Below are 138,899 nucleotides of genomic sequence, written 5' to 3' on the forward strand. Positions count from 1 at the left end.
GCTTACCTCTTAGTGAAACGTGTCTTGAAGCAGGTTGGGTGCGGAGTCTTAGGAAGACACCGAACGTCACTTTTTATACTGTCTCACAACAAAAGCGCTGGAAAGAATGTGGAAAACAAGATATCAGCTTGCAACTTGTTTTCGACCATTCTTGTACGCGATTGGTTAAAAGATATGAGCTATCATGTTTTTTTCGCCGAATTTCCTCGTCCTCTGTGCAAACCAAATCTTCTAAAGACACTCCTGTGAAAAGGCTGTTGTTATATATCATTCAAGCATGGCAACCTTAGCAACGCCAGGAGATTCTTATCTACCCGTGATGAGCTGATTTTGGCACAAGTCCATTTCCTTATGTAAGACATTAGGACGTTATCTGGGCTGGATTACTTTTTTTATCTGAAGCGGCGAGCGCAACTACTAGTATCCTGAATCAGTCTGTAATTTTTCCATAACCTTAACCATCTTCATTTTCGGTGTTTATTCATTATCTCAGTATTCAGTCATATTTTAGTTAATCTGTAAGGGCAGCGCGACGTCTCACTCAGACTCCTTTGTTAAGCAGGTGTGTTCTTCACGGGCGGTCTAAACATGTGAAACTGAGAACTTTGAGGAAGTAACGCTCTGACGGAGATGTTGTCAACAAGTGCGTAAGGCTTGTGGCATTAAGATGACAAGAAGATTAACTAGTTGTGTACTTGGCAATGAGGATGCCTTTGGAGTACAGTCATGCCATGAAAAGGACGATGGACAAACTGCATTGGCACGCACGCAACGTATCTTGTTCAACGAAATATTTCATATCTTAGGCAGCTGCGTACACGTGTTTAAATTACCAAAAAAAAACACTTGATTAACAAAATGTTTCAACGTAATTAATGCTAAACGATTGCCTGTGCATTTGTATTTGTGCACAAAGTCTAGAACGACGTGGTCTGCCTTTCTATTAGAACTTTCCTTAGGCTAGCTATAGCCTTTGTTAGTGTATAAGTGGGTACGCTGTACTTATAATGAAAAGCCTTGTTTGATCATCGATTGCTTGTTGCTTTTAAACAAAGAAGGTGACCCTCGACCGGTCCTTTAGCGCGTGTGTTGTTGTAACGCTTCTCGTGGAAATTGGATATCTTTCAGGAAGTGACAACTTGTAGTAAACGCTCCCTCCAAAATGCACTAGTTTTGAACCGTCATAACCACTAATCACACTGTTCGAGAACGTATATGAAAAAGTTCTTTGTCGTAAATTTACGATGATAGTTACTTGATGTCTAGCTCTTTTTACTGGAGTCTTCTCATTAATACAGGGATATAAGGCCCCATAAGGTAAATCCATACAGGCGGCGCTACATGTATTTGTAACTCTGTGGAGGGAAGACAATACAGTTTTTATGAACTTTTCCATGTCCCAGTTTATTCACACCAGACCTGCTTATAAACCACAGTCACTTGGCATTGATAGCTAAAATCTTCTCACAAAAAGTATTTTAAAGAAGTGGTTATTAGCGACGGACACTTCACATAAATCCCAAGGATCTACCGTTAGAAATATCGCACACAACGGCTTCAATTACTGTAGCAAGCGCACAACGACAGATAACGTTAAATATTCCTTTGTAGATGCTATACAAAGCTGATCCGGTTGATGGTATAGAACTGAAATTACGTATACGTCTTCAAATTGACGCTAAGCTTTCTACTTTGTATATGGAATGGTTAGCTTAATGGCAAAATTGTCAAAATTCTAATTCTTGATATAGAGAAACAAGTTCATTTTTCTAGTAAAATTCAGTACCCATTACTTCAGTACACACTAGATATTCTGACTATTATACTATATTGCCGTGTATTTAGCTGAAGAGTCTTTCTTGCATCTATGGATAGCATTAACAAAAGGCAAACAGGCTAGGGCATGATATACCTCAATATTATATTGGCGTACCAAAACGTACTATTACAGCTCTACAGTCTCGCTGACTTCACTTTACTAAAAGCAAATTGTAATGGTGATTCTGATGCGGATGCGGATGAACCAACCACGCTTGACGCGGTCACCAACTGAGAATCGAAAAGGAAAATATCAGTAAAAATGACAAGCTGAAAGAGCCAGATAATCCATAATTGAGTATTCTCATTGCAGGATGAAATAGGTAACAGTCAATGTAAATGTTTTCTTGTCTTACCGGCTGGGACAATCATCTCCACGCCAGTAGTCTCATCTTGTTTGTCCGGCGTGGCCTGGGTGAGCTTGGCCCAGCGCGGCTCCAGGTCTCCACAGAAATCATCCAGCTTCTCACTCAGCACAGGCAGGCCAGTTCGCTCCGTATCCAGTGACATCATCCTTTTTCCGCCACTGTTGGCATGCTGCAGCGATCCCTCCTGTTCCAGGAATTAACACGTCCAAGAATTATTAGTACGTTATTTATCAAGTCGCATTCTCGACAATGAACTGCAAAAACCATCACATATACAGAATTTCATGCTATAGATAAATTTAAGTTCATCCTAGAAGGCAATAACCCTTACTGTGTACAAGTAGGTAAATGTATCAAAGAATGTTTAAACCTTAGAGCAAGTAGTATTAGTTGACCCACCTATTGTTCTGTACGTAGCATGTTTTCGTTGTACCCATGTATATTTGTCTGTATATCTACATGTCTTAGACCTTACGAAAGTCGCTGTACTTTTTGTTGTGTCAATAAAGTTCTATGTAATAGACGGACTAGATGCTACACATTGGCGACTTTTAATGGAAATGATTTACCTCTTCTTCCTCTAGTTGCTTTGCCATTTTTGTCGCCTGTCTGGCTTCCCTCTCTGCCTCCTCCATGATGTAGCAGATTTCTCGGCCGGTGAACTTGAACGCCTTCAAGCCCTACGTACACAGAGACGGTAAGACTATCATATACTACTAACCGGGCGTATGAATGCATACTTTTATGTATTACTAAAGGCAACAAAAGTGGGAAATGGACAACACAAAAGCTGTTGAATGACTCGCTCTTACCGCTTGGTGGTCATACATGACACAGCCCGCCGCTTTGGCACTCTCGGTGCAGAAGGAGTCGGTTTTGGCCTCCTTGTCAGTCTCCACAGTCTCGCGCAACTCCCGGCCGTCCACACGGAAGTCCAAGGAGCGCTGTGGGGGAGAAAACGTGAGAAATATGACTTCCCTTAAACGTTCGGTTTCAAGAGAAAATGCGTTCTCGTTAGCTACTGGTGTATTTCATTCTGTAGACACCCATTTTGGCGCCGTACTGGCCGTATTAGTGTAGGATTCTTAAACACATATGGCATGGCGAGAAATATGGCGAAAAGTGCTAACAGCAAGAGTATATAGTAATGGATCATATCAAACTCAATTTCTAGAGGGTGTGTGCCCAAGTCTAGAACAATGATGTCCAAAAAAGGACAGAAATTGAAGTGTAAGTGGACACGATTATGTAGAATATCTTTTTATCAAATAGGACAAAGGATATTTATTACATGCGCCCTACCCTGACAACCGAGTCCGGGCGGGTGAGGTACAGGCCCAGAAGGGTGCCGCCCACCGCCAGTAGAATCACAATCACGCCGGCGACTGCAAGCGGAACTTTCAGGCGATGCAGCCTACTCGCCTGCGCCTCTCTCTGAAAGAAGGACGTCCGTCAGTAAAATAGAAGATCACTGTGTGACCAAGAGTTCTTGCAATAGAGGATAAAGCCAACTTGTAGACGGTAGAAACCAGCAAGCGTTGCAGCTGAGCTGTACAGGCTAAGCTATCCAGTGAAACAATACTCGGCATTTGCAGAATGATGAATCATTTTCCTTATTCTTACCCCAAGGCACCTTAAAATATTGTATCAGCTTTTTGTATCACTGCAGATTCTTTAACCTAGGAATGTGGGCATTTTGCAACAAACCTTGATCATTGCAATCTCATCCTGGGAGACTCCGCCCATTTCGAAGGATGGCAGTACTTTCTTCTCGTCCATGGAAGTCATCTTGCGTGGGCCTCTACAGCGTTGAGGAGAATTGTGTTGCAAACTGGTCGGCAGAAAAGTCTTCTGTAAATCCTGGGCGTTTGTGAAAGTATTTATACTGTCCGAACACAAAGAAACATTGGAAAATGTGGCAAACAAGTTATCAGGTTACATGCATATGTTTTGATCAAGTGCAGGTGGAGGAAGCAAAACAGAAGAAAAACAAAGCAACAAATCACAACAACAGTGACACGACCGCGAGTAGCCCCGTCAGTTTCAAGCCTCTATGTACTAGTAAACGTGATCTGCATTCATCATCATATTATTATAAACGTTTACCAAGGACTCACAAAAAACAACATTTCCCTGTATCAGCTAATATCGTTATCACTCATAACATTTCCAAATCAAATATAGAATCGTGGTGCAAATTTTTCAGGCCGAAAGAAGGGTGAAACAGGGAGTAACGGCGGCTTTACAGGGTACATTTCATGCACTTTGCCATACGACACACGGCTACGCGGTGACATCTATTGACTTTTTAAAAATGTCTGGTGAAGAAGATGTCTAGCCTCGATAGACTTGCATAAGTCCCAAAGAGGACCTATATAGCGTGGGTGACTTCTTAGTCGGTTTTCCGCAGCTCAAATACGAAATATTTCGTAGGAAGAGCCCGTATATGTTTTGGTTCTTTGGTCCTTTACTTACCCGTATGACAGAGCAACTTTTCTTCTTGTGCGTTACTAAAAGACCAATCAATGTGATATGCAAGTGGCAGTTCAAGAGAGATTGAAGATGTCTTGAGTCAACAAAACCGAGCCCACCGGTTACCTGCGGACAGGTGGTTATTTTTCTCGTCGTTTCTTCCTCGTGCGACATCGCTCAGGTAGGAGGTCTGTTGTTATTGCACAACAAACTTTCGCCAAAACAAGATTAAAAAGCTTTTCCGCGAAAACTGCACGTACGCTGGTACAAGTAGTCTGCATCTACGGTTAATCTTGTTTTAAAGTAAATGTCACAAGTCTTACACAGCTGTTGACAACTTCTCCATCAGAGCGTTACTTCCTCAAAGTTCTCAGTTTCACATGTTTACACCGCCCGTGAAGAACACACCTGCTTAACAAAGTAATCTAGGGTGAGACAGAAGTGAGGCTTTGTTGAGCCCTTGTGTTCAGGGTTACTCGCGTTCATTATATACACCTGTACTGTACGGACTCACAAGAAAGATGCTAACAATATTGTTATGCATCTTGCTGATCTTGCATCGTTAGCACTCACATGAAGTTCATAACATTTGACAATCATCTTTTAAGATAGAATCATGGTAAGCATTCTGATAGCGAAAAGTAAGGTGAAATACAATGTAGTTACATAGATATGATATCTAACAGACATTGCTGGCAAACTAGGCATATTTGCGAAAACATGAACCGTCTCCGACAAGCAGATTACGTAAGGCGTTCTCACTGTCCGTGTGTGCTTTGGCAGAAGACTTTATTTCACACTAGCCATATCGTGTACAACTAGCAATGCAAGTAAGATTAAATGTGTCTTTCCCTGTGTCCTTTTTCACCAAAATCGTCAAATTCGGATGATCCTGTTGTTACAGTTGATTAAACCCATCGGTTACCTGCGGACAGGTAGGTGTTTTTTCCTTGTGCGTCATTTCTCAGGTAGGAGGTCTGTTGTTATTGCACAACAACATTTCGCCAAAAACAAGATTAAGAAGCTTTTCCTCGAAAAGTGTGCGTTGGCCCAAGTTCAACATTCTGCACCTGCGCACTGAGATACAAACAAAGAACACAGAGGTTATCAACACTGCGGGTCGATACGAATACTAATGAAATATGTGTACTAATCTATACTTTTCACATTTCACCGCTTTGTATACGTAGGGGAAGAAAAAGCAGATTTCGGGGCGGTGAGGGGAATTCAACCGGTCAGGCTATATTTCTACGGTGGCCAACTGGACACGGTCTGGCCGATTTGAACCCCCCAGAGATCTGCTTGGAGATGTCTTTTAAAAGGTCTTTTACGTATATTCTTTTGTTTGAAATGTGGATCTGGACTAGGAGACTCCCCTTATAAAACTTTGAATTTCGTTCAGTTCATTTTAACCCCTTTCGTATTAGGAAATTATCTTGGGAAATGTTGGGAAATTGTTGAGAAACAGATGCGCAGCGCCCATCTTCTTTGTCAATGCGCATGCATGGTGATCTGCTAAATCCTTCTGCATTTTTTGACGTCTACAGTTAATCTTGTTTTCAACTAAATGTCACAAGTCTTAGGCAGCTGTTGACACATTCTCCATCAGAGCGTTACTTCCTCAAAGTTCTCAGTTTCACATGTTTACACCGGCCGTGAAGAACACACCTGCTTAACAAAGGAGTCTGGGTCAGACGTCGCACTGGGGTCACGGAGTTGAAGCTTTTGTGTTCAGGGTTTACCCGCGTTCGTTATAGACACCTGTACTACGGATTCACAAGAAAGATGCTAACAATATTTCCACGCATAAAGCTGATATCGTTAGCACTGGGATGAAGTTTATAATATACATCAGTAAAGACGGTTTCATGTTTTAAATTCTGAAAGCGCGAAAAGTATGGTGAAATATGAGATATAGCCAAGCAGACAAGGCATGTGTACATGTCATGCACTTCCATGTAAGTTAATATACGTCGACAGAGACGGTAGCATAAAATGTATATGGGGAAGATGACTAGCCAGCCTCGAAGAACTTACACACGCCTCAGAGAGGACTTGAATACTTGTATATAAACTGGATAATGTCTACCACACAGTGCCGGCCTACTGCCAGTACTGGGTCTACTTGACGCAAGTGGCAGTGGAAACATGAACTGTTTTTGTCAAGCAGGTCACGTAACTGTTTTCTTTGTGCCTTACAGATGTATAAACTCGCATTTGTGCCAACTCCCGTGTACATACAGGGGATAGCTCATTGAAAGTGGTCAACATGCACTCAAGATTCACATTTCAAACAACAGGTAGAATAGTTTCAAACAACCAGAAGAATAGTTTCAAACGTTAGTAAATGTGGTGCGAAATTTATCAAACTGACAAAAAAAGTGTTGAGGCATCATAGTTGTCAACTCTGGAGTGGGCAACAGCAGTGTCGGCTTTCTTTGCCTGTGGATTAGTGCTCAGGCGCAGCAAATTGAACGCGTGCCAATAGAAAGTCCTTTTTCTAGGAAAAGATGTTTGATGTTTATCAGATGTACGAACTTATTGAATAACGTTAATTGCCAGTTGTGTAGTACATATATTTGTTTGAAAACAGATAATGAATATAAAAACAAATGAAAGATAAGAAATGGGAAAGAAATTTGATTAGGGATACTAGTAGTTACACTGGCCGCTGTAGATAGTTCTAGTGCCTTTGTAATACATAAGGAAATGGACTTGGGCCAAAATCAGCTCTTCTAGGAAAGCCCAGAACCTCCTCGCTTTTTAAAGGCTGTGCCTTTTTCACAGAAGTGTTTTCGAAAGAGTTGTTTTGTACAGAGGAGGAGGAAATTCGGCGAAAAAAATATTAGCTCATATTTTTCAACCAATCGCGTACCGCAAAACGTCGAAAACAAGTTGCAAGTTGATATCTTGTTTTCCACATTCTTTCCAGCGTTTTTGTTGTGAGACAGTATAAAAAGCGACCTAAAGTGTTTTCCTATTAGACTCCGCACACAACCTGCTTCAAGACACGTTTCAAGAGGTAAGCTGCATCTATGTATGTAGAGAGGGTATAGAAGTTTCTGCGAGGGCATCTGAGCCTTTTTTTAAAGTTTGAGTTTGACGAAAAATATTATTGGGCACGCTTTGGCTTCTGCATAGAGCTAATTTGTTGGCCATCTGCAAAATGGTGTTGTTTTCTGCTAGAAGTGTGCAGTTTGAAGGTCTAGAATTTTTCTGGGATAGTCGAGGTAAACTTTTGCGTAGCGCCTATACTGTCTCAATTGTTGTTGTGTGTGTGTCCCACCGTTTCCTTTCACTCTCTCCATGCCAGTATACAACAATGGTCTTTTCTTTAAAACTACGCTCTTTTGAAGGGAGATGTTATATGTGATTTTGTGTAGGGGGTCCGCGTGAAATGGACTAGCGCTTCAAAGTGCTGTTTATTCCCACTAGTTCCCTAGGCTTGAAGGCACGGTGTCAGCCGCTTAAATCCCAGCGATTGTATGTTGTATCTCGATAGGACGTGTGCGCTGTGCTGAACAATTTCTTTACTCCCATCCACAATTTTTGTTTCCTGCCAAAGGCCGTCTACAATTTTTCACGACCTGCTTCATACAATGGCAAACGCTTGGTTAAAAAACTGACACTTTTTTTCTGTTAGGGCTGCCTTCTCGTGTATCCTTTGTACCTTGGCAGTGATCCTAGAAAGGTGATACCTCTGTGTTTTGACGCGCGATCCCCAGAGCAGAACGCTGGTCTGGCTATTTGCTTTTATGCTTCAGAAAGCGCTATATTTTTTTTAAGATTTTTTTTTTTAAGATTTTACCCGTGAATGAAGGAAGTACAATGTCGTGTCTAGCCCAGTTAAGCAGGCCTTTAACATCTTATTTTTGCCGTCCACCAGGGTCGTCATTGAAGCGTATTTTCTTATGACTAACCCCCGTCCAAAAATAACAAAGACTTCACTTACTCAAAACAAAACGCAAACTTTTTGTGACTTTTTACAGTTTTCAGAACCAATCCAAGATGACTTCTTACGAGGAGAAGAAAGCCCTGCCCCCAGCCGAGGTGCTGCCGGGAGGAGTCTTTCCTGATGACATCGCCGTCATCAAGGTATCTTAAAGTTTGGGCAATTTACTCACTTGTATGTTTAAAAGTGTCTAACATTGGATCACAACTGATAGATCAGAAAAAAAAAGAATTGATATCTTAAGTGCAGGAATAAACACTTTTGTCCCCATTGTTTTGTCCTGCTGATACTTCAATTCTGTTTATGTTTTTAAGCACAGTGCACGCCAGAAAGCGGTGTTGTAAACACTGATCGAGCCTACCCTGAAAAAAGGAAACAAAAACAGATAAATAAATCTTGACATTCTTCTGCAGAAAAGGGCCCGTGGAGAAAACGCGAGTCGTCTGAAGATCGCCATTGCCGCAGGCAGCGTGATTCTGGTGATATTTGCAGTGGTGGGAGGGACCTTCCTGGGGCTCCACCTCAACCGCAAACCCGATGTACTGACGGTAAGACCATGTTTTTCTACTTTTTATGTGTCCAAGTTCTCCGATACTCGTAACACTGAAATTCGATGATATTGAGGTTATGTCTGGTCCGCATGCTCACCCTGCACACCCATAACTACAGCGCTCGGTGAAACTGGCGATAGAGGATGAGATCGTGCAAGAGACAGTGGAAGTGGACAAGGAGAGAGACACCGAGATTTTCCGCACGGTCAGCTCTACCGGGACATCCTTCGTCATCAGAGACATGAAGACGGTTAGTTTATGTGCTAAAAATTGTATTGCATCTACTTTGTCAGTCATTTAGATGATGTATGCCTTGCTCTATTGGTTGTTTATCTAACTTGTATCTTTGCGTCTCCATCCAGAGCCTCTCAGCCTACAGGTTTGATGGGGATCAGAAGTGCTACATCCTCTATGAAAGTCTGGAGGAGGCAGAGGACACTGCGGAGCTGTTGGAGGACCTGGAACAGATGGAAGTAAGTTCTTGACTTTAAAGATCTGCTGTTGTATATCTGATATCATTCCATTTTACAGATTGCTTGCCTCACATGTATATCTATGATAATATCTGTGTCCACGGCTTGTTTCTACCTTAAACAATGGATTGTTTCCTGCTTCTTTTAACCAGGAGGGCGAAATTGACGCCGCCGAGCGCCGAGCAGAGACGTTCCTGACTGTGGACGAGGCCCGTGGGCAGGTGGACCGGGCGGTGCTGAGTGAGAGCATGGCGGAGTTCTGTGAGGGTCTGCACGCCCACTGGGCCGTCAAGTCTGCCACCGAGCCCACTCCTACTCCAGAGGCCACTACTGAGGAGGAGGAAGATGACTCAGAGATGGAGGTGGAGGTTCTCCCTGGAACCAACGGTAAGTTTAAAGACTATGCAGTGCAGGATATAACCTGTGATTTAACAGACACTTGCTTTCTCCATGCACCTTAGAAACCCTTTAAGCTGACAGTGTAGTTAACAGTGTATATGAAATATCAACGTGTCAATATTTGAGTGACTGGCTGCTACTAAGACAAATTGAATGTTTCCTCTTCTTCCAGGGACAAGTGCCGTGCAGCATCGTGAGAAACGCTGGCCTAGGTACGTCTGTTACTGGACGACCAGAAACGTCTGCTCCCGTACCTGCAGCAGGGTGTGCGGGAAGCGCCGCCGCAGGGGCCTGGTGGACGACGCGCCGGAACAGGAGGTGAAGACGCGCGCCAAGCGTGGGTGGTTCCGCCGTGCGGTGAGGAGGGTGGTGTCCGCGATCTGCAGGAATGTCTGCAGTTGGGGGTGCCGTGTTGTCCGCCACAGGGTTTGCCGCTATGTCGGCTAGGGTGACCAGGCATTGCCAACTAATACACTGGCAACAAACAGGAAAACGTAGTTTTTTCCTGCAGTTTTTTTCCCTAGAATTTTGGTATATATAAACAGCAATTGCTTTAGTCCTGCATTCAGATGTTATCTTAGTTTACTAAACGTTACCCACAAGAATATGAAGTTCACGAAGAAGCGAGGTGAAGCTTAGATTCAGTGTAACAATTAATGTTGTGTAACAAGCTTTATGAGATAAGATTTCTTATATTGCAATAATTTCATTTTGTAGCAGTTACTACACGGAGCCTGCATTCTTGTAGTCTAGACTGTGTTCATTATATTAGATATCTCATAGCCATTTTGAGCTTGCAATTGCTATATATGGTACAGGAGACACGGCTGAGAAAACATTAACTCTTCAAATTGTAAGGCTGTGCATTTTGACAGAGATTGACAGGCATTAGCAATTGTAACGGTCTAACCGAGTAGTTGGCAATTTTGTGTGTTCTTTTGTTGTTGCTAATAAAATGGTAGAAGGCAAACTTTTTGCTTGAGGCGTCAAGCGTTGATGTGTTGTAAGTTGCAGCTTACCTCAAGACAGTTCACGGAATGAGATTCAAAGTCTCCCTCATTCCAGCTCTTATTATTTATGTCATACATACAGTATACTAGTATCCAGATTAGGTTACATGTAGATGTAGTTGTTAAAGGTAATATCATGGCACTTGTGCAGAGATTTGAGCCTTGATTTTCTTCCTCGTGGTCTCACAGTAAATATATATGGTTTTAAGTTTCCCGAACAGAAGCAGATGTACAAACATGTTTGTCAATGAGTTCCGATCCCATTAGCACATGCCCCACCTTGTTTAGCTCATCGTCACACGTATGCCTTAGTGGTCATTAGCATGTTAATTGAAGCATATCATTTCCTCAAAGTTCTCAGTTCCCCTTGAATGGCACTTAACAGACATGTGGAAGAACTCAGACTCTTTATTTGGAAAGTACAAACTGTGCATCGGGATAGGGGATGCATGGCAACGCTGCATTCTGTATTTTGGAAATACATTATACAGAACAAACAAACAAACACACACACAAACAAACAATCAAACAGACAGAGAGAGGGGGGAGATAGATAGAGAGAGAGAGAGAGAGAGAATAACAATAAAAGCTTCCTGAAGTATTAGCTGAACTACCTGCCATTAATTAAGCCGAGCATTTATTAAGGTGTTAGTGTAACATGAAGAAATGTAGTCTGCATAACGCAAACCAATTCGTATTCGGATCAATACCTTTGTTTAAAGGCCACAAAGTTCAAGCATTAAGGCTACTTAGAACACAACGCACGGACAATGAACGGTTCTGACAGGAAGATAGAGTTACATGTATGTTGTATAGGAGTACGACATACCTCAATTCACTGGCAGGTTACCCTTATATAGGATCTGAATACTATTAGGTACTAGGTAAAGGTACTGGGTAATGGCCCTATTTTTAAGCCAAAGAGCCTGGAAAGGGCAGGTGTTATCAAGTATGTCCAGGGCATGGTATTGGATTAGGCAGAGCCAACCCTCGAATCCACTGCCTTTTGCCTCCCCAACCGGTCAGGTACCCATTTTACACCTGGGTGGAGCGAATAAGTAGCGCAAAGAGCCTGTCCCAAGGTCGAACCGAGGACTTCTAGAGTATGAGCCAAACACTCTGCCGTTAAGCCACACACCCCCACTCAGAAATAGGTTCTAAGCTTTCCTGACCTCGCTTTGCCGAATGATCACAAGCTGCTAGATGGCATGCGTGATGTTAATTGTTTGGACAGTTCCCCTATTGCACTTGAATGGTCAACGAAGTAATTAGGCTAAGGCTTATAACAGAACTTTTGTGTCAGCTCGATCTTGTTGAAAAGATCTCGCAGCAACCACGTAAAATGAGAACTTTGAGGAAGTAAAAGTCCATGGTTAAAAGCCAGTCGCGGCTCCCGCACACCACCAAACAAGTCCAGATTGTGTCTGTGTGTGTTACAATCCTGCTCTGTTTCGCGAGGTAAGTAACGTTACGTCCTGAATGTTTTCGTATTTCGTCTCGTTGTTTGCTGAAAATCTGAATAAGTGATACATACATACCCCTAAGACAGCCTTTGCCGTGGCAAAACAGCTGTAAGACAAATGTACGACTATCCTTTAGAATACAATTTTCGATCGTGTTGCGATGGATCATATGACGACTGTTACCTGTCCTGCACATGCCTCAAAGCAATACGTCTTATTTCCAGAACCAGCGAAAGATGACGTCCACGGATGAAAAGAAAGCCCCGTCCTCAGCTGAGGCGGCGCTCGGTGGAGTCTTTCCGGACGAGATCGCTGCTATCAAGGTAAGTTTATTAAGAAGAATTCTCTTTTTTGTTTCAAAAACTGTCTTCCTAGTACGGATAATCAAATATAACATCTAGCCTATAATCGCTAGATGTTCGAAGCAGCTGAAAAAACACTTTGATTGAATGAAAGATTCTCCTTAAATTGGAGATTTCAGCTAATCTATTTGTTTCTGTTTTCAGGAGGAGGCCAAAACCGGCAAACGGCGGCGGCTGAAAATCATGATCATTGCGGCCGTTATTGTGATGGCCGCTCTGGCAGGGGGTGCCATCTTCTTGGGCATTCACCTCACTGCTAAGTCTGTTGTGACGGTACGTAATTTTTTGGACCACTGTATTGACCTTTGTTAGTCAATACAGTGTAACTGTCTTGCAAAAATGTTTTTTTTTAATGTCAAAACGTGCACTTCTCCTTACAAGTAAAATGAGAACATATTTGAAGTGAAAGTGATCTCGAACCAGTTTAGCTCATTGAAGAGCTAATCTTCCACTGGTCGTGACAGAGAAGACAGACGCTATGTACAGTATTTACAGGTTCTTTTTACCGGAGAAATCCCCCTTGCTCTTTTCGACAAGCACAATGAACAGTGGACCACTGCTTAACGTCCCGTCCTAAGGACTGCGACCCTAAACAGTAGCGTGCATGTCGGGTGAGCGACAACAGCCGGGATTCGAACACCCAACCTCTTAGTCCAGAGGCAGGGTCGCTAACAACTGGAGTACGCACGCTACTACAGTGTTACTCAGATACCACGCTGTAAAACTATAACTTCTGGGTCTTTTCTTTTACAGCGCTCACTGAACTTCTGGGATGGAAAGCAGCTCTTGCACGAGACCGTTGAGACCGACAACTCTGCGGGGACAGACGCCTTCTACACCGAGGGTTCCAGGGGAGAGGCTGCGGTTATGTACGATCATCACAAGGTAGGTACAACTCTCATGTGAAGGTATCAAGATGTTGTTGGAAAAAAAGTACATGTACTAAGTATACATGCTTTCATTTGTTTTACTTGTTTCATTTCAAAATTCATACTTTTGTTGTTTTTGTGTGCAGCTGATGAAAGCATTCAAGTTCTCCCGAAGTGGAACCTGCTTCATCATCGAAGAGACAGGGAATGAGAAGGAAGGAGTGAGGGGGGTAGCAGAGGAACTGGAGGCAAAACAGGTGCTTACTAACATTCATTATGGACGACTTGGGCTGAAAGTGAATAACGTTTTTGTGAATAACGCTTTCCAGCGTTCTTACAAGACGTTACATCCCTGTTTCACTTTTCTATAGGACGGTTCAGTGCAGTTTGTTCAGAACGGAGGCGCCATGCTGATGACCGTGGATACAGAGCGGCCAGCCCGCCCGGTCTTGAGTCAGAAACTGCAGGACTTCTGCGGACAGCTCGAGCCGCGCTGGGCCAAACTCACCCCGGCTACTGAGGAGGAACAGCAGGGAGACAGGGTGGAGATCATCATGCCTGCCGGTAAGAGAAACTTAAAAAAGCTTATTGTGTTATACAGAAATATGAACAAATGTGTGGAAATAGTCATTGAGGCCCTTGGTTTATTCCGTAAAATATACCATCTAATAATTGAACCACTTGGAGATTTACTTTCTGTTTCCACCACCGTCTGCTTTGAGTAAGAGTACAGTAATCGCACTACTATCTACTAGTAGTAGTAATTCAGTCGTTAAAAGGGTACTCTACTTGTATCTTTGGTTTATTACATTACGTAACAACTGTATTTTTACGAGCTACGCTTTCTTTTAAACTAGAATCTGCTGCTGATGAAACAGCTCAGGCGGACGATCTGAGTGATCATCGAGTCAAACGGAAAATCAAATTCTGGATCCGTAGAGGTTGGTTCGGGAGATTGTTCGTTCGATATGTTATCTGCAGCATGGCTCCGCCGTCAAGGCCACACTGGGCCCCCAGTTACAAATACCTGACATAAGCCGTGGTAGAAGTGCGCATGCTTTTAAATAGTCAGGAAAATGATTCATTTTACATTATAAATGAATGATACTTTTAAAATATTTGTAAGGACCCTGCAATTCAGCCAATAGGCTGTGAGAAAGCTTCTCATTCTGAATAAACCATTCATTCATTCCTTGCTTTCATATATCAAGTTCTAGTACATTGTTGTGAAACATATACTCGTATCAAGACACCGAAATAGTGCATGCTTGTATTTCGGTAAAGCATCTTGGCCTGGTGAATTGGTTTTAAGGTCAAGGTTGTTTGTGATTGTGATTTGTTAAAAAAATAATAAATGAATGTCTAAACTATTCATAAACTAGTATAGCTGGATATTTTGTGATGTTCTGGAGTGAATAAACCTATATGAGTGAAGTTTTCTGTTTGTGAACTTTCTTAATGAGACTCCAAATCATTCCATGCAGTATGTATTACTACAGTGAATAACAGAGAACAATAACACGAGTGCTGACAGATCATCCTCGGGTCAGTACCTTTGTTTTAGGCTGCAAAGTTCAAGCATCAAGGCTACTTAGCACACAAACGCATGGACAATGAACAGTATGGTACAGAAATAAAAGTACATCGTCTATCTCTAATTGGTACTTCATCTGTAGAGAGTAAAACAAAAATAAATATCCACACCGTAATTAGAATGTTATCAGCCCATATGCACTAACCTTTCCTAAGTTCGCTACATGCAGAATAAACACAGGCTCAACACAAACTGTTACATGCTCAGACTAGTTTAAAAATTGTAGGGCCAGTAGGACTTCCCTGATGTGTTGTGAATGGGCCCGGGTGCTCGAAGGAAGTAGGGCAGAATTATGTTACATCAGGGGGGTAGAGGGGATTGCAGCTGACATGCTTTTTGTAGCTGAAAACGCATAGTCAATCTATCAAAAATCTTGGTGGCCATCAAAAGTGGCTAGGCTATGGACATCTCTCTCTATATGGTTGTTTGGTGGAGGCAAGGAGCCAATATATGGCACTTCCTGAAAGATATCAGATTTCCCAAGAGCCGTTGACAATACGAATGCCGAGAGGCCAGCCTCGGAACATAGAGTGGATTTCACACCTCAATTCATATTTCATCGTGATACAGGCTCTAAAAGGTAAAGGTAGTCCCTTAGCATTTTGAGGTCGTAGGCAGTGGATCCCCCGTGTCTAGAGCAAGGTGTTAGAAGGCGGAGCCCATCCCTTTCCTTCCACCGCCTTTTACCTCCCAATACATGGTTAGAATATGTTCCTAAGCATGTATCTCTAAAGTGTAATTACAAAAGACTTATTTTTCACACTTGTGTAAAGACTACCTACCCATATATCCTATGAACTTCAAAGCCATGAATCCTCTATCTCATACTCGCATTAAAGAATGTCTGCATGTTCGCTACGAGACTCGAGAATACCGTACTAGTACCACACGGGCTCTTCAGTCACGTATATTGTCATGGGTTGTTTGGGGGCTTTCCATACAACAGATCTCAGGATTGTCTACTTTGTAGCCCGAGGCTTAGGCAACAAAGTAGGTTACACATTTTGAGGCAGGTGATCAAACCGAGAACTGGGCGGTTACAGCGCTGGTACAGGAACACTGTGCGTCACGCTGTCTTGTTCTGGTGGATAAAGTAAGTTAAATAAGCTTTCGTGTTCACTACACGGTATGTGTTGCTGATGTACTAACTCTTAATGTTCCTTTTGAGCCTGTGTAAAATACTTACTTCTTGTCATACACTACCCCCGTAAGCATGACCTACTTTCTGTTTCTATTTTTTCCAGGATAACACTTGCATAAAAGATAGTATTATAGACGGTTTACCGAAACAAAGTGCGTTGAAAGACTTCGTGACGTTGCGTTATACAGTATTGCGATAGATCAGCAAAGACCCCGGACCGTAGCGTTCTTTCAAAAATGATTTAGTATTTCTATTTTTAGCTGTAGAAAGGTCATATGACTGTTGTTATGCAAGTTGTTGACAGCAAACAAATTTCAAACTGACCATCTGATTATGTATCTTTACACAGGCACCGTTTCTACCTGACATAGCATCAGCCAGTATATAGCTATTAAGCCTGTTGGTTGTAAGTTAGAAAAGCGTTGAATATTATCACTTAAACTTGAAAAACCTAGGGAAGTAGGAAAATCCACCTATTCAAAGCAGGATGGCTGACCGGTAGAAAGACGTTACGTTACGGGTCCGGGGTCTTTGCTGATCTTACCGAAATACTGTATAACGTGACATGATGAAGTCATTCAACACACTTTTTTTTCGGTAAAACGTCTAATGCTCTCTCTTATGCGTTGTCCTGGAAAATTAAGTATTATCCTGTAGAAAAGAAAAACTTAAAGTAGGTCACCCATGCAAGGAGCTCCTAATGCTCAGTGACCTGTGATGTCCTTTGCCCTTAATATTACATGGTTTGGCCGAGGTAACCATAGAGAAGGATGTACTCGTAAATTAAGACCTGTATCTGTGTCAATGTTTGCAGGTGACACTTTCATGGAGTAAAAAAATCACTTTAGATAGTTGAAAGAGGAGGGAGAGAGGCTACCAAATTCGAACCACGATAGAATCGTGTTAATCATACAACGTTAGAATCGCCGAGATCCGCAGAACTGGTGACACCCGTACAAGATGACGCCCTGCGACGGTGAAAAGAAACCCCCGCCGTCAGGTGAGGCCACAGTCGGTGGGATCTTTCCGGACGAGATTGCTGTTATCAAGGTGAGAAAGGGCCTTCCTAGATACCTACATGTAACATCTAGATATCTAATTTCAAAACTTTCAATTGCGAGCAGAGTAATGAACTCTCAGAGTAATATTTTAGACATCTTCAATGACTGATACATGATAAAACGTTTACAGAGTATTTTGTCCTTTAGAGTTTTTTTTGTCAGTCAAAACGTTCTCTGTATTCTTGCACACCTCTGTCTTGTTGTTGTTGCTACTATCTTCTTCTCCATCATGTGGAACTGTGTATTGTGCAATATGAACAATTGGAATATTAATGACAAGCCGATAAGCTTTCATCGTTTTCCACTGTCGGATGAGAAGCGCCGAGAATGGACTGTCGAACGTTGGACTGTCGGACGTTGACCTGGTTCTTCAGGACATTATGTCATTGCGAAGGCATGGCAGCGGCCAATTTGTGAACGCTAGATAGGCGCTACCCGCAAAAAAAAAAAAACGCCGGCAGCGCTCTAAACGTAGATGGACTAACGGACTAAGTGAAGAAATCACTTTTCAGACATACCATTCATCACATAATGACAGATCTTATCGAACCTCTTGTGTCTCTTTAGTTTTTTCAGTTTACATTTTCCTTTCCTTTGCCACAGAAACAAGCCCGACATGACAGCCGTCCGCTGAAGATTGTGCTGATCGCGGGAGTTGCCGTGATGGCTGTTCTGGCGATGGGCGTCCTCTTGTTCATCACTCGCCCCTCGCCATACGGAGTAGTCACGGTAACTTTAACCGACATTTTTATCTTGTTTCGGAACCTGCTTTCGTTGTCGACGCATTTCGCAAGATCAAGTATACTGTTTGAAGCCCGATTTTTTTAAAGGACACAGAATAATTAGTATCGTTGTCATCAATGCCGTAATTTGCCGTACACGTTACGGTAAGAACGGAATCATCTTATGTCCTTGTCTTAACGAAACCAACTTTTAAAATGCGTAAAGGGGCGTGGCAATAACTTGTAAGAACGTGCAACCAGTGTGAGGATTAGTACCAGAGTTTTTGCATGTAATTAAAAGTCACTTTTCTCTATAGTGCTCGTTGAACTTCTGGACCGGAAAGCAGCTCTTGCACGAGACCGTAGAGACCGACATCGCCGCGGAGACAGACACCTTCTACACTGAGGGGTCCAGGGGAGAGGCTGCGGTCATGTATGATCATTACAGCGTAAGTGTGTGCTGCCTGTAAAGATTTCAAGAATCTAAAAAAAAGCCCGTATCCTAGCTACTTTATTTTAACAACTACGTGTACTCACTCGTTTATTAACAGATGATGAAAGCATTCAAGCTGTCGCGAAGTAAGATCTGCTTCATCTTCGAAGAGACACGAGGAGAGAAAGATGCCGTGAAGAAGACGGCAGAAGAACTGGAAGAAAAACAGGTATTACCAGCAAAGCATCTTGTGTCAACAATATTTGTATGTGTGTCAGTGTCTAATGTCTCATACAGTACCAGACCTATTGCCCTTCGTTCACAGAAGTCCATACCGGTAACGCATGCACAAATGTTAAATATTTATACATGTATATAGTACAAAATAACAACTAGAAAGGTAACAGTTGCAAAGAAGATGCATAATGTTTACTTTCACAAACTATCGCTCCTTACCCTCCACAGTCTTGTGCTAGTATATGACAACTATTCTTCTGTGAAAGTAGAAATAATCACTACGGTATCTGGATAAATTCTCTGACATTTCAGACGTTTTAGATAGATAGAGGATACCATCTAACACACCTGACTCTTGTTCTACCAGTATGACTAACGTTCATTGACGCTATGATGCTTTACGTCGCATGTAGGACGGTTCCATGCAGTTTGTTCAGGGCGGAGGCGCCATGCTGATGTCCGTGGATACAGAGCGGCCAGCCCGCCCGGTCCTGAGTCAGACACTGCAGACCTTCTGCGGACAGCTCGAGCCGCGCTGGGCCAAACTCACCCCGGCTACTGAGGAGGAACAGCAGGGAGATAGGGTGGAGATCATCATGCCTGCCGGTGAGAGAAACTTTTCAAGAAAGCTATAAGCTAGTTTCATTTAGTTTGCAGCTGAAGCATTCTGCCGAACTGCCATGAAATGACTGCACAGTAGTAGATATCTAGAGCCTTTGATCTACACAAGAAATTACCCGAATTTTATACTGTACAACTCCAGTCTTTGTCAAGGAATGAGCAATCCACCGCTTTCGTAACGTCACCTAGATAATACGCGTGACTCCGTGAGCAGTGGATCATAGGTTGCAGAAAGTCTGTGGCGTCCCCCATCTCTGTTGAGGGATGGTTGCAATGCCCTCTTTGACCCCTCGTGCAAAATAGTCCAGTATCTGAGTATGTTATTTGACAGGGTCGGGACTCTGTAATACGTACGGATTACTCTACATAAGTATGTATAAAGTACTCTGAATAAGGATGGATACAAGCCTAGATCAGGAAAAGCAACATATTGAAAAATCAAATCAAATTAAGTTAAGGATTTCACAAGTGACCCTCTCTTTTTAGATCCTGGTACGGATGAAACTGCGCCTGGAGTGCATCGTGACAAGCGGGGCATCATCATCAGCATCGTCAAGTGTGGTGAAAACACGTACTGTGTCGTCGTCTTCATCTATCGCACTGAAGAAGAAAATTTGCCAACAACAGTTGGAAAAGCATTGCGTTAGGTTTATATGCTACTAGAAGGATTCATTCCCATCCTTTATTTCTACATTTCCTTCGTCAACCTTCGAAATTCTTTCACTGAACTTTGTTTTGAACACATAATCTGTGAACAAAGTAATTGATAACACCGCTGTATTCAATTTGTACCGCATTACACTCTTACTAATAAAAAAAAGTAGGCATCGTGTTGAGCATGTGTGTTTTATGATCTTCCACTGTGGATTATGTACATATACTGCTAGTTCCTACCCTGGAATCCAGAACTCGTTTTCCGGGCCGCAAGAGCCCTTCGCCCGCTGGTGTAAATTACCGCTACGGGGGAGTCTAGCCCGGGGGGAGTTTGGCTGGCCCTACATGAAGAGTAAACTACAAACTTTCACGGACTTTCTTTTTATACACTCTTTTTATGCACTCGGACATGCAGTCAGAGCTAAAAATCACATTCAGAATGGAGTTGAAGTTTTGTAGGCTGAAAAAATCAGGATCGGTTTTATGAATTACTTTATTATGCTAGATAAATAGCAGTGTACAAAAGACATTTTGATCCCTAATAGCAGGTTAGACTGTATCACAGACAACTCATTATGTTCGCATGGCTAGCACATCTAACTACCACAGGTATCACCTGTGGGCATATATGACACAATAGGCACTGCGTCTGCCAAGCTCAACGTTCTTAATTCAACTCACGTAGTCCAACCACCTCAGCGCTGAGTTGAAGAACACACTGAAAGACAGACGTCGAGACTTTAAAAAGTTCGTCGACTTGAGACAACTTCCTTCCATTCTGAGGTGAGTCAATCAAGTTCTTACCCGTGCCCCTACTTGATCAGGCTGCATTTTTGACCCTTAATAAGTAAAATCGTTTGAAATATCGTTGGATCAAATATGTTTAGTTCGTGCGTCATAACAAAATGGCGTTGAGGAAATGTCAAGCAGGAAAAATGTCAAAAGACACTGGGTTGGCGCACAGTCAGTCAACTGCTGAACATTTCTAATAAGTTAAGAATTTAAGTAACATTCTAGAATTTCCACTTCGTTTTAAGATACAAGCATAATAGAAGCATAATAGAAAGAATATTTAATGGATTTAAATATACTTTTGACAACATGACAAGGAGAAAAAATTATCAGACATTATACAGACATAACTATCAGCTACAGGAGAGTGAGATACTGAAATCCTACGGAAAATTTTCCCCAAACGTTTGCAACCTGCTTACTAAGGTGTTTTCAGGTATCTTATGTAAACCACCAATGGTGCACTTTATGATTCTGTGAACTACTGGCAGCCTTACACACGTATGCTTTATTTTGGGCCACTGAAAAATCTGGGGGGAATTGCAGTTGTACCTTCAATCATTATTAGGGATCCCTGTGAAGGTTAGTTTTAATCCCACTTCATGACCATATTAGGTCTCACCTTTATTTCTTGTTTGTAGGACATTTTAAGCAAGAACATTATGTAAGTATTATCCTGGAAAAAGAGGAACTCAAAGTAGGCAAGGAGCCCTCAAAGCTCAGTGACCTGTGATGTCGTTTACGGTCACATTTCCAAGCCGAGACCCGGCCGATCGCGAGTTGTTTGCGGGAACGAAAAAAGAAACAATTTGTATGACGAGTATACACAAATAGCGCTCATGGTTAATTTTCTAAATTTTTTTTTGTTTTTTGTTTTCTGTCTTATATCATAATTTTCGTTCCAAATGACTGCCCAATCGGACCCCGGGTTGGGAATGTGACCGCGCCTTTAATTACAATGGTTTGGCCGATGTAACAATAGAGAAGGACGTAAACTGAGACCTGTATCTGTGTCGATGTTTACAGGTAACACTTTCAGTTTCAGGTAAAAAAGTCACTTTAGTAAAAAAATCACTTTAGGGAGTTGTAAAAAGAGGAAGAGAGAGATTACCAAATTCGAACTACAATCGCTTTCTCTCATATCACGTTAGAATCCGCAGAACTGGTGACACCCGTACAAGATGACGCCCTGCGACGGTGAAAAGAAACCCCCGCCATCAGGTGAGGCCACAGTCGGTGGGATCTTTCCGGATGAGATTGCTGTTATCAAGGTGAGAAAAGGCCTTCCTAGATACCTACATGTAAATTTAAAAATCCAGATATCTAATTCCAGGACTTTCAATTGCGAACAGAGCAATGAACTCTCAGAGTAATTGTCAGATATTTTAGACATCTTCAACGACTGATACACGATAAAAAGTTCACAGAGTATTTTGTCCTTAAGAGCTTTTTTAAGTCTACATTTTCCTTCCCTTTGCCACAGAAACAAGCCCAAAATGACAAGCGCCGTCCACTGAAGATTGTGATCATCGCGGGAGTTGCCGTGATGGCTGTTCTGGCCATAGGCGTTCTCTTGTTGATCACTCGCCCCTCGCGACATGGAGTAGTCACGGTAACTTGCACGATCTTTGACCACCATTTTTATCTTTTTTTTCGAAATCTGCAATCAGGGCGAGGGTTCTTCTTAATTACTAAAGTAATTTCCTCTACAGTGCTCACTGAACTTCTGGACCGGAAAGCAGCTCTTGCACGAGACCGTAGAGACCGACAAAGACGCGGAGACAGACGCGTTTTACACCGAGGGGTCCAGGGGAGAGGCTGCGGTCATGTATGACCACTCCAGTGTAAGTGTGTGCTGTCTGTAAAAATTTCAAGAATCTACAAGCTCGTATCCTACCTACTTTATATTAACAGCTACGTGTACTCACTCGTTCATTAACAGATGATGAAAGCATTCAAGCTGTCGCGAAGTAATAAGACCTGCTTCATCTTCGAAGAGACACAAGGAGAGAAAAATGCCGTGAAGAAGACAGCAGAAGAACTTGAAGAAAAACAGGTATCAGCAAAACAGCTTGTGTCAACTATATATGTATGGGAACTATATGTGTCAGTGCTTGAATGTCTCACGCAGTACTCGTACCAGACCTATTGCCTTTCGTTCACAGAAGTCCATACAGGTAAAGCATGCAAATGTTGAATGTTTTATATACATAGTACAAAGTAATTGTTCTATCAGTATGTCTAAAGTTCATTGACCCTGAAATGGTTTACATCGCATGAATCGTAGGACGGCTCCTTGCAGTTTGCTGAGTACGGAGGCGCCATGCTGATGACCGTGGATACAGAGCGACCAGCCCGCCCGGTCCTGAGTCAGAAACTGCAGAACTTCTGCGGACAGCTCGAGCCGCGCTGGGCCAAACTCACCCCGGCTACTGAGGAGGAACAGCAGGGAGACAGGGTGGAGATCATCATGCCTGCCGGTGAGAAAAACTAAAAAAAAAAAAAACTTCTTGTATTATACAGAAATATGAACAAATGTGGAAATAAATCATATTGCATTGCGGCCCTTAGTTGTTTCTGTAAAATATGACATCTCATATATAACTGAACCATTTACTTTCTGTTTCCGCCACTCTGCTTTGAGTATGAGTATAGTGAGTAATAGCACTCACATTCCTATGTATTTAGTCGTTAAAATGGTACTCTACTCGTATCCTTGGTTTATTGGTTTATCTGGCAACAACTGTTTTGTTTACTGTCTACGCTTTGTTTTCAACTAGAATCTGCTGATGACGAGACAGCTGACGATCAGGGTGACCATCGACTCAAACGGGCAATCAGATTCTGGTTCGGTAGAGGTTGGTACGGGGGCTGGTTCGTTCGATTTGTTATCTTGGGGGGTCCGCGGCCGCCAGGGGTGCTGAGGCCCAACTTGGGTTAATATGCCAAGTATATTATTGTGAACGATGCATCGGAGGTAAAAAAAAATTATGCAGTGCTTGTATTTCTGTAAAACGGCTTTGACTGGCGAATTGCTTTTAAGGTCTAGGTTCTTTATATGATTGTGATTTGTTAGAAATAGCAGGGAAATTAGGAATAAGGCAGCAGTAAAATCGTTTCACTGTTGAGGCATTCCCCCTAACAGTTGCCGTTAAATACAAAATACTCCAGTTCGATTACTAGTACTATAAACAAGCCTGACAGGCTTTTTTAGCTGAAAGTGAAAGCACATATTCATTATATAAGTCTTCCATTGGGCATTCTTTATTTTTCATTCCCTTGGTGTACTATTTTCGAGGCATAATCTGTGAACAAAGTAACACAATAATTGTATTATGTGTACCGCATTGCACTTTTACCAATAAAAAAAGTGGATATTAAACTTACGTTGAGCGTGTATGTGTCTCTTCTATTGTGGTTTATGTAACGTTATGTATACTGAAGAGTCGCCTATTCCATCGTGTTTTGATGATCACTTGCCTCAGGGAAAACTTGCTCTTCACAAAGTCGCTAGATGTCGCTGTAACGCATACGCACATGTACGGGACGAAACCACAAGAAGTCCAAAGGATGGGAAAAGACTGTACAGGTGTATGTTACATTGAGCGTTACATCGATATATCGGCTACAGAATTACATTGTCTTTTGTCATTATTCACTTCTTGGGCCAACATCCTTCTGGCTTTTTTCCAATGATTATCTTTTCTATTTTCATATGTTCCCTATTGACCATCAATGTATCGTCCCTAAGGAGATAAAGGCGCCATAGTAGCATGCCTTCAGGTTATAGATAGAACAGGTTATCAGCTGTGGTTACACTTCCGGGTCTTACAAGCCCACGCCTCCTTCTGTCACACTCTCAGCTGTACGGACTGGCAACGAGACCAGAGTCGTAACACTCACGATCACGAGAGCAACCGAAACTTTTCGCCCTGTGGAGTCGTTTCATGTTCGGGACTATACACTGACGCACTCACGCCTGGCCATCCAGCAAATGCATGTGGGGATCACCAAAACATTCACGGAAAGGTATCTATACTTTAGCACCTTCTATGTGTCTTCTATACGTTTGTGTAAAGATGTACTACTATTTTGCTTGGGGGTGCTTTGCGTGTTTTATGTAGTCTCTGAACACGTATCACTATTTGACGTGAGAGCGGACAGAAAGCAGACAACTTTTCATGCACGTCACACTCACCCCTACATGGCCGCGGGTTCGTCTTGTCTGGCAGGTTATGCTGGACTATTCCATTGGGATACCGGGGGTAGTACGTCTTCTAAGACTTTCTTATTATTCTAAATTTTGTCTAAGTCAATTGCAGTCTTTTTTCTTCACTAATCTTCGCTCAGTAATATTTTAGTGACGTACAATCCGAAAAGGATGTGTTAAACTCTAGTAAAAAAACGCGCCAGGGTTTGCTATTTGCACTGGTTCAATGAAATTACAAGTTTTGTGGGAACTTCACCGACGTGTTGTGAGAACAAAATTAGAACTCTTTTTTTGTAGGTAATCGCTAACAGTAAACATGGTGACAAAAAGAACTTGTTGAAATCCCATTCTCTTTAAAATGCCCTGTATTTAAGAAATATGCTGGTGATCGCCAGACAGACAGACAGACACTGTGGCTTAAGGGCCCTTAAGTTATGGGACTGATGATGGTGACGATTTGAGAAATTGAATGATTTAAAGCTCAGGAAAGGTATCGGTAAAGACTTAACTAAACACTGTTGTGTTTGCTCAGAAGGCCCTGGGTTTGCGGTATGCCATGCAACATTACACTTTTGTACGGCAAAGCTAACAAAGAGTTCAGCCATACATTACACATACATCACCTGGGGGGCTATTCGGGCATGCTGACCTCTCAACCCCTGAAAACTTACCCACAGTGCGAGTACATGTTGACAAAACACCCACGGCACAGACTTCTTCGAAGTTCTGCGGTAGGCATTAAATCTTCTACCATAGACTTGTGATGAGTGCATTGTAGTGATGCATGTGACCGGCGCCTCAGCCTTGTATACGCGGCATACCAGGGCAAACAAAATTTGCTGAACCCGGTCTAGATCTTTGTTGCAAAGGCACCTTTTCATTCGGACTCTGATTACATTAGTACATAAGCTTTAGGATTTGCGTCATTGGTGCCAGAGCTTTGTTATTGCGACAATTACTTAAAAACAACTTTATAATGACATTTGCTGTGGTGTAAGTGGTATAGCGGAGTTTTACGTGCCTAAGCAACTTGAGAACAAGTCAAAGTCACTCAAGCATGATAATCTGCGGAAGGCAAGACGGCTGAGTACTTCTGAATCAATCAGTACAAGTGTCAACGACGTCCGGCTGGCGTGAGTTCTAAACATGTCCCACTTCAGTCATCCAAACTTTCAAATAGAACACTTGCCTTACTTACTCAAAAGCTACGCAAGTTAGTGAAACAAGCACCAGTAAGACAACAAAATACTTCTTTGATACTGTTTGGTGAAACTCTGACTCAGTGTTTCTAATTCAAGTTGAACGGCATGCGCACAGTTCAACCTACCAACACTCAAGTCACGCCGTGACAAACTGACAATGAACTTCGCTAGATCACTTGAACGATCTAAGCTGCATAGACACTTATTGCCACCTCCAAGAGTTGAAATCAGTGGTAGGACGACCCGCTCATCCCTTAAACTGGACACTGTCTTCTGTAGAACTGAAAGATACCGAACAAGTGCAATCCCTTACATGATACGGATGCTGAATTTGTAGCTGCTCTTTACTTCGTTGCCCTACTTTTAACTTAATGCTGCCATCTATTTGTATGTACGTGTACTCAAATGTTATTTAATATTCCCAGAAATTTTATTCAAATGTACATACTAGAATCTACTCGTTGCGCCACACCTAATCATTTTATCCCGATATGCTTTTAACTTAAATGTTTAATGTTTTAACCAATCATTTGTTATCAATTGTTTTTATTCAATGCGCTACCTACATACCTCGATTTTAAATATTATACGTTAGACTGTTTATTTGCGTAAATCTATTAATCAATTGTAAATGTATCACATAATTCAGCCATTGGCTGCGAGGTGTTACTTGAATTTGAAATAAACCATTATATAACGTTGTTTGAGGAAATAGAAAGCGGAAGGAAGCACAGTTGTACAAGTGAGGTCAACACCAGACCTTCCCCGGTCCGTGCCCCTGAACTGTCCTTATCTTGTGTGAGGAATGTTTCTTATCGTGTCCGGCCGTATGGTTATTATGGCTCTCCAGAAATAGAACCTGGAAGTGTATGTACCTATAACTGTGCCAGATTAGCGAATTTTGCACTGCCACTATCGCTGTTGTTTTCCGCTTTCGGTCCATTATGTCCCAGTTTGGAAAGTCAGCGATCAAGACTCCAGGCATCTGTATTTATATCAATAAGCCGAACCAGCTAATATTGCTGCCCTTCGGCATAAAGGTTAACATACTGGCTTCTTGGCCATACATCTGACTATGGACGAGATAGATCATTGCCTAAACAATAGATTAAGACAAGGTTGCACGCCATGTAAAATGAGGCCTGGCAGGCTGTGTATGCTATATTCATGAAAGAGACAAGATATTTCAGACCTTCAACATCGCTATCGATTTAACAACGTTATAATAAACTGGCGGAAAAGTCTAGTAGGTCATCCTTGGGGGGAGGGGGTATGGGTATTACTAAACTGGGGGATACATATATAGTGCTTTCTCTGCTTAGCGCTCAGGTCTTTACATAATTGTGAGAAAGAGTACGCATGTGAAAGTTGAACACACACCGCTACCAGTGGACTAGCACCCCGCTGTACTGCCTCTTGTGTGACCCAAGGGCTATGAAATCAGAGATGGGCACAGCCCTATACACCGGAAGGTTGGGGAAGGAATTTAATTTCTAACTTAGCATTACAATAAGCGTCGTTTCCAGACTTTTGTAGAGAAGACACGAATTAATGACGTATATTTATGTAACTTTCCCAGAAGCCAGAGACATGGGGGAGCTTGCAGAGATGCCTGTCGGCCCTGGGAACGAGAAGGAGACACCACCCACACCATCGTCCACCCATCCTCTCACAGGTACGGCTCTGGGTTCACGTGGGCCGTCAATCTACAAGCAGATGTATGATTATCTCTTCATGATTCTTTGCATATGTTCTGTTGTCTCAGCATTCCAAACATGGTGATGATTACTTTCTTCCCTATGTCACCTTTTTCTCAGAATCACGTGATCATCACCATGACAACCAGGATTGCAGACACAAGTTGAAGCACATGCTGGAGCGGCAGGTGAGTTAATGATTATAGCTAAAATTTCAATTATAGGTAATATTTCCATTTACGTATCTATGATTGCAACAATGATTATATGTAACATCCAATTGTGACGCAGGCTAAGTGCCGCTCTAAAGATAAGGAAAGAGAGACAGAGTACTAGTGGGGGTGGGGGGAGGAGCTTTAAAGCTTTAATTTGACAGGAGAGCATGGAGTGAAACGAAAGGGGTTCAAAAGCTGACCAGAAAGGAATTAAAAGGTCCAAAGAGGCAAAGACAAAATTCATAGGAGTCACCCAGCATCCACTGGGTGGCCATACAAAAGACCTTCAGAAATTATTCGTAGAAAGTTGATTTTCAAGGTCATGGTATAATTTGTAGATGTTATAAAAAGGAGCTAAGTCCAGTGCTTCGTTGTTCCTCCAGTCTGTTCACATCGCCATTGTTGTGCTGATCGTGCTGGACACGCTTATCGTCATCATGGAGCTGCTGATCGACGTGCGCGTCATCAAGCTGTGTCCGGACCCGCCTGACGTCTGCGTACCCAAGGCAGGGCACAACGGGACGGGACATCTCAGCCACACGTACTCGCCCACTCACGCACCGGGGCACGCTGGAGGACTGCTGAATGTTACTCAGTCTCTTTATACGGGTAAGAAAAAGGTTATATCAAAGCAGTGGTTGGGGCTTTATACAATGCATATGGTGCACGTACGCCTTCTTGTGGTTCACCTCTTGCTGCCAACAGACTATACGGTTGATCTGGCTGTCATCTCATTTGTATACTGAGGTTCCAACATTATAGTTTCTTATATAGAAAGCTAGCATGGGGGCCCCGGTATAGGATGGCGCCCAGGCTTCCGAGATGAAATTTGATGCGCGACAAAATTTCATCAAATGCTGGAACCTATGTGCTTTTTTTCAAGTCCGTAAAATCGTATGAGAATTTCATTTGCTATATTAAAAGTGAAAGTTTGTAACGGGCTGTTTTACAGGGCTGGTGACGACAGGTGCGCCTGGCCATCACGTGATCGATGCGGGGGATCATGGGACAGGTGGACACGAGGAATGCCACCATGTCTTGATAGAAGTTCTTCATGTCGTCAGTATCCTCATCTTGTGTACGTGGCCAGTTTCTTGATTTTTTGTCCCTTTATCACCCACTTTGTCACAATTGTAGGCTACTGGTTTATACCTAGTAAGTAGTAGTAACTTAAACTAGTAACTATTGGTACTAAATGTTTTCCTTGAGTTGTAAATGGCCTGTAGAACAAATACATGTATTTGTATTCACTGTGGTTAAAATTGCACACACACCCCATCCTTTGCTAGACACGCCTAGCAACGGAGAAGAATGTCCTAGCAACCAACCGCCCTGAATCTCATCGGTTGCATAAATGATCATGAACAAACATTAAATGCTCGACAGTTCTCGTACATGGTACAATGTATGGCAACACTATGATAACGACAATGTGATCAATGACAATACAGTAATTCTAAAAAATTCTATTCTAAAAAAAAACTATCACTACGGGAATAAGAACGATGAAGATACGCTTTGTCTGATTTCCAGGCATCTTCGTGGTTGAGATCGCGCTGAAGATCTACGTGGACCGTCTGGAGTTCTTCAAGAACGGTTTCCACGTGCTGGACGCCGTGGTGGTGCTGGTGTCTCTGGGGCTGGACATCGCCTCGCTGGTCCGCCCCTCCGCCTTCACGGACGCCGGCGGGCTGCTCATCCTGCTCAGGCTCTGGAGGATCACCAGGATCGTCAACGGTGAGTAGAACATCGGCGGGGTTTTAATTTATGAGATACTTTGAACGGTTGAATTGTGAAAGACCAGATCCGCGGATGAATGGATGAATACATGATGAAGGTTAGACGGCATTGAATTCATGAGTAAGCGAGTAAGTAAATGAGTGAGTGAGTGAGTGAGTGAGTGAGTGAGTGAGTGAGTGAGTGAGTGAGTGAGTGAGTGAGTGAGTGAGTGAGTGAGTGAGTGAGTGAGTGAGTGAGAGAGTGATGTTAGTGAGTAAGCAAATGACAATTAAATGAGTGGTTGAGTGGCCATGATACTATACAACGAATAAATCTTGTGAATTTTACCCCCCTCCCCCTCCTAGGTATCATCATATCAGTGGAAGAAGAGTGGGAACACAAAGTGAACCATCTCAAACACGAGCACCAGCTGGTGGAGAGGGAACGAGATCGCCTCCTGAAGGAAAACGCGCTCCTGCAAAAGACGCTGACCAATCACGGCATCGACATACCAAAGTTACCACCCGACTCTGGGGACGAGAGCACATGCGAATTCGAGTTTGAGTAGTTATAAGCATAGGGCAGCAAGCATAGTCATTCTAAGAATTATTCAACACAATACTGTAACACTGAAAGTAAAATACTGTGCATATTTTCTTGTCGTGCGGTTTCTTAAAGCAAGATTACAACACTGTACTCGTGCGCCATCTAGCGGAAATGACGCAAAGTGTGCTGTCAAGATGGCCGCCAAATGTTCCTACATGTACGTGCGGATCACCTACAACTATAGCGTAGTTTCTGCCCTCGTATAGCATGCAGTGCAGTTTTAAAACGTTCAGGTTTGAAGGAAAGGATGATGGAGAACCCGTGGAAGTAAAAACGCCAGAGGTACATCCCTTTATTGTGCTCATATCAGTCAGTATGCGCTGGTGAATTATGTGTGAGTGGGGGAGGGTGGCGCTCCAGAATTTACAAGTCAAGTCAAGTCAAGGTTTATTGCACAACGATTGTCACGGGTACAATGTATGGCAAATAATAAGATTACTAGTTGGTATATGTCTAACATAATGCTATGTATATGGTCAACGGACATTGTATCTGACAGAGTATTATAAATAGCTACTGGCTAGAGAATATTTCGACTCTACATGTACATTCTACATTACGCTAGACTATACACATGAAGGGTACAGTGAGCAGTTGTACCTAATTATACTAAACATGTTTACATCATGTAAGTAATTGTAACGTTTATCTCTTGTACCAAGTTGTACAAATTAACAAGTTATATGTACTATTGTTGAGCAATAAAGTTCATTATATTTCCACATACCCGTTGCTTTTCTGTGTATGGTTGTCACTTTTACGTTATAACATTGACGTTGCAGGAAAATACAAATCTTTACAAGGCTAGTTTCGAGCACGTGTGTGAATGGAATTGTTGTACTGCAGTGCTGTACTTCGTTGCTAGGTGCGTTGTGACGCCGCCAGAAACCTGAAGCATCTTTAGTACCAACTTCCATCACAATATACGAAAATACATTTGACTGTCATGGGGCTGATATGGGGGATACTATTGAAACTACATGTACTTAGTCTGCAAACATTTGGATTTGTATCCCGGAGTTTATTAGAACTAGTTGAGGGCCTGCAAGCCCTTTTTCGTAAGGCGTAATCAGGCCGTTTTAGACTTCGTAATTCGTAGGCAGCCTCCGCAAAAATCAACGTAATTCGTAATTGGACATTAGTCGCAAATCGTAAAGTCGTAATCAGCTCTGAGACTTTAATGTAATTCGTAATAGGCGGCGAAAATTTTGCGTAATTCGTAATCACTACCCCCCTTGCAGGCCCTCCTAGTTTTAAGCAACAAGTATGAATTTAATCCTTCATAGCAAGGAGGTTGTATGTAGAAAGGAGATTAAAGAAACCACCTTATTTATAGCCAAAGAAAGCATGCAAGGAAACAGCCTATTCTGAAAACCTGGATTTTAACTTTTAACATTCCAGGTGCTAGACCCCAGCTATGGTATGTACACCTGGCCCTGTGCTGCCGTGCTGGCACAGTTCGTCTGGCACAACCGTTCACAGGTGGCGGGCAAACATGTTCTGGAGGTGAGAACAAACTTCTTTCACTTTGTTTTCATTTCCTTTGGCTTACAAGCATCACGGAATGCTGCCCTACAAGTCTCTAGCCATCATGCAACAGATTGTGCCCCTCTGTCTTCCAAAAGTCAAATCTTTTGTCACCCTTTAATAATGGATGTGAAGCAACTGTGCATTGCCAAATTCAGAGGTTTTTTTTCTTTTGTTGTGTTTTAAAAGCTTGGTGCTGGCACCAGCCTTCCCGGAATCCTAGCGGCCAAATGTGGGGCTACTGTTACCCTGACGGACAGCTGCCACCTGCCTCGCTGCCTAGAAAACTGCAGAAGGAGCTGTGAGGTCAACAACATGTCAGAGGTCAAGGTGCTTGGTGTGACCTGGGGTCAAGTGTCACCAGCTATGTTGACCCTGCCACCTGTGGATGTGATCCTGGGGTCTGACTGTTTCTATGATCCAAAAGGTAATGTTCATAATTAGAGTTAGTCAATAAGCTACCTGTCATAAGTTGACATGATACTAGTCAACTGTAACTGATCACTGTAACTGAACCTGTATCTTGTTGCATTTTGTCTGATCCTGACTTCTTCCCTCGTGATTGATCTGAATGAAAAGTGGATTTGAGTATTTCATGAATAAGCAAAGGCTCAAACAAAACAAATATTGAAGTGTCATTAGATTATAATTAGAAAGTCAGATTTTTCTTTATTCTTTGCTGCAGATTTTGAGGATGTGCTGGCCACAGTGTACTACTTCCTACAGAAGAACCCACAAGCCAAGTTCTGGACAACTTACCAGGAAAGAAGGTGAATGAACTGTTACATTCTCTAAAGTCTAAGGCTGGTTATACTGAATATATCTATTGACAAGCCTTAAAAATCATTAGTCAGATACCTCAATAAGGTACATAGGAACAGCAAGTACATGTAGACATGTACTGTCTTACATTCTATGTGTTACCTTGCATTTGGGCATAACTTATTTTGTTTTATTTCCCCAGCTCTGATTGGTCGATTGAGGCCCTCCTGAAGAGGTGGAAACTGACATGTGTGCACTTCCCACTTGCCTTATTTGGAGCCGACAGCCCGTCGCTAGGCGGGTCAGATCTGCCCAGCAACCACTCCATACAGATGCTACAGATTACAGCCAGATGACAGAAGACACTTTCAAGACGACTGATTAAACGTTATTATAAATCTATTAAGAAAACTTTATCATTTACATCAGCAATAAACACAGTGATCATTGCAATAAATGTTGTATACTGAGATACATTGACAATTGCAGTTGTTTAACTCACTGTCATGCCCAGAAGGTAAAATCTGCTAACCAAAGAGTCATGAAAAACTCGGCTTAAGCGTAGGACAGGTGTGCAAACAAACATACTAGGCCCAACTGTCAATCGCAAAGCCCCTTAAGATACCATCCAAACAAATACGTATTGCCATATAGTGTAGTTCTTAGAGAACATAATGAGAGAAGCCTTAGCACCAAAAGTAGCACCCATCAAACTGGCAGGACGCACCATAACCCACCTCCAGTTTGCGGATGATGTGGATTTGCTGGATGGGTCAAGAGTGGATCAGCAATCCCAGATCAACAGCTTGGACTCCACAAGCAGGAGGTACGGTATGGAGATTAGTCTGGAGAAAACCAACTGCCTTGTATCCGGTCCGTCTGATACAAATGGCCAAGTCATAGTCAGAGGCACAGAACTGGAGCAGGTCAGTGAGTTTACATACCTCGGCTCTGTCCAGACAGAAGACTGCAGCTCAGACAAAGAGGTGAAAGTCAGGATTGCCAAGTCAACCCAGGCACTGTCGAAACTAAAACACATCTGGTGCAGTCATAGCATCTCCATGCCAACAAAGATACGACTACTACGTTGTCTTGTGCTATCTATTTTCTTGTATGGTGCGGAGACATGGACTCTAAATGCAGCTATAGTGAAGAGAATCAATGCGTTTGAGATGAACTGTTATCGCAGACTGCTACGGGTTCACTGGACATCACACACTACAAACAAAGAGGTCATGGAACGCATCCACACCTTGCAAGGCCCACTCGACAGCTTCCTGACCACAGTTAAGAAGAAAAAGTTACAGTGGTTCGGACATGTGTCTAGGGCCAAAGGCACACTGTCACATACAGTACTCCAGGGTAAGGTGGAAGGCGCACGGCCGCGGGGACGTCCCCGTCGGTCATGGATTACAGACTTAAAAGAGTGGACTGGTCTAACAGCCAACCAGATGGCCAGACTGGCGGAGGACCGCCAGCAGTGGAAGAACTTGGCCAAACATCATGCTGCCCCGACGGCTGACTAAGCTATGGGAGAGAGAGAGAGAGAGTAGTGCTGAAAAGGAAAGTAAAGCAATAAAACCATTATACAATCGTAGAATACGACGTACAATTGTGTTTTAAATAACAATTATTTTATGTAACTGTTTGTGCTCTTGATCTTGCAAAACTTTAGTATGAAAACAAGGGAAAGTGGAAAATGTTGCTCCAAGTCTTGGTTGCGCTTTGATGCGGTGTCTCACCTGCCGACGGCCCGCGCGATGCATGTCGGGTAGTACACTGGGTTCTGGACAGAGACATGACATCTGGGCGAAATCAACAACTTTGGCACCGTTTTACTCGCCCTTTTCATCGTTTTCCAAGTATGCGGACGACTCGATTGTGTCCATAATATTGTTCTGAACCAAGAAGCGGCCGAATTCACGCACCGGAGGCGATGACACTGAAGAAGAAAGGTAAGAAACGCGGGTGATTCGCGAGGCCCGCCATGTTTTGGTGGGGGCGCGTCCTGCGTAACGGTGTTGACGGAAATAAACTACCATCTCACTGGCATCTGTCACGACTGTTTACATCGCTTAAAAACGTGATCGGTAAGGTTTAAAACTGATTGTAAGATTCTGAACACAGATATCAGTGTGACACTCTTCTGTCTCATGAATAAGGACGTGCAGTAGGGACATGTCAAGCCTCAAGCAAGGCAATTGAGATAATAAAATGGTTCCCGGAAGAAGTCTTAAAATTTCCGAGCCCTTAAATATTCGACAGAAAGGTGTTAAGACAATAAGGAAGGTTCGTCTTGTTGTGGACTGACCGATGGAGCATTTCTGGGATCAAAAGTTTTAGTCTATAAAATTTAGCAGAAAACTCGCCAAACCAGAAGTGCAGAACCCCCATGATCTCGAGGGACTATAACTAACATAATTTTCATCTTTTGTCGTCTTCATATTTATTTAGGTCAGCACTTGTTTTTCTAAGCATAGCCGTCTGCTGTTGTCCATTATGCAAGACAATGGCGTGTCAAAATAAAGAAAATATTGCTACACCAAATAGTGCTTGTTTGTATCGGCTTTAATTACTAGTACCTTGCTAGTACTAGTTCTTGATCTGAGAAGTTAATGACTTGTAGTTGTAGGCAAAATCTTTACTTAATTTATTAGGTGTGACAAGTGTGAATTATTCATTGCTTTAACAAACCTCTGTTTACTCAAATTGTTTTATGGGTTGGCAAATTAGTTCAGGGGTAATTAGTAAAGATCACCACTGTTTGTTGTGTGCAGGATCAATAATTGCATCAATGTGATTTGCGTTTCATTTTAGCGTGGGGACACTTGAGTGTACATGTAAGAGGGCTTCATTTGTTCTCAATACAAAGAAGTAGATGTTGTGTTTTTCTCTGTAAAACTGTATCTTAAAGACTCTCTGTACCTACTTAGAACAAGATTCATTGAGTGATTAACCAAGAATTTGAAGCACAATAGCCTGTAGATGTAGCAAAGGAGGGGTGAAAAAGGTCTCGAAGCTGAGAATGTTGAAGGGCCAGGTGTGTTTTAAGGGTCTTCACACTCTTCGGCCTTGCAAGAGAGACTGTCACAGAAGGAACTCAAAATTTCGCTCAAACTTGAGTCAATGGAACTTAAAAATACACTTTTTATTCCATAGGCATGCAACAGACTGAACATGCACAAAATAAAGGATAATATATTTTTTAACATTTACAAACAGCAAAGGTTTCAAAAGATGAAAAATGAGAAGAAAAAAAACGAAATTGAAAGTAGAATAGAAGCTCTTTTAAGTGAAATAGATGATAATTTCTACAGTGGCCAAATCATTGGAATATTGTCACAAATTTAGGTCATACTTGCATCTTGTAGGCTTGTCACCTTAATCAACAATAAAGAAAATGATGATACTACTGAGATTATAATTTTCTGTTCTTCAGATTTTCAGAAGGCAGTGTCCTTCATACAAGAGCTGCTCCTGAAGATCAGTGAGGACCCTGAATGTGCAGAGGTGCGGGACAGCCTGAACCTGGTTCTGGTGCACATGCAGCGTTACTACCGCCTGCTGAGGCTCCGCAGGAAAGATGGCGGACAGGTCAACCTCGCCGCGTCCATGCCCCACGGAGGCATCAGTCCCGCCGCCCCCGCTCACGACTTTCTGGACCATTTCAGCTGGAGGTGGCAGAATATAGAACACAGCGTGCCTCTGAACGGGAGCCTTCCAATTGACGGGAGGAAAGACTCCGGGATTCCGCTGGTTCTTCAGGCAGTGAAGGAAGGGGACAAGGAGCTTGTTGCACAGCTCATAGAGAAAGGTAAGATATGTATAGGAGATTAGTACAACCAGTATTTACTAAATGTGATTCAACAAGAGATCTAGTCAGTACAGTTTAGAAGTCAGGGCTTGGATTCCTTAATTCAATTTATTAAAAAGACAGCTACACAAATCCAGTTCTACTCAAGACCTGCATGTGGTTGCAAGTGGTATTTTGAGTCCTGTTAATCAAGACAGTCAGACACAATTACATTGTCTCATTGAGATCTATGTTGGTACTAGTATCAGTCTTTGTTAGCTGAAATGAATCTTGTCTTAACCTTTAAGACTAGTGATTTCACAGTAGGAGTAGTTGGAGCCCTTCTGAAGTGAAATGCAACATACAGTACTATTATGTTACAATGTACATGATGTAGTGATAAATGTCCAAGCATTATATAGTTATGACTCTAATTTGAACTTAATGGTCAACAAATGTCATACTAGGCATAAGTCAATGTTTTGTCCTGCACTTGACACATAGGTTCCCATATTACACCCACAAGCCATAGAAAGCAAACAATCATGTTTGATCTCCACTTCAAAGTACTAAAAAATCATGCACCAGGCAGGGCACTTCATGGTAACCCAACAATGTAGTACGTTGAGTTAGTGTTTTCAGCACATTGTAGGGTTGCCAACTTGTCAGAAAGTACACGATGTAGTCACTACATGCAATGTGAGAAATAATTTCAACTCAGATGAAGACTTAACAGTCCAAAATTTTTATGGCAGAAGTTTCTTACTTTAAGCTCCACAAGTTCTACTAATACTAGTACTGTGCGTCAAACAACATCACAGAGCTCAGAGCTCCTTTGAAGGTTTCTCAACGGTTCATTGGGCCCTAACCAAATGCCGTTGTTAGACCAAACAGTCCTTTTGTGTGAGTGGCGGCGACTTCTGTAGGCAGCAGGGCGTGGGCTAATAACACACACATCCAAACATGCTCTGTGCCAACACACCCACCAGAGACATAAACAGTCAGGGTTGCTAGGCTACAGGGTCAAAGTCTTGCCCTTGGTTTTGTTGTTTCTTAGCTGTTTTTATCATCAATCTTGTCTAATGGGTTGGAAAGTTGGTCTTAATACCAAAGGTTAATGCAGCTCAAGATTATTACCGAGTTTCTCAAAGGAAATTTAAGATAAGAGTTTCAGTAGACTGAATATGTCTAGATATGAGGAGATAATTTGATATAATATGCTGTAATTTTCTCATTTTTAAGTTAAACATAGTTATTTGCAGAATTGAAGATGCACACTAAGCTATTAGTAACTTCTAGATACCATACATTGTTGTGAACTATTATGGTTTGAACTTTAAAGAGTTAAGTAATGAACTTTATGACAAAAGCAAAAAATACATTTCTTGTATATATAGTAATCAGAAATAGTCCAGGGTGAAATTCAAAGTTCTAAGATGAAAAATATTTCTTTTCATGAAAGTTAGACACACTGCACTCATAAACTTATACACAGTACACAGACATGGATATATTTTATAGTTATAATATGGAGAAAATGTTTGTCACTTCCTTTCAAGCAACCTGTCCAGCATATTTTTACTAAAAACACATTTTAGACATAAAGACAGATTTTTAAGTGAATTTAAGATGCTGACATAAGCAGATCTATGAAAGGCTTTTGTAGATCTTGGTGTGATCTATGAAAGCCTGGGTTGTTTGGACAGGTTTATGTGAGGGATTACTGTTGCCAGGTATGTGTGAGGAGAAATAGCACATCTATTATTTAACATGCTGTCTTCATGCTTTAGCTGCTTGGCACGCATCCTGTATTAGAGCAACAACCTTAGGCCAGTTCTTGGAAGGGTCCATTAATGGAAAATTGGGATACCTGATAAGCTAAATGCACATTATCTGACGTGCTGCTTTTTTGTATGTTACCTGACAAAAAAAAAAGCCTTTAATGCCCTCAATACATATGGTTGTTTGCTTTTATATAGTTTTAATAAACTGGTCACTTTGACATTTCACTCGCCTAGCTCTAGTGGAAAAGTTATACTGGATATTACAAGTGCAAAGAATTTTTCTGTTTTCAGGTGTCAGATGCACATGCATATGTAGTATAGTATGTTAAGGTTGTAAATTATAGCGCAAACATTATAAGTTATACATAGAATGACTATAGAATGACTATAGTAATAATATTATGTTTACTGTTATGATTCCTTTGTCAATATGTTTTATATCTCTCCTAAATTCTGACAGTGTCTGATTATGGATTATTAGTAAATGGTTATTAAAATTGCCAACTGTAGGCTTAATACAAGTATTTCTTCCATCCCTCCTGATGAACTGTGTGCTTATTTTTCCACAGATAAGAAGTGCCTGCGTCAGACAGACAGCCTGGGCAGGACCCCCCTGATGTACGCCGTGTGTCATAACCAGCCAGACTGTCTCAGCCTGCTGCTGGAGAATAAAGCAGACCTGGATGTACAGGCACATGGTAATGGCAACTGTACAATCATTAGTAACTACTGAGTAAACAGGCAATCTTGTACAGTAACTATAAAATCACCATACAACTTGAGATAACATAAACTATCAGACTTCAGTCTAGAATCTGCCACCGACAGATCACATCGGTAGAGGCCTGGCTAAAAAATATTATACCAAGTACATTGTACATGAACATAAAGTTACTCTTTAAGTTTAACATACTTTTGAAATGTCCAGACAACACATTAACAATTGAAATATACCGTTGCACATAAAGAAATTGGTCAATGATAAAGAATAATAAAGAATTCCACATAAAGAAATTGGTCACCTGATCAAGAATATAGGTGCACCATGCTACTGTATGTTGTGTCTTGCAACGATGACTTAAATAAATATTTGTTGATTTGTACTCCCAGATGGTATGACAGCAGTTGCCATGGCAGCAAACCTGGGCCACGCCCCTGCGGTGGAGCAGCTGGTGCAGCAGGGAGCCAACTGTGACCTGCAGGACATCCAGGGCCGTGCTGCAGTTCACTGGGCAGCTGCTGGGGGGAGCAACGGGTGTCTGCAGGTAAGTCATGATGATACACAGCATTCAGCACATTTGTTCTGAAAAGCGTGAGCAAACAGTCAAGAATAGTAAAGCAAGGAGTGGCATGTTTAAACTTAGTACAGTTACAACATCAGAACTTCAAATAGTGCACATGATGCATTCAGGCTTAAAAATCATTTTCTTTATCTCCAATTGTCATAGCTGGTGATTGAAGGGAAGCTAACCCCGTCCTTTGTGAAATACTAAAGTTTTTTTGGCACCAGTTATTTCTGTGTCTCTGACTTCTGCTCAGAATGCATTGTACATTTGTGTAAATGTATCTACTGTCAACGCGAGGAACTAAAACATCCTTTCCTTCATCTCCCTGTCCTACAGTTACTGATAGAAGGGAAAGCGAACCCCACGCTGCGTGACCGTGACGGCATGAGCCCCTGCATGTGGGCGTGTCGGGCAGACATGATCCACCACCTGGACATGATCCAGTCTGCCCCGACCTTTGACACAGAGGAGGATGATGGGATAGAGCGGGACATGGCGGGGAGGACGTGGACCCACTGGGCAGTCAGGAAGACAGAACCACTGCAAGTTCTACATGTAAGAACCCAGTTGTAAAACTCTGTGGTCTCAGGTACTTTTTCTCTGCATGCCTTCACTGGTGCCGGTAACATTAACTGCATTAGACAAGTTTTACCAGCACTACTTAGAATTGAGGAAGTACATGTATGGACAATACATCATTAACCAGTAACCATTTTTCTACATTATGAACTGTCTCCGCAGACCTTACTGAAGAACCACAACATGGCAGCTATAGTCGACAACGAGGGCAAATCAGCCTTCCTCGTGGCAGCTGAACAGGGTAAGTAACTGTCAAGGAGTTAGGGCACATTTCTTTAATCTTATGGATTTCCTCACCTCACCTCACCGGTCCCATAGCAGTCTGTCCTGCCGTCGGGGCTTGGATTTGCTTGGAGTATAACTCCTTGAGGACAAGCTTGTGAGTTTGGAGCTTATTTTTCTAATGTAAGTTGTGTGTTAGCCAATTTACATATGGCTCTAGCTAAAATTAGGATGAAATGTTCCTTATCCCTTGACCCTGACCTCTCCCCTGTGCAGGTGCCATGCCAGCCTGTAAGTTGATGCTGTCTGAGTTGGGACAGGACTGTCTGGATGACAGAGATGATGAGAAGAGGACGTGTTTACATCTCGCCACCATCTGTGGCCATGGAGAGGTCGTCAACTTCTTCCTGGAGAACGGAGGTGTGGATTTTTGCCTTTTCATGTCATGATTTCCTGGAATTAAAAACAAAAAAAAAATTATACTGCTTCATCCGTGCAATTATATTGGTTCATCGGGAAATAAAATTCAAAATCAAATATAATGAGCATGTTTGATACAGAACTCTAATACATGTAAGTGGAACTGCTGGTTTCAGGTTGTGTCTTACAATTGCTGGTGTATTGAACTCATTGCATTCAATAGCTCTGTTACTGGACGTAGTATGATACACATATGTTGGCATGTAGGTCATTATGTCCTGTAAGAAAGCTCCTGTCACAGCAGCAGTATTTAGCAAATGTTGCTTAAGAAAAGCATTTCAACCCTGTTTTCCAGCCAACCTCCAGGCGACAGACTGTCACGGCGCCACAGCGTGGGATTACGCGGAGAACCGACAGCTGCACTACTGCATGCTGGTCCTGGAGGCGCACCAGAGACAGCAGCTGCAGGAGTCCGGACACCTCCCCCCCTCCCATCACAGCAGGAACACCCCCCAGGGTCAGACACACCCACCGCACCCCCCTCCAACACCCCCCAGCAGGGCGTCCAAGAGACAGAAGAACGAACCTCACAAACAGCAAAACCACAGTGCAATAGGTAGGATGGACACTGAGCATGACTATATCATGGCCTTCTACTGGTTAGGCGCCTAGAAGCTTGATGTCCCACATCTCTAAGTCAGGAGAATTGGGAACATAGTAATGGACGTAATTTTGGAAGGGATAATACTCCATAGAGGAGTGGCTAATATTAACTTATATATCAAATTCACATAATATGCAAGTAGAAACCCTAATTATAATGACTAAAGAATTACGTCTAACTTGGACACATAAAAAGTGTTCTGCAAATCTCTTGAATGGTTGTTACAGCAATCCCCAATGTTTTTGTATGTTTGTTTGTTTGGTTGGTTGGTTGGTTGGTTGGTTGTTTGTATTGATGGTTTTGTAAAACCTTGTGAAATGAAATTGATGACTATTTTTTTCAGAACCAATGGAAGAGGATGATCAGGAGAGCAGGCAGGGAGAACAGCTGCAGTCCCAGCTGAGTGGACAGGGGGAGCTGGTGCAATCTATGGACAGAATGGATGTCGGTCAAAACAACAAAGGTACAAAATGTACAAGTCTGCTTGGAATTCTTGTCCAAATCTGTACTGAATGTACAAGAGAAAATCTTGTTTTCATATTAAGTAACAGGATATGCTTTCTCATATGTCTTATCTTAAGTATCCATGTAATATTAAAAAGTATCTATATTGCATAAGTCTTATTACAGATCCTAAATTTCTGATGCCTTTCACAAAATGCACCCAGCGTTCTAACATAAATCAAGTTAAAAGGAACAGTTTTAAGACTTCCAGTCACAAAAAAGCAGCCAAGCCACTACTGTTAAGAGATTTCTTCTTTACCTTTTACTTACCATATTGTTTGATTTGCTTTTCAGTTGCTGATCGGTCCAGGAGTAACAGTGACGTGAACAGTGACCAGAGTCTGAGTGTGGGGATGAGCGTGTCAGACATCGATGGGGAGGGGCCAGATACGGAGGAAGGGCAGGGCAGGCCTGTGCAAGTAAGAACCTGATGTGTTGGTTCTCAAGTTTGTAGGAAATCAGAAAACAACATACCAGGCATCCTGTGATAGTATAAATGCTACCATAGGAGCCACAATGTCAACATAGTAGGGTTAGTTTATCATTCAAGTAATTTTAAACTTTGAACTCTGTAAAACTGTAACAGCTAGGAAGGCAATGGCTTTCTTCAACTGTTAGTGCCAAAATATGGACATTTCGGGGTTTTTAAATTTAAAATTGAGTCATATCTTGACTGGTACATGTACCGTTCATTTCTTTAGAATCCGTGCTATAATAATAAGGATGTTACTTATTTTTTCAGTCTCCCCGAGGACCAGGTATTCAGCAGCAACAACATGTGAACCACGTACCTCATCCCCCAGCGCGGGGCCAGGCACCCCCACCTAACAATCAACAGGTGGGACCAGCTCAGTACTTCTGGGTATAGGAGTATTGCTTTGGATGGCTTGCATAGACCATCCCGTCAATAGAATGTACTGCGCCTGCACGAAACCTGTAATGTAAAAAATACTTTGACAGAACGTCTCCTTTGAGGTTGTATTTGCATATTTAAGAATCTATAGTTTTCAAGGGTTGTATCAAACCAAACACCAAACTAAGCCACACATGCCGACATGGTGCATAGACCACAGAATTTATCAGTATGGGTTATCTTCTTAGGCATTTTTCACCATAACAAATTACATGCGATACCAGTAGATCTTGAATTTGTTTGATTATTCTTTTCCAGATGATGCAATACTATGACAGCTACCCACCTCAGGAGATGTACCCACAGGAGTACCCCCCTCTCCAGGTCCCCACCGGCCCCCTGCCTGTCCCCCACCCCCTCCAACCTCCCCAGCCCACCACCTCCAACCCCCCGAACCCCAGCAGAGACGAAATCCCCCTCCCGCCCAGCTGGCCCCCCTGGGACCACTCCAGCCGGTGGAGAAACAGAAGAAGAAGAAGAAGAAAGGCAGCAAGGCTGAGAAGGAGTCTGTCCCCGCACCTCTCAGGCCTAACAGACCAGCCAGTCACACCATAGGGGAAGGTGGGCACATCTTTTACCCTCTCCCTACTTCAGTGTGATTAAGAGAGATGGAAATGTACAGCTTGATTTAGTCTCATATTACTGAAAAACTATAGTTTTGATTCAGTCTGAACAGTTCAGCAAAGTAAGGACTAATGTAGAAAGTCACAGGATGGGAGGTTAAGAGAAATGGAAATAACTTTTTATCTAGTATCACTGGCAGTACAGAGATCAACAAAGACTACAGTAGACATTATGATTATAACAAAACCATACCAATCACATGACAATGTACATATCTATATATAATGATGTTTTTCACAGGAAGAGGACCAGAAGACCATGGCCATGAGATGCCAGCCTGGGAGATCGAGCGGCCCAGTGCCCCTGTTCCTCCCCCCTCCCCCCGGGCAGCGTTCGGTAGCAGCCCTCCCCCACCTAAACACAGCAAAGGTACATGGCACACACCAGTCATGTTATAACTCTGTGAGCATGAATGTGTGTGGGGATGTTGTTCATTTGATGTTCATTTGATGTTCGTTAGCTTCATATGCTATCTGAAAGGTCTGATCTGGCCTTTTATTTCATAGGACGTGAAAAACGAGCAAACCAGAATTTCAACCCTCAACCTTCTTCTGAAGTAACAGTGCTGCTTGCCTCTGGATTATGCTTTCAGTATACCATATATGCATAGATCTACATTAAATCTCATAGCTTATAAACTTTTATCCCCTAGTTATGCAAAAGTTTTCTTTTGTATGTATCAGGAATGTATGGAGAACAGCTGCACAGGGACGACCACCATTCTCACAGAGACGGTCCTCAGGAGGAGGACAATGAGGACAACGGTCACCTGGGCGTGCCCCAGCCAGGTTACCATGGTAACAGGCATGGGCCTGTCAGCAGGAAGCAAGCATCAATTCTACCTCCGGTAGGTTAACTCAAAGTGGCAGGAGAGCTCAATTGGTAAACTATGTGATTAAACGTTCAATTCCAAGATCAATCTCACAAAAATGTTGAAGCAAGCAGCAATTCTACCTCCGGTATATAGGCTCACCTAAAGGGTCAGGAGAGATCAGTTGGTAAACAATGTGATGAGACTATAATGTTTAATTCTAAAGCTAACCTTGCAATAATTTTCAGCCACAAGCAGAAATTACAGAAAAGTGATTTCAGACCCCCTTATACATGTTATGTTGTTAGTACACCGTGGTGCTGGCTTCTATGTTCTAGATGTCACAGGAAAGTGATTTACCTTTATCTCGAAAAAGAGAAAAAATAGCTTAGATTCCTTAAATTCCAGTGTCAGAGTTACACTTTTGGGATGAAAAGTTTGGATTTACATCACACCACACTAAACCTGTCTCTTTCTCTTCTATTTTCTACTGCATGACATCCAGCACGAGGGGAAGACTGGGATCCCCTCCCTGCAGAGACCAAAGACCCCCCTGCGTAAGGGCCTGGCCTCCCCTCCCTCTGCACCCCCCAGGCTGGGAGGCAGGCTCAACAGACCTGTGGCTTACTGAAGAGGGGAAACATCATACCAACCTGTGGAATTTGTACCCAGATTTCAGACAGATTAAGACTAAGTGTTGAAATACATGTAGCTATTTGGCTATCTTGGTATTGTGGGAATGATTATGATTGTAGAGATGGAAGTCATGTAAAACTCCTCACTCAAGTGCCCTGTCTGTCTATGTAGAACTTACCAGTATATACTTGAAGCTGCAGTGCAGCCTGTATACCCTAGCCTTTTCTGACTTCCTGTAGGATAGTCTCTCAAAATTCCTCTCTACATGCTACACTGTAAACTGCCCCAAATCAGCAAATTTGATCCATAGAGTGGTCAGGCTATAGTCATTCAACCATCAGAATTGTACTTATATTATATCAAATTCACCATGTACATGTAGTTCTAACTTTGTATGGATACATGTACTAGATAAATGGTGATTGTTAAGATTATAGAATTACATTCCAATAGCACTGAATAGATACAGGGACCACCTTTAAAAAAGTCAGTGTGGAAAGCTTCTTGGCAATACATGTATTTATGACACTGCGAATGTTTTTTTATAAGAACTGTGGTACATATTATTGATATTTGAAGGCAATGTTCAAATTTAAACCTTCAGTTACTGTAATGTACTAAAATGTTCTAGCTGCCTCAGTACTAAAAAATGTACACATGGACTATGTACAATTGTATTCATCAGGCATTGACTATGCATGCGTCAGGCCCTGGCTATGCATACCATAGGCTATGCAGACACTGCGACTCTGCATGTGACTCTTCACTCACTATGCATTATGTGCAACTAGTATGTGTTTCTTAGGGAGTAGCCACTAATGTATGGCTGGTACTGTAGCACTGATTAAATGCATAGTGAATGAACTTGTCATGTTGCTTTATGTAAGTACAAATAATTGTGGACAGTACAATATGTATCTGTATCTCATGTGCCCATACATGGATACATTGACCAGAAAAAATTGCTGAAAGACAATGATGCACTGTGTGAGTATAGTGTAACAAAGATGGAAAGGAGAGCCAACCTTTGGATAAGATAGGCTCCACATTTTTCCCACTGACTTCTGCTGCAATTACTGCTACATCTACATGTATACATCTATGTGTAAAATTATATGACAATGACAATGATCTTTATTGCATGTTCTTGCCCATAGGGCTAAATGCATTACAAAGATATATGTATATATGTATCTGTATCTAATAGGTACTACAAATGTACATTCTACAACAATACTATCAAGACTGTTATCTAATACCTATTATTCTATCTATCCTACCCAGTCCGCAGAGATTCTTCTCGCTTTTTGAAACATGTGTATTTGAAGTGGCAGAGTTCTTCTATAATGAGTTGATAGTTACATGACATTAAGTAGTTAAATATGGCATCTATCGCTTTATAAGATAATCTGAGTCTGAACCAAACTGTCAGCCTACACAGTTGTAGATAGGATGGTTTTAAAAAGGTAGTTAGCTTTACATGTTGTTTTCTCTTTTTATTTGTCTATACTGTACATGGTGTACATAACATCACATTGTAGTTTCTTACAAATCCTATGGGCACAAATTTAAAAGCATTTGTTATATGCAAGTCCAGTTAAATGGACTGAGTTGAATAGGTAGACTATGTTTTGTAAAGAAATGAAGAGTATAGAGTATATTGTTGCGGTAGGAAAGGTATGTGTCTATTAGAATTGTTAGATAGTGTCTTAATATGTAGAGTTGTACATAAAAGCTAGATGGATACAAATGCTTTAATTAGTGTAAAGTTTTTAACGTTAAGAACTTCCTGTCATCTACAGAAAACACAGGTAGACCAGACTCTTAACTAGATGAGGTGGATGTAAACAACAGGAAAGTATCATGAAGACTGATACTGTACAGTTTTGATAGGAACTTAAATGCAGCCCACACCTGACACTAACTATCCAAACTGCCTCCTAATTGAAAGCCACACTTCGTTGAAAATGGCCCACCCTTTTCAGAACTATGTACAATACTCACACATATCCACATACCTCTCAATAATATGGAAACATAGCATAGTCCTGTATATCCATGTCTGTCACAGTAGAATAATATGTAACTGGTGTATTTCTGTGTTTCAAACTTGTACAGACTCTATTGAGAACTGCCATATGTGCAGTTACAATGTAAAGGTAACTGAGGCCTGTACTGTCATTTTGTATAAAGAAGTCCTTAGAAGTCTTTTTCTTCCATGATTCAGGTGACTGCGAGTAGTGGAAAGCTATAGTTCTTCATTGAAAACGGAAATTACAGATAATGTGTGTTGACTAAACCTCATATATCTACCAGGTGACATATGTCCACTTTGAAATATTATTGCAGCTGATATTTAGATATGCAGGAGTGCATTACACTGGGGGTGTCGCATTGAAGATCTCTTTAGATGCTATTTTTCAATGTGGTGGATATAACTATTATAAATGACCTGGCAGAATTATGTTATTAGATGTTACAACCCTTTCAAGTAGTTCTGGTCGCAGCTGTGCAATCCACCACCTCAGTACTGCTTCTATAGAAAGTCTCTAATGTTGTGACACAAATTGAGTGCCTTCAACAATTCTTTGATACTGCCAAGCAGGAACAACGCATGTGCTAGACTCTCTCTGACTTTGCGACAGAACTGTATGTGGAATATTTCTATCTCTTTGACTATGTGCATAGTTGCATGTACTTTTATTGAGTTGTCTGAAATCAGTTCTCTACCTTTGCAATCAACTGTCCTTGATCCAAGTTAGTTATTTATGTCTATAATAGAATGCTTATGTATTTGTCCAGAGTAAAACATGTGGCTTCTCTAGAAAATGTTTGCTATTGTTATCTATTACAAGAATTATGAATACATGATTAAAAAAAACAACTTTATTGACAGTGTCATAAATGACTTGTCAGTACAAAAATTGCATCTGCTACAATGAGTTACCCAGCAGTAACCCTTAATGCACAATGATCATACCATATCATCCTATCCCTTTCGTAAATACATTGTACATATTGCATGCACTAACAAGTTTATGAAATCAAAGCTTCAAGAACTTGCATACCAAAGGCATTTGCCATAATTGTTTTATAAAATTTTGTTTTTATACTTTGCTACATTTATGTAAGAAACGTTTTTCACTTCTTACTCTATTAAGTACATACCTAAAAGTACTTTTTCTAAAAAAAAACCTTTGGTTTAATATTTGCTACTGAATGTCAAACATAGTCAAGACAGGCAATAAAAGTGCAGATAAGAACATTTGTCCTCCCGGTATCTACATGTGCCAGATATAATCTGCCTTTAGAATGTTTCAACAGCAGGGATTGGAGGAAGCCTTCTCTGGGTTGGTTTGGAGAATGGTCATGTTGCATTTCTCCTAAAAGCTGATGGAAAAACTTAAACCCTGTCCAACCAGGAACTGTTGATCCAGGACATGAGTTGCCTCCCTTACATTATTATCACCATCATGCTTCTTGTCTTTCCGTATTGTCAAAGACTGAATGAATAAAACCGACACGTAGGTTTAGTGCACAAATTCATCAAGGTGTTCTTCATCACTTGATCCTTACAGTTGTACAGTCATAACTTTTCCCCTCTCAACATTACAAGATGAGGAATATCTAACCAAATACAACCTAAAGTCAATCCTGGTGTCGCTGTAAACATTGTATTTTGTCCCTCAGCTATCTACATCTAAGTATAATCTTGTGTAGTTGAAAGTCTGAGGAAGGGTCCGTTGTTAGGATGCTCCAGATTTTGATGTGGACTCCTGACTGGATGGTTTTGCAGAAGGTGGTTTCTGTGGTTCACTGTTTGTACCCAGAATTGTTCTTTCCACATCCTCGATGTTTATTTCCTTTTCCTTCATTGCTTTCTGGTGAAGAGAAATGAACATGCAAATACTCTTTATTCATCATTTCATTTCATGTACATGTTTAATACTATAATAATATATCCAAGCAGATACTACGGTGGCAAAACTGTGTCCCTTGAACTGAGGAATGTCTACATCATATGGTTACAGGGTGGCCAGTGGTCATACCTCTGGCCAATGGATACTGTATTGCCACCATAGTATCTGCTTGGAGATTAACAAATAATACTGAAGACAGCGTCATTGCCATACAGTTACGTTGTAATCAGAGTTCCATGTAGCAAGTTACCTGATATATTTTGGTTCAAAAGTCACAGCCATGCCAGCGTGCATCTTTCATGGCGACCGTAAATCACCAAGTCATTACGGATCATTACGATATGGCCAAACATGGACATACAAAATGCACATAAAAAATGGGGGAGGGGAACATCATGTGTGTGCCGTTACATGATGATGTTTTCAGCAGAATGTCTGTCCCATGCGTTAGTGTGACACACGCTGGCAGGCCGGTACCTTTTCGCCGGGCCCCCGCGGACGGGAAGGCGGGGGAATCGGTCAGAGATACCTTCACACACGACTGGTACTTCTTGAAAAGCGGCGTGCACGCCTCGTCCGCTCGGTCGCCCTTCAAGAACTTTTCCGAGAACCATTTGTTGAAGCACTGGTCGTAATCCCTCTTCATGTCGTTACATTCGGATCCCACGCTGTTCATGGCGATTGTTTTGCGATACTGAAGACAGAAATGTCCAGGAATGCAGCGTCTTTCCTCGGGATGTTGTTTACTACGAGTCTTCCAGAGGTGAAGCCTTCTGACAGCTGTGTCGTACGCAGCAATAAGCAACATTCCACTACAACAAAGTAGTTCCACAATAACATATCCTTAAATTTCTGAGTTTTAGAAACTTCCCACCTCTTTTTTCGTCCAATACTCTAATATACTCTTTGGCATGTTTCACACTAAATCAAAGGTAGTCTTTGTGGTTTAATAACGTACAGTTTCATTTTAAATCCGCGGAAGAATACAAAGATGTGACCCAGTAGGACATTCTGACCTTTCAACTTTCAAGATGGCGGCCTGGAGCTGAAAAAAATCATCGTGTAAAAACATTTCCAATTTTCCAGTCCGTATTAGTTTATACAGGTGTGTGGGCAGCTATGAATCACTTACCACGGCTGTGCAGGGCGCCTCTTGTTGGCAGGCCTGTTTTACTTGCGATAACACGAAGGCTTTCGTCCAAGGTGAGCACTACTTCCACTATGCAGCTGCAGTAACGTTACTGGTAACTTGACTTCACTCTTGGCATGATTTAGAACTATATTAAATCGGTGTATTGTAAAAGTCATCTTATGTATAGCGGAGGAATGCTAAAATAATACATTGCCTTTTTGACAGGTGCCCCCGGAGCCTACATGGGAGGAGGTTGACGAGACTAAACTACCAAAGGTTAGTTGACAACCGACCTTAAATTTGCTGTTGCTACTTTTGCTTTGTAACGTTGCCCCTCTCTTGTACATGTCGTGTCTTTCCGATAGCTGTAGCTCACTAGTCATGCTCTTCATGTGTATGTCTATACAGTTGTTAGTATAATGAAAACACACTGTGTAACTTCATAGCCTACGAAGATCGACAAGGACACCATTGACCATTTGGAGAGACTAGCCCTGGTGGACTTTGCCAACAAGGAAGGCATTAGCAGGCTGGAGGCAGCAATACGCTTCGCAGACCAGATGTTCTTGGTGGACACTACTGGCGTGGAACCTATGGATTCAGTTCTAGAGGACAGGTATGATGTGTGTAGTACAACTGTAGACTGACCTACCAACAGGAACGTTCTTCACCCATTCCAGAAAGATCAAGAAACAAGTACTTAATAGACTTAACTGTCCGTTGTAGTTTCTGGTTTATCAATAAAGATGTCCGGTGGCATCGCTAAACATGTATACCTTTCCTCAGATGATATGATGCCCTTTCCTCTCCAGAGAGCTGTACTTGCGAGCTGATACAGTCACAGAGGGAAACTGCAAGGATGAAATACTAAGGAATGCTGGGAAGGTGGTGGAAGACTACTTTGTGGCACCACCAGGTCAGTACTGACTGGAAACTGTGTGTACTCAAGGCTTGTAAAGGGCATGTACTACCCCCAGTATCAATCCTATGATTTAAGTACTCTGTCATTACTTCGCTCAAACAGTAACACTATTCCTTTTGCTTTACAGGGAACATTCCTCTACCAAAGAAAGAAGAATATGACAGATGACCAACCTTGTACAGCTTTCACTCTAGACAGTATTGACACTATTTTAGATTGATAGCCTGTATTGTATAGTTTGTATGACTATCAGTTACTTGTATTAGCATTTAGCTGTCTATTCAATGCTCTTTATGTCTCATTATTTCCTAAAGCTCTCATGCCATGGTAGATTACAAGTGTAAGTCAGAGCAAGACATACTATTTGGATTAAACAATCATTATGTTACATTCTGAGAACTTGTGTAAGAATCTGAGGTAAACTAAGTTTTAAAGGAAAGATGATAACACAAACGTTCTGGTATAAGATGAATTTTATTGAAGCATTAAAATATTGGTGACTCCTGAAAACGTTACTTTGGTCACATCCTTGAAGTTGAAGCTGATACTGTAACCTGAAATGAAAACGCCCATACCCAAAACAACCATTCACCAAAAATACTGAACTGTGTTGGATACTGTTAATAAACATGTCTTCTATTCACCCCTGGCTATTTACATGCATTTAGTAATGGCAAACATCAGAAACCAAAAGGGTTACAGAGATGAAATGGAAGATCCCCAACCGCTGTATCATCTTACTGTTGATTGACAAATGATTGATGTGACAAATGATTAGTAACAATTTATCAAACATAAAATAGATATAGAAATCCATAGGATTCATTAGTCACTGTGTAGATGCAAAGTAAAAACTGGCCCTTATCCCAAATCAATCAGAAGTTAGCATATTTGTAGACTAGAAAAGTTATTTTAGATTAGATACTACCTTGGTAAAATTACTGGTATTTTTGTTTTACACTACAGACTAGTGAAAAATGAGGCTTGTATAAAATATAGATGTTGGTCAATAGATGCAGATGTTACAACTGGAAATGATAAACAAGTGAATGATCAGAACAGCTCCCCCACCCTGAGTGTAGAAAGTGATCAGCATCTCTAGCCCCTTAGTTCTATTCACTCAGGTTTATGTACATATATGTGTGACCCCCACCCTCATTTGTGTAACACAACATGTTATAAGGCTCATACACACACACATTATACTTTCAACACCTATGGCAACATCTCCTGCCCTATCAAACTTAGCTACTCCTAACCACACCGTATAAAAAAGACAGAAACAGCAGTACAGTAGTACAAAAAGTTCCTACAAATATCCAAGATATCAAGGACTATACATTTTCCAACTATGTTTGTGATCACATCGGATATTGTTGTACCACAACTATCCTAACATTTACAATGTTGCACCCAGGGATTTTCTACCTCTTGCTTAAGACTGTGGAATGGTGCTGTCTCTAGTACTACCCTGGGTCCCCTGTGATTATGATGCCCAGTCCCATTTATCAGCTCTAAAATACTACGACCGCTGCCAGAGGCATACTCCCTTCATGCATTACTTGTGACGATTCCTCGGAATGTGCTCTGCCCCGACGCTTACGAGCGGGAACGAGAGCGCGAGCGGCGGACTGGGGAGTATCGCGGGGAGGATCGTGAGCGACGTCGCCTGTTGTCCCTGTTGTAGGGCGAGCGGCTCCTGCTTCTGGACCTGTTGCGCGGGCTGCAGCTACCGCCGCCACCGCCGCTTCCACCACCACCACTCGGAGAGTCTTCCTTCACACGAATGTAGGTTACCTCCCCCTAAAGTTTGTGGAATCAAGACATTAGAAGGCACAGGAAAAAAACACAAAACTCGGCTAAAGGTGGGGGGAAAAGATTAGGTCTACCTTGCTTACACAATCTACAGTATCCATCCAACATCCACTCCTTACATTCTCAATGAAAACATGACATCACAGGTTCCAACTACAGCCAAAGAAAACAACAAAGCCACCTGATGGGGATGCCTGCTCTTACCTCCCTCCACGCTCCGCAAGGCTCCCAAAGTTCCTTACGTTTCCGATTCCTTATCCCTTTTCTTTTCCAAGATTTGTTTTGGGCCTTCCTTTCCCTAGTACCTTGTGTCCGGACTGCCAAGCCCCGCTCACTTGGGGTCCAGATTCCTCTTAGCTCCCTAGGAATCCTATCCGTTTGTTTGTTTGTTTCCCCGAGGTTCCTTTCCTATCCTCGTCGAATCCCTCCCGAAAGGTCCTGGCCCTGCAACTTTTTTTGGCCTTTTCCGTTCCGAATCCCCTCCCGTTCCTTTCTTCCATGCTCCAAGGTTTCCAACTTACCGACCTGCCCCCGTGGCCTCTTCAAATTTACAATGCCCGTCCAGCGTGAGAGCGAAATTTATCTAGGGAATCCTGATCGAGGAAAATTTGGCTGATCCTAGGCAAGGTAATTCTTCAGGACCGTCCAAATGTCTTCCCTACCTGTTTCCAACTCTAGTGTAGAAAGGCCTCCCTGTTGTTACCTTACATGTGGGTGACAATCGGAGTGTTTTCCAGTCTATTAGGAAATCGAGAGTGATCCTGTGCTTAGGAAATTTGGTGCTCCGAGCTGCAATGTATTTTTGGGTCATCCGCCTAGAGGCCACGTCACGTTGAGTCCAAGAGGGCGTTTTTAGAGAAGCACGGAAACATTTGGGAACGGGTGCTGAGTGGGATCCCCTACCATTCCTTTCTAACCAAAGAGATGGATTTGGAGCAGACTGGACAATTTCTGCCCACTCCAGTGAGAAAACCTTCATCAGTCAGTAGAACCTCTACGAAGTGGATGAATCCCCTAACCGTATATCTCTAGCCTACACACGACGTAACTACATGTACCTTAGGGCTATGTGAAGAGAATTTCACCGATCCAGGCCGAAGGACAATTTGTGCGAGTGTTCCAACGTAAGGCGAGTTTGGGCCGTTGTTTTTGGCTGAACCGAAGAGAATTTCACAGATCCTAGAAGGGAAATTTGAGCGGGTGGTCCTAGGCGAGGCGACTTCCTCCTGACTGGAGGCATCCACCTTCTAGCTGGGGGGCAGAAGCGGACTGTCTGTTACTTTCCAAACAACACTGTGTGTGAACGTTGAGAAATACCGCCTGCGCTTCAACTGGCCAAGGTACTTACTTCGTGGGACCTAAACTTTGAGTCATCCAGATGTTTGACGGCATACTTCATGTCCTCGTAACGCAAGAACTCCACGACTCCGGTGCCGTCCCGGAAGACGTCTGCGAAACAGACGTCCCCCGCCTCCCGCATGTGATCCTTCAGGTCCTGCCAGCTGCCCGTTGGAGGCAGACCTGGTTGAAAGAAAGAACAACCTTGAGGAACACTTCAAAGCCAGAATTCATGTTTCAGTGTCTTAACAGTTATCAACATCAAATACAAGCAGAGGAAGATGTAATTATCATGGATTCATAACCATGTTACAGTGCTGTAGGCAACACCGTTACTGAAAATGCTACAAGTGCACCACCGGTACATACAAGCACAGTAAGACGTAATATCATGCTGATTTGCTTAACTGGTAGCCCCCTTGCAAGCAACACCCTAACTGCAGCAAAATGAATATAACAACTAACACTACAAATTTCATTGGCAAGGTCAAGACAACTATACTTTTTTCAAGTAAGAAAAACAAGTCACCTGTAACCAAGACTCTGTACTCGGACCTCCGTGAGGGTGCACCACCCCGGCGGGCACCGCCGCCGCCACCACCACTCCGACCGAAGCCACCCCTCGCAGACCCCCTGGGGAACTCCACCCTCAGTCTGTACCCATCCAAGGTGTAGCCATCCCTCCCATACACAGCATCATCAGCATCCCTAAACAAACATGGGATAACAATCTTCATTAGTTCTTATCTGAGAGAAATCAGAGAGTAAGTATAAATATTTGTGCCATACGTTCCTCAGATGTTTACGCACACAGTGAGCAGTGTTGCTTGTTTTATCCCACAACAAAAATGTATCCTGTTTACAGTTTCTCTGCTCAGTATTTTACATAGTAGCTGATAAGTATCACCCTCAGCTTTTGCATTTGACAGAGTAACTGAAGTTCTTTTTTGCCCACATTCTTGCCTAGAATGGGCTGCTTGTACAGTTTCACCCTTTTCTTTTCCTACTTTGTCAATTTTAGCCTGTAAACAGACTACAGATTCCTAGTCTTCGATGCATCTTTCACCCACCTCTTGTCGTCAAACTCCACGAATGCGAACGGCGGGCCCCTGCCGATCTTGAGGTCCACATGGATGATCTTGCCATACTTCCAGAAGACGTCCTTGATGTCGTCTTCCCGCACCTCTGGGGGGAGGTTTCCCACGTAGATCCGGCAGTCGTTGTTCCCGTAGAAGGACATGTTGATTTCGTCTGCTTGGTTGGTGGTTTAAGTTGTCAGGGCTGTTTGGAAACAGGGAATGGGAATTATTATATGTGAGAGGCAAGGATAACGGCTTACTAGACTCTAGAGTCATGTGATGTGATGTTCATCCATTGTAGTCTTTTGTCATTAACTTACTTTAAGAAGAGGGCAAATAATAAAGAAGTTTGGTGTTTTCCTGCCACCAACAAAGTTCTGTCTACTCGAATCTTCAAACTTTCATCCAAATTATGTCCAGAAATTTGGCAAAAATGTCTACGATTTCACCTAATATCTAGGACAGGTTTTTTAGTACTTTTTACTCATATTTGTAGTCTGAAACTGTGCACTCACTGCTGCTATGCCACGTTGTTGTCTTCTAAGTTCTATTCATGTTCCTGTGTTGGGGATGTGGGTGGGGGGCTAAATTATAAATGGCTTGTTTTATCATGTAAAATATACAAGTAGCAAAGCCAATTATACTTGGCTGGCTGGCGTGCTTCTGAAAAGGGCTGGGAACGTGGCAAATTGCAGCTTGTATTGTCCTCTTCCTCCCACTAAAAATACTTCAGCTGCCCCTAGATCATAGGTCAAGGTTCCAGTCGCCCACGGCCTTGGTTAGGTCACAAACAACCCTAAATCTAAAAGTAAAACACTTGGGCAGCTTTGTTGAGCTTGAAAAGAGCAAATCGGTCGTTTAGACACTGTTTAGCCATCCAAACAAACTCAAGAGTATCAAACATAGTTGAAGAACATTTTTGTGGCTTACGTAAGCCTAGATAATTTAAAGAGTGATCTAAATATTTCGCGGAAAGTTTAGCTTGTTCGGCCCAACGCCCCACACACGGGGCGGGCGTAACGTACAAAGAACCCGCCGTCACAACAATAAATCTTCGACAAAACCGCTTCCCGTGGTCAAAAGTATCGATATAACTGAGTTCAACACAACCTACACCTCTTTATACACGTATCTGAACGTTTCACCATACCGTATTCGTCCCAATTACGGCAAAAAATAACGAAAGACTTCGATAACCTTACCTCAGAACTTCCTTCTCAAAATGGCGGGCCCTCGATGCACGCCGCTCATTAATTCTCGTGAATTCTCGCGAGACCCACCGACAATGGCCGATTCGTTACGAACATCTGTCCAACGCCTCGGCAACGATCGGCAAGGATCCGTCATATCTCCAAGCAGATCATACGGTGGCAAAACACAGTATTTCCATTGGCCAGGGGAGTGGATACTGGCTTGTCAGTTGTCACCGTATGATCTATTCGTGTGCCTGGTAGAGGCTATATTAGATGGTCCAGCTTCTCTGAATCAGAACCGGCATCTCAGGCCCTTTACAGCTTCTTCTATACTTCAATTCAAGGCCCTTTACTGCGTACAGCTTCTTCTTTATTTATTACTCTCTAGCCACCCCTGTGCGTGGTATTACTGACGGGGGACGTCTGATCACTTGTCTAGCATATATTGATGGAAACGCTAGTAATAAGTCCCATAAGCTTTTCATTTGAAAGTTAAAATTAAAGGCCCACAATTTTACCCGGGCCCCACCGGCTCCGTCGTGTTTCAAACATGCCCGGGAAAAATGCTTAATCTCACTATAATATTAAACGCACCGAAGTCGAATGTACAAGATTCAACAACAATACCAGACTGATAGTGGTGAATAAATCTCGGTTATTTATTTGAAAATGTCAGTTACAATATGAATGTTTACACCTCGAAAGGTTAGGCTACTGGCTCAAACACGGTCATACAACTTTTTTTAATGTCAGTAACAATGTACAAAAGTATGTTAGTTAATTAATTAATATACATGATTCCTTATTCTACTACATCCAATTACTCTTTCAAGAGCATAGCATAGGCCAATAAGTTAAATAGATCTAGAGTAATAAATAAATAGATGTATAAATAGATGTATCAATAAATAGACACCAGAGAAATACTGTACACACAAAACGCACGATGTGCTTCAAACTAACATTTGTCCACCCTACATTTCTCTGATAATAAATAGGTAATAAATAAATAAATAGAGCGATGTCTTCTTATACACAATGATAGGCAAAGAAGTCATGATATTTGCACTTTTGTCCCGACTTAGTCAATACCATAAAGTTACACAAAATAATACATTGTTCGTCACAACTAGTACTATTAACAGGTTCGATATGGCAATAAAGACGTGATGGCTAGTTTCGGTCTGGTTAATTAAGAACACTGACTAGTACTGTTTTCATTATGATATAGAACACCGTAGTCTTTTGCCGTCATATTGGTAATTTATGACCTCCTCCAACTGCATGGCTTATGTGTAAAACCCATAAAATGTGTCCTTGGCAGTATCGATGGCGTAGATATTACTTGGGATCCAAATAATCCTGCCAAGTCTTTGAAAAGTTTACTGCTGGATAGGTTACGTCATAGCGAGGTACAAGCGAACCGTAACACCCAGAGGGAATTAAGAAGGAGTTGTGATTATGTACATTCATGACGTCAAATCCTCATCGTTTTGACGTTTTTTAAAATTCCCTCTGGCGTTTCGGTTGCTTTATTTTTAGGACTATCCTGTAGCAACTGGCTTGAATCGAACATGCCATCTGCCTTCTATACACGTCAAATAATAAAGAGAAACAGTCACTAAATAGTCAATTCCTTGATCAAACGTATCACCGTGGTGACACGTTTTATGATGTTTACAAAGGCAAATGAACATGTATAGAAGACAGACAGCCGTTTTCTTGCCAGGCTACACAACACTTATGTCTATGGACCCATCACCACCGACACCAAAAACCACCACCGGTCATGCAACACCACAGGCGTTACCACCACCAATATGGCATCCGTTACAGCTGCAGCTAATGAACCTTACAGAGGGATTAACATGGGGACATCTCCCCTGTATGCTTCTCTTTCGCTTTTCTAAAGGTGTCAAGAAAAAAGACGAGCGAAAGAGAAAAGCCTGCAGGTGAGGGTGACATCCCTTTTCCTCTCTGGATCATTTGCTACAACTGTTTTTAGGAGCGTCCGATATAAAAACATTTGTCTAGAAAATGTACATCGTTTCCTTACACTTTTTTGTACGCCTTTGTGCCTTTTTTGAACTAGAAATTTTCTTAATTAAGAAGTCCCCAATCATTATTTTTTGGCTGGGAATAAATCAGTCATTTCTAATATTTAAAGAAATTTGGTTGATAATATCGGACGCTCCCTTCCAATGCAGTTAAGAAGTGTGAGGAGAGGACGAGCCTCGCATTGCCTCCCGGAGAAGGCAAGCGTGTGGCCCGCGTGCATTTTAGTGCTGGTTAATCAAAAGTTAATCACAGACGGTTCTAACTCTAACATTCCATGCATCATCATGCCATGCGATCGGTTAATTGTCATGCGAACAGTGCGGCACAGTCACGCCAGCAAGGTCACATGCAGGTTAACGGCGCCCAGCGCCCAATCAATAGGTTAATATCGTTAACTCAGTTAGTCAATAAGTTAGTATGTTATAGCGAGTCGCCGAATCGGCGCTCGTTCATAATTAGTAAAACACATTTCATCATTTGTTAAATTTTGGTGCCCAAATTTTGCCAACGCCCCAACTTACAATTTTCCTCTTATTCTGAGGCTGAATTCTGACAGCTTTTTTGGTCATGATAAAGTTATTCTTTATTAGTCTTTTATTTCCAATGTCCAAAACTTTCCACATGGTAGATATCGTTCCATGTGCACATTTTGCACAAGTTAGTAGAGTGTTAGTAAGCGTTAATACCAGCTGTTAGTAAAATTGACTTGTTATATCAAATTGGTAAATTTTTTCGCTCTTCGATAACCTACCCAGCAGTGTGTCTTCGAAAAAAAATCCCGATAGGGAAAATTAAGAGGAACAGCTTCAGCTACGGTGTCACAAATACATTGTACTGCACAAGACTATGTGTGCCCTGATGACGGTCTGTTGACTGCTGTCATAAAATAACTTTTTGATAAAATGAACATCATCCTTGTTCACCTTGTTCACAGCTAATACGAACCTGTTATGACAAAGCTGACTCTTCCTATCACTACACATCATAGAATCTCTTTTTCATGATCAACATTTCAAACTAGTACTATTTCTATAACCAACCTTGGTGGTCCTTTGTTGCCGTATCATTACGCCCATTCTACTAATGAAGCCTTTCTACGCACTTCGTGTCACCTCTCACTCAATTTGCACAATATAAGGAATGTATGAATCTCTTATACTCTTAAATGTGGCTTGTGAGTTTTCAGAATCCAAATATATAGCACCGAATTCCTTTGGTTACGACCTCTACGTTTCTTTAAGAAAATCAAGAGTACATGGCTTTACAGAAAAACGTGCGCAGGATATATACAGTGATGTACAATATCAGACATAAACAACTTTCATGGTGCTGAGTACAAATGTAAAGACATACAAATATCCACATGTTGTTGCAACAGTTCAATCAGTGGTAATATATGGATATATCTCAAGCTATTCCTACACTCTCTTTGCTTTCTAGCAATGATTCAAAACTACGAATCTATGAATATGTAAAAATCTTACGTTAGACGAGGACCCTATACTGTACACACTTTTGATTTAGTTGCAAGTACTCTATGTTAGTATGACTATGAGGAATATAATAAAAAAGGGGCTATCAGAACGGGGAATCTCCACCACAAAAGTACGAAACTGCCAAAACACCTCTGTGCAAACCACTACAGATTCTAGTACTTCTACATCTAAGACCTAGATTGCCATTGAATACTAGACTCTCACTATTGCAGATATACACAAGTATATCCTATCAAGTTCTGGACGGCTTTATACTGGGGCTTTTTAGCAAAAGTACGTTTTGCTGTAGTTGATCATCTATGGCTGGCAAGAATACAGCAAAGAACCAATATATTAACATCAAAGATTATGTACATCTTTCCAGCGTACGTTTTCGTTATACTGTTCCAAAAACGCGGCTGGTAAAACATGAACCCACCAGGGGTTCGTCGTCCCTACGTCATCGCTTACGTACGTACGTTGATTGTCACGTGAAAGCTTCTACCAAGGACATTACACCTCTGTTTAATGTCCTTGCTTCTACTCTCATTCCATGGAAACTACACCTTCTCTCTTGATTGATAACGCGGCGTCTAGTAGCCTTCTGGCTAGGGGATCAGTCCCCGGCTTATCTTCCCAAGCCAGCCGACCGAAAATAAAGCTCGTTTCGGTGAGCCTATATATATATATCAACGGGGATGAAACCACGTAGGTGTGCTTTTGATGGATAGCTTCTGTAGCCGGGATCGTGGGATTTAATTATATGTTCGTGAGTATATCAGAAGACTGTATCAAAGAATTAACGATCTCGGGGTGGAAAGAGCAAGGAAGATAGAGATACTAATTAATGATTTTGATGGGGTGCTCGTTCTCAGTGTTTGGGGTGCGCGACAAAATACGAGAAGATGTCGAATTACGATTCAGAGGTTGAGGAGAAAAGGGAGTACTAGTAACAGGAATACACTCCTTCTAACTTTTTGAATAGTTATGTCATCTTCCTGATCACTGGAAGTACAAAACCGGTACTGTCTCCATGGCTTGTAGTTTTTACCAAACACTTGACACACGAAGGTTGTCACTCGAGTATCATACTCCCGAAAAAAAGTATGAAGGGACGATAATAAGCTGGCCTGCATGGCTTGTAGTTATTGCCAAACATTTAACACAAGAAGGTGGTCAGTCTAGTATCATACTCCCGAAAGAGAGTATGACGGGACGATAATAAGCTAGCCGTGAGGATATAACCGAGGTGCCTCAAACCAAACCTAGGACCGGGAGCGGGATCTGGACCGCTGCGGACTGTAGCGTGGTGAGGATCGGGAGCGGCGGCGGCGGGAGAAGCTGGGAGACCGGCTGCGGCTGCGGCTGGCGCGGCGAGGGCTGCCTCCCGACGGGTGGTAGTCTTCCTTCACTCTGATGTACGACGTCTCTCCCTGCACGTGGGGTGAACAGTGGGGGAAATAACAGCAGTTCACTGGACTTAACGGTCTGCGCAGTGCTGTACTTATTCATGAAGCTTGATAGGCACTATCATGATATAAAAAGAAGATATAGAAAATACTAGAAGATACAGAATATACCAGACGATACAGGATTTAGAAGGAACAGCATTTAGAATTGAGAAGGAAAGAAATAGCCTGGCTATAGCTATATGCAAAAGCAGTAATTCTAATATTCCCATGCCAAGCACTCCTAGCTAGCTAGCGCTAAAGAATGATGCGCCAACAAAAGTTGGCTACTAGCTCCATAATTCAACACTTGTACTTTGACATTGTAAATGTGTGAAACTATTGGAAGCAGAAAAATAACAGAAATATATTTCAGGGAAAAATACTTTTGAGTCCTAGCTATCTTAGAGCTGTTACAAGAAAAAAAACTGAAAAGACATCACAATACATCCCACTCAGACAGTTCGCGGCCGTGCATGGACACACGTTACTTCACAGCATTCATACAGCAGGGGGTTAGCTGGAAAGTCAACATTTCATCATTAGAACATACGTGTGAAGTTAGATGGTGTGACATGTATTGATTGTATTAGTTCGTGATTGGTTTATTTAATTTGCAGAAACTTTCCGAGTGAAACGATGATCGACACGCCAGATTGCAGAATTAGCACCAAGGACAGGTTAAACACATGTGGACAAACTCTGTGGTTCACTTTACATGTACCTTTAGTCTGGGTTTTCCCGAAGTCTGCTCCTTGTCCTTTTTTCCAGGTTGCTGTAAGTATTGCCTAATCATTATGTATGTCCAGAAACACGGGAATATGGTTTTAAAAACAGTTTTGTATTGGTTCGCTTGGCCGCAAGGGTTTTAGTCGATTGCTTTTCTCTCTTTATTTCAAAAATGTTTGATTGTAAACCCAATATAAATCAGATACTCAAACAACTGACATTACATACATTTTACAGGAGATAATACGCAGCATAACTGACATCATTCTCAAGTGTGGTTTTCTGGCATCGGAGTTTCTCTTTTTATTTCAAAATTTTATTTCAGTTTCATATTTACAGGAGGCCCTAGTCACGTCTCAATTATGGGTGAAATAATCTAGAATGGAACATAATAAAACTTTTTAAACGGTGTCATTTTTATCTATATATATTACAGAGAAAAGCTGCCTACCTCGTGCGATCTGAACTTAGAATCGTCCAGCTGTTTGACGGCGTACTTCATGTCCTCGTAGTTGAGGAACTCCACGACTCCGGTGCCGTCTCTGAAGACGTCGGCGTAGCACACGTCCCCCGCCTCCCGCATGTGATCCTTCAGGTCCTGCCAGCTGCCCGTCGGAGGCAACCCTGGCGAGAGACGGAGAAACACAAACATCACTCGACATCTTAGAGAACGTGTCGTATCAGAGCCATAGAAAGATACATTGTGATGATGAACCTGTTCCCCTATCAGGCACCCATTTTCACTGAATGAAGCATGGTAGCAACTAAGGCAATAAAGGTCCACTTACAATGCTTACTTCATATCAATCAAAAAAACTAAACCTCACATGCATGACTTTTTTTCACACCCAATTCAATAAATAGATAAATACACAGTAACTTAAAACGCCTATCGTCGTGTGTATGTATCTGAAAAATGCCGCTGAAATCAAAGAAAAAGTCGTATCCCATAGATAGCTAAGCATAACCTTCCCTAATTGGTGAAAAATGCAAGCTGACAACCAAGACCCACACAACAAGCGCCTCGGACGTACTGAAACATCACATGGCCAACTGATAGACTAGTTACTCTATTCCCGGTCAGGTTCTTTAAGAAACACACTAAATCACGAGCCACGCGAAACCCCATGTGTGTGTTTCTAATGAGCCCCATGAGAAATTACGCCTGGTCGTATCGGTTATCAAACGTACTGTGTGAACAGCAAGGGGCACATTGTGCTGCTACTTGAATTCATCGTCGCTTTAGAGTATACAAGGATAAAGGTTCAAGGTCCATTCGTTGATATTTATGCATTGTCGTGGGGTATTTGTTGTACATTAAGAGACTATGAGATGGCTCTGTTGTGCTTTTAGCCCACGCATATTAGGTTGCAGTTGTGACCTTTTCAAGCTTAGGTCGACAACGTTGATCTCATGACATTTAGATCGATGTAAGATAAGACAGCTAACAGTAAAGGTTGACAGTTAGTTTCATCAAGCCCTGTCAGTTTTAGTATTATCCCTGTCAATCTTTACCTATAGCCTGCGACGTGTGGGAATATGTAGTTTGCTTTCGGCTTTAGATGTATAACACATTGCAAGGTTATGAAACAAGCTTATTTTCACATAGTAAATTTCTTTGCTTTAGGCTGAAGGCACTCGCGATCGCTGACTATGATACGCGTATGTAATATAAACAATTCCGATAGTCATGGCTATGTATTTCATTTCTAAAATATCCAGCCCGACAGCAGAGTTTTAAATGTCCTCTCTTTAAAGTAGAGTCTATGTCTGATTCGATTGTGAAATTGAGATCTACGGGAAAATGTCGAACACAGCGACGTTCCCGTCCATCAAGACAGCTTCTCTAAATACCCGCAGCCTCAGATGGGCAATTTTACCCTGTTACTGATGTTATCATCCTTCTGAAGTGCAATTTAAATCATCAGGGGAGTAAAACCTCGGAGTAATGTCTGTGTTTTTCCTGAAAGCGACTTAAACGCCTGAAGAACTAATGTGCACTTAGCCTCCGAGATAGCGTATTAAGCCCCGCTTTCTGGCCGAGTCGAGCTGAAATGTAGGCATGGGTTGATGTGTTCTGACGAAAGACACTGAAAAAACCAACCAAGGGATTCGACTGTAGTCAGACTACACATCAAACAATTGCGGTTGCCTTTACCTATTGGGGCATCCACAATGTGTGTCCACTAGTGTGAGATCCTAGCGACATCCTTATGTGAGAGATCCTTATGTCAGATCCTTATGTCAGATTCTTCCACCTTCCCCAAGATGCCAGGCTTTCAAGCAATCGGACAATCCTCGACCCTAACCTGATACCAGAACGCGATATTCGGAGCGCCGAGACGGCTGGCCGACGCGCCGCCCTCCCCGGTAGCCTCCCCGGCTGGTGCCGCGTGGAAACTCCACCCTCAGCCGGTACCCGTCGTAATTGTAGCCGTCCCTGCCGCGCACGGCGTCCTCGGCGTCCCTGCAAAACAGACAAACAACAAACAAGAACAGACGTTTCCCACTTTCATCATGCATGCATGCAGGTGGTAGTCGCAGTGCGCTGACGTTTCTTTCATCAGACTGACAGGAGACAGATAGACTCTCAGAGAGAGAGAGAGAGGGAGAGAGAGGGAGGGAGAGAGAGGGAGAGGGAGAGAGAGACGGACAGAAGGCGATCGAGAATCTGTTTACCGCAAAAGAATATTGAACAACAAACAAGAACAGACGATTCCACCTTCATCATGCATGCGAGATCATGCAGGCGGCAGCTACAGTGTGCTCCCATTTCTTTCAACAATTTCTGTCAGTGTCATCATCAGCTGCTGAGCATTGTCTGCATACGTCTTACGTCATTATGTAGAAGATAGTAGGAAATATATATATGTATATGCAGAGTGCTGAGAAACAGGAGACAGAGAAAGAGAGGTGGACAGAAGGAGGTTCGATCTGTTTACCGCAAATTAAAGAGTATTGAAATCGAAAAGTCATTGCCTTGTCAGCTACTCTAGATCTTGAACTCCTGAATATGCTCAATAGATCGTTAGGAGGCACAAAAACATGTCTGTATTAACTCAAGGGCATGTAATTTGCCGGATTGTCAGCTGCAGCCCGCTGTCCTATAATGGCCCTCAGCAGGCAGAAAGGTGCAGAAATTTCCCAGGCGTTTTGCCCTGATGAAAATTGCCGCCCCGGGAGCAGGCATTATCGGTTCGAAAGCTGCCGTCTGACAATTTGACTGAATTCCTGATGATGCAACTGTCCAGGCGACATCAATAATGCATGCAGCGAGTTTCGTGTTTCCCTCAGGAACGTAACACCTCAATCAACCGCATCTGACATCTGCTAGCTGCCTGCAAATGGATTTCTCACAACTACTCCATTCGAGGTCGAATGATCTTGATCTTCGGAACCTTGGCGTGAAATAAGTCATCAGCAACTTGTAAAGAATATTGGATTTCCCGTTAAAAGGGATTGACAGATCGAAGATCAGAGTTTAAAAAATGTCTAAGCCAAAAACAGGTATTTGTATAATTTGAATGATTTGAACACATTTTTTCAAGGATATTTCTCCGAAAGATGCATCGAGGATCAGTCTGTGCATATCGAGAAGCAAATTTTATTTGACGAACAAATTCTAAATGTCCTTGCTATCTGTATATTTAGTAGCCCCATTTGTGTACATTCTTGAAATAAATTGTTATTTTTCGTTCATACAAACTGCACGGTCTGGCTCAGGTTTGGAAAAGTGACATTAGCATAAAGGTTGGAGGTTTTATGTTCTGGTATCATATCCAGGACGGACTAGATGGATAGCTGCATAGATTGTTACCACTCCCCGTGGGCACAGGTGACCTCGCAATGACCTTGATCATAACGGCGCCTACATGTACATCTCACTGCTAGCCCCATTACACAGACTCTGTAAGATCGATATCGTTTAATTTTGTATTGATCAATGGCCAGAGAAAGAAAGCTTTTATGTGAAACTATTTATTCCATTCACGTATCGCGGTGTTGTCCATCGCCGGTGAATTACAGCAGCCGGAGAGGTCAACCTTCGGTGACCGATCGATTCCAATAATGATAGGGAATGACCTCATGGAAACATGTCAAAACAATACATGTGGTCACTACTCTTATTTTGAATTATGAATACCTGAACGAATAAGCACGATCATGGAAAGTTATGACTCGACGCAGAATCAACATCCTCGTCCTTGAAAAATGAATATTTATCAGATTTAGCCTGATATATAGGCTGACCTATGTCTTGCAATCGTGCCAATTTGTAATATATAATCTTTAGGCCTGGCATCAACTGTTATACTATTATACAGCATAGTTAAATGTATATTTCAGCAACACCGTACAATATACGGAGGGTATGACAGAATAATGATCGAGGACTGATGTCACAGTGTGTGTACAGCTGCTTCATCCCGATGTAATACCTACAGTCCACACTCAAATAAGATTTCCATCCTTTAATATCACGCTTGGGGGATTTCTCAGTCCAGACAATACCCGGCCCACAGCTTGCCAGGCACAGCCCCTGTTAGACAGTGACTTCATCATCTATTGATTTTTTCTGCGAGGGAAACTGGCAGCGCCATTTTGAAAGTACAGCCCCTTTCTCTAGCCTCTCTAACAGGTGTCCAGGGAGTTAAAAAAACATGTTTGTGGCGTAATCTTGACGAAATTGCAACTCTACGTTCGCAGATATTGGTTGATGTAAGATTAATTAATTTCACAGGCAACTTGTACATCTTAACGCGTGAAATGTTGTCAAATTATTAACATTACACTGAATTGAACCTGTTCAGTACTACCTAAGCGATGACAGCTTTTATCGTCAAGCATCAATTTTGCTCATTGATCAGGAGAGCAATTTGGTCTAACTGTCATTAAAGGCACGGTGTCCTTCCACTCCAAGGCCGTGTGCCGTATGGGTACTGTGTTTAGATGTCCCGTAAAAATCGACCTCCCGATAAAATGAACGGCTTTCCCGATACAAACCCTCGGACCAGTCCCTTGCCTACATGGTCATTGCCCGTGTTCTGGGGTCAACCGTCCTAGATCCTGGGACACCATCTTGGGAATTTTTCTTTTTGTTCTCTGTAGCGAATCAAGGACATTTGTGATGAAAGCTTCTTGAGCGAATATACTCCTATACGCGCACTTTATTTGATGAAACCGGTACATCTGTTGACGTAGGTAATTTGAAGGATGCCGGTCCGTTCAAACCCGAACAAAAACCTCAGATCCCACAGGCTGTCCTGAGAGACAGGTAGACAATGGGTACCGGAGATAACGGTTGCAGCGGCTGGTCCGGGCCGCCATTGTTATGCTGATGAAGCACCTGTCCATTCCCTATCCTATTGGGACGGCGCACAAGTGGATCCATCGTTTTGAATCTTGCGTGGAAACAATGGGGAACGGTTCGTCCGTTTGTCTCCAGACAAAGGGAGATATAGGGCCAAAATGTCACGGGGTGGATGTAAACACATTAGAAGGGCATTTCTTCCAATACGATTTGATGATATATATTTTTTTCGTGTGCCGTTGCCAAATGATGAATTCTAGGTATACGTAAGTGTCCTTAGCTCGGTTTTAACAGAAGGGCTTATCCCTTAAATAATTGATCATCACGAGGCTTTTGTGGCACAAAGAGCCCGACCCTAATTGGCGAAACTTTCGGGATTGCAATTTCAGCAATTACCCCAGCATTATTGATTACTTTTCCCCATCGTATCGAAAATGAAAATCGCTCTTTGTTACAACATCTGCTCCGCCTCTATTGAGAATGTACACAGAACGCATGTAAATTTTGTATTTAGCAGCATCTGTACTGCAGTACAAATAGATCGGGACGACACGGTATTGTTGTATCCTGTCGATCCATCTTGTAAATAGTATAATGTAGGTCCCAGGTCCACCTAATTTAAAAGTGTATGAAATTGTACAGGGAATAAAACCCGGCCCCGTATTGAGCTTCATCTCTACAGAATAGATGCTCGGCTATTGTTTGTCTTTAACTGCGCGGTTTTCTGAAATCAATATTGTTAGACCAGCTAAGGAGGCACACGACCGGCCCGGGACAGGATCCGGGGGGCCAGCTGGCACGTGAGGTGCACCTGAGCCGGCTGGATCTCCGGCAATCGCGTCAATGCCCCACTTGTACGCCGGTAATTCCCCCACAATCTGTCTCCATCTGCTGCGCAGTAATACGTTTTCTCTCGCCTTTGTTATCCACCGTTTCTGTCCCTCTTTTGTTGAACCGTTTATATTATATTATATGCGCCGCGGCTTCATTGCCGTAATAACGCTGAAAATTAGGCTGATGGAGATTATGATGATGCTTAGCAGCGAGAGGTTGTTGTTAGAAGAATGTGTTTATTATCAAGGTTTCAAGTGTCCGTTCATTCAGGCGAAATTATATGTAGCGTTGTTTTAACTGTACAATTTTATATTGAGGGAAAAATAATTTTGGGGTACAACCCGGACCTTAGTATCCGCATTCTGTCTTGTTTATCCAACAACGGGTGGGCTTTGAACAGTACATATGTTAAATCCCACACGAGACAATGAATGAGCGCAAATTCATCCTATTGTTGTTTCATCCTCCATTGGGAATGGCGTTTTAATTTTGAGCGCTGCACCTATATGCAATGCACTGGATTTACCATACTAGTTTACCATTGCACAATATATGGGTCCAATTTTTATGGTGATATTTGCTTTAAATGTACAACCTCTGGTTTTTTAGGCCCTGCTTCAAGCGATCATTTAGATGAAATCATATTTCTTGACGTTTTTACCGTAGCGTTATCGATCGAGTCATTGTCCGCTATTCTATGACACCCGGTAGCACCACAATTGACACGTATATTCAGCGAGCGCTATAGCAAATAAATACGGGATGACAAACGACGTCTGGCGGCCCTGTATTAAATTCCGCCCCCGTTTCGATATGATGATGAAAACACTAGAATGTAATTCCCCGTCTAGCGGGACCGACACGTACCTCTTGTCATCAAACTCGACGAAGGCGAAGGGCGGTCCTCTCTTGTTCTTCAGGTCGATGTGGCGGATGTTGCCGTACTTGTAGAAGATGTCCTCGATGTCCTTTACTCTGATGTCGGGCGGCAGGTTCCCCACGTAGATGCGACAGTCATTGTTGGCGAAGGACATCTTGGTACTGCCTACCGCGGTCGACGGTGCGATACGCTGCCCCTCCAGGATTCTTTGTTTAGCTACCGGCCGTGAAAAACAATATTACCTGTTCCGGGTTGAGTGCTCGCGATCACAATGGCTTATGAACGGACTGAATCCCTACATGTGAGGGATAATCGCCCCGAATGGACGGTCAAATATTTAGCGGAGGACGGGGACAAAGCCTGCTCTTGCCCGCTCTCCGAACATAATAATGGTTGAATGCATGGCGAACATATTATAAATGCAGGTTGCATCCGCGAAGGGGGTTCGGCCTTCGGGTGTTTACGGAAACTCCCGAGCGGCCGGACCCGAGTGCACACGAAGATGGCGCGTTGCATCATGGGTGATATAATGCTCTGGGACGCAGTGAGAAAATCGACCAATGACATGTTAGCTGATCCAAAAAAATTGACCAACCAAAAATGAGATGGGTCAGGTACCTTTGGACGAATACATTTTTCACAATTCTTAGTGGGTGACTTTTGATTTTTACGATAATTGTTGAACTCAGTAGACAAAATAAAAACAAAATTTACCAATAAACATAAAATATATTACTTTATAAGATGTTATCTAATAAAATACAGCACGTTTTATCTATTTTTGAACTTTTTTCAAAACTTTTATAACTTTGCAACCCCTACCAGCAAGATGCCGAACTCATGTCCCGCTTGAGTTCCCCAGACGGCGGCAAACTAAGCAGTCTGTTGCGGGGAAACAGTTGACACTCCCAACAAGTCACTCACAGAGACAACACGCACTTTTCTTCATCCCGGAGACTCATAGCAAAAAAGGTAAGTTCCCTCTGCTTTCTTGTGGAAAATTAAGGCGAGTCAGCTTGCAAATGGGTGCTGACAACCTCTCACGTGTGTTGGAAGGCCTTTGAATGATTTGGCTTGTGGTAACGTAGAAACAGCGTTGGGTTTTATTCTAAAACTAAAAGTCAAAGACAGTCACGTACGCACTCAGCCAAATACCAAAAATCATGTCTGTATTTCTTGCCGCCTGTCTCTTGATGCATGAAATGATACTGTTTGAACTGACAAGTCAGAGAAGTTTTTCAGAGACCGTTACTAGTGTTTTGTGCTTGTTGTCATGCTTGACTCGGCATGCGAAATGAGAAACTCAAATATTATTCATTCGTGGCGAGTTTAAAAATTAAAAGTCTAACGGACAAAAATTAGGTCCAACTTATATTTCGCCTTGACAAGAACACATTTTCAAACTAGTAGCAACTGTCATCTCACAAAAGGCCTTGGGGATGAAATTCTTATAATAAGAATTTTCACCTTTGCGTTTGTTTGTTTGATGATATTTACTATAGCAACCACTTGTACTTGTTTGATTACCTCATTTTATGGGGCCTTTGAAAGAAACTGAACGTAATACCAGAGTAGCTCATAAAATAGAGCCGTTAAATAATTGCTTCTGATCAGAATCTGCTACTAAGCCTCGGGGCAAACGTATCGCGTCACATGCTTTGCATAGACCAGTAGATGAAGTCTATGCCTTTAATCCCCTGGAGGCGTGGCCCGGACGACCAGTTTAACATACCCGGGATGCTCATCCCTACCAGATCTTTCCTTCCTACAAATTTGGGTCACATTCTGATGAATGATCACACAGCTGACACGTACTGTACGGCAGGGCTTCTGGTCTTCCAAATGATGAAGTGTGTGTGGCACTTGTCCCACTCAGTTCTAATGGACACTTCCATAACAGGTGCCAGGCAGGGGTAATATGAGCCATCTAGAACGGGACAACAGGTGCTTTTTCTCCGACCCTCTCAGGGTTTATGGAAAAACGTTCTTCAAAACACCAAACTAATCAGCTCACCAGACCAAATTTAGAGACCATCTGAGTGCTTTCTTTCTGTAAACTGCTGGTACTTGAGACTATTTTGCATTGTTCAGAAATATTACATCATAGCCACTCCAGATGAAGTCAAGAGTTGTGAAAGTCCTGTTGTTGAGGTCAGTCAATAATCCAGTGATTGTGTTTTCTGTGCAGGACCAAACATGTCTGACAGGAAGGCCGTGATCAAGAATGCGGACATGTCCGAGGAGATGCAGCAGGACGCGGTGGACTGTGCCACCCAGGCGCTGGAGAAGTACAACATCGAGAAGGACATCGCCGCCTTCATCAAGAAGGAGTTCGACAAGAAGTACAACCCCACCTGGCACTGCATCGTCGGGCGCAACTTCGGCAGCTACGTCACACACGAGACCAAGCACTTCATCTATTTCTACCTAGGCCAAGTGGCTGTCCTGCTCTTCAAGTCTGGATAGAGGGCTGCTGAGGCACCGCAGGGTGTGAGGGGTGGTGGCTCCACAACAGTGGAGAATCAAGAACTGTGGGCTGATCAGCTGTGCTGGCACTAGCTTAATCAATCAATACTGTAGCCAGAACTCTGCATGAAGGCCCCCTTACTAATCAGACTATCCTCAAATATAATTAGCCTTCTTTGAACAAATTACCTACCAGATCTTTCCAGCCACTCTCGACAGGATCACACTGAGAAGGGTCACATCTTGCGGAGAAGAAGCAAAGATATTTATTTTCTGTTCTTATTCTTGTATTTTCCACTAAAACTCGTTATATTCCTTGGCTATATGTATTGTTACAAGATGCGCTAGATTTGTCACTATGTAAACTTGAAAATACAAAATATATGTATATCAAGAAACAATCTGTTTTTGTCATCTCTCAGTAGTTTCAGTCAATACACTGCATGTACATCACAAACACATTTGTAGGCATCAAATAACAGCTGTTGCAATGACCTTACAGCAGTGACAGATTACTCTATTATGAATAGGAGATATTAGCCATTGATTCTGAAGGTTTCAGTAGATGAATACTCAGATCTTGAACCCACTGTGAATTGCAGCAACACCAGAGGTCAAATTATCATAGGTCACCATCCGAAAACCTGCCTCCCGAATCATCTCTGCAAAATCCTCCTGTAAAATAGAATACCAGGAATCAGCTAAATCTTATGACTGACATATAAACACACAACATCTACTCCCAGTAAATTTGTGGGACATATCACTCAAACAGGGTAAAAGTCGTGTATGTCACAGTGTTTAAGAAATTTGCATGCCTACAGGGATGATATTTCAATGGCTGATCATTTCTTGGAACTAGGCTGGCCATGTGCCAAACTTGCATCCATTTTTATGTTACCCTTGGTAGTGGCCTTGGGCGTACTAGTATTTCAGAACCAAATCATAATCTCCAAGCAGATTACATTTTCTATCTGCCAATCTCTAAAACTAGTACAAGATCTGACTTGGATTGCTTTCACACTAGTCTGACATTAAAATCTTCTACCCCAACATCTGCTTGGTCATATCACTATTAGGAGGTGACAACACCGCTAGTCTAACCTGGTTAGGGAACCTCCTGATGCTCTCCACGAGGTACTGATAGGACTTCCAGTCTGATGCTATCACCTCTCCCAGGACAGGGATCACTTGGAAGGAGTACAGGTCATACACACTGGGGGAACAACATTGATTTGCTGTCAGAGCTGGTAGAAGACTTCCTTTGAACACATTCTCCGCAATCAATTTCAATTTCTGCCAGCTACTGATATTGATATAGAACACATGCGGGACAAGTCAGCTTACATTTGAAAATATATTTTCCAATTGTCAAAGGCTAGCCTGTAAGAGCTAAAAGCTGGAATCTAGGTTAGCCAAGGGCACCATTTTAGAAGTTTCAACGTGATATTGGGTGATCATAAACCCAAAGAAGGTTTCTTAAATTAAACCTTAAGATTCACATACATGTATTGAAAAGAACACCCTTCCTAATTAGTGTAGCTACCCTTGCTAAGAATAAAAATAAAATCATTAAGGTTGATTGAAACCTGTATGTATAAGGCCACACCAATTTAATTTCTTGGTTAACGGATTCGCCGCTTCATTTTTTTCTGATTTGCAAATAAAAATAAAAATCCAGAATCAACTGCAAAATGGTCATATCTTGCCCTGAACAGTTGAAAACAGACCTTTTCATCCTAGTTGTTACAGTTATTACATCTTTCAATGCAGTGGTATCATTAAAAGTTAAAAATTCATTGTTTAAATTTTGAACCACCCTGGTGTGTTGATTTTATGGCTCCTATGGTACCGTTTTGGGCCATAATAGGATGCCTAGGCCTGTTTTTATTTTTATTTTTTTTCACCCGCCCGCTCCATTATTTTTCTAGAAAAATCCGTTAACCAAGGAATTAAATTGGTGTGGCCTAAAGAAACAAAAATGCAATCAATCAGAGATTGCACACATCCACATAGATCAGAAACACATACAGTTAGCCACTCCTAATAATCCCTAATACACTGCTTTTGATTTGAGCTAGCAAATGTTTAGAAGCTCCTCGTGTTATGTAGTGACTTGTGTTATGTAGTGCCTACTGACCTGCTGATGAGAGGGTTGGACACCTGGCTGAACTCCAGACACAGAAACCTGCCTCCTGGGGTCAGCACTCTGTAGGCCTCACATAATGCCTGTATGGAGACAGACACACAACAGGATTCTGTTTTAGTTCTTTGGCTAAACTCACTCTCACACCCACTATCTAGTTTAACAACAGATGAATAATAAATTCATTTCCATCCTTTTGTTGCTAAAAATATGAATATCAGAAAGAGCATTGATAAATAGATCTTAGATAAATAAGAGAACCTAAACCCTACAAATACTAGTACAAGGAAAAGGGAAACTTAAAAATGACTACCTTTTCTATGTGTGTGACATTCCTGATGCCGAATGCAATGGTGTAGGCATCTACAGAATTATCAGGAAAGGGCAGTTCCTCTGCATTACCTGTCACCCATACAAGGTCTGGGAAGAAGGGATGCAAACAGAAGAGAAATTGGTAACTGATCAGGGTTATGTCTCAAACTATAATATTACCATATACGAATTACATTGAAATTGTTAGTAATGTTTTTGGGACCAAATTGCAATTCATATGTGGTAGCAGAAAAGGGCATGTTAGTTTGTCTTACCATCTTCCAAGCCCAACTTCTTGGCTCTTTCCTTTCCGACTTCCAACATGGACTGGTTTATGTCACAAATGATCACTTTTGAGTCTTTTTTCTCCTCTGTGTCTGACAGGTCTCCTCTCTGCTCACTGTACAAATAGTCCTCAGCAGAGGGAAGCCCTGTGTCACTCCCTGATTCATCTGTCTCTAGTGGGTTCAGTCTGAACTCTGCTCCTGAGGTCTTTCTCCGCTGCTGTTCCTTCTGTTTTATCCAGTTGACGAATCTAAAAGCTATGTCACCTGTAATCATATATGAATTATGATGTCATGTATGACATGTAAATTTTTAGAAATGAGAATATGTTAATCTTTTTGTTTGTCTTTGTGCTAAGTAGCTTTATTGGCACCAAATTTGTATCAGATACAGTATACTGGCAGTTATAGTTACAGTATATAGGCAGCTAGTACTATTAACATCAAGGACGTTCAACGTCCTTGACCTTGGTAACATAAGTAACCTAATAATAAGAGGTAGGACTGCTGTATTTCTCTGTTACCGGTACATGCTGGCTTTGATAATTCATTCAGCTTAATTTAAAAACATTACCATGTGTGAAAGACCTATATACATATGACATATAAGATGAGGGCATACAAAAATCCAAACATCTGCTTGTAGATTATCAAACAAAGTCATATTGAAGCCTACCTGTTCCCCCTGCCACGTCCAGTAGCCTGGTGCCAGGCAGTGGGTCCAACACCTGCATGAACCTGTCCTTCCACAGGCGATGGACACCCAGGCTCATCGCATCGTTCATTATGTCATACTTGGACGCCACGTTGGAAAACACCTCATGAACTGTCAATATATAGAAATACATATAACGTTATAGCTATATCAAGGACGTTTACAACGTATACTATATACCGTTATTATACGTCTTTGTGGTTAACCAACATCAACTTGTTGTGTTGATTCTGGGTATACTTGGGTATACTGATGAGGTTTGGAAGGTAACCAAAGCTAGATTACCCCCATTTTTATTAGCCGCTTATCATTAAGGCATGTAGGAAGAAAAATGACGGTGGAACACATGGACATGCTCAGCATCCTTTAGCACATCCTCTCATCACTATCTACATCATCATCATTCAACAGGATCACATGATATATTCATCAATTTGCACATTGTCATTATATCAAAATCTGAGCAGTTATCTATTCCAGCAGTAGAATATATGACAATATCTATTATATACCTTTCATAGCTTATATAACTAAGACCACATGTAAGCTATGATTTCAAAAAAATGACATGATCTAAGACCAGTCCACAACAGGCGGGAAGAAGCCTTACTCGACTGTAGACGGTATCAAGGTATCAAGGTATCATGATGGGACAAACCTTTTCCGGTTTTCTCACTTTCATTGATGGATTCGAAGCCAAAATGAGTTGACCTCTCCGTTCCTTCTTCTTTATCAGTCTCATCTGAAGATGTTTGTTCACTGAGATTTCTTCTAGACACAGTAATTCTGTTCGAACAGCGACAAATACGTCCAACACGGAGAGAAACGCTCCGCAAGGCAGCCATGTTCCTTGTTACATAGGTCAGAAGGTCAAGAGGACAGTCTACTGTATGATTAGGTGCGTTATAAATACTTTATGAACTTGTACTTTGTGTAGTATTGGTAATGTAAAAGTCGCAAACAAACTCTTGATTCTATTGAATTTATCTAGAGGCTATGAATTTCATGCATAAAAGTGTACATACTGAATCCCTAGTCAAATATTTTATGAAAAGCACCCCTATAAAGCAGTGGACTATCCTTTCCCTTGTGACCGTCTGCCAAAAATGGCGGAAGAGGCCGCTAAAAACATCACAATAATTTTTGCCGCGCGGCTTCCTTCCTTCCCCATAAAATCGTGACCAACGACATGTAACAGGCGTGGAGGGAAACCTGGATCTCAACGATGTCTTCCGATCCTTCAGTAAAGCCGAGATCGTCGCGAACGCGGCGCGCGAAAATGGTCCTGTCGTCTGAACTGATGACCGCCGCCGGTGGCGATGACGATATCACGTCAAAGTTACGGAGGGAGGCCGGATCGCCGATCAGACAGGTAACTATGCTTCACCGCTGTCATCTTTTCAGTCGTTAAAACATTAAGTTACGTTTATCTTGTCAGATCATATTGCTGGGAATGAAATTATCTAACAACATTATGGTTCTCACAACAAATTATATCCGGTCTGCTGTTCATGTTATCTATTTGTTGTAGTCTTGCATAATCATTTTTGACCCAGTTGGTTAAAGGTCTTGTGCAGTTAGTGTCGTAGTCCACGCTGGTGTTACCGGCGTTTTTCAATCCAAAAACTTAGGTAATGATTTGCCAAAAAAAAAAAGGTACATGTACTTGAGGTCATTGATCGAATCACGTCGTTGATCGAGTTTGTCGTCTGATTGTTTATGCCCCAGATGGGCGGGTCAGTTGTTGGGTGGGGGACATCATCATGCAGATTTAAGCCCATTGTTGTCAACGGTTTGTTTATAGTTCACAAATGTGTGACAAAAAGTTGTCAAAGGCCCACCCATAGATACATGCATAAATGTATGGCTTCACATCCTGGGAACTCGTTATAAATTATTCATTGTGCATCAGCCCAAGTGTTCTGACCTTCTCTGTTCTAGAACAATGAATTTAAAGACCTGTTTGCCAATAAATGCTGCTGTGAAATGGCTGAATCTTGAACACAGGGAAATATATGTTGATTTTTCCTTTGTGATGTCATCTTCAACATAGTTAAACTTTCATGGTGACAAGTATAATTTGTAAATGTTATGAATACGGAATTTGTATGTGAGATAAAATCATGCATAAATGACAGCTCAATTAATCAGTCAAAAACTGTTTCAAAGCTCCTATCAGCCCTACTTAGAGGTAATCTCATGAATTCTATTGACCATTGGAGGGATAAACCGTTAATTAATTCACACATGTATGGCTTCAGCATGTTTTGTTAGTCCTTTAGCTTGTATTGTACGTTCTTCAAGTGACGTGATATTTGTTCAGTATTTACTGTTAGGTACTTGATAATGGCAAAAACAGCTAAAAATTTACAAAAAAAGGTTAAAACCTTACATCTGATTTGAAACTCTCTATGTAACGAAGCAGGAAGCATCTTGCTGTGAAATATTACTTGCATAGAAGTTAATTTCCAATTTTTCCAACACACAAAATACTCATGCTCATGTCCTATTTCTGTGGATTGACATTTTTACAGATTGAGACAGAAGCAGCTGTCATCACATTCTCCATGGGCCAGCAAGATGGAGAATCATCAGATGAAGAAAACCCAACATTTGTTCAGGCAAGGCTGGCCTCAACACCAGTGTTACAGAGTGTTTCTCCATCCAGTAAGGCTCTTCAAGATATCTGTGAAGAGAATGGGATATCTAGTAGCCAGGAGATGGCAAGAACAGTAGAAAATGGTGCAGAAAGAGGGGAGGAAGACCCTAAAAATCTTACAAATGACAGTGTACATGAATCTTCTCCAAATGCTTTTATGTCAGAAGTTTCAGAACAGCAAAAACCTGGAAGACCCAGTGATGTTCTTGTTGTCCGCTCAAAGCAGAGGAGGGCTGTTGCGAGTAGCCCTGTGGACAGTGGGATTTCAGATGAGGTGTTGTCGACAGACGCCCTTCAGGGAGAGGGCTCCGGGAGGTTTAATCCGTTTGACCGTGACATTGTTATCGATGAAGACAGGTTTGCCAACACCCCTCCAGAAAACTCTCCCATTGCAAAAGAACTCAGAGCCAACAGCGGCAGTTCGGGGTCCCACGGCCCCGTGTCGAAATCCGACCGAACCTCGTCCAAGTCCAGCGATGACAGCGAATCGTGGCCCGAGTCATACACCACACACGACACAGACATTGACGAGGAGCTGGCAAACGCTGCCCTGGGTCTGACCGAGGATCACTTCTCCCGACCTGACGGCTACTTTGGCATGTCCAGGGTGGAAGAACTGGAGCAGTCCATTGAGAACTGCAAGGATCTGATCTTAGCAGAGCCTCCTCACAGCGACAAACGACGCAGTCTTATAAGGAAGATCACGCAGCTGCGCCTAAATCTGGTAGAAATAGAAGACAGCAAAGTGGAGGAGGAACCAAACGTAAAGGTTATCCTGGGACACAAGTTTAAGAAGAGGCAGGGGAAGAGTGTGAAGTACAGCTGTGAACAGTGCAATAACCTGATCTGGGGCATGCTGCAGACCTGGTACGGGTGTAAGGGCTGCGGCTGCCACTGCCATGGCAAGTGTCTGAACCAGCTGACCAGGGTGTGTGCAGGAACCAAGCTGGGGTCCTCACAGCTGATACTGCAGATCTGTCCTGAAGTGGGCATCTCCAGGCAAAAGTACAGGTGAGATAACTGTGTGCATTGTATTGTTGTTGGGCAAGCAATGTCGTCAACTCAATATCGGTGTTAAAAGTCATAGACCAAGAGTTGTGACCTGGAGCTCTGAGTCAGTATGGTTGTAATTAAAAAAAAGAGCAAGACTGTTATAGCAAAGGATGATAGATTTAGACTAAAATTAAGAAAGGAAATTATGTTGCAGTCATTGTACTGAAAATTTCGTGCAAAAATGTAGGCTAAGCAAAACATTACAGTAAAAGTCTAATGGTACACAGATTCCAGTGATTGACTTGGCTTGAAACAACTGTATTTTTCCCCACACCAATCCAGATGTGGAGACTGCAGAGTGCAGTTGTACCGTGACACAGAGATGCGACAGTGTGACTACACGGGACAGTACTACTGCACATCCTGTCACTGGAACGACACGGCAGTCATCCCTGCACGCGCCATGCACAACTGGGACTTCCAGCCATGCAAGGTGGGAATCTAGTAACTACCAAAGTGTGTGATGTGCATCTGGGTATCTCAAGTCCCATGTATAATTGTTGACATCAGTAGCCATGATACTTGGAATGTTTATTTGTAAGTGGGGGTTGTCATTATAAAGCCTATAAGACCATTTAATGAAAACCCTTAGCCAAAGAGGATGTAGGACTCGGGAGCTAAAATAGGTTTGGTAATCAGGCTAGAAAACCCTGCCATTTTCCATAATAACTAGTTCTGTTCTTCATTTTAGCTGCCTAAGACTAAGTGCTTTGAACAAGCTTTCAAGCACATTATTTAATTATTTCTGAGTTCTGTACTGTACTGTAAGTTGTAGTATTGAGTCAATACAAAACATTCAATACTATTGATTCAAGGTTGGAGTAACTTTTTTTACCGTTTGTTTTTCTCCCTTTCCCCCAGGTTGCGAGGCAGTCAAAGCAGTACCTGCAGTTGGTGTTCTACAAGCCCCTGCTGAACCCTCAGGAGTCCAACCCTCAGCTGTTCAGCCGTGTGGAGGAGCTGGACCATGTCAGGAAGCTGCGCAGGGAGATCCTACTCATGAAGAACTACTTCATCTCATGTCGCGTCGCCCTGGAGCAGAAACTGCTCCTCCAGCTGAAGGAGAGGCAGCACTTCGTGGAGACATCCGACATGTACTCGCTGAATGACTTGTGTGAGACGGAGAGTGGAAACCTTTTAGACGAGCTTACGAACATCCACGTAGGCTACGCGCACCACATCAAGTTGGACTGCCCGACATGCCAGGGGAAGGGGTTTATTTGTGAGTTGTGTGAGGACTCAGACGTGCTGTTCCCCTTTGATGTCAGCGTGCACGTGTGTGACAAGTGCTCGACCGTGTACCACAGGGACTGCTTCCCCAGTGAGAAGGATTCCTGCCCAAAGTGTCAACGAATTTCACAAAGAACTGTTTGAAAATTTTTACTGATATCATGTCATGACCTGTGTCATAAGTAAATTGAGGAAAAAAGAGGTGGCTTCTCAATGCCAGTTTTTAAAAAGTTGCACCATTTTCTTTTTCCTTATTTTAATGTTGTCTCTTTTCAGTCTTTCGTTTCCATGCAAATTCCTCTGCATTTAAGAAACAAACAATCAAGCAGGTACTGAATTGAATTAGGAGTATTTTGCACATTGTCTCCAGATGTACACATGTATGTACCTTGCTGATCATTATGATTGTGAACTGGTAGCCATTGTCAGCCTTGTTGCACCTATGAACATACATGTATGTATCATGTACAATGTTAGATAGGATAGAATTTTGAGTGTGCAGAGAACCAGGTGTAAAAATGTTGATTGAAACTTAAATTTCATTTTATTTGGTTAGGTTCTAGTGAGAAATTTTATAATCAACAAATTAAAGTACAAAATGTACATGCTGGCACAATTTTATGGAAAATGCTCACAATGTTTAACAAGAAGAAGAAGGCTAGGAAGTGAAATTGAAGTCTTTATATATTGTGTGGGAATAAACAATTGTGTGATGACTAGTCATCTGTGAATAATTTTTATAAAATGTCAATGATAAATTTTCTGTACCTAGACCATGTCAGAGTTGATAATATGATCATCAGGTCGAAAAAAAACCTTGTGGAAAAAGTAATGCTCAATAGCTTGCAGCCTTGCACTATTGCTATTGTGAACTGTATGCCTTCACTGTGCCTCATGATTATATTGTACCAGTTAACTTGTTACCATTGCAGTTGCCTTATATGCAATTATTTATGACTTAATGGGGAAAGCTTTGCAGATGCAGACTTGTGTTTTAGTTGTATAAATTTGCCATTTTAGTGCAATTTGTTTTGATATTAATACATGTACAAATGTACATGTTACGGAGATAACAGATGAGCTGACATGCTGTACAGAGCATGTTTAAATATTCTCATGTCTGTAATATGTGGCATCATATATGGTTAATATCCTCTCTTATGATAGCTAATCTAAAAGATGAATGTACGTATCGGCTCAATAATGAAAAATGGTCTTGCCACGTTGACTCTGAGTTTATTGATCGGCTTCCATAATGAAAAATTGCAATGAAAGAAATGGTCTTCCGATGTTTGTTGTACTGTATTGATTTTTACTGTCCCTCCATTAAGGTCATACATGTTTATATAGAGAGTCCTATGTTTCTGTTGTGAAAGAAATACTATGTTGACTTCTTAGATTCATTCTATCAGATTCCTTTGTTTTATTATTCGGAATCAACAAAATGTATGCCACAAAAATTTCATTGTATTTTTATTTTATTTTGAGACAATCATTTTATGATGGGAAAAAGAATTCAATTTGGTAGATATGATTCATATCTATTTATTGCTCTAGCTAAAAGCTCTATCCTATGTTAGTATCAAGAGGGAAAATTCACATGTCAGATGGTTTGATCCTGTGCTTGAATAAAGGTTCAAAATAGAACTGAATACAGAAAATGTTTGTATGATCCTTTTAATGTATGAAGTTGAAAAGGGAATACATTTTGCACAAAGCAATGTTCAAATAAATATCAACAATGCTTATGTTCAACAATTGAACATAATGCAGTCCATCAGACAACTAGTTCTTGTTTGAGGAATTTCAGTGTTACATCAACATGGAAACATCCTTTGATCAATATTGAGGAACTTAAGCTTGGCAAAATATAATTTATATTCAAGCCAAGGTTGCTAATTTTTACGCCAACACCTGCTTCTTTCCGGTCAGTCAATGATGAGTCTCTTCTTGACATTAGTCTATGTTTGAACAACAACAAGCCCAGTTCTGCTTACTCTTACAGTACAAATACAAAAACCAACCCCCTAGATCCTCTCTGATAGCCAGATAGCAGCCTTACACCCTCCTTTGATGACATTAGTCAGGGTTTGATATGCAGGAGCTGCCTCTGCATCATGCTCCAGTCCCATGTCATGATGCTCAAGTTCCTCGTCACGAAATTTCTTGATGACTTCTAAGAGTTCCTTGTGTTTTTCTGGGTCATCCTCGACCAGAGCTCTGATCTGGTTGTTGTAGTGTTCTACTATACTGTCCTCCACAGCTACAGTACACGCCATGGCACCTTCCTTACCCAACAGGGCAGTCCCAGCACCTGTAATATGTCAAAAACATCCGGAGTTGAGAAAGTTACTAGTATGCAAACTACAATTTATTAAAAGATGTTGTAACCAATGAGAGATGGCAAAACATACACTAATATTTGGCACACAAAAAACAACAAGAAGCAATTTTTAATATTCATGTAACTCACTCCTCTTTCTAACTTGGCCTGTCTTTAGAAGAAGCTTGATAAATGAGCAACTTATTTGTTATATATGGACTTTACAAATACAGAATAGTGTATGAGCACTCTCATGTATCTTTATACAGTTTATAAAGGGGTAACATTCCCTGTTTTCATTGCACCAAACTGGTCAAAGTTTGTAAACATGGATAGAAAAGCCACCATAGCAACAACAGGTGCCATACCTAGTACAAACCCTGCTACATTCCAGATGGGCAGCAGCACAGTTGGCCTGACTCTGTGCTGAGGGATCAGCTCCTCAAACTTGGCCATGTGTTCCTTCTCCTGGTCCCACATCCGCTGGATCACCCGGCCAACCTGAAAGAGAAAAATGGATGTGAGATGCACACTGTACCTCATGCCCGTAGCCAGGGGGGGTTCGGGGGTTCGGGAAGAACCCCCCCACACGGCTCAAAGGTCCACTTTTGGTCCACTTTTTANGTAAAGGTCCACTTTTGGTCCACTTTTTATGTAAAGGTCCAAGATTTTTCTTGAAAAGATGGACTGGAATCGTAGAAAAACTGCTCCCTTTGTCATTGAATAAAAATTTATCTCTGATTTTTTCTTGGAAATCCTCTCAAAAATGCACGAAATGCCATTTTAGAAGGTTCATTTTTCAAAATTTTCTGGGGGAGCATGCCCCCGGACCCCCCTAGGAACCTCGCGCCCACGGCGCTCGAGGTCCCCTCAACCAGTTTAAAGAACCCCCCCATTCAAAGGGCAGGGAGGCTAGCTGCTCCAATTGTACTCCTTTTTATTAGCAGGCCACTAAGAATGGGGTAGTGAATCTTGGGAAGGGGACTAAAGCTATTGAACAAGGATGGACTCCTGGCTAATGTTTTAATGGAGGTAACAATAACCTCTACCAGGCTTCAGAAGTGGCTGGAAATAGACCAACTGGCCAAATCGACAGATAACATGCCAGTGAAGTTGCTGGAAAGAGGCCCAATCAACAGACAACATGGTCTGCTAAAGAAGTACAGTTTGCTGTACTTCTAAATAGTGAACCAACTCCCCTGGCATGTTATCTGGTTTTCCAGCCACCTTTGAAGCCCGGTAGCTGGAAAGAGTAGCTGGAGCAGCTAACTGTATTATCCTTTAGCGGACCAACTCCCATGAAATGTTATCTGTCTATTTGGCGAATTTCTACTCTTTTCAGCCCCCTTTGAAGCCTGGTAGAGGCTAAAGTAAAGATAACATAACTTGGTATCCAGTCTATCATGAATGGGGTGGATTTTGAAGCTCTTCCCCACCCGCCTGAACTAGGTTCCCCGGTAGGTTTTTTTGAGCCCCCAAGACAGCCTGTCCCAACCACGATAGACTGGATACCTGGCTAAGGTAACAATGTCCCACCTCTGTGTTGCCCAGTACTGCCATCTGCCCACGGTAGATGTAGTTGGCCCCCACCTCCCCGGCGTGGTCCACACGGATGAACCGGTCCACCATCCGCTTGGACTCCGTGCTCATGGCTCGCCGGAGAACCACAATCCCTATGCCCGCCATTGTGCTCTGGGTGTGTCAGTGTGCCTACTGGTTCATTTATAATCCTCCAAGGCCAGGCCAGGCAAAGCCTTTGGGTAGCAGCAGCAGTGTAGTCTGGAAGGAGAGTGAGAATATTTTTGAACTGGAAAGCTTTTAAGCTATGCTGCTTGTGTTACAAAACTGCAGGTTATGAAACTGAAGGCCAAAATGTCATAGATACTGCCTGCCCCATCGATGATGTAACGGTTTATGCAACAAAACGTCGTCTGCTACAGGGAGCTACACAGTATACACACTTCAAAGACGCTAATAAATTGACAAGAACAGAACATATTTGATAGGATGGGTCTGTATATTTCAACCATATGTGTGTGGCAATATATATGATTATAAAGGCTGCAAGGGGCTAGGGCTGCCAACAATTGACCCAAATTTTGACACAAAATCGGGGTGAACATGCATGCCCCCCTCCCCACTGTTACGCAAGATTTAAAAAGTAATGTCAGACAGCAGTCAAAAGAATTCCACGTACAGTCCGTCAGTCAGATAACCCTGTCTTTCTTCATGAATGTCAGGTTTAAAAATGAACTCACCAATATGGAATAAAAGTTCGAGATTCAGCTGTTTTCCTGTGCCCAACTTTGGTTTGAAGGACGATATTTGGAGTGGACGAATACACTATTTTATGGGGATGACAGCAGTAAAGACCTACCATGGGTGCTTTTCTGTTTATTTTTAACAGTCTTAAAAAGTTCAAAAGACATTGTACAACACTAATATATAATTTGTAAATAATTCTAATTAAATAGTATGATAATTATGATTTTTGTGTGATTTACATTACTCATCAATTAATTTTTTTCCCTATCCAAACATTTGTACCTTTCCACGATGTTTTCCGGTCACCTCTAGTGACCCCGCCTGCACTTCCGGTAAGCCTACAGCGCATGCGGTCTGGTGTAAAATCGGGAAAAGATGGCGGGTCTCGTCACGTTTGGGAAGTTGGTTTGCGGCAATCCAGGTGATTTTCTCCGTATTTCACGCAGTATTTTATCCCACACTGTCACCGAAGGATGTAGAAACTATACGCGATGTATAACATCAAGTGTCAGAACAGATGCAACGTTAATTTTTAAGACAAAGCCAGTGTTTTCCAACCTCACGTGGTCAAAATTTTGCAAGGCGCGGCCTAGGCCATGCTTGCAAAATTTGTGTCATGATGTTATAAAATACCAGTTGTTGTCAATAGATTGTTTAAGTTCCTTAACAGAAGAAAATGTTAACTTATTGCAAATTTTCTATGTGTTAAAAAGTTGGAGGCAAAGAAGTACGTATTTTCTGGAACGTCAAAACTACCAGATCAGGCTTGACCTTTGCAAAAATCATGAGTTGTCACTGTGATTTGTAATTAATAACCTTTTCAAATGCAAACTTAATTGTCCCGTTCGAGGTCCTAACATTTTATGCATTTTCCTCTTTTTCAGCTCTGAAAAGTTCCATATCCAGACTTTGTACAGAACGTGCAACAGTAAGTCACTAACTTATGTTTATATTATAATTATATGACAAGCAATCAAATATGTTTTCAATTTTCATAATTTGATTTAAAACTATTTCCTAGTATGTTCGTCAGAATACTGTATATACATTAAAGGACACCCCAATATATTGTCCAATGTCCATGGTATAATACCATCATTCTTTATTTCCCCCTTGAACAAGTTAAGTTGATGCTGTAAATTAATATTTTACAATTTTACAGGAAAGAAATTAAAGATATATATATGAATATATAATGCCAAAAGGAGTAACAGTGTTATTGAGAAATTTTTCCACTTGTGTCTGTTTCAGGCATGGCTTCTGCCGACCAGACTGTCCCCGCTGTCGGCCAGAACAATGGCTGCGGAGCCCAAGAAGTTTGTCCGAGACAAGCCGCACATCAACATCGGAACCATTGGCCACGTAGATCACGGCAAAACCACGCTGACTGCAGCCATTACTAAAGGTACGAGGGACACAGTCACACAGACAAGCAGAATATATTTTATATTCCTTGTACCCTACTGAGATGTACACTAGGCAACAAACTTACAACATTGTCAGGTGGTTAAGAAACCAAGTATAATTGAGTAACTGTTGAGTGTGAGAGGGCAACCTAAAACACCCTGGTGATTATTATTTTTCATGTTTTGTTTAATCCATTTGCTTTTTATGTCAGTTTGTCTGAAGGTAAGGCAAGGTATTGACATGGCAAGTCAATTTCTGTATTTTGAGAATGGTTCCATGTTTAGTAATGTGTAAAGGAGAAAAAAGACTCGTATCATAATTTTTCCCCGTCTCCACTGTTACAGTGCTTGCTGCCCAGGGAGGAGCGGAGTACAGGAAGTACGATGAGATTGACCGTGCTCCTGAGGAGAAGGCACGCGGCATCACCATTAACCAGACCCACGTGGAGTACACCACAGAGAACAGGCACTACGGACATGTGGACTGTCCAGGGCACGCAGATTATATCAAGGTAGGCACTGGTCTTTCCTGTTCTTGTAAGGCCTAATAAAAGTGCAATGTAATAATATGTATGCTTTTCATAAACGTGAGAGTGCATAGAGAAAGTGTAACGAAATTGATAAACTGATAAAGACAAAATAATCAGTCAACCATGCATTGCACCCATGCCCCTACATACTTTCCACCATCAGTGCTGCAGCTGCTTGTGTTCCTTGGGTTATTTGGCTAAAACCCTCTAACGAATCGATGATGCAAATAGGTGGCTTCTACTGCCCCTTTTTAGGTTCTGTCTCTCAGCAGTTTCACAGCATAGGTCCACAGTACAAGGTTTTATCATGTACAGTTCATTGCCTTTCCAGAAAGTCAGTTTTGTAACTTTCCATACTTCGTGTTACAGAACATGATCACGGGTACAGCACAGATGGACGGAGCCATCCTGGTGGTGGCAGCTACAGACGGGTGCATGCCTCAGACCAGGGAACATCTACTACTGGCCAAACAGGTCTGTGTGTGCTAGTACTGTATAAGTGGTAAACTTTCTCATAACACAACAGTTCTGTAAATTAGTTACTGCAACATGCACAAGGATCATATTGATTTTGACCCTTCGCATGCTAGAGTCCATCAATCAGTCAGTATGGTATAGTATGTGTACCTAATCTATACCTGACTATACACCTAGTCTGTATACCTGGCATACGTAGATACAAATACTCTACCACATTGACTGACTAATGCCAGGTATGTACATGGAATTGTAACTCTGAAAGGGATGTCAACCTAAACATCTACCAATGAATCAAAAGTTTCATTCATACTAAGAAAATTTTACCCCCCCTCCCCAGATTGGTATCTCCCACATCGTGGTGTATGTGAACAAGGCAGACGTAGTGGACAGTGATACCCTGGAGCTGGTGGAGATGGAGATGAGAGAGCTGCTCACGGAGTTCGGATACCCTGGCGACGACGTACCACTCATCGTCGGTTCCGCGCTCTACGCTCTGGAGGTGAGAAAATGTCTTCCATGAATGATTTTATCAGCTCAAAATATACCACCTGTATTATTGTATATGCAGGCTAGTGCAGGTTAAATTGTAGCTATGCAGATATGTCTGATACTTACCTGCACCTAACCTGCACTGGTCCATGTACTGGCATGGGGTTATATACAAATGTAGCTGTACATGGATTTTTTTTCTCTTTTGTTCTACTGTGAATCCCATGGGAGTGAAGTATTGGGTTTGTCTTGCATTTGTGTCTGTATCTTTGTGTGTGTTTCTGCAATTTCCAATATACATGTATAGGTAAGGTTGCAAAGTCTTCCATCTCTCATTCTTTTGTTATTTGTGTATACAGGGTAAGGACTCAGAGCTTGGAGAGGCATCCATCAATAAGCTGTTGGAGGCAGTTGACAACTACCTGCCCCTCCCCCAGCGCGAACTGGACAAGCCCTTCATGATGCCGGTGGAGATGGTCCACTCCATCTCAGGTACATATTTAACTAATAAAAAACATTTGTATTAAATAATTCTGCATTTGTAATATTGCAGCAGCAACACCTAGCTGAAGTACAAATCAGAACTAGTTGTTGCCCAAAAGAAGGTACCAGATAGTCACCAAAACATTGGATGTGAAAACCCACTGGTTGGGAATCTAATGAAATTATTCACGTCCGTATTTTGAAACACTTAAAAGAAAAAGACAGTGTTAAGGAAACCTTGACTGTAGAAAAATCATTACCATTGCCAAAAAGGTTATGCTTTCTGTTTGACTCTGTTTGTAGTCAGCATATGGATCTTTATGGTAGTTGGTATATGAGTAGGTGTTGCCAAAATGAAGGACGTGGGATTATAGAGCCCCTAGTGGCTTTCTATGTTACTGCTGCAGAAGTTTGAAGTTGATTTGATAACATTACTTGTTTGTCTCCAGGCCGTGGCACTGTAGTTACCGGTACCCTGATCCGTGGGACTATCAACAAGGGAGACCCAGCACTTATCATCGGATACGGCGTCAACGTGAAGACTGTCATCACAGGTGAGGTCTTACACTTACTAAGTACACTTCTCACAGTTCAACTTTAGAACCACTTAGAAACTTAAAATATAAACCCTTTAAATTTCACAGTATGGTTAAATTCAGCTGGTGTGTTAAAGGGAAGGGCCATTATACCAGCTATGCAGATATAGTAAATTTGACCACCAGCCATGCTTTGACCACTGCTGACTTACTCCTAACCATTAGCCAACCAAAACCCAACCTCCCATTCATTCCCAAATGTTTAAAACATTTTGAAACATGCTCCCCTCTCTGCAGGTATTGAGATGTTCCACCAGCAGTTGGACAGAGCAGAGGCAGGAGACAGTCTGGGTGCCCTGGTGAGGGGAGTGAAGAAGGGAGATGTGAGGAGGGGAACCATGCTGTGTAAACCTGGCTCTGTCGCTCCACAGGAGAAGGTCCAGGCACAGGTATGGAACTAAGGTTTTAAGTTTAACTACAAGGCTTTACACACTTTGCCATTGTACCAGTCTTTATGTATGGTACTGGGAAAGTATTGTTGCAAATATAGTGCTTGCAAAGGTGGGGATTTTACAAAGGCAAGACTTTTTAGAGACCATAGATTTGACAGACCTCTCAAAAGTCTTGCTGTCAGCACTCTGTGATCTCAGCGATTTTGCTGCTTCATCCAAGGCCTTCCAAAGACCTCTCAACACTGTTGTTTTCTCATGATTTCTAACTACCCTGTAGGTTTACATCCTGACTAAAGAGGAAGGTGGTCGTCGCACCCCGTTCACCAACACTTACACCCCTGTCATGTTCTCCCACACATGGAACATGGCATGTCGAGTCTCACTGCCAGAGGGAAAGGTAAGGATAGATTGCCTAGGTTTTCTTTCAGTCTTTTTCACAATGTAAAGTGTTTGAGTCCTGTTTAGTTGCTACTAAAAAACGTTGCAGTATTTAGTCACAGGGCCAAGTGGTAAGTTGAGCAGACACAAGATCTAGATGTCACATGTCGATCACAAATTCTTTATGACATCCAAGCACTACAGTATGTAAATTTGTTCATATATCTTTCAAAAAGAGAGAAGAGATCCTGTAGATATAGACGTAACACAGCAATGTAGCACTTGTTCCTCCTACCCTTATACCTGAGTTACATGTATCTAACTTAGTGCATTTGGCCCATGTAGGGCGTGAATATGCAATAAAGTTCATTGTCATTGTTGCTTTTCCCCTAGGAAATGGTGATGCCCGGTGAGGACACGAGCCTGTCCCTGATCATGAGAACCCCCATGGTGATGGAGCCGGGACAGAGATTCACGTTACGTGACGGGAACCACACCATCGGCACCGGCGTCGTCACCAAACTCCTGCCACCTCCTAAACCAGAAGAGAAGTTCACAGGAAATTAGCATGATATTGAGTGACAGTGGTAGTGATCTGATGATTTCTGTAGTCGCAGTGTACATATGAACCATGTCAATGTTTTTTTTCACATTCTGAGAAAGATTATATGCAACTATTGCATAGAAAGTAAAAGACATTGCAAAGAAGGTAATGAAGGCAAAAATCACTAATTTGTCAAGTTGTTTTCCTACGACTAAAATATTGTTGATATGTAGTCCAAGTGACTACAAAATCTTGAAAGTCATATCTATATCCATTAAAGTCATTTGGCTTGAGACTAACACTAACAGAATAAAAAACACACAGCAGCAGTCTTCTAGGACTTAAGAATTGCAAGCTGTAGTCACGTGTCTTTTTACTGTATTGGGCTAAATATGTACACTTACTTCTGGTGAAGTATTGACTGTGTTACTGAAGGGTTTAAGCACAGGTGTCCCTCAATTCACACATACAGAAATTATATTAACGTAAGTAGACTTTTGTAAGAAGGGAGGAAATCCATTCAGAGAGAATAGTATACAGTATAGTCTGTTAGCACCACTTATGTCTGTTTAGAACAGAATGAAGTCATTACGTACAGATGCTGAGTCTGTGGATAATAAACTTGTTCCGCAGTGGTTTAACTTCAGATTTGACCATGTGCATCTGTGTATTGTGCATACCTCTACATGTAGGTTATGAAATGATTGTAAGTTGGTAGCCATTTTGGCAATGAAATACACATACTGATCAAATGGTAAAGACCTCAACCATGACCAATACCACATCCTTGCTTATGAGTACAGATATTTATGAATATTCCCTCAGGAATACACCCACAGCTGACCTTCACCTTGCTGGATGTTCCACATTTGCAGTTTTTTTTAATGCACATCAACAGGACTCATTCATTCTTGTGTATCAAGATTAATATCAAGAAATATAAACGTTGCTATGTGATGTGAACACTGCAAACAACAATTACCTATGCCTTGCTAATGCAACATAATGACCATCTATGACGTCATTCAATGCCCCACCTAAGTCCACCTTCAAACTATCAGCCATATCGTTAACAAAATAACCCGTCCACAAGCGCGATGTGCAGAATAATCAGAATGAATAAAGGTTAAGTGCAGGATTACGAATAAAAAAACAAGGCTGCAAAGATATGACACATTGTCACTATAAGGCGTCATGGCAGCCGTTTGCGCGTTTGTCGCCATGGTAACGCACGACATGCCGTGACCTGCGTGAGTCGACCGTCTCCAACCCCACCCTGACGACTTCCCAATCCCCAGACGACTGCGCAGTGGGCAAATCGTCACGTCAAGGGACAGAATATTTACCAGAGTATTTACTAGCCAAGAACTCTCCCTAATATTCCAGTCAGAAGAAGCTTCAGGCAGATTTCTTAATTTTGCTGTTTATTATGAGATTTGCCTTAAACGTTACGTAATGTTTTGAGGTGCTGCGATCGTTGTGCAACGGCAGTATCTCGTGCATACCTGTACATTTTATACATTGGTCTGTTTACGCGAGCAGTTCTTCTGGTCTCAGGTAAGTGCAGTCAACAATTCTTATCGAAAGATAGTGTTGGTGTGTCATGGCATTAGATTGTGTACACATTGCATGCTCTTGGTTTTCATGGAGAATCGCTCCAAAAACGGTACAATATCTTCTGCGGTTGCTACGCTAATATAATATAAGCACTTGATATAAACTGTCCCTGGGGAAGTGCAATTATCATTATTGTTGTGTCACTATCAATTGGCAGGGCGGAAAAGCTTGTCACACACAGACAAACTAACAATATCTTTTTTTTATTTGAAGATTTTGCCTGCTTTCTGTCCTGACGGAGGGTGAGGACACAGACACAGTTGATCATAACGCGACCTTCAGTTCCAATTTGCATCAGTCTAAGAAGAGACGAGGATCATATCTAAGTCTACGACTCCACGCAAGTTTTTGAACTTCAAGGTAACACATTGCTGTCGTTTTGCTCCTTCTAGGACTTAAAATACATAAAATGACAACGTTTATTGTTGACATGGTTGACCTAAAATTATGGTACGGAATAGAAAAGGTCTCACCTGAGGATTCCTATACTGTCATACAGACATTAATAATTCAACGGTGTCGCAGTCTATTGTTCGCGATGAAGGACAGCTTTAGTCGTTTTGTATCCAAGATCCAGTTTTCAAATACACACCTGGCCGACTTTTATTCATTTCTAACCACTAGGATTGAAGATAACAAGGTACAGCACTAGGTGGTGTGAGTGCATAGTAGATCTTAACATTTGACGTTGCAAAGGAAGGTAAAAAGGTCTTCTTGATGGAACGTTGGGTCTTTATATCAGTTCAAAAGACCCAAGACTTGGCAACTGAAGGCCTATATATTGATGATGTCAAAGGAAGTCACATCTAATGAAACCTCCTGTATATTTCATGGTAGGACTGGACTTGCAACTAAATCAAGCATACCTGAAGCCGAGGTCATAGGAATATCTTCTGTAATGTACTACAAGACTAACATTAGTCTTCTCTTCCGACACGTTTCTTTGAAGCTTACTACCATATGCATGTGATGTTCCGCACAAAACATTTCTACCTTTCGCTTAAAAGACATTTTGACGTATGTTCAAAATACCAATCAATAATTAAACGCGTTATCAATTCGTCGTTCGCGCGGTGGTTGGATACACAAAAGGACGTAAATTATTGCCATTAATGTCGTTGCCCAAGGGTTTACCATTAATATTATTTAGTCACATGGTTGGTCTACTTTCCGGTACCAGTAACGTATGACGTAGTTAGAGGGTAACAGAACTTAAACCTCCCTACACCCGTCATTCTATCCTTGAACGAAAATATTTAGTTCATTAGCGACAAGAAACTGTGTGGAACGTCCCGTTTTGAATGTCTGACGATATTCATGAATAATAAATCGCGTTTCCTTTGTTACAGCTGTCCTTAGGTGGATTTTGTTGTTTTGTGGACGCGCCCTTCCTATTCAGTGAACAAAAGAAGAGGAGCATTGCTCATGATGACTACTAAGCGACTCAATATGTCTGAATCATCAAAACTGAATATACCAGAATAACCAGATATTATATATACTGTATGCTGTGTTCATCTGTGTTGGTATAGTACATGTACAGAGCTTTGTTTCAGAAGAAAAAATGGCGAAGGTCCTATTGCAATTCTGACCTGAAATGACCAAACTAGATCACGTGGCCTTATGGACACCTAACGTTCAAAATAAAAATAACAGGAGAGGGCTGCGATCTTTTGTAGTTTGAAAAATATGTTACAGGAAAGATAAAGAATGACAATATTTTGTTATTTGTTTAAGATGAGATCTTTTATTTCTTTACCTTACCTTTAATACAATGAAAAAATACAACACTGCCAATAACAAAACATTTACATGCGATACATTGACGAATTAGTATCTAAAATCATATACAAATTGTCTGACTCTTGGTACATACAGGTATTTTGTTTCATCATCAAATATGTCAGCAAGTGTCTTCCCATGCAGATGACGCTGCTATGTGTAAAATGAACGAAGTCGATAAACACAAGAAACTAAATTAAACTAAACTGAAAACCTTTATACCTTGCCTTTCCATTACACCACGTTTTTTATATGACATATTTTTCAATAATTTGCTCCAGATGAGGTACGGAGGGCCGCTGGCCGTGCTGCTGACTCTTCTGGCGACCGCGGCGGCGCAGGACTGCACGGCGGTGTTCGCGGAGTCGGCGGGGACCACGGCCAGGCTGGGCGGGCTGTTCCGCGTGCACGACCCGGGGACCGGGGACGAGAAGTGCGGCGACATCTCCCTGAAGACCGGCGAGGCCGTGGAGGCCATGCTGTTCGCCGTGGATAAACTGTCGCGTTCCAATCAAAATTTGGTGGAGGGTGTAACTTTTGGTGAGAAGCAGTACTAAGTCGAATTAAAACAGCAACAAAACAACAATTTCTATGTCCAAAATACCTCCAGGAAAAGTCGTTCTAGACAAAATAGCACAAAATAGCATCATCATTTCAAGGTTTCTTCACTCCCACTGAGGAACCCCTCCCTTGACTGGCTCCAGTCTTTTCTCAGTCTTCCAGTTCTTGGCGATGTAGGTCCCAGGTGCTGAACTAGGTTGTCCCTCCATCTCATACAGGGCCGCCCTTTTACTGCGTTGCCTTCACTCTCTTTGTGTCAACTCAGTAACTCTTATTGTCCACCTGTTGTCCTGTAGCCTCGCTACATGTCCTTCCTAGTGGGGCTTGGCTGTAGAGCAAATATGATACCAGAAAAAGTAAACATACTTGCACGTTTTCCTTCCCTCAGACGTCCAGATCTACGACACGTGTGGGAGAGAAGACGAGGCGGCCAAAGCCACCCTGGAGCTCGTGGGCTTCGCCGAGCCCGAGAACATCAACTTCGGCTACGACGCGACCACGTGTCCGGCTAGAGAGCGGGTGTTCGTCGGTACGTTCCATCAAATGTGGTTCAGACATAGTTAAGCGATCACGCCGTTTCAAAGACGTACCTAGAAAGATGTCGTTTAATACATCAAGGAAGCCCCTGTGAAAAACATCAGCAGTATTCTAAAATTACCATATTGCACGTAAACAACACTATTCTACCCCCTTTTCCGGTTGTTCAATGCACGTTTGATACATTGTATATTTCCTAAGGAGCCAGCAATATAGAGGAGCTATATCGTTTATGTAGCGGGCTCCTTACAGATTTTTGTTTTTAGATCTGTGTAGTCTAATAAACAAACAACTAGAATAAGATATTTTTCGTCCTGTGCATGTAGGTCTTGTGGGACCGAGTCTGAGCCAGTCGGCCATCTCGGCGTCCGAGATTTTCACCCCGGTCCAGGTCCCCGTCATCAGCCCCACCGCCACCAGCATAGAGCTGGACGACAAGGAGAGGTTCCCCTACTTCATGAGAACAGCCTCTTCGGACAAGAGTCAGGCACAGGTAAGCTTCAGTAACTACGTTTGGGAGCAAAATGTCTGAAACATGCATAGTTAGCTGCAAATCAATCGAATTTCGTCATTATGGAGTGCAATACAACTTTTTCTAGGTGGGAAACTGGAAATAAGACTCTAAAAACCAAGTGTTTACACTGGATTTCATTAACAAGAAAGATACGGATACAACCGGGTAGATTACGTTTTAGAAATACTACATTGCAATAGCATCAGTCATGTATATTCTGTAGGAAAGCTTTGCGTTAACATAGCAGTAACAAAAGGCCAGGTTACGATTTACACAGCACTTGAACAACTATTAAACTAGAAAGGTAACATTTGCAAAGCAAACGCATAATGTTTACCTTCGGATATGGTCTGCTCTGTTAATTCTTACTCAAACACATTCACATACATGTATATCTATGGTGACAGGAGCCTAAATGCCTTCTCTGAAATTGCAACATGATGTAACCCAACACCAGTTACTATGGTGACAGACGTCAACAAAAGAGGAAGAAGAAATGGAGCAAAAACAATATAATAATTTTCCTTCGGTAAACCTAACTATTACCCAACAGAAATATAACTACTTGGTATAGATATGAATAATTAATTGTTCGGCATTCCAGGCTATGGTAGAATTGCTGGTGGTTCTCGGCTGGACGTACGTGTCAACTGTGGCGTCAGCTGACAGCTACGGGCGGATGGGCATTGCCGAGTTCACCCGTGCAGCTAAGGTACCGCTTAGTTTTTATTTCAGGCTATACATTGAGATCGGTGTGTCTTTGTGTGATTAAGATTAGTATGATATGGTAAAAAGCCATTGAAATAGACCAGTGTTGTATAATGACAAGTGATAACCTTGAGAAGTCCTACATGCCTGTCCTTGGTGCTGAAATCACAGTGTTGCACACCTTTCTGTATTCAACTCCGTTTTTAGTTTTTTAACTTCACAAAAATGTCGTTTTCATTAGAAACAGTAATCAGAATACCTAAAAAGACATACCATACCTAATGGGTGGAAACGTTTCTATGAGAAGGAAGGCTGAACGTCACGACGTTTCTTTGCAAATTAAACAGGAAGCCGGGATCTGCGTGGCGGTCTCGAAAGAAGTGTCCAACACGGCGAGCGGGGCGGCGTACTTCGGCCCAATCCTGAACGAGTTGATCGCCAAGGCCGGGGACGGGGCTGTCGGCGTGGTCGCCTTCCTGCACGACTTCAACTTCCAGCGGATCATGGACGTGGCCGTGTCGGAGGGGGACCGGGCTAAGGTGCTACTTTAGTTTCCTAAGAAAACAATCTGTTATCTGTTAACGTACTATTGGTAGTGACGCAATGCTTCAGCTCAGTACGTTAACTCTCGCATGCACACATCGTTTACTACATTTTTTTGCCCTGTAGAACTCTTACTGTCCATAACGACTTCTCACACTATATCTAATACGTTATGACCCATGCACTAAATCCTACACATATTGTAAAGTAAACAAATATACTGTATTAGCTTCTGTTTGTATCTTAGATTCTAATTTACTTATTCCTATGTTATGTATCCCGTCTCAATTTTAATTTCAACCTCAATTTTATTATAAAAATCAACCTGGCAGAAGATATTATTAAGATACATTTGCGCCTGAATTGTGTTTGAATATGTCACCAGCTGAGTCTTACTCGCTAGGGCTCAAGTAATGACTTGAATCATTGCCAAATGCAAACACAGATAACAACTATCATGAAAGTTCATCTGTGTTGGTAGTTACATGTTTTAAGTTAAAACTTTTGGTCCAACACAAAAAATTCTCTCACCTGGAGCTTTCGACCAGTCACTCTGGTCTTCCTCAGTAGACTGACCCAGTGAAGCTTGTCACGTGGCTTCTTTGAAGTGTGACGTCAACACTGGGTCAACACAGATAACTACTTGTACTCTATCCGCATTCCCATTCCCCAGGTGCTGACGTGGATCGTGTCTGAAGGCGTGGGGCCAGACCAGACGGCGGTGCAGGATTACGGGTCTCACGCGCGCGGCATGGTCACCTTCAGGCCGGCCTTCTCCGTCATCCAGGAGTTCCAACAGCACATGGAGTCTCAGCACGCGGTCAACCGCAGGTCAGCATCCTAACACTTGGGTCAAATTAGTGGAATATAACAGTTAATACTTTACCCTTGGACATTGACAATACATTGGGCACATACGACTATTGCTAGTAGTGTTGTGACCAAGTCATAAAACATTGCAGTAGCAAGACATGTATTGTATAGACCTATGCCACCAAAATATATATCTTAGTTTGCAGTCACTTTTTATTGTTATAGAAGAACCAGATCTTTTTAAAGTAGGTTACCAAGTTACAAGTAAGTTATCATTGAACCGTGGTAATGCTACAAGAAAGCTGCAACGTTAGAGAGTTTGAACATAATATTTTATTCTATTTTATTTTATGACGATTTACCACATTTGTGGAAGGATTGACATAGCAGGTGACTATCACCTCTTCAAAGATGTCAACCCCGAGACCAGACTGTAAGGTTTGAACCATTCACACCGGGAAGGTCTCCTACTCTTTTCGATAAGTGCGGTGGGTTCTTTAACGTGCGTGGGGTGTGGCTCTCCCAAACACGCGTACGGGACCTCCATTTAACGTCCTATCCGAGGGACGTCCCTAGTGGAAGCTAGGTACTCATTTACACCTGAGTGAAGTGAGGAAAGTCGTGTAAAGTGCCTTTCCCAAGGGCATAAGATCGGTGACATCGGGCAGGATATTGTTGGTCTAAACCTATTTTCCCGTTTGCTGTACAGAGGCATCAACCCCTGGTTCCCTGAGTACTACATGGAATTGAACCAGTGTAAGATCAACCACAGGTCCTTCGACTACACGGCAAGGAAATATGTCAGGTGTGTGGGGTGCTCGTTCGCTAATTCCAGCTGCATTAGCATTGTTAGGAATATTTCATCATACTCACGCACCTATTATTATATAGTTCAGTCAGTCAGGACGTCCTGTTCATAAAAAAATTTGTACGACTTCCTTTAAAAGTTAGAATAGCTGTGGCACCATGTTATAGTGTAGGTCGAGCTTGCTCATGTCTTCATATTATACACACATTTCAATGCCTTTTTATGTACATATTGTTGACAAAAATCATTTTACTGTCTCTTCCAATACTGGCGTATTTCATCTGAAGCCAAGACGCCCAGACAGTTCCAGTGTGTGGTGTGATTCTGTATGACTGTTACTGTTTTTAACTGTATCTAGGTTTGCCAACCTGCCTGAGTGCGACTCGCTGGTAATGTTGAGCGGCTTTAACCAGACGTTCGTGGCCAGTAAGACCATCGACGCTGTTTACGCCTTCGCGCACGCCCTGAGAGCGGCACAGACCGACCTGTGCGGGCCGAACCCGTCAGGGCTGTGCGACGAGCTGCTCGAGATGACGCAGGTGGGTTCTTCTTTCTAAACGGGTACTCAGCTATCCACGTGGTCAGCTGTAGGACACTATTACTGGTGATTCTACCTCCGTTGATCGCTGGACGTATGGAGACGTCCCTGTATAGCTGTAAGTGATGAAATATTGGCTGACTACTTGGACTTTCACGTACCTAAACTTGGGGACCGATGAGAGTCCGACAATAATATTTAGCTTTCTATATTGAAAACAGTTATATTGAAAACAGTTTTACCTTTGCGTCATATCTGATTCCATTTGAAGAAAAAAAACTGAGAATCTAATGCCACGCTTGGGGGATCGCAGAAGAAAATCTTAGAGAACGAATTTCAATTTGCTTTTATTTTCTCCACCAGGAGGAGTTTTTCCGGTACCTCCAGGACGTGTACTTCACAGGACTTGGCGGCAACACGGTTCGGTTTGACGAGACAGGGAACGTGGAGGCGGCGTACGATCTCTTCAACTACGCGGACACGGACAACGACGGCGAGGGCGACACTTTCAACAGGGTAGGTCATTTCTGGTCTATTTCTCTCCGTATTAAAAACCAAGCACCAAAACACTAGTGTAACTCAAAGTCAGACTGCTATGATGTGCACCTGTAGGAGACTTCTGTTCTGACTTGGTAGCAGAAACAGCGCCTGTGAACTGTTAGTAGTTCAACACTGTAGACCAAGACTGAACATCAAAAATCATATATCGAAGTTTTCTTCTTTTGAAAGGTATGGGCATTACCAAGTTAACTGTCTATTTGTTAACTGTGCAATATTTGTTTCTCTGTTTTTAAACACTAGCATACAATTCAGCGCTACTTTTTTAGTTGCGCTGCCACATGCTAGAGATTGTACCCATCGATCAATCAATAAACAATTATTATAAGTCATGCTTTTTATGGTGAAAATACTCATAATATACAGCCACGTATCGTCGCTAAGAAAATGTTATCAATCAATCCCTCTCCTTTCATTCCAAAGATCGGGACGTACCAAGGCGAGACGCTGGACGTGGCCCTGATGAACATCACCATGTACGACCAGACCGGCGCGGAGGGCATACCGGACTCCGCCTGCACCCGGGACTGCTCGCGCTGCCTCCCGCTGAAGGAGGACAAGAAGTACGCTCACCTGAGCGGCGACGTGCTCATCAACGGGCTCTTCCCCGTGCACGCCGCGGGCGACACGACGTTCGTCTGCGGCGACATCAACAGGGAGAAGGGGATCCAGACCCTGGAGGCCTTTCTGTACGCCATCAGACGGATCAACCAAGACGCCAACCTCCTGCCGTCAGTCAGTCTGGGCACGCTGGTGAGTTAGCTATTTGGCCTATAGAAACAAACAAGAAATTGAAGCTAGAATAAAAAAAGTATACTTGAAAGAAGCATGTAACTGGAAACGAGAAATTTTCCTTCTTGGGGCTTTTGAAACTTACGAAATTAGACATTAATCTGTTATTTCGCTTCCCCAGGTGTTAGACACCTGCTACACGCCGATCCAAGCCAGTCAGGACGTGTCCAACCTACAGAGCAGGGTGGTGACGTATGGAGTACCTGATGTGGACGTCTATGACATCATTGGATACGTGGGCGCACTTTCCAGTGACGTCACTGTGGATGTGGCCGACGTGCTTACTTCTTTGGGGATCCCACAGGTAAGTGAATAACTGTCCACAATTCTTTGACTGATCATCTTTTCAAATGAAAATTCAGATTTGGTTAATCGATTCTGTTTTTTTTTTTCAATTAGATAAGCTGGGGCTCCACCAGCACGTTGCTTAGCAACGCAGACGACTACCCGTTCTTCCTGCGGACGGTTCCATCCGACGACCTGCAGGGGGAGGCCATTGCCGCTCTGGTGGACTACTTCGGGTGGAACTACGTCGCGACGGTGTCGTCCGACACGGTGTACGGCCGCTCGGGCATCGCGGCCTTCAGGCAGGCGGCGAACAACTACGACATCTGCGTCTCCTTCAACCACGTGGTCCCGCGGGACGCGACGGACGAACAGCTGGACGCCATCATCACGGCGCTGCGCGAGAACACCCGAGCCAGGGCCGTCGTCAGCTTCGTGACGGACTCGGACGCACGAGCCCTCCTTCAGGTTCGTTCGGCTGTTTATTGATCCTAATAACAGGAACATTTTCAGCCAAGAAAGTATGTAGTCTTGGCATCTGGGACTGGATCATATCTTTAAGTTACTTTGGTTTTGTATCGACTAATTAAAATAAGCATGAACCATTTTGTTATTTCTTGTTATTGATGATTCATTTGATGCTGATAATTTAGGCTTGAGTTTCTCTCCTCATGCTCATGTCGCATCTAAAGACACCAGAAGGTGCTATGTTCCACCTGGTAAATTGAATCTGAAAAAAAAGGGCTAGGGGGACTTCCCCCGAAACCATACTGGTTCGATATCACTTTTACTTCCCCCTCCAGGCGGCTACCCGGCTGAACGCCCGAGGAGAGCTGATCTGGATCGGGAGTGACTCGTGGGGGAGCCAGGCTAGCGTGGTGGACGGTCTGGAGAACGCGGCGCGGGGAGCCCTCACCATCACTCTGGAGAACATCCCTGTCGCTGGGTTTGAGGTACTAGTATCAAACTGCCATATGCATATTGTTGTAATCATCCATGTGTGTGGGTTCTCCCAAAAATCATGGAAAAGCATACGTGCCTGTCCTTGGTGCTGAAAACGTGGTGTTTCGTTCCTTTGTTCCTCTCTGCACTCAAGTCGTATTTAAGGGTTTCAAAGAAGGCAACTTAAATTTGCTATCAAAGACAATTTAAATTTGCTATCTTCCAGAATTACTTCAAGGCCCTGACGCCCGACAGTAACAGCGACAACCCCTGGTTCAAGGAGTTCTGGGAGGACTATTTCGGCTGTAACCTGCCCGGCGGGACCAAGTACGCGGATAACTGCTCCCCCTCCCACTCCCTCACACAGAGCTTTCAACAGGCCAGCTTTGTGCCACAGGTAGGTGTTGCCCTTCTTTGGGGACATATTGGGTCAGACAATCTCTCTCACTAGCTCTCTCTCCCATAGCTTAGTCAGCCGTTGGGACAGCATGATGTTGGCAAAGGGTTTCCACTGCTGACGATGTTCTGCCCGCCTGGCCATCTAATTGGCTATTTGACCGGTCCACTCCTTTAAGGCCGTGATCAGACAATGCCTATTGGAATTTTCGCTGGTTACTTGAGTGCATCTTTATAGACGCCGTCTATCTTGCCTGTTGTAGGTGATGAACGCAGTGTACGCCTTCGCTCACGGTCTGGACGCGCTGCTCCGGGAGCACTGCAGCGGGGCACAGGGCGTCTGTTCGGAGCTCAAGGCCAACGAGAATTTCAAGTATGTATGAGAATCGTACATTTGCAAATGTCAAAAAGCTAATCCGTCCCCCAGCAGATCTTATGATGTTCTCCTGTATTATCTGCTAGGTGCTAGGTATTCAACAACGAACACAGTGTAACGGCTCAATTTTAACTCGAGGTACGATAAATATACTACTAGTGGTATACCTCGTCGGACACCCGTACGTGGCAGACCCACCAATGTTCAGAGAGGATATTAGTATCAAAGTCTTCCTTGTTGTGTTTATATACAGGCAGCTCCTCCTGGAGAAGACAAAGCAGCAGCAGTTCACCGGTGTGGACGGACAACCCGTCCAGTTTAACGACGACGGAAGCGTGACGATGGGCTTCACCATCTGGAACTACGTCAGGGTCAGGTCGGGGGTGTACGAGTACAAAGACGTAAGTTTTGATACTTCTGTCGAGAAGGATATGTTTTCAGATGCGCTTGTGTCTAGTTGCACAAGAAAAGCGTATGAATGGATCTGTACATGTGTGGTCTTAATTTGAAATGATAAAATAGCTGTCCTCTTTTCAAGCCGTATCCTTGCTCCAAGCAAGTCTGCACAGCTATACACTAATTGCAATATATTTGCACTACATTTACAAGACGGCCGGATTTTTTGTACTGTCTGAAAGACTTTTGTTTTCTCCAGGTTGGTTCCTTTGAAGGAGGGTCCCTTCGTCTGGACAGACTGAGCAGCGCCGTGTGGTACGAGCGGGACGGCACGGAGAGGTTCCTGTCCGACTTCGGCTCGGAGTGCCGCGACTTCAAGATCTGCCCCGGCTGCACCTCCCTGAGGATCCCCGACTTCTTCGCCAGCGGGGACGACAACACGGTGGTGGTGCCCGTCCTGTTCCCGATCCACGCCGTGGGGGAGACGAGTTTCGAGTGCGGCGCCATGAGGGACACCACCGCCGTGCAGTACCTGGAGGCGTTCCTCTACACCCTGGACATCATCAACAGGAGGAGCGACCTGCTGGCCTCAGCTACCCTGGGAACGATCATCCTGGACACGTGCTCCAGCTCCGACAAAGCAGCCTCACAGGTATGCGACGTCATTCATCGGGGTTCTGTTTCCCCTTTGTACACACACTGAAACAGTGCATCAGATGTATACAAAGGGGAACTAAAAATACGGCATCGTTGTTAACTTTATTCACCAACCGTCATTTTAGAATTAATCCAGAGACAAAAGATATGGGAACATAGCTGACTGTCATTACTCGAACATGAAAGTTGTTTGTTACTTTGAAATGATTGGCATAATCTTGTAAGATGTTCTTTTAGAGTACACATCTTGACACCATTATCTTCTGGGTCCCTTTGCAGGTATTGAAGCTACATAACAACGAGCTGTCTGCCGGTTCTAGCGGCGACCCAGCGAACGCCACCAACATCATGGCGTACGTCGGAGGGAAGGAAGACGACATCACCAAGGCGGTGGCAGGAGTTCTCAGCCCCTTGAAGATCACTCAAGTCAGTTACGGCTCAACAGGCAGCATCTTCAACGACCGAGGCGTCTTCCCGACGCTGCTAAGGACCGTGCCGTCCAACGAACAACAGGCCGTCGTCATGGTCGCTCTAATGAAGGAGTTTGGCTGGACCTACGCGTCTGTCGTGTATACGTCAGACGCTTACGGAATATCCGGAAAGGACTTGTTTGTACAAACTGCACAGGAAAATGGCGTCTGTGTTGCGACTATTCTCCAGATATCAGACTTTCGGACCAATGATGCAATGGACAAGATCGTAGAACAGCTGAGGGAAAAGAAAGGCGCCACGGCCGTGGCGGTGTTCGCTGATTCTGACGCGACGCGCTCTCTCCTCCAGGCGGCTGACAGGGCTGCGACAGCCGGCGAATTCGTCTGGTTTGGCGGCACCACTTGGGGTGCCAGACAAGACGTCGCACAGGGTCTTGGCTTTGTGTCTCGGGGAGCGTTTACCCTCGAGCTGAAATCAGACGCCCTGGCAGGCTTCGACACGTACTTCAGGACACTTCGGCCCAGCAGCAACACCCGCAACCCCTGGTTTAATGAATTTTGGGAGGAGACATTCGCCTGCTATCTGACCGAGAAGGATCCGAGTTACCCACCAAGACCCAGCTGTACGGGTGCAGAGAGACTCGAGGACAGCTGGGTACACGACACGTTCGTCTCCTATACGGCAACGGCTCTCTTCTCCATCGCACATGGACTTACACGGTTGGCAACAGACGTGTGCGGGGCGGCGACCTTTTGCGAAGGTCTGCTGAACCATCCTGACCGCCAAGCCCTCACCGTCCAGTATGTCAGGAACGCCAGTTTCACAGAGGTCGGGCTGAGTCATCTTTTTACCGAGCAGGGCGCCGGACAACCCAATTACGTCGTCATGAACTATCAGAGAGACGGCAGCAACTATCACTACACACAAGTCGGGACATACAGTGGCGACACCCTGACTCTCTCAAGACCGGACGTTAGGATGTACGACAGCAATGGTGATGTGGTGACGCCAACATCGAAGTGTATAGAAAACTGCGAGCTATGTTTGACTGAAGCAGCGAGGGTGGTCGAAGATTTCCTACTGGTCACTGAGGACGTAGACGTGCTCGTAGCTGGCGTCTTTCCTGTGCACGAGGCAGGAGACGGCATCTTTACGTGCGGTGAAATTAGCCAAGTCGGGTTCGAGATGTTAGAAGCTTTCCTCTTTGCGATAGACAGGGTCAACGATGACGGAACGCTGTTGACCAACGTCAAACTCGGCCCGTTTGCGATAGACTCCTGTTCGAGCTCCATGAGAGCATCGCGCGACGTCTCTAATTTCTACAGTCGGTCAGTGACCTTCCAGAACAGCCTCGACCCGCCGGCGCGTCCAAATAACGTCATTGGATACGTTGCAGAGGAGACTGATGTCGTCACTGCCGCGGTGGCCAATCAGATTACACCATTCAAAGTTGTGAACGTTGCGTACGGCGCGTCAGGTGTGGAGCTTGGAGACACGAACACGTATCCGTACGTCCTCCGCACCGTCCCTTCAGACCTGAGAGAAGCCAACGCTGTTTTGTCTATCGTACAGCGGTTCGGTTGGTCGTACGTTTCCGTCGTGCTGTCGGACAATACGTACGGCAGGACTCTGTCTCAGGAGTTCGCCAGAATCTCCAAGGAGGCCGGCGTCTGCATAGCGACGACCCGGACGATTGGGAACACCGCGACGGCCGGGGACCTCGCGGTAATTGTGACGGCACTGAAGACCAAGCTCCCCGGAGCTGTAGGGCTGGTGCTCTTTACCTCGGCGGAGGACACGAGGCGACTTTTGGAAGCGCTCACAGCATCGGCTGATGCAACAGGTGCGTTTATTCTGGTAACTGGCACGAAATGGGGCGACCTCTTGTCCGTTGCCAGGGGATTTGAGGTCGCAGCGAGAGGCGCGATTACGCTTACCATACCAGACAGTCAAGTCCCGGACTGGCAAACGTATTTCGAAAACCTCCAACCGGGCTCCTACTTCCGGAACCCCTGGTTCAACGAGTTCTGGAACGACCATTTCCAGTGCGACTTCTCCAACACGCAGGACAGGAAGTACGACTCGACTTGTCTCGGAACAGAGCGGTTCAACTTTGGCGCCAACGGCCTCGACCAACACCTGTACGTACCCTACGTCATAGACGCCGTGTACGGCATCGCAAACGGGCTGCACAGCCTGCTGGTCAGCACCTGTGGAGCGTCGACGCTCTGTCCGCAGTTCAACCTGTCGAACGTTGGAAACCTGCTCCGAGACGAGCTCACCAAGATCAGGTTTGCGGGCGCCAACGCCAGGCAGTTCGGCTTCACGGAGATGGGAGACGGCAACGTCAGGTACAACGTTCAGAACTTCCAGCGCCGGGTGGATGGATCGTACGGCTTTGTCGAGGTAATTCCAGAACATACGTAATCTATGCCACACTCTATGCTTAATTCTTAAATCTATCCTTTCAGTGATTATTTTCTCGATGTTTTCAAACGAGGTCTTCATCTTGTACATGTAAGGTGGTCTGGTAGAACACTACAACCCTGTTTCTCATGCCCACTATTTTCAATGCCTCTCATTTCCTCATTTGTTATGGACAATAATACCGATATCTGTTTTGGTACGAAAATTGATCCCTTGGCAAAATGAACCAGCATCATATATTACAATGCAATTGCTTCTCACTGCAATTTGAGTCCGCACGGTTTAAGATAGACTTGAGTTCAAATGTTTCGATGAGTTTTTCCTAACTCCGTACAGGTCGGTTCGTACACCAGCGCAGCCCTGGACCTGAACGTGAACAACGTGCGTGTGTACAACAGGCCGGGGCAGGTGCTGACCCAGATCCCCCGCTCGGCCTGTAACGGGACCTGCTTCGAGTGTCTGGACGAGAGTTTCCCCAACAGATGCACCAACGGCTCGGCAACGGCAGGGAGCGCAGCCGTGGTGGACGGGGACATCTTCGTGGCAGGTCAGTAACGTGGATGAAGTTTAAAGTTATCACGTGCTTCCCCCGCCGGATTAACGAAAACGCCACAAGGACGCAAACAAGTGCAATGGAAAGTGTCTCACCTGTTTATCAAAAGCATGCCATTATGTGGCACCAGAATATTTAGTTTAAGGCAACCATGCCAAACGCATGGTGATTTATGGGTTGGTAGAATGTTTGATAATTGTGAAGCAGAGATCCTTGCGCAGATATAGTCAAATATCAGAGGTAACTATATAAACTGCGATTGGTAAAGTGCATTGACATACTAGAGCTGAGAACATATGTATGTTTCCTTCTAGGACTGTTCCCAATCCACGACAGAGGCCACGATGTCTTCTCCTGTGGGAGCATCAACCAGTGGGAGATGCAGCTGTTCGAGGCCTACATGTTCGCTCTGGACCGCATCAACGCCGACCCGTCCATCCTCCCGTCCGTGCGCCTCGGGACGCTCGCCATGGACACCTGCAAGAGCGGCCGCAAGGCGTCGCGGGACATCGCCAACTTCCTGAGCGGCGAGAAGACGTACTACGTCACTGAGTATTCCAGCTCGTTCGTCGAGCCGGCTTCAACTCTTGCCGTCATAGGCGCCTCAGCAGGGGCCGTGTCGCTGAACGCAATGGAGGTCGTCGAGACGTTCAAGATGGCGCAGGTGTCCTACGCGTCACCGGAAATCCCCATGGCAACGAGAACGAACTATGAGTATCTCTTCAGGACGCTTCCGGCCCTGGAGAGGCAGGTGCAGGCCTTGATGGACATGGCGGCGTATTTCAAGTGGAATTACGTGTCGGTGCTGTACACGCCGACAGTGTACGGGACGGTGCTTTACGAACGTTTTAAAGAGGAGGCCAAATCGCGAGGCGTCTGTCTGGCCGTGCAGCAGGAAATCCGCAACAACTTCACCCACACAAATTACGATGATGTTATTGTGGAACTGAGGAGAAAGGGAGAGGCCTCTACTGTCATACTGTTCGCGGAGAGGACAGAGACTGAGAACATCCTTCTGGCCGCGCAGCGCGTGAACGTCCGGTCGTTCTACACGTGGATCGTCACCAGTAAGGTCGCCGGCGATGTCGACGTTCCGCTCGCGCAAGACTCCGTGATCAACGGTGCCGTCCTCCTTAAAGTAGAAACAGAGCAGGTAGCAGAGTTTGACAGGTACCTCGAGACACTCACTCCGGAGAGTAACGAAAGAAACCCGTGGTTTAAGGAGTTTTGGCAGGAACACTTTCAGTGTAACCTTCCTAACGAGCCTGTTAAGTACCCGGTCGTGTGCTCTGGTAACGAGAGGCTGACTGAGAGTAGTTTGACGCGCAATCCGGAGGTAGTTCACGTCATCAGAGCCGTGTACGCGGTGGCTCACGGTCTCGACACGACGCGAAAGTTCTACTGCCCGACAGAACCGGAGGTGTGCGACAACTTTCGCAACGCCAACGACAAGCCGGAGAGGGCGTACGGCTTCATTCGGGACGTGGACTTGATCGGTATCGCCGGAAGTCGCTTCCGTTTCACAACGACAAGAGACGGGGACGTTGGGTACGAGATTTTGAACTATGAAATCACGGCTCCTCCAAGCAGATACGGATATGTAAAGGTGAGTGCACAGAAACTTGACATTATGTGAAGAACCCTATGAGAACTATAGGGTTCTTTCAGTAAATCTACTGTTACATGTTCCAACTCGGAGTGTTTTACTAAGTATTCTTTATAGGTATCTTTTGAATGCATATGATTGCCTCTTCTTTCCCTCACAGATCGGCACGTGGAGCGACGGATTGTTCCTTGAACGAAGTCCTCAGAGCACCAGCACAGAGAACGTGAAGTACCCGGCGTCCCAGTGTACCGGGGACTGTACGGAGTGTGTCCAACAGGGCATCCTGCCTGCACCTCCGCAGGAAAGGCGCATCGACATCCCCACGGAAGTCCGGACCAGAGACGTCTGGGCCATCATCTGTATGACGCTCGCGGCCTTGGGAATGTTCTTAACCCTCATGTTGATGATCTACTTCCTTGTCAAAGTCCGCTCCTCCTCTCTGTCTGGTGTGACTACCTCCACCTCTCTAGGCTATGTCATACTCTTCGGCCTGTTCTCCATGTACGCCATGGTCTTGCCGTTCGTCATGACGCCGAATGACGTGGTGTGCGGCGTGCGTCGCTTCGGCCTGGGGTTCTTCTACGCGCTGACGCACGGCGCCATCCTGGTCAAGACCATCCGCATCTGGCGCATGTCGCGGATGGAGAAGGCCGGCTTCCCCGGCGAGGAGGCCAAGTTCACCCGCAACTGGAGCAACGTCTTCATCGTCAGCGCCCTGATGCTGCCGCAAATCGGTATCGGAGTCTGCTGGCTGCTGGCGAGCCCGCCTGCTACCTACTCCCTCGGCTCCACCATCTACTGCGGGTACAGTAGAGCCGGTCTGCTGCTCTCCCTGCTGTATGTGATGTTCCTGGTGTTCCTTACTGTTATCTACAGTTTCGTGGCGAGGAATTACAGCATGAACATGTGGGAGGCTCGCTACATCATCGCGATGGTCTGGCTGTGCGTGTGCGTGTGGATCTCCTGGGCCTGCGTCTTCATGCTGACCGACAGAGAGTTCTGGGACCCGGCCGTGTGCGTCGGCCTTCTCCTTATCGCCACCTTCATCCTCATCCTCCTCTTCGTGCCGAAGCTGCAGGCCTTCGCCACCACGTACCGCCACAACTTCACCTCGCGCTACGACATCAACAAGAGGCCCAACTCCATACAGCGCTCAGACGTCGAAACGGACTCCCTGGGCTCCCTGGACAGTATGTACGGCGGCGCGAGCCTACAGGACAGTGCGGTGACCGCAGACGCCTTCTATCGCTCCAAGACGGCCAACGGGAAGCTGTCGAGGAGCGTGTCCAACACCAGCAACCACGCGGGGGCGAGTAACCTGTACGTCTACGACGGACGGCGAGGTAGAATTTTAAGTGCCCGTAGAAGGGCTGTACGTAACCCGAGGTATCTCCACGGCCATCAGCGACGCGATCGCGTCAATCTCGCTCTCAATTGGCTGACGTTGCCGCCTACGTCAGACCGTAGGTCGCGCTCAAATTCAGTGCAGCGGTTTCATACCATGTATTTCTAATCACACAGACTTGAACTGGGAGCACAGTGATTTTTTTTACTGTTTCTTGAAACAATTTTCGTAGTCATCAACATTTCTAAAATCTGAATTTTTGGGAGTTGCTGAAGGCCGTGAGAAATACATCAGGTACTAGGAGACGTAATGTGGTGTAAACTGCTGCGTATCTTACAATGCTAGCGCTGTACAGTGACATGAACTAATTTGTTTCATGTATGATTTTGTTGCGCATGTTCACCTTATGTGAATGAAACACCATGTCATGTGTACAAAATAATATTTTGTGCTACGTGTTGTGGCTATTATTTTTACGTTGTAAGTTCATTTTATTTATGGTGTAGTCACATACCCATTGTTAGCCATATCATTTTTTTCTTCACACTGTATATACGGGAGATACCATTTCTACTACATGATGTAGATAGTACCTTTCCGATCTGATTGGTGGTAAATCCCATGCCAATAATTCGTTTTATTGATCCTTACAGAAAGGCAGAATGATTTAGAAATTACCAACATCGACAACATAGTAGATGAGGAAAACGAAAGCAAAGAAGAGAGTTATGGTATGGATTTCATTTTTCACTCTCGGGCCTTTTTCACAATTTCCGATTCGACCAAGAAGAAAATTTGCATGACCTGAAGTGAATGTGCTTGCCTTTCTCATAGGTTACATTTTTGGAAAAGATCATGATGCATGGGATATCTTCCAATCAGAACGAAGGTAACTTGGTGGCGTACATGTGCGGTGTTCCTATGTTGATGTTTCCATATGTTTGAAGTTTTTGTTACTGATACAAAGTGCTAAGGAATGACACATGTCAAGGGTGGCAGAGGATACATGATACTCAGAAAGTGAGTTTCACATCTGCCGCCCAAGGTTTATTTTCTATTAATCATTAGTTTATTTTGCAAACCATGTTACTTTGTATTTCTTTGAGATACCATGTTTTTTTATCAATAACATTTTTTTTGCTTTGAGAGTTGTGGTCTTTTGTTATCTTTAGGACAGATAAGGCTGATAATTGAGGTTTATAACCTGATTTCGCTGCTATATAAGCATGCTATCTTCTGCTTGGCTACATTTACGCTGATTGCGTATATCAAGGCACTTCAGAGCAATGCTTGCGATACGTTATGCCAAAAACTTAAGCATTTCAATGTTCAGTTGTATTTTGTTATATGTACGGCTGACATCATTCTCACCATTCATTTGTCGCGAGACTTCATTATCGCCATTTCTCGCGAAACTTCATTCTCGCAAATTCTCGCGAGACCTCATATTACCACTCTTCTCTTGCTGATGTCTGTACCTACCCCCTCCAGACGGTGACGTGGATGACGGCAGCAGTGTTTCCTCCTGGGGGGACGGGAACTCTGAGAACAGGACGTCCAAGCTGTAGGTCAAGTCCAAGTTAATGGGGTGATAGATAGAGGTGATGCACCATGATCATACTCATAGTCCGCAGCACTGTAACAATAATTTGTAGAGGTTCGTGTCTACGTAGAAAGTTCTGAGTTACATGCGTCAGGTCTGGTAGTGTCTGATCGTAGCAACAGTTGTTTATTTCAAAGCATTTTTCTAAGCCTCATTCACTCTATACCGTTCATAGTGAGGCAGCTAGGGCCACAACGCACTGCCATTTACCAAGAGTAGGAAATATATCACCAGCAGATGACTAGCCTCAGACAACTTCAGACTCAAAATCTATGCATTTTCCTATGTCATTGTCTTATTTTCATTACATGAAAGAAATATGCAAAAGGTAATATGGACACAAAGACAATTGTTACTTACCGATGAAAACAGGAATACCGAATCTGGGGGATGGCAACAAGTGAGTTCGGCTTGAATGGCACCGCGCATGGTAGAGAAACCATTCATCTGCAGCACCAACTAGTTCCGGCAGGTGTCGCTGTGTGTCTTCCTACAGGTCTTCATAAAGACACTCCAGCAATAAAAGGGTCTGGAAATGTTCTACCCCCAGACGGAACCTGCATTCTGTATTGGACATGATAAGAGTGACGGAGAAGAAGAATATCTATGTCTATCGGTGATAATGATTATTTATCAGTTGTTTAGATTATCAGAGTGCTGGTATTTTCAGGCCCATGTTACGTTACCTGGGGAGGAACTAGTATTAGCCTGGTCGTTTTCTATGAAGAGCAGCTGCTGTTTAATTAACAGTCGCTAGAGTCACTTCGTGATCTACAGTACATGTACAGAGTTTGTGTCCTCCACTGTACCTACTCTACTCAATGATTGGTATAACAGTTTTCAATGACTGATAATCCACTCTGTTTAAAAATAATACAAGTGCAGTTGTAAGCACATCTTTTTGTCGTCATTTTTAAATCTGGATTATCCAAAGAAATGTATTCACAAATTGACCTGGAAGCGTGGCCTGAGTGCTTGTTAGGTGAACGTTCAAAATCAAGACGTATAACTACGCAGGGAAATAGGCTTTAGTAGGGATGGTGCAATGTATTGTGTAAGCAAAATAGTGGGGAAGGAGACCTTGAACACTTAAATCTCCACTACTTTGCACCAATCTGTGTCGTCTTACAGGCAGACTGCACTTGTCAGGTTTTGTAATCAACGTATTGAACTGTTTCGCTGCAGATTACCTCTCATAATGAAAAAGTGCGCCGATTGAACGCTTGACACGCGCCTTTGACACCAAATTTACCGTTCGCAATCTGTCGTCCCTCATGCCTGTCACTCAAACTCTCAAAGACTCGTTCTGAGTCAGAAACCGTCTCAAAGCAAGCCGGGATCCGGGTAATCAGGATAGCTCCGCAACACGGCTATCTTCTAATATTATCTTTCCTTCTTAATTAATGTCATTAATCAAGGGAATGATGGGTAGCTGGGGGCAGAATTCCCGACGTCGAGAAGCTTGAACAGACGAATCGTTTTCCACCTTGATAACCCTACATTTATAAATGTGATTAGACGGGTTTTAATTACGTTCTGTGTTCCTATCGATTGAAACAGGCGAGCGCGGCTCTCGCTAAAGGCTAATTAATGATGTTCTTGATGGGAAATTATGCCGCTAATGTGGTGGAAAGAAATTAACTTTCGACCGGCCTGGCAACTGGTAATCTCCGTGTAGATATTGGGCGGGGAAAATCGTAACTTTATTTAACTGCCTGGTGTGGCAGGGGAGGGAGTGGGCGGTGTGGCTGAGTGGTAAGAAACTGAAAGGCCACGGGTTCGATTCCCACGGCAGCTAGACGCTGTGTCCTTAGAAAAGGCACGCGACTCGCCTTACTCCACCCAGGTGTAAAATGGGTACCTGGCGTCGGTTGGAGAGGTAAAAGGCGGTGGGTGGGAGAAGAGGAAAGGGGAGGGATGGGCCAGGTACTAGATGGCATGCGCATTCCAACACCGTGCCCCTGACACAGTGAATCAACAACTCACTACCCCTACTGTCAGAAAAATGATTGTCTTTCGATCCAGTGTTGGAAGATTCAACTTAGTACAAGCACTGACCATTCACTGATTTTTCCTGGCGATGTATCGCAACCGGCAAAGTATGTACCCCATATCAAAGTAGAAAAACTAATCTCAATCATGTCTTGCGTCGTCGCTCTTCCTTGAATGTGTATTTTTTTGCACGAGAATCTGACACAGTCCATGCATGCTTTCATTAGGAATTCGTAGTACTGGTATAAGAAGATTTTTTTTACAATTCTGAATAACCCCCTCTTACAATTTAAGTGGATTTCTGTAGGAATCTATCAAAGCAAACTACATGTTTATTAATCTCATATTCGATTCTTTTAGCTCCAATTTATCTGCTACCTGATAGACATTTCTGGGAATGTGCCTTAATGTCCAGTTGGTCGAACAGAAAGCTTGTAATAAAAGAGGTACTTCCGAAAACGTGACTTTTGGCATGTTTTGATTTGCGTGATGTAAACTCTTGTAAGCCAAAAGGATGTAAGTGTACCGTAGTGAGGCTTTTATCGTTGTCTTATTTTATCGGCATGACGTGGCAAATGGTGGGTTAGACGTACTGACAGAATCTCATCCGGTCCACTTAAGGTTACGTGCAGCTCACAACACGGTATGTATGAGGGGCCAGCGTAGTTTTAAGGAGAGCTCCACAACGACAAAAAGGACTTAAGCCAGCAATATGACCATTACCTTGTCTACAGGAAGGTTTTATTGCTGAAAATGCCATCAGGGTAATGTATGGTTATATCAGGTATGTGCGGCTCACTCAAGAAATTGAGGGGCGAGCGTGATTTTACTTTAAGGATCAGCTCAGGAAATCCAAGTGCCATGTGTACAGGTGAACGATTCAAGAGTGAAAGATTAGCCTGTATCAGACTTTGGAAGTGGCTGGAAAGAGTATAAATTGGCCGAATAGACAGATAACATGCCAGGGGAGTTCGGGAAGCGGCAAATACTGCTTTTAGCTGACCAACTCCACTGGCATGTCATCTGTTTATAGGGCCAATTTCTATTCTTCCAGCCTCTCCCAAAGCCTGGTAGAGGCTAGTAGTATGCCATCAGGGTGAGACGTTCCCCCTGGAAGCACCCATTGCCTCGGCACGACCAGGCAGAAGTAACGCGATTCCCTCCCTCCTGCCGGTCAAGAAAAACGGGGCGGCCAGCTGCCAGGCGCGGCCGGAGATTGGCGGGGATTACGCTTTCGGCTTCATTTCCTCTCCTGAAAAGGCGGGCAGATTGGGCAAAACGCTGGGGAGGAATTAACAACGATGAACCATTTTTTACAGCCTGGAGTGGCTGGCAGCGGTGTTCGTCTTTTGTAGGAGACAGACGTTAGTATTCCCAACGATACTGACAGACAGGTCCCAGACTGGCAGCCTTTCAAACCAGCGACAAGTGCGCAGCCGGCGCCGGGACGACTTTTTTTGTGAGGCAAATATTGAAGGTTGTTATTTCCACATCTGCCTTTCTACTGAACACGGCTGCTGGATGCAGTGATACCCTCCTCTCACGGCTAAGGTCAAGTGCATCCTGGCGGAACTAATCCAACCAAACATAGTTCTAGGGTATCGAGCATAATCTAGCAACAGAGCGAATTTTCGCGCAGAAAGAGCAATCCTGGAACCGTCTTCTTGGCACCACGCTAAGCTTTCTTTCAGGCTGGAGTCACAAAAGGGCAACTTTAAAAGTTTACCCGCAAGATACGGTCGATAATATGGGTGATAAGGAAACTCTGTTACCTTGAGACACCATTATGGCACTTCTCAGTCTGCCACCTTTTCATGCGTCTCTATAGGATTATATACTGTGTGAATGTTTGAGCATACATGTATATACAACAGTTATGCCGATAGAAATGTCAAAGCAACACTTTAACTGTTAAAATTCTGATTTGTGTCAGGGGTTTTACTCCAGGATTTGATGAATGTATAGCTGAGTTTTACAATGATGGTCATATACGTCCCACAATATTATGGTGTCGTTACTTATGTCATAAACTTTTGAGTTGTAAAAATATCTTAGTTTAGATATTTGCTGTTTATTTCCAGTATTTTAGCAAATTTTAAGACGACCAAAATTTGGTATTGACAAAAAGTTTGTGGAATTATCAACTGTGTGGCACCAACAGACTAGGTCGCTATAGCCCAGAGGGTTCGATTGTTCCCGCAAAAATGAAATGATAAAAATGCAATCAGACGAAATTTATCCACAAGAGCAAACGGCTTATCCTGGCATTACCGCAGACGCCACATGAAAGTTAACAGTCGTATTACTATCTGGTAATGTTTGGTGGTTTAGTGGCCAGTAATCCCATTTCTTGACCACAAGTCAAGGTCAGGTTTTGACCCATGCCCAGCTGTCTGCAGCTTGTCTGTGTTGATTGAAGTCAAATTTTCAACTGTTGCTTGAGAAAGGCAGAAGACATACGGTCTAAAAGGGGTCTTCAGGGAATTTTTGTGTGGAAAACTATAGTTAAAACCTGTTACAGAACATCCGCCTATGTTTGGATACATTCAGTGATACGTCGGTGAAGGTTAGACATCCAGGTAATAAGATTTACCAAAAAACAGTTATTCAAGCAACTGGATATGATTTTGGAAATGGTCAGACGTTGTCTGATGTCTTTTTCTTATCGTGTTTGAGCTGTGTGGACCAACCATGGCTGCCTGTCAGACAAACCAGTAAAATGTGATAAAAGACTAATCATATAAAATAGCAAACCGTGATATAAGATTGTTCTGCTTGTAAAATTGAAGGACAACAAAACTGGGTATTTTCAAATTCTGTGCACCATCCTTACACACAAGACTGGTAGACGATAACACGTTGTCGTGTACGTGAGATAGTAGATCCTGCCGGCATATATAGCTGTCTAGATGTCATAAGATGACAACATACATTACTACACTTTTCTTTTGAAACTGTTTGAGCTGTTTTGATTTTGCTGTTTTCACTAAAGGGCACTCTTTCACTTCCCTATACACTTCAAAACAGCTGTCGCTCGAAATAGCTAAGATGCCCTTGGTGTTACAAGTCACAAGTGCAATTTTCGTACACACTGCATATTTTGAATAGGCATTTGATAACGGCGGTCGCATCAAGTACCCCATATGCAGCGCGTAGGCCGCCACATCCGTCAGGAGATAGCGGGAGAAAAGTGACAGCTCCTGGCGGGAGTTGGAGAATGGTACACGGGCATTACAGGGGTTGAAGAATAACTGTGACACGCCGATAGACAAAATGGGAGAAGTCCGTACAATTTCCCGTACCGAGGCGCGCGACTGTCGCCTGAAATAGACTCAATTTCCTGTTGCGTTCAGAATCCCGGTCCGGTTCCGATTGTTGTCCTGAAATTAGGCCGCGGTGCGCGCCGTGATTACATGTATTTGGTGCAGTATCCAGAAATGAAAGTTTGTCTTCTAGGCTCGCGACTGTGAGTCTGGCGTCTAAGATTCTAAAGAGTACTAAAGAGTATTTGAATAGGTAACAATTTGTGAAGGGTTTACGCATTGTACTCATCACTTCTGAGCTAAAATCCCAAGTGAGTGAGTGAAGTGAAGACTCTAGAATATGACAGTCTTTCAGTCAACGGTCTTTCGGTGAGCACTCAGGGATGTCTAAGGTCTTTCGTCGATCTGTCAGTGATCTTTCAGTGATAGCTGAATACGTATTAACTGTGATAAAGCTTTGACACATTTATGGTGTCATACATGCATCTTAAAAGTCTATAGTTAGAAGTAATTCATGGAACATCACTACTCCAGTGTAGTATGTGTATCAGATGAGATAACCGCGCAATTAAATCTAATGGTCCATGACATTATAACTTGCCAAACATGTTTAAGTTTTTGTGAATTCCCATGAAATTGACGTAATAAGTACTTAGACATATTTTTAGTTATACCAATATTATGCAATAAAGATCACCATGTTATTGTAAATGTTAAGAGTCACAGAATTACACCAACGCTAAATTCTCCACTCCGACAATCGCGATGCGTTGAACCAATTTTGACAGCTTCGGATATTAAGATACTATCTCCATGTTATATCCATTATTTGTTGTCATTTATCACGAAGGTAGTTCGAATTACATTGATATTTTCGTGTACGCGCCAGAGTTGAGAGTCGCCAGTGCCAAATTCGGAAGCCAGACTTTCCCGCGTCGTATCGGACCGATTCCAGCAGCTTTGACCATTAAAAACTCTGTCTACCAGCCAGGCAGTGGGCCAGTTTGTCATATTCCACATACAGCGTTATTTGTCATCATTTTCTGCGAGTTAAGGCACTTACAAAGCAGCCGGGATAAGCGTAGATCCTACTTTGTAGATAAGGTCACCTCTCGCCGATCCATAAGCGGCTCTAATAAACAGCGCTGCGCCGAGCGCGTTTTAAGGCCTGCGTCATATAACATAATGCAGTAAAGCCCAGCTATAGCAAACACGATTGTCATCGGAAAGAAAAAGTTTCTTCGGGATTTTCCCTTAAAGAAGGCTTTAAATCTTTGCCGTCGTGATTTTTTATGTTCTAGGTTTTCTGCAAAGTAGCAAGAATAACATAATTCTGTAAATCTCAGCTATAGTAAAAACAACATTGTCATCGAGAAGAAAAGTTTTTTCGGGATTTCCCCCAAAGACGGTCTTAAATATTTGTCGTCGGGATTTTTTTTATGTGTCAGATTTTCTGCGAAATGTGTAAAGTAGCAAGAATATAAATCAAAGCATGCGTCTGAATTAAAAATGAATTTGATCACACCGGTACTGTGTGTTAAAAGCTAGGTCCCAAATTACTGTTGTTGTTTATTGTTTATGTTTTTCTCTAGCCCCCGAGGAACACTTTACCTTCAATTAGCGCTCATCTGTAGTCTGCATTGATAGACGACGAAGTGTTCCAGTTATTGTTCTGAAGATGGAATTCGATACAGCGACTTACTCAGCTCAAAAGATCGATATCAGAGAGTACCTTGTCGGATGACAAAGTATCATAAAGAACGGATTACTTCGCAGTTACTTTATTAGTCTGGATACCTGATACGATCTTACTCTTACTGCTCTGAAATAAAAGTTATTCTGAAATTACAAAGGGTAGATAGTTATCTTTGCTTTTCTTATACGTATCTTGGGGATTGGGTCATTAGTTTTGCTGTTAAATGAACTGTAACGACTGATAACAGACAAGTTCTATTATGAAATCTTAGTAGTTATATTTTACAGATCATTATTGAAAATCTTTCTTAGAAGTTCAAGATCATAAAACGATGGAGTATAAGATTTCAATAAACTTTTGAGAGTAGATCATAATTGAAAATCTTTTCAAAAGTACGAATGATCATAAACCGATGAAAGACTTATCATCCAGTTTTGTGACGGAATCCTTATTGAAAATCTTAAGATATCCTAAAGTTCACAAACATAAATCATAGAAAGATAAGATTTCTCATAAAATTCGCAGTTAGATTGTTATCGAAAGTTTGAAAAGTTCAAATTAACATAACACGTCGACGTCAAACTCTAGGCCATATTCTGTGACAAATAAATTACCCAGGATGTTTCAAATGCATGGATTTACGATATACACAGAGCTTTATCCAGCCTAACAACAATCTTTATAACAACATATGATCTTTTTAAAAGGGAAAACTCCCGGGGAAGCTTTCAGACGGATTGAGAAATCTTGCGTTCTTTCATTTTATGATGTTCAACTTCTAAAAGATGTGATCTGAAAAATGCAGCTACTAATAAATAACGTTTCATAAAAAGGCTTATTGGTTATCTGTCATCGCAGTTTACTTTAACAACAACAACAATATCAACATATAGATATAGGAAATAAAATTATTACTGTCTCAAGTAATAACAGCGTAACACTTATGTCTGGTATTATGACTCGTATATATTAGAAACACTTCGGTACGTCGTGCGTGAGAAGCAAACCCATGGGAAAAATCCTCGTCGTTCGTAAGTAGCCTCTACCAGGCTTCGGGAGACGGTTGGAAAGGCTAAAAATTTGCCAAATAGAGAGACAACATGCCGAGGGAGTTGGTCATCTAGTTAGTACATTTTTTCCGCACCCGAAGCCTGTCAAAATGTACTCTCTAGCGGACCAACTCCCTCGGCATGTTATCTCTCTGTTTGGCCAATTCTTCCAGCCGTCTCCCGAAGCCTGGTAGAGGCTAGTTCGTAAGGACAAGGAGAGAAATCCTCCCCACGGAAATTCAATCAGACAAGGCGAGAGTAGCTAATTTCTCGGGTTATTAGCGCTGGGGGTCTATCTCGTCGTACACTCTCTCCTCCCGCAGCGGGAGACAGTCGCCGTGTCCCCCTCAATTCCCCCACCGAGCCCGGCACGCCATCACCGCAGCTACGGGGTGTGGAGGCTTTTAATAAAATCACCGATAGACGCCGCTATTTTTTCTTATCAAGGCAGCGGCGCGGTGGCAGGGAGAATGAAGTCAAATGACTCCTGCTTGACAGGCGAAGCTGATATAATGAAGAGGGATCTGATCATTTTTGTAATGACTTCGGGGGGAATTTGCTTCCTTCCATGCATTATTTCCGCGCACTCCATCACGCGGTGTGGGGGGACGGGGTGCAGAGGTATGTGTTCTCGCGAGAGCGGACGTGACTTGCATACGTGACGTCGTCTGTTCGTCCTTCATCAGATAAATCCGAACACAAGGACACGTCTTACTGCATTATCTCAGCGGGGGGAGAACAAATACCCCTCTGAGCCTTTAAGCTAACGGACTGTGAAGAGGATATCGCTAAAACAATGATTATCTATCGACCAGGAGTGCGGAGATTTGTCTGCCTTTAGGTACGGGCCATCGCTGATTCACAGGCTTTGTGCAAAAGGAAGAACACAGGGAGACTAATGATGAGTCAATTTGCTCATTTTCTAACACCGGGAAAAAGAGGAATTTACATAGGTGTGAGGAAACATGGTCTTTAATGGGATCCTTGGGCTGCTGGCAAAAAGTAGAAATTGCCCAAATCGGCTAAATACGTAATTTTCCACAGGAATAAGGTTGCCTATGCATGTATTGAGTAACTTCTTAGTAGGCTAACTTCTAGCATTTGCCAATTTCTATTATACGTATTTTCTAGCACTCTAAGAGAATCGTAATGTTAGCCTGCCTTGCTGGGCTCTATGTGCCTGATTTATAACAACGTGTTTGATTGGCCCATTTAGGTGCCTGTCATTGCCCTGCACCAGCCAGATGAAGCCTTCATTCTGAGGGGCGACTCGTCAGTCTGTGCTGATTCTGCATTTGTTTTAATTTTGTGACGACGTATAGTGACAGCGTTGCTGGGACTAAACTAGTCTAGTAAAAATCAGACGCCACGCTGAAAGAAAGATACAGCTTAGACACTCAGAGGCAATTTAAAAACAGTGCTATGAGGCTATACTTCTAAAAGTTATATCAGGACAGTTTTATTCTGAGCTCTTTCATCGCTGTGTCTTACCAACCAACTAACAAATCTTACTTTTGATATAAAACCTGTACATATGAAACGTTGGCAACTTTGGGGCGTACTCGTATTCAAATCACTAAGTATATATAGTTATAAAGTTCTGTAGCTTAATATTCCAGCACGACTTCCAAGTAAAGTTCCTCCAGGCCCACAGAATACCCAGTCTCTAACACCTGAGGTCGGCTCTAGTCGTTCTGGGGTTAATCCGGGAGCTGCATCAGGCCTGGAACATCCTGGAGCTGCCGCGTGTGTGATCTGTGTGGGACGATATGCCGGCCTGGAGAGAAAGAGTTGCTCCTTAGGTCGTAACTCTGACCTTTAAGGGCAAAATTATAGAACCAAGGCTCTTAGAGCGAGCCTTGGTAGAGTATAGGGGTTAGCTGGCTGATTTAAAGTAAAAGAAATGCATTTGTAGTTTGATTTAATCAAGCGAAGAGCTGCTCTTTCAGTGAAGACATAAGCGTCTTAGCGCTTTCACGTGAAAGTCAAGGTAGTCGTCTTTTCCTTTCAAATTCCGTGTCCGTGCATCGAATATCTCAAGAATTGAAGGATGGAGCTTTGAAGTGTTTGAAGTGTTAGAGCTCTCAGCCATGCATGACAGGAGCTAGATTCGGGACTCCTAACGACTTCGTTTGGAACTGCATTTCTCCGTATCTTTGTTGTTTTGGCGGGGTCCGTCTGTGGGTTTTCTGTGAATTGTCCTTGTGTGGTTATCCTGTACAGGGTAGAGTGCCCAGCCAATGTGTGCTTTTCATGGTCTAAAACCCAGGGAGATGACTTTTGACCACTATTTTTAGACATTATTCCCAGGTATTAAAGCCCTATAACTGTCCTTTGATCTAACACAGACCTCCGTGATGCCAAGCACATACGCTGGCCTGGCGCCTCCCCTCACCCGTCGGACCAAGCCTGGCGTAATGTCGCATGAAATGTGCCGGTTCGATCCCGCCCAGGGTCCGCCTGGCACGTTCGTCCGCCGTTCCGAGGCGGGAAGTGGCTCTCAAGTGCGCGGTAACTCTGGGGGAAATGCGGTAATACATAAAGGAAGAGTACCGTAAAGGTGTCAGCGTACCCGTGGTTTCCTTTGAAACCTACATTATCACACCTGACATGTCGTCAGTACAACATTATGGGTTATCATCTTTTTATTACTCAGTACCTTCCGGCCGGATGGACCAGGGATGAACGAAAATAACGTGTGTTTTATTTTATCTTACACTTTTTTCCATTTCTTGCTTCTCACGTGTGTCTGCCCGCGTGTTTTAACTACTCACACTCTCATTCCCCGTTAGGGCCAGTGTTGTGTCCAGAACCGTGCTTTATCCAGGACCATGCTCAGGAACGATACGTTGGGATAGTCCACAGGTATCCAGAACCGTAAGTATACGTTCTTGGATACACAAAGACGATCCAGAACCATGCTCGATCCTAATCCAAGGCCTGACCCATTTAGGCATACAGAACCAGTTGTTTGCCTGTATAGATGTATTAGACCTTACAAAAGAAGTCGCTGTACTGTGTCAATAAAGATTGTTGTATCAAACTTACCCCAATGATTACTCCTCGAACCACTCAAAACTTTTGATACGGACATAGGTGATTTTTCCATGTTCAGAGATTACGGTAGGAGACTGAGTTCCATATTAGCTGAGACGATCCCCTTTATTGGCACACGGAGACCTCGTGGCGACCCTTAATGTAGATAGAGGTGTCAGGTCTGGCGAGTGAAGGATGCAACACATTTACAACCTGCATGGCTGCCGGTGAGGTGGGGAAACCCCTAGGGGGGAGGTCGCCAATTCATTAACAGATACCCTATAGGCGACGGAGCGGTTCACCGGGGCCTAAGCTGCGTGAACTGATGTAATGCGAGGGAAAACTTTTCCGGAAGAAAGTTCAGAAGAAGCTCGTTGTGGCAGAGATTTGCGAGGATGAAGAAGCTTAGGTAAGATGGAAGAGCGGTTGATTAAGTCCTTCTGCTTTGTCGGTTCCAATCCAAAACAGACGTAGTGATAATGTATGGATCTGCAAAGACAGAATCTCATCATCAAAAACTCCAAATAAAGCGTTGCTCGAGGCCAGGCCTAGCCTCCTGTGCAGGCCTCCGGGCGGGTGGGAGTTTTGATACTGCGTTTTGTAGAATTTTTAACGTAGAATTTGTAGAATTTTTAACAACCAGCTGCCTAGAGAAGGTTTGCACACACAAACCATCCGCCTGTCCGGAGGCCTGCACAGGAGGCTAGCCAAGCCGGGTTTCGAGTACACACACACTTGCTTACAGAAGTCAGCTACTCCACTCCTGAATCCAACTAGTATATCAAATATTACTTAAGACAAGTTCTTAACCGTTTTTCATGGAAAACGTTTTGCATGTAACAAAATTATATAGAATTTCATGAAGTGATTGCTATTTTGAAAGGGACTTAGATCCAGCCCTTTGCTTAGCTATAGTCTCCACCAGACTCTTTTGCAGACTGAATAGATAGTAGAAATCGGCCCAAAAAGGGAATTTAATTGACCAGAGGAGTTGGCCTTTCTATTCAGAGAGGGTGAAGACTTCTCTTTGCTACACCTGCCTAAAAAACACATATTTCTCGATCATTCGCATTACGTAACACGCTAGAACTGAGACACTCTTGAAGAATTGATCCAATTATCAACTGCCCCACGGCAAAGATTATATGGATCTCTTGTTTGACGTCAGAGTTTTGTGAAGGGGGTTTCAACATTTCATCTTGAACAACAAGCATGTAATGTATAATCTACTGTTTCAAATTTACTTCCCGCAGACTGCACAGATAGATACCGACGGCTTCCATAAAACATGTCGACCTTGCGGAGTTGACTGAAAGACGGGTATTGTTTGATTCATGTTATTCTCATTTGAATTCATCAGTTCGGCTGACAAGTCTGCCTAACTAGTCATGGGTTTGTACTGAGGGCAGGTCAGACTGGGACTGGCGAGGTTTAGATATCGCACAAGTTTTAAATGTTAAAAATTAAGTGTAGTCGTCCGGTGTGATATAGCTAGCTGCCGCCGCGCCGCGTGCCTGCGAAGCTGGTGTGTTACGCCGAAGGGCACTTATACCGGCTACATATACATATACAGATACACAAGATACAGATACAGATACACAACGCAGCATGCTCCTATTCTGAACGATAAAAGTGGTGGGTTCTTTAACATGCTCAAAGTTGAGCTCTTCTAAATGGGATTGGCGGCTTGACATTCACTAACACTCACATCGCATTCTCTTACAGATATCAAATAAAGTTTGGAAGCACTTTAAATCAAAGTAACAAAAAGATACGACTAGCTCTTAAGATAAGACATATTTAGGGAATGGAGGTTTATTATGATTATCTAAAACTTTGAAGCATTACATATGTTTTACTAAATATTATACAGCTTCATCGTGAGCTTGCAAAATAACTCACCGTTTTAAAGCAGGATATACAGGGCTGTAATGCCTTAGCTGTATTTAATTCAAGCATGGTTAACTTTATCCTTGTTAAAGTTATAAAGTTGACGATTTTGTTATTCGTTCCTTGAGTAACGTGGGCGTGGAGGTTGTCGTTTTTACACCAGCCTAATGTCGTGCTGTCAAAGGTTCATCCCAATCAACTCAGCCTGATGATATGGTACGCCTATTATGGACTGTCGTAATGGTGGAGCATTCGTTCAAAAGTACTCATAAATTCCCGCCGATATAACGAAGAGAAATGCGAGTTGTCGCACCGTATTTTGGCTTACGATGTGTTAGCGCTCTCCGAGTGGTATTTAAACATAATTGTGAACATGAGTAAAATAGCGGGGACAGAATTATACCTCGGCACTTTTAACTCAAGGCGACATAAACGTGTCAGGTCGGACAAGATTTGTTTGGAGTGATTCAATGCTGTAAACTTTACATAAAAGGTTAAATGTGCTCACTGGGCGTAGTTTGGACATAAACGTATGATGTCAGTCACCTTCCGTTTTATCTTAAAAACCATCAAGTTTGCCAAGATTTTGGCGACATCAGTAGTACAGACTAACTCCTCTATAGGATTATCCTTCCTAGGATAATATGATGTTTCGTACAGCATCAAAAGCGCATTTCAATCTAACAACTAGAAATATCTCTAAAATTGATTATTCAAATCCAATTGATATAAACGAGATCTTTCCAATATCCTCCACACATTCGGCTGTAATCACTTTAGGTATAAAAACATGATTTATTTTAGTCATTATCCTCTCAGATGAAAGCACCCGCCTCTAACGTAGTAAAAATGGAAATCTAATTATCTCTTTTACTCCGTCTTCAATACTCCGATGCCTTTTGGATTGACACCAGCAGCGTACTTTACGACTTGGTGACTTTATCGCCGATATCAACTACACAAAACTTTCACAAGGGAACGGCGACACGCTCCAGAGAATAGTAAGTAATCCAATGTAAAGGCGAATATGTTATCAAGTCAGAAGTGCAAAGAAAGAAGGATGAACACAAGAACACAAAAAATGGTGGAATAAAAACTTTATTCAGTTCTGTTCTACTCTATAGCTATTCTATTCTATTCTATTCTATTCTATTCTATTCTGTTCTGTTCTGTACTATTCTGTTATATAGCTTCCCATTCTATTAGTACTTTCTTTCATTCTATTCTATACCTATTCTACACCTGTTCCGCGGCCTCCTAACTTAAATACAGGACGGAAGGCTTAACTCTCTCGCCGAAATTATGAGATCGTAGATATACTTTTCATCCTTGAATACTTTCATCAGGTTGGTAAGACACTGAGTAAAGACACAACCAGGTTTTTTTTATTCAGCCGACGTTTCGGTGCCCGTCTGTCACCATTCTCGTAGATATACTTCTGTTTTTCGTTCTTCTCTATATGTTAAACTACCGCCTCGACCTTAGCATTGCCTGATCCTGCTCTAGTGAATATATGAGTACCTATCCAGGCTATACGCTATCTCTCGCTTGTACCAGTGAATACGTGAGTACCTGACCAGTCTAACGCTATCCCCCGCCTGTACTACTTGATATACATGTATGAGTACCTAACGCTATCCCCCGCCTGTACTTCTTGATATACATGTATGAGTACCTAACGCTATCTCCCGGCTGCCCCGGTCTGACTACCGTGATTGAGCTCTCTGCTGACCGATGTTGAGTCTCCCATAATCACGCCGTGCACAGAAGACCCGGGATGGCCGCTCCTGACGGCGGCTAATGAAGACTGAGGTCCGGCTGCCCAGGTGAGGGATGGGATCATTTCTGCTCCTCCGTTTTTACTGCGTCTGTGTATTCATACGTCTGTTCTCTGTGGAATTGGGTATGCCAAACATTACATAATACACACACAAGTACGCACACACACACACAACTTTGGAAAATGTATTTCATCTCAAGAGGACGCTTCTAACACTTGTAATACTATATAGTTATCGTGAGGATCAGTAATCTCTAGCAGGGGAGCACCGGGTTTTCAGCACCAAGGATAGGGTTTGCATGGACATGCATAGCTCTATCATTTCATTTTTGTCGATTTATCATATCATACTGATACTAATCACACACACACACACACACACACACACACACACAGGAACATGCACACACGAACGTGCACAAACATACACTGGTGCAAGCTCACACAATCACGTGCGCGAATACCAAGAAACACACACACACACACACACACAAATACACACATACACAACCATACATACCAGGACTGGGCCTGAATAACAAACAGATCAAGTAATAAAGACAACTGGTTTCGAAGACGAAAGGCTGCCGCGGACGGATAGGGCATCCAAGGTCAGGCCTTTCATTTAAGATTCACAAAGGTGTGCGTCAGTCCGACCCACCACACAGGAATACTCAAACATCGCACCAGATCCGCCGATATGCCCTCCACAACATCTCACCAAGCTTATGATACTCTGTGTTTTATGAGAAGATTGTGTAATGTAACATGCCAGGATTATCTCATCTCGCCCGGCCACGTGAACAGCACTATAGCGCAGTAATACCACATTATACTGGGCCATTTTGGGCGATGACGCGCGCCGATAGAACAACTGCACATCGCGCCGGTGGTATTTGCGCGAATATTCCTCCAAACGAGCTCCACAAATCATCGGGAATGTCCCAGACGGGAGAATTGGTGTTTATATACACAGCGGAGGAGACGGAGGGTCTGTACAGACAATTCCCTCCGCGCGCCAGATTGGGAGAGTAATGTTTCTCCGGTGGACTAGGTGATTGAACAAATGGGCCATCAGGAAAGCAAAGAACACATTTCTAGAGGAATCAAGACGTTGGTAATTATGGGAAGAGCCTTTCGAGGTGGAACTAAATTAGCCATGAGCATATTAGAGACCCTGCGTTGTCTTTCTAAATGGGGGATTGTTATGTACATGTGAGCATTATCGGATGTTATAGTTGCCAATTATGGCACATTATTACAATGAAACAGAGGGTGAAAACTTGTGACACAGTTTTAATTAAAGTCCGTCTTTGCTGGTAGAGCTTTGTTCTAACACAAATGAAAAATTGAAACTGAAAATTCATGGTGAGTGTTTCCTTTGTGTTGGAAAAGAGCTTCAAAAGTTACACATTGTGTGAATTGTTTTATCAAGTTGGTAAGTCACTGAATAAAGAGGTTTTCCCGTAACTATCTAACTCCTCTGGCAAATACTCCCACTTAGTTAATTTGCCCAATTTTGAGTGACTTAAGGCGTTCTAGACTAGTGTTTCTAAACACGCAAACACCTTGGATTTCTTTGAGTAACACATGAGAAATTTTCCCTTCTTGTAGCTGATGAAAGTTTTTCCTGCGATGCTGACTTCCACGCGCGCCATTCCAGCCCTTCTAATACCCGTGGCCACATAAGAAATAGTCTCAGGAAAGGATAACGGATGGAATGCGTCATGAATTGATCCACTCCGAAAACCAGCAGTAATGTTAATCGACTAATCCGGACCATAAGTCAAGAAAAAATGCGCGCGCTGATGTGTTCCGACCAGACAGCGTCGTTCTTTCTCCTCTAGCGAAATGTCAAAAGTCACGCCAGCTAAAGTTCGGTCTCGCTTCATAAATCCAAATAAAAGGCGAGATTACTGCTCGGTACAACTTTTACACACCACAAAGTACGGATGGATCATAAGGTAGTCTTAATAGTGAACAAAATGGCTCAGTTTCCATCAGAATTACACATTATGATCTCCCAACGCCTCATAGAGCAATGATTGTCTTTAACGTTTCATATCGCTGTGGTGTAAATTTGAAAGAAAGTGGCTTAAGTACGTGTTTCTTACCTTATGGCAGTAAATGGTTTCTTCAAAGTCAACTGGAGCCGGATCTAACGTGTTTTATTTCAAGATTAAGATGAAGTTTTTATTGATATGTGGAACAATGCGGTCTTTAAACTTAATAAAAAGATGGCCTTTCCAAGCAGGAAGTATCTTTTCGGAAGTCTAGAAGTGATGGGATTAGAGTTTACCTTTCTTTCTTCTAAATCTCAACAGTCCAAAACCTTGATAAATCATTCATCCGTCCATTTATCATGCTGATCCTTCCATACATGTCCATACATCCATTCATCAGACAATTAGCCCAGTATTGATTGCTTGTCGATCGATCCTTCCTGTCGTCAGGGACGTCTTCTGACGGTTTCAAACATTTTCTTTCAGCCGCCAAGGCCGTGTCCTCCGGCCAGTGCTGGGCCATTTGTTTGTTGGTTTCGTGAGACGTCCCTAACCGAAGCTTGGTACTCACTTTCACCTGAGTGAGGAGTTGGGTGATACATGCCTCTACAAGGACACAGCAGTGTGGCCTGTCAGGGATTAGAACCCATGACCTTTAGATTCAGAGTCTAGACCTAGACTACCTTGCCATCGTCAGTCTGTGACTGACTATGTCTTACCTACAAAATGACTGTTGTAGCAACAAAGTTTTCCCCTCAATGTCCCTATTTTGCTTACATATTCCAGACAGGGTCAGTAGGTAAGGATTGGAAAGAAGTTCTCTTAGGTTGAAGGAGTTTTTGAAAGTTAGCTCGACTGTATTGATGAGACACGCACCAGGACCACTCCGTGTCTACTTTCCTCGTAAAACGTCTGGAGGTCGTAACAAATCAATTGGCCCAGACACATTCTACTAATGCAGACATATGCACAGTTTAAACATGATTAGTTCAGACTAGAATATGTGTCTGTGACAACGAATACGAATAAAAACAGATATCATTATGTCATAAAATACCACATACTAGTAAAGTCTTTGAGGAGTACATAACAAGTACCAGATAGATCTGCGTATAATCAAGCAATTGTATCATCGTACTGTATATACATTTCAGCTATAAATCTAGGTCAAGTAGATTCTATGATAAATGCAACATTGTTCATGCAATATTTTGTATACCCATAAATTCTACATGTGTTATACAAACAGCGCAATAGGTAATTTGTACCTACATGTATTATATCTTTCCAACGTCAATCGAACTTTCGTGTTAAAACTAGTAGTTGTACGATACGACGGCAACAACCACCACACTTTATTACGTGCATAGAATGCTTTCAGATACTTAACGTTCCACAACAGAGACACAAAACAGACACTAGTGCCGTCACATTGTATGGCGTCCGTGCAGACTGGAGGGAACCCATCTCAAAGAAAAACATTTTTGTCCAGACATTGTCTGCTAACTCTTTTCCGGCTACAGAAAACACAACTGAGTGATATTATAAGCCTGCAGCACGCAAACGTATAAGTTCCAATGTAAAACATACCAATTTGCAAAAGTACAGGACAAGCGAAAACATAACAATTTATCAACAAAACTGTCACAATCAAATCTTCCCAGCAGCTACCTATAATAATGAAACGTAGCCGGAACACTCAATAGTCCCCTAATCTAATTTCTACCTACATATTTAAGCTGTTGTCAAAGCCGATTTCACATATCATTCTTCTTCTTCCGGTAACGTACATTGCTAGATCTCCCGAAGCGCTCCACCATTGCATGCTAAGTATTTGCCAACACCGTGTCACACATACACCACGTACATCTCCCAAATCGCCGCCATGATGCCTAAGACTGTCCCCTTGCCCTTATGCAGTAATAAAGAAAGCCGAAGTTTTAGCCAGCAGAGTTCCACGCGAGGCGCTCGCCTGGCTGTGCCCGGGGCACACCTCCCCCGGGACCGCCGCTTCACACCCCTGGCGGATGAATTATTAAAACATCTTTCCTTCTTTAATATTTCATGGCCGTGCGGATAATAAATCTTCGGGTGCAAGCAGTGGGATGCGTCGGATCACCTCCCCTCCCCATCTTATTAACTTCGGCGTTAAAGCTCCTACAGACGGCGGATATATCACGGTTATTCCGGCCCGTACTTCTGAACTCTCCCCTACTTCTAGTCTCCACCAGACTGACAAAGCGGCTTCAAAAACAGGAAAATTTAACCAAATGGGAATAATAATTAGCCAGGCAAGTTTAGCCACCGGTAGAGTTCATTTGCCCGTGATGGGGGATGAAACAATGTACCCACTATCTTGGCCAGTTAAATATTATTTTTGCCGAACATTTCTACCGTCCTACTCCCCTTTAGGAAGGCCTGGTGGAGGCTACCTACTGTACTCTCCAAGTTTGGGCTTTGTGTTATTTTTTAGCGTGTTTTTAGGCTTTTTTTGTCGGGGTTTCTCTTTTGCACTGGAAGTTTTTTTTCCACCCAACTCATGGCAAGAAACCCCGATAAAAAGCCTAAAACACGCCAAAAATAACCCCAAACCCAAACCTCTGCTTGGATAGTAACCTACCGAGGTATTGGAGAGACGGAAGCGCGGTGAATCGGCGTTGACAGAGCGGGTGGATTCCGTTTTACTGTTCCCGGGGTGACGGGAAGAGATATCGGGTACAGATAAAACCGATGATTTGTAAGGAATCATTGGCGCGGGGGGAGCGTGGATAAGTTTTATGACTGATCCACTGATGGAGTTATGATTACCTTTTAGACGGGGATTACGGAGTCGGCAGTTTATTTGTCGCATGGTCTGTCGTAAGACGGAGTGGATGTGTGGATGAGTAAGTCTATTAGCCAGGGGTTGTCACTTTTAGAGAGGATTGATGCTGTGAAAAATTTGATTTTTTTAAAGAATTTACCATATCATTTTTCACATCAGAGTATTGATTACTTCTAGATATGATTGTTTCTACATAAAACGGTTGGATATGCTTAAGAATTGCATAATATTCGTTGATTGCAAACCAATAATCGATCAGAAATATGTTTTGTATAGATATTTGTTTCTAATCCAGTCTTGTATTTCTGTAGCTAACATAGCATCCACAATAATTCAATGAAATCAGCTTACATTCATCCAAATTCCAATGTGAAAATCTATCTCCTTCCGCGATATCTTATACGGTGAACAATGATTGTCATGGTGTCGTCATGCAGTAGGGATACCCAGGACATAATCTTCTTAAGGATAATCTTCTCTGTACAGCATTTGCAACTTTGAAAAGACGTTTTGTCCCTTTTTTAACATTTCTATTTTGAGCCTTTGTTGCAATAGTTGCTGTACGTATGGTGATCTTTCGGTCGTTGTCCCCTAGCTCCCCACTTCTCGCCTCCATCCACCGCGAAGTAGAGATATGGTATCAGAGTCGTCCGTCACTATCTGCGGGCTTTATTGAACCTTCTGGGCGGGTCCGATCCATCCTTGTTGCGTGGGGTCAGCGTCACATTAGCCGTATTAACCAGATCATTCCTACACCAAGATAGATGGCGGGAACGCCGGGCTCCGATACGGGAACCCTGTCCGGGCGCGAGTGGACTGCCTTTCCCCAAAAACATCTACAAGCAGATGATGAAGAAGAAATCACGTTTCTTGGCTTCGCTGTGAGGGAGTGAAGTATTGTTTTCGGGAGTCTGTTTGTGTGTCTGTCCGTTTGTGTTTCTGAGATTGCCGACGTGCCCAACGCAGCCTTGCCATACATACTCAGTGTTTTTAGTCACAGTCATTCTCAGTGTGACTGGAAGTGTCGTTACGCAGTGTGGGTAAAGGGTTGAAGTCTGCCATCCCTGACTACCTTGTTCCCACAGGAAACACTCCCAGCATTTACAGCTACTCACAAAATGAGGTTTTGTTGTTATGGCAGCTTGTCAGAAAAACAAGGCAGTTAGAACACGTTACGACCCTCCTTCCGTAGATCTGCCGGGAGATTACTCACAGAGCCTGTCACATGTTTGTAACCTCCGTCGTAAACTTCTCCCGGTTTTCTATACCGGGGTTAGATGGGAGGAAAACGCTGTTATATTCTACGGTCATTCGGGTAGCTGTTATATACACGGAGGCCATAACGCAACGACATCGCATCTGTGTCTCGTCAATAGACTGTTTTGTTATCCCTGACAGCGGCTTTTTGTCATACTTAGCGGCCGTAATCCTCTCAGCAGGCTGTTTATGATGATGGGTAGGTTCCATACAGGCTATCGCTCGTCATTCCGGCGGCGGGGTGGCAGGTTAAAGATACCCTTTTCTGTATTTGTGTCGCCGATGGCGCGGTTTTATCGCCCGGGGGAGACAATATGCCCATTTCATCAGCGGCGAATCGCGCGGGGAATGAGAGCATCAATCTCAGGTTAGGACAGCGCCAGTCTCGATAGACAGGTTCACTCGTCATAAAGGTACGAGCGGGAAGGCCCCCCGAGGGTGATACCTGTCACCAAGGTAACCCGTCTGTCTTGGCGAGGAGCCAGAGAAGCCTTCTGCTTCATAATTCTCTATACTGCTTATGGTGATAATGCACCAGGGCGACTGGGTAGGGTGAGTCTGGTCTTCATTCTGACTGTGTTTGGAACTCATTTGTGTATGTGTGTGTGTGTGTGTGCGAGTGTTTGTGTGTGTGTGTCTGTCTGTGTGTTTGTGTTCAGTATCAGTACAGATAGTACAAAAAAGTCGCTGAATTCGACAAAAAATGAATTGACGGAGTGACGGAAAAACGGTGGAAAGCCCTCACGGCATCTCTCCTTGGTGCTGAAAACCCGGTGCATTGCTGCTGAAGATGAAACACACTTCCGAACTTGTTCTATCTGCTGTCTTTCAGTGTCTAACTGCTGTCTTTCTTAAATCTGTATGTACGTGATGAAGGGAATCTTTATTTCACAAGGAAGGGTTCCACTACATGACGACGTCACATCGGTACTTTAGAGAAAAGTTTGTTTTTATAGCACGACCTGCACTTTAGACCAACGGCAATAGCACGGCCTGCCACAGAGGACAGACGGCGTGAGAATGACAGTTCCCATTATCTACACTGTAGAGCCAATTCCAGCCGAGATGTGATTGCGCTGGGCCGGTTAAATGTCACCAGGGATAAAAATACCTTCATTTCTGAATGTTATATCGTTCAAGTTATAGATTTTACCACATGAAATTTGAAAAAATCTTCCGCAAATATTCAAGCTATTATTTTTGTCTTACTAGAGTCTTAACAATGCATAGTCATGAACAATAGTCTCAAATGCTAACAAATGAAATGTCACACCAGCTATATATGATTAGTCACCACTCAAAAAAACGATCACTCCTTAAACCGTTTGTTTTTATCGCGTGGTCCAGCCCTGCAGACAAACTGTGGTAGAACGACGTCCCCATCAGTTAGACCGTACCGCACATTCCGGCCAGTTAGAACGGCTGACTGTGGCCACTAATGGTCTCACGTAGGAGAGGCAATCACACCTCAGACTGGCTCATCCCTCACGCCGCACACTCACGGCTGATGCGGACATTCCTCAGGAGGGCTGGGCCGATTCCACGGCGTTCGTCCTGTTCAGGCGACGTCTCGTGATCAGCCGGCCGCGGGCGGAATGTGTGCATGTATCAGGAGAACGTCGCTGTGTCTTAAGAGTTAGAATGTCTAACAACAGTGTTTGAGGTTTTTAAGACTTGATAAATGTTTCTGCTAGCGTTAAGTAGTCTAAAGTGGCTCAAAATCAAAAGTTGAAATGACAATGATACGATGGAATTCTAAACAGTAAGCAAGTTCTGTTTACTCGTGCGCTGTGTAATGCAAATTCAGAAATAGTTCAAATACATGATGATTGTAATGTCTCAGGAAAATATTTTAAGGTAGCCTGAGGTAACCCAAAAAAATCGGGGTTGCCTGAGGTAACCCAAAAAAATCGGGGTTGCCTGAGGTAACCCAAACAAATCAGATAGCACCCATGCGGGCTAATTTTGAGGGGCAGCGGTTGAAAACATGGGTAAATGGTTTTTCTAAGTGTACCATAGAACCTGAGTCTGTGCCTGTCTGGAGCGATAAAGAAATTGTACTTCACGTCAATGGGATGAACGACCATTTACATGACACCAGGCATCCAACAAACATTTGCTGAAAATCACAACCTAGCACTTGGATGTTTCTAGAACACAGTGTTCTTGCTTAATCATCAACAAGAACCAAAGCGCCATAACGGAAAGAGTAATTTTGAGCGATGAGCGCGTTCTTCGATTTTCCCGCGCCGCCACCTCCCGAGGATAATGAGATCTCCGTAAGACGGAGAGAAAACCCCCGAGGCACGAGTCTCCGCTGGGCCGACACGAGAGCTCTGCACTCCCGTACCCATCGATAATGGGGCTAATGAATAGAGAGTGTGACGTGCCGATCTATCTTCATGTGGTGCCCGCCGCCGCGGACGAGGCGTTCGCAGGGCGCTGGTAGACTCTAATCTAGTCATTCGGTTCGCCGCTCTACAGATACCGTGTCAGGGCCAGGATCTTTTACCAACAGCGTAGAAGAGAGGAACCCTAGCAGGGCGTTAGAAGGGCAGGCATCCTGTAACGTTCATCCCCCAGGGGTTAGACCAGGCGCCGCCGACCACTAGCATAATGGTAAGTCGTGTCTGCGTTTCTCCACACGTACATAGTATAGGTGTGTCAGCGTGGGCATGGTCGGGGTCTACCATCTCAGGCACGCACAGCACCTGTGGTGGACCGAGATTTGCATCTCAATATGACGCAGACAAGATGTTGCCGAACTGAGATGAGTTGTGGAGGGGAAATCTGACGAGAGAAGGTTGTAAGGGTTAGCCAAGCGAGCCGTGTGCGGGGGAGAGTGTGGTAATGACCTTCTAGATCTATTCTCGCGAGTGCTTGGTGCGTGCGTGCCTGCAGCACACAGGTCGTTAGGTGGTAATACCTGCACTGTACCGGCCGAATTACTAACGTGTTGGTGAATACCCGAGTGCAACAAGACGCTCTACCTGCTTTTGTGTCTTCTAGAAGGAGGTAATGTTTTAGTTGCGTTTGTTTCCTTTTTAGTGCACCAGTGGTGGTAGTTGTGAACACGTTATGATGACGTTTTGAATGCATGTCATGATTTTAGCGTGTGTTTGAGTGTGATAGACATGGCTGTGTCATATCCATGTATAGTTACCCCCAACGAGATGTTATTATGGTACCCTTTGCCATGAACGCCATGTTGTGATTTTTGTCGTCCTCAGGAGGTCTCTGTGCCCCCATTGCCACTAGATGATAATCGTTGATCGACCGAAATTGAATTAGTGTGACCCTTGATTTTATCATTGGAATATAATTCACGAACACACAACACGTAGAAAAAAATTACTTCTCAATGAAATTCTCGAGGGATCTGTCCAATATTTGGTCGCTCAGCAGTCTCATCCTACAGTGGAAAAGGGTTGTAGATGAGAGGATGAATCAGAATTTTGCCCCCTAGTGTTTTGAGGCACATATGCAGGTCTATAGCCTGTGTGAGCACGGCATGCCTTAGCATCGCGCAGCACACCATTCCCATTTTATGATTTACTTTTATGTCGTAGAACTATATAAACTATCATACTACATTTTTTATCGATAACTCGGTATTGTAGATGAGAGAGTGAATTAGAATTTTGCCCCCTAGTGTTTTGAGGAACATATGCAGGTCTATAGCCTGTGTGAGGATGACATACCTAAGCATTGCGTAGCACACCTTTCCTGTTTTATGATCTATTTTTCTGTCGTACAAACTATCATGCTACATGCATTTTTCATCGATATCTCTGAGCATTGCGTCTTTGGCGCAAATGGGAATTCAGTCTCATTACTGCTGAGCCGGCAAAACAGCGGATTGCTAGCAGCTGCGCATGTGCATTGACCAAGTTGGTAAGTGTAAACAAATGGTAGAAAGTGGGGGGGGGGTAGACGCGAACATGTACAAGCTACATCAAAAGTGCAGTCAGTGCTGTTAGTTGTACTTACATTCAAGTGTACAAGGACAGGCGGTGAAGGAGGGCAGTTCTAATGCAGCGAAGCCCTCGCTCGGTTTTGAACTGGGGAGAGGGACTTCGCCTCCGCCACACTGCGCTCAACTTCTTTCCACCTCAGTTTGCATTGATATCATAACTCCGTCAGCCACAACACTACACACATGACAGCACCCGTTACTCAGACCTCAGTTACTTCCACCCAGCTGCATGCAGCAGTCAGTGGCTGTACGTGTTCACTGTACACGTCCGTTCTTCCACCTGACCGGCAGCAATGATCACAGTCTCCTGCTCTCAGAGATGCAGCCCTTTCTTGCTCCCTCAGCACACGCGCTTCCCGTTGCTAATTTGCCGAGGTTCTATTTCGAGAATCGTAGCCTAAACCCTCAGCCGCAAACGTCGTACCATGCATCTACTCGCAGTGTGTTAGTAGTATTTACATATATACAGGACATGTTGGGGTGGCTCAATGCAGCCTGGATTTCGTGTCCTTGGAAAAGCACTTTACATTACTCACCCTTACATGTACTAGTACATCGAGTTGCCCCCTCAAGGAAAAGCTCCCTGCAGGTCAATTTGAGCTTGTCTTGAATAGATAAATTTTGAAATAAACAAAGAATCAGATGTCATGCAATCAACATGAGTCAAATAAATATCATCAAATGATGATTGGTATCTGGGGCGACGAGAGGGGTTCAAAAGGGTACTGAAGTGGCTTAAAGGCAGAACAAAGGATACCCTCTTAGAAGGTCAGGGAATAAAGACAAAAATGCTGATTCTTACCATTATATGTATATGGTCCCATAGGGTGTTTAGCGATATGCATTATGCATCTTGAACAAATTCATAATTGGAAAATCGCCAGGAGATTTGTTCAAAATGGCCTGTCCCGTGTGTGTCTAGAAGTCCCATCCCATTCCCTTCGCCTTTTATCATACATCTCGTCCCACGCTAGAAACAAATCTGCTATTGTAGAGATATCATCGCTGCTGGGCATCATTGCGTGAAAACATGGCAGACCTGGAGCTCAGTTCTGTGACCCGGAGTCCCCGAAGTCCCGGTAACTCGGTTTGGTGCCGTTTTAACCCTTTTATCCGGGGCTTGATGCTCACACAAGCGGAAGTGTCCATGAGCGCGCCGTCAGAATCGATAGGTGATGTCACACCCGGCCTGCCCTACCAGGAGGGTCGCGTGACATACGATTCGACCTAATTGAGCGGAAGTCGCATCATAATTTTAATTGATTTTCGCGTCTGTTGCGATGTTCGGATCTGCTCGTCAAGACCCGAGCAGCTACTAAGCCGGATCCCGCGGCATTTATCTCCATTTGGAACCGGGTCAGATTTCGGTGGTACAGTCTTCAACAAGTCCTGACCTTCCGTTGGACCGGGAAGTTTACGGATGACAGAAAGTTTGCATGCGACCTGTCTGTCGAGTATCCTACACCTGATATGTCTGTCATTTATCTCAATTTAGTATTTTATAGGCCCGTCAAATTGGGTCAAAGTGCAGTGTTTCTCCTTCAATTTTCAGTTTTTCTCCGTCACGTTTTAATCTTTCTCCGACAAATTTTAGTGTTTTTCTGTCAAAATTCTTGTCAATTTACAGCAATGTCCTTTAACGAGCATCCTATACTGTCCCTCTGTTGTACTAAGGAGATTCCCGAATGCCAGAAATGTATATTTTGTGACGTTCCGAGATGTTCCGTTCTTTGTCCCATTACAACGGCTCAAAGTTCAAACAACTGCCCTTCAGCAATCATTGCTGCCACTCTGTTGGACTGGAAACTTCACGGATGACAGCCATTTTAATTTTGTGAAGGTCCCGGATGTAAGACCTAAGTTTAGCCCACTGTGTCCCAACTTGACGCGAACGAGTACCCCGGATGTAGTACTGTGGAGTGAAAGTCTTTGGTTTTCAAACGACGAAAGGTTAACTACGACGTGAAGCTAGCTTTGTCTACTATTAAAGGTAAGATTGTTCTTAAACTACAGGCTTTAAGCATGGTCACTTTGGTCTTTGCAATTTGCCTGTCGTAGGATTTTAGCCATGGATCCGCGACAACAGTTGACGTTCGTACGACACGCTCGCGACAGTTGCAAGAGAGTCGTTAATTTGCCGTGATCTGCTGTAAACTTGTCGTAGTGTGTATGTGGCCGGACACTTACTTACATGGATCGTTGTGAATCGCTTTTACATAGGTATAAGGCGATTTCTTGCACTTGGCGGAACTTTCGCACCTGAGCATACCTCTCGCTCTTGGTTTGCAGAAGCGTTCATGCACAAACGGTGGTTCTGAACCTGTTAATGCCACGGCCTTAACGGGATGCAAATTTCCTACCCTGTTTGAAGGTTATGTGTTGACATCAGCTTATGAAACTTCACCCACAGACCTCGCCTTGATAAACCAACCAGACCGATTAAGTTTCTTTCAACTTTTATTAGATTGATTACCAAGTCGCCGTTTGTATTGGATTGTGGCAAATACTTTTTTAACGGCTGCGTCTTTATGTCACATTTCACGGTGTAATGATTCTTACGACTGGGTTTTCCACCTGTGATAAAAACTGGCCCATACCGGAATTTATGTCGCTCTAAAGTCCCCGTTTTTGTTGACAGATGTCGATTGTTTAGACCTAGAACGCAGCGAAGTTTTTACACGGTGAATGAACATTGCAGATAGCATCACATTCTTGGCGCTCTTGCTGCCCTTCAGCTCAAATCTCAGATCAACGCTCGATCGCTATCGCCCCCCTCCCCCTCCCCTCCACCCTGTGTTCTCTCAAGCGATGCGCGCTCGGAATACCCAATCAAATTAGTACGTACACTCAGGCAGTCGTAAAATTGACCGACTGGCAGTAACCTTCGGGAAGCGGCCGGGTGGAAGCGAGCTTTATTGTGAAGTCATCCGAGCAAGAAGTTATTTCGGAGAGGCGTGCTGAGGGCTGCACGCCGACTTAAGCAGAAATGATGGTATTTGAAAGTAATACTTAACATGTCCGTTCTCATCAGGAGGTTTAACATTGGTATCAGTGCTGTTGTTTTCATTCTCAAACAAAAATTAGAATAAATCTTATTTGGTCTCGGAGATTTAGTTACAAAGACCAATTTTCAAGAATTTATCGAGAGAAAATGTCATTTTTTCGCTTGTAACTTTTGATATTTCTAACTCTTCATGTTCGATCCATAAAGTTGCATTAAGATACATTCGCACATCCGTTTTTTTCCTTTTCCTATGCCCTTCTTCCTGTCATTCATTTAGTTTTCAGACAGT

At 43.1% G+C, this 138,899-nt stretch overlaps 15 protein-coding genes and 1 long non-coding RNA gene across 19 annotated transcripts in view; 11 read left to right on the forward strand and 5 right to left on the reverse strand.

The window, feature by feature from the left end:
* Window positions 1–1,377: 1,377 nt before the first annotated feature.
* LOC109463575 (pulmonary surfactant-associated protein C-like) lies at window positions 1,378–4,067 on the reverse strand. Its single transcript, XM_019760423.1, has 6 exons — window positions 3,894–4,067; window positions 3,489–3,620; window positions 2,999–3,130; window positions 2,756–2,866; window positions 2,175–2,370; window positions 1,378–2,049 (listed from the first exon to the last, which is right to left on the reverse strand). Exons 1-6 carry the CDS (start codon window positions 3,972–3,974, stop codon window positions 1,979–1,981), a joined length of 723 nt encoding a protein of 240 aa, XP_019615982.1. The 5' UTR covers window positions 3,975–4,067; the 3' UTR covers window positions 1,378–1,978.
* Window positions 4,068–7,560: 3,493 nt separating this feature from the next.
* On the forward strand, window positions 7,561–11,003 carry LOC109463499. Its single transcript, XM_019760337.1, has 7 exons — window positions 7,561–7,680; window positions 8,648–8,753; window positions 9,024–9,158; window positions 9,280–9,411; window positions 9,524–9,634; window positions 9,787–10,021; window positions 10,206–11,003. The coding sequence occupies exons 2-7, from the start codon at window positions 8,667–8,669 to the stop codon at window positions 10,478–10,480; spliced, it is 975 nt and encodes a 324-aa protein (XP_019615896.1). The 5' UTR covers window positions 7,561–7,680; window positions 8,648–8,666; the 3' UTR covers window positions 10,481–11,003.
* A 1,298-nt stretch (window positions 11,004–12,301) lies between these two features.
* LOC109463511 lies at window positions 12,302–20,334 on the forward strand. Of its 3 annotated transcripts, none has more exons than XM_019760355.1 (7): window positions 12,302–12,501; window positions 12,731–12,829; window positions 13,013–13,141; window positions 13,622–13,753; window positions 13,884–13,994; window positions 14,109–14,301; window positions 20,033–20,316. In XM_019760355.1, the coding sequence occupies exons 2-7, from the start codon at window positions 12,743–12,745 to the stop codon at window positions 20,191–20,193; spliced, it is 813 nt and encodes a 270-aa protein (XP_019615914.1). In that variant the 5' UTR covers window positions 12,302–12,501; window positions 12,731–12,742; the 3' UTR covers window positions 20,194–20,316. The 3 variants fall into 3 exon arrangements, with proteins under 3 accessions (XP_019615914.1, XP_019615906.1, XP_019615920.1); XM_019760347.1 differs by lacking the exon at window positions 20,033–20,316 and adding an exon at window positions 14,595–15,178 and having other exon boundaries at window positions 12,305–12,501; XM_019760361.1 differs by lacking the exons at window positions 12,302–12,501; window positions 12,731–12,829; window positions 13,013–13,141; ... (1 more) ...; window positions 13,884–13,994; window positions 14,109–14,301 and adding exons at window positions 17,407–17,522; window positions 18,137–18,262; window positions 18,573–18,704; window positions 18,807–18,917; window positions 19,339–19,531 and having other exon boundaries at window positions 20,033–20,334.
* Window positions 17,227–30,618, forward strand: LOC109463761. The gene is made up of 12 exons (XM_019760615.1): window positions 17,227–17,397; window positions 22,148–22,263; window positions 22,476–22,604; window positions 22,705–22,836; window positions 22,935–23,048; window positions 23,280–23,472; window positions 27,984–28,079; window positions 28,222–28,289; window positions 28,700–28,839; window positions 29,264–29,394; window positions 29,850–30,053; window positions 30,401–30,618. Exons 2-12 carry the CDS (start codon window positions 22,174–22,176, stop codon window positions 30,601–30,603), a joined length of 1,500 nt encoding a protein of 499 aa, XP_019616174.1. The 5' UTR covers window positions 17,227–17,397; window positions 22,148–22,173; the 3' UTR covers window positions 30,604–30,618.
* A 170-nt stretch (window positions 30,619–30,788) lies between these two features.
* On the forward strand, window positions 30,789–33,352 carry LOC109463588 (methyltransferase-like protein 23). Its single transcript, XM_019760448.1, has 5 exons — window positions 30,789–30,923; window positions 32,043–32,147; window positions 32,358–32,595; window positions 32,854–32,938; window positions 33,133–33,352. The coding sequence occupies exons 1-5, from the start codon at window positions 30,849–30,851 to the stop codon at window positions 33,284–33,286; spliced, it is 657 nt and encodes a 218-aa protein (XP_019616007.1). The 5' UTR covers window positions 30,789–30,848; the 3' UTR covers window positions 33,287–33,352.
* Window positions 33,353–34,660: 1,308 nt separating this feature from the next.
* Window positions 34,661–44,082, forward strand: LOC109463324 (ankyrin repeat domain-containing protein 35-like). The gene is made up of 13 exons (XM_019760098.1): window positions 34,661–34,885; window positions 36,370–36,744; window positions 39,077–39,205; window positions 39,618–39,772; window positions 40,130–40,348; window positions 40,535–40,613; window positions 40,871–41,014; window positions 41,370–41,630; window positions 42,022–42,141; window positions 42,477–42,601; window positions 42,925–43,020; window positions 43,354–43,656; window positions 43,960–44,082. The coding sequence occupies exons 1-12, from the start codon at window positions 34,867–34,869 to the stop codon at window positions 43,648–43,650; spliced, it is 2,019 nt and encodes a 672-aa protein (XP_019615657.1). The 5' UTR covers window positions 34,661–34,866; the 3' UTR covers window positions 43,651–43,656; window positions 43,960–44,082.
* Window positions 44,083–50,168: 6,086 nt separating this feature from the next.
* On the forward strand, window positions 50,169–51,944 carry LOC109463698 (glutamyl-tRNA(Gln) amidotransferase subunit C, mitochondrial). Its single transcript, XM_019760550.1, has 5 exons — window positions 50,169–50,289; window positions 50,444–50,494; window positions 50,665–50,834; window positions 51,031–51,134; window positions 51,268–51,944. Exons 1-5 carry the CDS (start codon window positions 50,206–50,208, stop codon window positions 51,306–51,308), a joined length of 450 nt encoding a protein of 149 aa, XP_019616109.1. The 5' UTR covers window positions 50,169–50,205; the 3' UTR covers window positions 51,309–51,944.
* LOC109463568 (serine/arginine-rich splicing factor 1B-like) lies at window positions 51,596–56,671 on the reverse strand. Its single transcript, XM_019760408.1, has 5 exons — window positions 56,575–56,671; window positions 55,364–55,574; window positions 54,823–55,001; window positions 54,304–54,476; window positions 51,596–52,943 (listed from the first exon to the last, which is right to left on the reverse strand). The coding sequence occupies exons 2-5, from the start codon at window positions 55,531–55,533 to the stop codon at window positions 52,740–52,742; spliced, it is 726 nt and encodes a 241-aa protein (XP_019615967.1). The 5' UTR covers window positions 55,534–55,574; window positions 56,575–56,671; the 3' UTR covers window positions 51,596–52,739.
* Window positions 56,672–59,462: 2,791 nt separating this feature from the next.
* LOC109463580 (serine/arginine-rich splicing factor 1B-like) lies at window positions 59,463–69,785 on the reverse strand. The gene is made up of 4 exons (XM_019760436.1): window positions 69,288–69,785; window positions 64,585–64,742; window positions 62,727–62,899; window positions 59,463–61,531 (listed from the first exon to the last, which is right to left on the reverse strand). Exons 1-4 carry the CDS (start codon window positions 69,452–69,454, stop codon window positions 61,364–61,366), a joined length of 666 nt encoding a protein of 221 aa, XP_019615995.1. The 5' UTR covers window positions 69,455–69,785; the 3' UTR covers window positions 59,463–61,363.
* Window positions 69,786–69,885: 100 nt separating this feature from the next.
* Window positions 69,886–72,164, forward strand: LOC109463669 (dynein light chain 2, cytoplasmic). 2 transcript variants are annotated; one of them, XM_019760525.1, is made up of 3 exons: window positions 69,886–69,949; window positions 70,126–70,272; window positions 71,489–72,164. In XM_019760525.1, the coding sequence occupies exons 1-3, from the start codon at window positions 69,901–69,903 to the stop codon at window positions 71,764–71,766; spliced, it is 474 nt and encodes a 157-aa protein (XP_019616084.1). In that variant the 5' UTR covers window positions 69,886–69,900; the 3' UTR covers window positions 71,767–72,164. The 2 variants fall into 2 exon arrangements, with proteins under 2 accessions (XP_019616084.1, XP_019616090.1); XM_019760531.1 differs by lacking the exon at window positions 69,886–69,949 and having other exon boundaries at window positions 70,153–70,269; window positions 71,487–72,164.
* Window positions 72,008–76,097, reverse strand: LOC109463476 (2-methoxy-6-polyprenyl-1,4-benzoquinol methylase, mitochondrial-like). The gene is made up of 7 exons (XM_019760317.1): window positions 75,882–76,097; window positions 75,185–75,334; window positions 74,500–74,775; window positions 74,226–74,332; window positions 73,907–73,995; window positions 72,871–72,982; window positions 72,008–72,441 (listed from the first exon to the last, which is right to left on the reverse strand). Exons 1-7 carry the CDS (start codon window positions 76,066–76,068, stop codon window positions 72,340–72,342), a joined length of 1,023 nt encoding a protein of 340 aa, XP_019615876.1. The 5' UTR covers window positions 76,069–76,097; the 3' UTR covers window positions 72,008–72,339.
* A 218-nt stretch (window positions 76,098–76,315) lies between these two features.
* Window positions 76,316–81,786, forward strand: LOC109463333 (differentially expressed in FDCP 8 homolog B-like). The gene is made up of 4 exons (XM_019760110.1): window positions 76,316–76,595; window positions 77,758–78,893; window positions 79,218–79,368; window positions 79,797–81,786. The coding sequence occupies exons 1-4, from the start codon at window positions 76,449–76,451 to the stop codon at window positions 80,307–80,309; spliced, it is 1,947 nt and encodes a 648-aa protein (XP_019615669.1). The 5' UTR covers window positions 76,316–76,448; the 3' UTR covers window positions 80,310–81,786.
* A 40-nt stretch (window positions 81,787–81,826) lies between these two features.
* On the reverse strand, window positions 81,827–84,249 carry LOC109463625 (5-demethoxyubiquinone hydroxylase, mitochondrial-like). Its single transcript, XM_019760487.1, has 3 exons — window positions 84,025–84,249; window positions 82,857–82,989; window positions 81,827–82,479 (listed from the first exon to the last, which is right to left on the reverse strand). Exons 1-3 carry the CDS (start codon window positions 84,172–84,174, stop codon window positions 82,193–82,195), a joined length of 570 nt encoding a protein of 189 aa, XP_019616046.1. The 5' UTR covers window positions 84,175–84,249; the 3' UTR covers window positions 81,827–82,192.
* Window positions 84,250–85,083: 834 nt separating this feature from the next.
* Window positions 85,084–90,695, forward strand: LOC109463741 (elongation factor Tu, mitochondrial-like). Its single transcript, XM_019760592.1, has 11 exons — window positions 85,084–85,174; window positions 85,638–85,681; window positions 86,005–86,158; window positions 86,505–86,671; window positions 87,059–87,163; window positions 87,507–87,668; window positions 88,018–88,150; window positions 88,591–88,695; window positions 88,975–89,126; window positions 89,407–89,526; window positions 89,901–90,695. Exons 1-11 carry the CDS (start codon window positions 85,129–85,131, stop codon window positions 90,072–90,074), a joined length of 1,362 nt encoding a protein of 453 aa, XP_019616151.1. The 5' UTR covers window positions 85,084–85,128; the 3' UTR covers window positions 90,075–90,695.
* A 3,036-nt stretch (window positions 90,696–93,731) lies between these two features.
* LOC109462538 lies at window positions 93,732–109,406 on the forward strand. Its single transcript, XM_019759126.1, has 21 exons — window positions 93,732–93,990; window positions 94,400–94,540; window positions 94,875–95,041; window positions 95,667–95,774; window positions 96,118–96,309; window positions 96,987–97,144; window positions 97,836–97,931; window positions 98,293–98,473; window positions 98,836–98,988; window positions 99,454–99,783; window positions 99,944–100,126; window positions 100,222–100,575; window positions 100,911–101,060; window positions 101,276–101,446; window positions 101,709–101,818; window positions 102,075–102,222; window positions 102,477–102,869; window positions 103,154–105,712; window positions 106,070–106,280; window positions 106,571–107,892; window positions 108,053–109,406. Exons 1-21 carry the CDS (start codon window positions 93,732–93,734, stop codon window positions 109,403–109,405), a joined length of 8,739 nt encoding a protein of 2,912 aa, XP_019614685.1. The 3' UTR covers window position 109,406.
* Window positions 109,407–134,416: 25,010 nt separating this feature from the next.
* LOC109463766 overlaps window positions 134,417–138,899 on the forward strand; it is a 62,862-nt gene continuing 58,379 nt past the window's right edge. The window contains exon 1 of the long non-coding RNA XR_002139839.1: window positions 134,417–134,645. This is a non-coding gene — a long non-coding RNA (uncharacterized LOC109463766). The remainder of the gene's footprint in view (window positions 134,646–138,899) is intronic.

Source organism: Branchiostoma belcheri, unplaced genomic scaffold (assembly GCF_001625305.1).
Source record: "Branchiostoma belcheri isolate BF01 breed outbred unplaced genomic scaffold, Haploidv18h27 scaffold1, whole genome shotgun sequence".
Lineage (NCBI taxonomy): Eukaryota > Metazoa > Chordata > Leptocardii > Amphioxiformes > Branchiostomatidae > Branchiostoma > Branchiostoma belcheri.

Excerpts from the sequence above, each read along its gene's own strand:
- LOC109463575 (XM_019760423.1), bottom strand. The coding sequence starts at position 3,974 with ATGACTTCCATGGACGAGAAGAAAGTACTGCCATCCTTCGAAATGGGC. Across the intron at positions 2,867-2,998 it reads TCATGTATGACCACCAAGCG|GGCTTGAAGGCGTTCAAGTT; the intron begins GTAAGAGCGAGT and ends CTGTGTACGTAG. Across the intron at positions 2,050-2,174 it reads GGAGATGATTGTCCCAGCCG|TTGGTGACCGCGTCAAGCGT; the intron begins GTAAGACAAGAA and ends TTCGATTCTCAG.
- LOC109463499 (XM_019760337.1), top strand. The coding sequence starts at position 8,667 with ATGACTTCTTACGAGGAGAAGAAAGCCCTGCCCCCAGCCGAGGTGCTG. Across the intron at positions 9,635-9,786 it reads AGGACCTGGAACAGATGGAA|GAGGGCGAAATTGACGCCGC; the intron begins GTAAGTTCTTGA and ends TCTTTTAACCAG. Across the intron at positions 10,022-10,205 it reads GGTTCTCCCTGGAACCAACG|GGACAAGTGCCGTGCAGCAT; the intron begins GTAAGTTTAAAG and ends CTCTTCTTCCAG.
- LOC109463511 (XM_019760347.1), top strand. The coding sequence starts at position 12,743 with ATGACGTCCACGGATGAAAAGAAAGCCCCGTCCTCAGCTGAGGCGGCG. Across the intron at positions 13,142-13,621 it reads CTGCTAAGTCTGTTGTGACG|CGCTCACTGAACTTCTGGGA; the intron begins GTACGTAATTTT and ends TTTCTTTTACAG. Across the intron at positions 13,995-14,108 it reads AGGAACTGGAGGCAAAACAG|GACGGTTCAGTGCAGTTTGT; the intron begins GTGCTTACTAAC and ends ACTTTTCTATAG.
- LOC109463761 (XM_019760615.1), top strand. The coding sequence starts at position 22,174 with ATGACGCCCTGCGACGGTGAAAAGAAACCCCCGCCATCAGGTGAGGCC. Across the intron at positions 22,605-22,704 it reads CGCGACATGGAGTAGTCACG|TGCTCACTGAACTTCTGGAC; the intron begins GTAACTTGCACG and ends TTTCCTCTACAG. Across the intron at positions 23,049-23,279 it reads AAGAACTTGAAGAAAAACAG|GACGGCTCCTTGCAGTTTGC; the intron begins GTATCAGCAAAA and ends CATGAATCGTAG.
- LOC109463588 (XM_019760448.1), top strand. The coding sequence starts at position 30,849 with ATGCAGTGCAGTTTTAAAACGTTCAGGTTTGAAGGAAAGGATGATGGA. Across the intron at positions 30,924-32,042 it reads TGGAAGTAAAAACGCCAGAG|GTGCTAGACCCCAGCTATGG; the intron begins GTACATCCCTTT and ends TTAACATTCCAG. Across the intron at positions 32,596-32,853 it reads CTGTTTCTATGATCCAAAAG|ATTTTGAGGATGTGCTGGCC; the intron begins GTAATGTTCATA and ends TCTTTGCTGCAG.
- LOC109463324 (XM_019760098.1), top strand. Across the intron at positions 39,773-40,129 it reads GGAGCAACGGGTGTCTGCAG|TTACTGATAGAAGGGAAAGC; the intron begins GTAAGTCATGAT and ends CCTGTCCTACAG. Across the intron at positions 41,015-41,369 it reads CTTCTTCCTGGAGAACGGAG|CCAACCTCCAGGCGACAGAC; the intron begins GTGTGGATTTTT and ends CCTGTTTTCCAG.
- LOC109463698 (XM_019760550.1), top strand. The coding sequence starts at position 50,206 with ATGAATCACTTACCACGGCTGTGCAGGGCGCCTCTTGTTGGCAGGCCT. Across the intron at positions 50,495-50,664 it reads ACGAGACTAAACTACCAAAG|CCTACGAAGATCGACAAGGA; the intron begins GTTAGTTGACAA and ends GTAACTTCATAG. Across the intron at positions 50,835-51,030 it reads GATTCAGTTCTAGAGGACAG|AGAGCTGTACTTGCGAGCTG; the intron begins GTATGATGTGTG and ends TTTCCTCTCCAG.
- LOC109463568 (XM_019760408.1), bottom strand. The coding sequence starts at position 55,533 with ATGTCCTTCTACGGGAACAACGACTGCCGGATCTACGTGGGAAACCTC. Across the intron at positions 55,002-55,363 it reads GTGGAGTTTGACGACAAGAG|GGATGCTGATGATGCTGTGT; the intron begins GTGGGTGAAAGA and ends ATGTTTGTTTAG. Across the intron at positions 52,944-54,303 it reads CAAAGTTTAGGTCCCACGAA|GGGGAGGTAACCTACATTCG; the intron begins GTAAGTACCTTG and ends CACAAACTTTAG.
- LOC109463580 (XM_019760436.1), bottom strand. The coding sequence starts at position 69,454 with ATGTCCTTCGCCAACAATGACTGTCGCATCTACGTGGGGAACCTGCCG. Across the intron at positions 62,900-64,584 it reads ATATCGCGTTCTGGTATCAG|GGTTGCCTCCGACGGGCAGC; the intron begins GTTAGGGTCGAG and ends GTCTCTCGCCAG. Across the intron at positions 61,532-62,726 it reads CTAAGTTCAGATCGCACGAG|GGAGAGACGTCGTACATCAG; the intron begins GTAGGCAGCTTT and ends CCCCACGTGCAG.
- LOC109463669 (XM_019760525.1), top strand. The coding sequence starts at position 69,901 with ATGAGATGGGTCAGGTACCTTTGGACGAATACATTTTTCACAATTCTT. Across the intron at positions 69,950-70,125 it reads TACATTTTTCACAATTCTTA|CAAGATGCCGAACTCATGTC; the intron begins GTGGGTGACTTT and ends AACCCCTACCAG. Across the intron at positions 70,273-71,488 it reads GGAGACTCATAGCAAAAAAG|GACCAAACATGTCTGACAGG; the intron begins GTAAGTTCCCTC and ends TTTTCTGTGCAG.
- LOC109463476 (XM_019760317.1), bottom strand. The coding sequence starts at position 76,068 with ATGGCTGCCTTGCGGAGCGTTTCTCTCCGTGTTGGACGTATTTGTCGC. Across the intron at positions 72,983-73,906 it reads TCCAACCCTCTCATCAGCAG|TGTGTATGACCTGTACTCCT; the intron begins GTCAGTAGGCAC and ends TTGTTCCCCCAG. Across the intron at positions 72,442-72,870 it reads TCAGGAGGTTCCCTAACCAG|GAGGATTTTGCAGAGATGAT; the intron begins GTTAGACTAGCG and ends TCTATTTTACAG.
- LOC109463333 (XM_019760110.1), top strand. The coding sequence starts at position 76,449 with ATGTCTTCCGATCCTTCAGTAAAGCCGAGATCGTCGCGAACGCGGCGC. Across the intron at positions 78,894-79,217 it reads ATCTCCAGGCAAAAGTACAG|ATGTGGAGACTGCAGAGTGC; the intron begins GTGAGATAACTG and ends ACACCAATCCAG. Across the intron at positions 79,369-79,796 it reads GGGACTTCCAGCCATGCAAG|GTTGCGAGGCAGTCAAAGCA; the intron begins GTGGGAATCTAG and ends CCTTTCCCCCAG.
- LOC109463625 (XM_019760487.1), bottom strand. The coding sequence starts at position 84,174 with ATGGCGGGCATAGGGATTGTGGTTCTCCGGCGAGCCATGAGCACGGAG. Across the intron at positions 82,990-84,024 it reads CAGTACTGGGCAACACAGAG|GTTGGCCGGGTGATCCAGCG; the intron begins GTGGGACATTGT and ends TTTCTCTTTCAG. Across the intron at positions 82,480-82,856 it reads TGTAGCAGGGTTTGTACTAG|GTGCTGGGACTGCCCTGTTG; the intron begins GTATGGCACCTG and ends GACATATTACAG.
- LOC109463741 (XM_019760592.1), top strand. The coding sequence starts at position 85,129 with ATGGCGGGTCTCGTCACGTTTGGGAAGTTGGTTTGCGGCAATCCAG. Across the intron at positions 88,696-88,974 it reads CGTGAAGACTGTCATCACAG|GTATTGAGATGTTCCACCAG; the intron begins GTGAGGTCTTAC and ends CCCTCTCTGCAG. Across the intron at positions 89,127-89,406 it reads AGGAGAAGGTCCAGGCACAG|GTTTACATCCTGACTAAAGA; the intron begins GTATGGAACTAA and ends ACTACCCTGTAG.
- LOC109462538 (XM_019759126.1), top strand. The coding sequence starts at position 93,732 with ATGAGGTACGGAGGGCCGCTGGCCGTGCTGCTGACTCTTCTGGCGACC. Across the intron at positions 97,145-97,835 it reads CAGCACGCGGTCAACCGCAG|AGGCATCAACCCCTGGTTCC; the intron begins GTCAGCATCCTA and ends TTTGCTGTACAG. Across the intron at positions 107,893-108,052 it reads GCAGATACGGATATGTAAAG|ATCGGCACGTGGAGCGACGG; the intron begins GTGAGTGCACAG and ends TTTCCCTCACAG.